The sequence below is a fragment of the Myotis yumanensis genome, unplaced genomic scaffold, assembly GCF_028538775.1.
Source record: "Myotis yumanensis isolate MYYU_CA2020_CCGP unplaced genomic scaffold, mMyoYum1.0.hap1 SCAF_3, whole genome shotgun sequence".
NCBI classification, from domain to species: Eukaryota; Metazoa; Chordata; class Mammalia; order Chiroptera; family Vespertilionidae; genus Myotis; species Myotis yumanensis.
The window spans coordinates 3838868-3983046 of NW_027223754.1; the positions used below are offsets into that span (position 1 = coordinate 3838868).

A 144179-nucleotide genomic window follows, 5' to 3' on the forward strand; every position below is an offset into this window, starting at 1 on the left:
ACTGGATGGAGCTGCACTACATTGTTTAGAACAGACTTCATTAGAGCAAGTCCTGGCTCAGAGAAACATCTTTAGGGTGAGAGTGCAGTAACCCAGGCCAGAGACAGTGGTGACTTTGACCAGAATGCTAATAGCAGAGGTCGAGGACTGGCCAGTTGCGGGCATATGTTCAGGCACATATGACTGGATTTGCTGAAATGGATGTCAGGATTGAAATTATTCCTGGTGTTTTTCCCCAAAGCTGTTGAAGAAAGATAGCTAGCACTTATTGAGATCAGGGAAACTGGAGTAGGAAAGTATTTAGAGAGGTAATTACAAGGGTTCCATTTTGATATATTAAACATGATTAAAGCATCAAGACAAAGACCAAGGCTGTCCAGCCAGAATATCTGGGTTTAAGTTCAAGCTCTACCACTTGCCTGATGATGTTTTGGGAAAGTTTTTCACTATCCCTGCTCAGTGTCCTCATACTTAGAAGGGTAGAAATCATAGCACCCACCCAATAGCATTCTTGGGGAGCTATGTGAATGGAAAGTACTTGGTACTTGGTAGAGTGCTTCATACGTAATAAACATCCTCTGAGCATTACTACACACAGTGGAAATGTTGCATAGACAGCTGGATATACAGATCTGAATTCAGGAAATATTACAGCCAGAAATATTACAGGGTGTGGAAAACATGTTTACAGCTGTGAGTATGCAGAACATGGAGTTTATTCTTGCATCATTATTTATTAATCATTTTATTTTCCATATGAACAACTGAAAACCTACTTTGCCCAACCAGGTGTTTAGAAAGTGCTATGGTGTGAATGCTTGTCCCCCAAAAGCCGCATGTTGAACCCCAAGGGTGATGGTATTGCAAGGTGGGGCCTTTAGTTGATGCTTAGGTCATGAGGGCAGAACCCTCATCAGTGGGATTAATTCACTAGAGAGACCCCATGGAGCTTTCTCACCCCTGGTCCCATGTGAAGGCACAGAGAAAAGGCACCAGCAGTGAACCAGTTTTACCTTTACTTTTAAGATGGTAGACCTATCTATCATCTATCTATCTATCTATCTATCTATCTATCTATCTATCTATCTATCTATCATCTATTTCCTTCTCTTCCCTCATTTCCTCCATCCTTCCCTCCTTCCCTCCTTCCCTTCCTCCTTTCCTCCCTTCCTCCCTTCCCTTCCCTTCCCTTCCCTCCCCTCCCCTCCCCTCCCCTCCCCTTCCCTTCCCTCCCCTTCCCTTCCCTTCCCTTCCCTTCCCTTCCTTTCCCTTCCCTCCCCTCCCCTCCCCTTCCCTTCCCTTCCCTTCCCTTCCCTTCCCTTCCCTTCCCTTCCTTTCCTTTCCTTTCCTTTCCTTTCCTTTCCTTTCCTTTCCTTTCCTTTCCTTTCCTTTCCTTTCCTTTCATTTCTTTCCTTCCTTCCTTCCTTCCTTCCTTCCTTCCTTCCTTCCTTCCTTCCTTCCTTCCTTCCTTCCCTCCTTCCTTCTTTCTTCCTGGACTACATTTATGCCCATGTATGTGATGGGAATTAGTCCCAGGAGGGTGAAATGTTTATGTTGCAGGAGGCAGAGGGAACACCCTCAGCAGCCAGGACCTTGAAGAGGGGAAAGGAAAAGGCATCTGAGTTGGCCCAGCATCCATGGCAGAAGCAGCCGCAGTGCATAGGTGGCCGGTGGCACATTGTTCGATAGCCAGGTGGGAGGATACAGGTGTTTTATTCTGTTCAATTATCTTTTCTTGGGAAAAGAATCAAGGTCCTGAGAAGGAGAAGCGGTGACAATATTTCAGCAGTTGGAAGAGAAAAGAGAAGGTAGGAAGTAGTCATCTAAAAAAGAAGACAGTGCTTTCTAAGAAAACATATCACTGTACAAAGCAGCTGTAGTTCTCTCGTTCAGCCTGTTTTTGAGTGCAGAGCAAACCATTCAACTGCATGGTGTGTCTTTCCAGGGGGCACAATGGTATGAACAGAGAGCTGGACTTTAAACACAGGTGAGGTTTTTCAGGGAAAGCAGTGATGGAGGGAGAGAGATACATGGCTGGATGTGGTAGGGATCCTGGAAAGTTTGTTATGCACGACGTTAAAAGACTCTACAGTATTTCAAATAACTATAGATTATTGTTAATTTTCTTGGAGCCATTGATAAAGCATACATGTTAGTATTACTAACATGAGTTAGATTTTTTGATTATGAAATATAATTGAAAGTAGGTTGCATAACATATTCTCAAGAAAATACACATGAAATAAGATCATTGTCTAATTTTATGTTTAAAATTTGTTTAAACAACAGTAGGTATTTGAAAACTGATATGTCTGAGTAGTTTTTATTTTTGATTAAAACTGAATTGGTGTTTGAGGATATAAGAGTTAATGTAGGACACACGTGTATTTTTTTCTAACAAATGCTTGACTTTGGCTATTGATTTAATTTTAAATCTCTCATGTTGAATGAGATTATCATTAAGGGCACATGGGTTACACTTCTGACAGCATCTAGTTTCAGAAAGGCCCATCGTTGGAATTCTAGGATGAAAATCTCTAAGTCTTAACTCGATAAGAAATTGTCCTGTGAACAAAATTAAATTTTTTCTTCGGATGTTAGAACTCTGGGGAGAGAAGAAAGTGGTAAATGACTAACTTAGCAGTCAGAGCAAAATGCAGCCTTAGGTTTTAAGGCATGCCTCAGAGAGAACTCTAATCCTTAACGGATTCTTCATTGACCACGCCCTGGAGTTAGGCCTAGGCTGAATAGTGGTGGAAGATAGATAGAATGCCATCCCTTCTCCCTCATATTTCTTTAAAGCCTAATCTTGAGCTATAATTAGTTGAAAAGAATCCAATTTTAAGTTAAACAGTCAGTAGGTACAATGTAGTTCATGAAATCTTGTTCTCGAGCACATTTTTTTTATTTTTTAATCATTTTAAAACATAAAGAACCCTTTTTCTTTTGACATTATATATTAATAATTCAATTTACATAGATTATATATGGCAAAACACACACAGTGTGCTTTATCTCACCCACTGTTTATCTCACTTTTAGGAAATGGGTCACATGATACAAAAGCTACTTGAACCCAGCCCTGATGGCCACTCACTCTAGTTATTGAGCTCATGGTGATATTCTTATTCCTAAGTAAAAACATTCCAAAATGTGCCCAGCCAGTATGGCTCAGTGGTTGAACATTGACCTATGTACCAGGAGGTCACAATTTGATTCCAGGTCAGGGCACATTTGTGGGCTTGATTCCCAGTGTGGGGCATGCAAAGGTAGCTGATGGATGTTTCTCTCTCCCTCTCCCTTCCTCTCTGAAATCAATAAAAATATATTTTTAAAAAGTCCAAAATTTAGGAGCACACCATTTGAATTCAAATGATTTAGTGACTTCAAATCCCATAACAACAAATGTGTTATAGATTTCAGTCTTCTTAAAGACAGAAACGATTTAGTATTCCATCTCCTGTTATGATCAATACTAGAGAGCTAATAGGCTCCCAATTAAAAATTGTAAATATTTTCAAATTTATTAGAATTACCTTGATTTTTTTTTTCCCGCCGAAAGATTGGTTTCTGAAATTTTTACCTTTTGATAGTATATTCTTATTTTATTTATAAAATGCACTGCATGTCTTGCGAAGTGTGTTACACATGCTGAAGGCGACTTTGGGAACTTTGGTAAGAAGTAAAGAAAGCTGTCAGACGTTTCAGTAATTGAATTTCTTTGAGAACTGCCTTAGTTTGTCAGCCCTGAATTTACTGTCAAAATACAATACAATAGCCAGAGAATTCACCTGAGAGAACACCAGGAATCTGAGAATGCTAAGGCAAGCCATCTTAGTGTTTCCTCAGCATCTCTTGCCTAGGACACCCTCACCCAGCCTAAGTTCATTGTAGCCTGGGGTTTCTATTATCTGAGCCTGCGATTATCTAATGACCTGTCAAATTGCAGTGCATAAACCTTTCTCCCGGTATCAGGATGCACGCCATCGTCGCTTAAAACGCCCAATATACCCTTTGTCAGTTCCTTCATAAGTGCAATTCATCTTTTACTACTTCCTCACTTACATGGCTTGTAAAATGTTTAGTGGTTAATTAGCCTGGAAGGAAGTCCGACTTATGAAAAACCAGGTAGAAGAAAAAAAATGCCATAAAATTAATGGCTTATTCCCTGGTTCTTATTTGATAGAGCAATATGGATCAGATCCCTTTGGAAATTTACCTTTGGGTACCATTCAGCCTTCTCTATAATCAACTTCAGAGATTTTCCACTGTGGGTTTTCCCTGTGGCCCATGATTTTCTCCAAAGGACCTGAATCTATTAAGAAGAGATTGACAGCTCTCCTAACAACTGCAGGTTGTGCTAACACTAAAAGGAAATAGAGGTCTTGAGATGTTTCTGTTCTGAGATCTGAAATATCAAACATGAACACTTATCCATAAATGAAACCTACTTTCATTATTATGTATGAGTAGACTGACCTTGAGTTTTCATTAATCAGTTAGAGGAAAATATACAGATATCCCATAAAACTACATTCATACAAATCTTATAAAACCACTTTTAGAGTCACAAAGTTATCAAATCAAAGAGCTTCAATATAAAATAACACATTGATATGTAAACCACATGCATCTACTATTCAGTTTTATTTCACATCTAATAAGCTTACCATAAAATCCTTAAATTACCAAAAATTGTTTCATATATTTTTTACTTTATGCAGAAAGGGAGAAATATATTTTTATAATGCACATGTGGATGAAATCAATTTATATAATATTTGTTAGCTTAAGTATAAAGAAATTCTTAAATTATGGCTTGTAGCAGTCATTTTCTGATATGAGAATGACTAGATGAAAACCATATAACTAAATTCACTTTATGTGAATGTTTCCAAGTTGTGTGTTTTTTTTTAACTCTAATTCTATTGGCTGTTGATGTCGTGTAACTTGGCATTGAGATGGGGACCGGTCCTGCTGTGGAAGGCATTGTGCTGCTCTCCTCATTATAATTCTCCGTCCACTCATGATCTGCTTTGTTTTTGTTATAACCAAAAAATATAAGGAAGTGCTCCAGGAGGTTCAGAGAGGTAGAGCACATGATTCTACTTAGATTCAAGAGAAGACTTCATTTTCCAATTGTCTTGAAAATTAATGTAGAAAGTTCGTTTCATTAAACTGGTAGATTCCTATATTAATTTAATATTTTCTACTCATAATAAAAACAAATTATGCATCTGAAATAAATACAAGCAGTTTGCAAATTCATTTGGTTATTCCTTATCCTGTGGGTGGATTTTCGTATCTTCAGCTGAGCAGTCACTGTTTAGCATTGAGACACGCTTACCAGGCCATGTAGGCCTCAGATACCTTGACTCTCACACACAGTGACGACATTCTAGAGAATGCATCAGGACTGGTGAGCACGACGTTTCTATCACATCACAGGTAGCATATTACTATTAGTATTAATCAGACATTGAATTTGATGGCTTTATATGACAACAGGATAAAATTCTGGCCAGATTTATATTCTTAATTTAAAGAGAGGACATTTTTGATTGAAGTACTATTCCACATCAGAAGAAATAACAGGTGGCTATTAAGGCATATGTATGCTTTATTGGGTCTACTGTAAAATTTTAAAAGTAAGTAATAAAATGTAGCACATTCTTAATTTGGTTTCAAATGAAATTAAAAATGCCCTTTGTTTTACAAATTGATGAAAGTTGAAAAAAATCAAGATAATTATTTGGACAAATATCAACATTCTACACAATTATATCAATGATAGAACAAACCCATTATTTTATGGTCATAATGACCATAAATCCTTTGCATTCGATTTTTTAAAAATATATTTTATTGATTTTTTACAGAGAGGAAGGGAGAGAGATAGTTAGAAACATCGATGAGAGAGAAACATCAATCAGCCACCTACTGCACATCTCCTACTGGGGATGTGTCCGCAACCAAGGTACATGCCCTTGACCGGAATCGAACCTGGGACCTTTCAGTCCGCAGGCCGACGCTCTATCCACTGAGCCAAACCGGTTTCGGCTGCATTCGATTTTTAAAAATAAATTAAAAAATAAAATCCATCCAGAATGTCATTCAGAGAGATGTTTCGAAGTGCTCACATCTAATTTTATATTCTGTACACTACCAATACATCCTAATTTCCACATAGCTTTGGATCTTCGCTTTTTTAAGTTTAAGTTTTAAGATAGACATAAGATTTAAAACGTATGATTTGACTCTTTGATGTTGGTCTCAGTAGAATTGTCTGGAGGGTTAAAACAGCAGAGCAATCCTGTTGGATTCTCTCCCCAAGAATCAGGAAGCCCCGTGACCGGAGGCTGAGTCTGTTTCTGTGACTGCTTCCATATCCCAGCGGAGAGTTCCGCTGAGTCTTCTCGAGTAAAACAGGATATTTAATAATTGACATTATGATACATTATTGTGTTAGTATTTGTTTTTATTAATAAATAAATATTTGAGAGAAAGATCTTTCTTACTCCACTTTACATGGGATTTAAGTGGAAATTGGCAAGAGCTTGAATTATTTCTAAGAGACTATTTAGGAATATGTGTGTGCACGTGTATGTGTGCGCACGTGCACAGGAATACATGCGGCAACATACATATGTCATTCTGCATAACATATTTATATTTTGTTATATAATATACATTTATATAGTTTAAGAAACAGAAGTTGAAGAGAAACTCACAGACAGATGTTTAAAACCATAGGTGTTTGTATTCTCCTTATTACGTTTTGCTCCAGCTCTTTTTACAGAAAGTTTTAGGTCGTAAAAATGACATCAGGAATCTCCCTTATACCCCACACCTATGAACATGAAGAAAAAGCACTGATGGTCAGATTGCAGTCACTCCGAGGAGCTGGAAACAAGAAATGGGAGCCGCCATATTTTCCTGTTTTGCTTAATAACGAGTTTTAGTAAAGATTTTTCCGAGTCTGAAGCTTACACAATTTTATGGGGTGGCTTTAAGTCAAAAAGCACAGAATTGTGAATGGAAAATACAGCCTGTGCCCTGGAGCTTACACTTCACCCCCTTTGCTTAATATCTACCTCGTCTCCAGGTCCGCCATACTGACACTGCTTCTGTATACACATGCAGAAACTGTCAAGTACCCATTCTCGTTAACTGATACCTATCACCCAAAACGGCTGTTCTTTGCCAACCTTATGTTTTTTCCTCTCACCAAAATCCAAGCCCATTTTCTTCCTCATGTGCTCTTCACTCAACTTTGACTTTCTCCTTCTCACATGATCATCTTTTGGCATTTCCTAATCTTTCTCACCAGAGCAATCATCAAACCAGCTACCCCTCATTTAACTGGATGAGCACCCTCCAATTTTTTACTGGTACTCTCACCACACAGGAGTTACTCTGTGTGAGATTTTCAGAAAAGGTGTCTCAATGAGGAAGGGAAGAATCTGGAAAATGAAATCATATCTATCATGTTTCTGATTTAATGATCTGAGTGGATGATGGTCCCAACAAGTGATATTTGGAATTTGGGGGGAAATATGCAGTTTTGCAGGTAGAAGATAATTTCTCTGGGGGTCACTTTGAAGTGTATGATTGAGATGTATGTCTACACTCTGTGATCTCAGTTAAACATATTTCAAAAAGACCTAGAACTGGTTCATACAATTCTGGCCCTTCTCGCTGCAGTGCACAGTTAGTGGAGGATATAAATTATGCTTCTCAATCTCTGCTGGAAAATGCTTGTGCTGCTGTGCCAGGACTCCAGGAGCCCTGCGCTCTGGGCTTCTCTCAGAGTTCCAACCTGAAGTGATTTTTCTTCATGCAAAGGATCAAACTGATGTTTCAGAAAGGTAACCCCAGCACAAAGCTCTACATCCATCATACTTCAAATTAGTGTAAACTCTTCCATTTGATCAAGTTGGATTATCAAAATGCTTACCTGACTGGCTCAAACTTCCTCAGAAATTTCTGCAGAAATCCCTTTATTGCATTATTTTTAATGTGATGCCCTTGGCTTTTATGAAGGGTAGATTCAATAAGTGGACACATGAAGAATGCTCCAAGCATTTCTGAGGAGCTCCTGATGCAGACATTTCTATTACCCATTTTTTTTGTCATTCATATGACACCCAGAGAATACATTACTTTTATAATTTAGTATTAGAAAACTTTGATTCTCAAATAAAGCAGTTTTGATATTTTTGAACAGAGCATAGAAAGTGTTTAACTCAATTCATTTTTGCCCTCATTCTCAGAGTTAGAATTTGTGAAAAGTAATAACCATATTTAGTTTCAGTTAAACTTAGCAAAAGCCCCAACTCTATAAACACCTATATTACATAGTTCATATTATTCTATCTTTAAAAATCATTATAAAGTATAGACTCTATTTATAATAAAATCTTTCAGTTTTATGAAAGTATGTGGGTTTGAAATAAAATATGAATGAAAAATTTAATAATCATATATTTACTTAGAAGTAACCACAATCAACATATTTATTTCAATATTTTCCACCTCAACCTTCAAGAAAGAAACAGCTTGATTTGCAGAAAGTTTATTGAAATCCTTTCCATTCAGAATTTTAATGATGGGAAAGGTTTTTTTTTTTATCTTTATTGTTGAGTGGGAACATTTTGATTTTAATATTTTTCTTGATTACAAGATTTCTATATACAAGATTACTATATATACTTTGCCCATTACATTTCTTATACCCCACACTTATTTGTGCTTTCATCTTTGCCATACAGTTCCATTTTTTTTCACTTTGCCTATCAAACTCGGAGTCATCGAGTGTTTGTAGTTTGATTGTGGTAGCATCTCAAAAGCATAGCTCTTCCATAGGACTTCGGAAAGTTTACTTTTGGACCCTAGGTTATAGAAAGGGCTGAGCAAGACTACTTGGGAAATGGAGATTGCACTATGAACTATGGCATTAATCATCAAAGAGAAGGCAATTACATAGAAGAATGGTTCATTCATGAAGACATAATGCAAATGTCTGTAAATGTTAAGAAGAAAGAGAGGTCTTAGAATTGTGTGTTAGTCGTAACAAAATGCCACAAACAGGGTGCATTAAACAATACAAAGTATTTCCTCACAGTTCTGGTGTCTGGAAGTCCAAGAGCCAGGTATTATCCGGGTCAGTTTTTACTGAGACTTCTCTTCATGGCTTGTAGATGGCTGCCTTCTTGCTATGCCCAGAGTCAGAGGCGAGATGTGCTCAAAAACCTAGCTCCCCAGTGGCCTCCAGGGGATGGGTTATAGCGGGGGAATCTCATTAAGCATGGTGACTGAGGGAGCTGGGGTCATGGTTAGGGTCCCTGTCTCTATTGATTGTTTGGCGCTGGGGTAGGGGTAGTTGATCGCTACATCGGGTCCTGATGTCAGCCATGGCGTTGTTCTGTCTGGTTTCACGTGGCATCACTCTGTGTGGTGGACATGGAGGTTCCACATTTCCGGGTCTGAAGCTGAAACACGACGATGGCCGAGATGTGGTCTCTGGTGTGACCGAAACTCTGTCTCTCTGGTCAACAGCTCCAAGGCTTCCTTCCTGAGGTTACTTGATGCAGACCAGAACCTCGTGGTCCTGAGGGCTTCATGATATAGGGAGTGGACGTGCAAGGGACAGGGGCGGGGGGAGGGACAGGTGAGTCAGGTTATACAGGCTGGACAAGGCCGGTTTAAATAAAGGGTGTGAAAGAGAGGAGGTCAAATGAAAGACTGAGATTTCTGCCTGGTTACACAGTGAGTGGGCTGCTGTTGTACATTCATGAAGACCCTCTGTGCCTCTGGGAAGGGATTCTCAGTGACGACTTTTAGTCCTTCCCCACCCTTACCTTATCCCATGCAGATGGAAAGAGTTGGTGGTAGGCTCCTATTTGGGCTTCTAATTCATTCCACAGGCACCTGAAGCATTGTCTTTCATTAAGCGCCAGGCTTCTCACCACAATTTATGGCAGATTTGTTCTTTCTGCCACCATCCCTCAGTGGCTGAGGCCAGACATGGATCTTGTTTATTTCTGACTCCATTTTATCTAGGTTTCTTTATATCTAGAACCTCTGATAGGTCTTTAAAATTAGAGTTTTATAGCTGATCTTGAAATGTTTTATTTTTGTTGTTAGTTTGGGAGGGATGGTATATAGGAGACTGTCTACATTTTACTGGAAGCAAAAACACACTTTGGTAAAATTTTCATCTTTTTCTTTGATCAATTATCAGAGCAGTTTTGAAAACTGACATTGCTATTGAAATAAAAAGTTTTAAATATCCTTCATACAAAATAATATTCCATGCTGTGTATTTTAGTAGTGGAAAATACAGCAATGGTCATCTGCTTTTCTTTTCAAAATGATTCCATTCATTGTTAGCTGTGGTAAATTTAATGTCACCTTTTTCAATGTTTAGCTCATTTTGCTTTGTGGCATCCATTTATATATCAAAACAGCTACACTGTGGGTGTGAATTTTGCACACCTGATTGATAATGACTATTCAAACCACCTTATGGACATGGACTTAACATTTCTGGGAGTTGCTAGCAGGTGGCAGTGCTAACTTGTAAATGCCCATAGTACTTAATTATAGCTCTTTAATGTCATGGTGTAGAAAATCATTAGGGCTCAAGGATAATATTTCCTTGTTAAAAGATAACCCAGCATTGATAAATTTCCTACTATTAGAGGAGTATGAACTTGAAAATTCAAAAGAATCAAGGATTAAAATCTATTTATACATTTTCAGGTATTATACATTTATTTAAATGGATGTACAAATACATGTGAATGATTAGATGATAAAAATAGAGAAACTAATTTAGATAGATACAAGATTAAATCACACATGACAGAAATGAGTTACTATTCTTTCTGAGAAATAGATTGAACTCTGAGCTGTCCAGTTTTTCCCTTGTACGAGCATGGTTTTTACTTGTAGTTAAAGTGGTGGAACTTGCAAATGTTGAGTAGATCATAATGGGGGAATTATTTTAACTCCTGGGGCTCTAGATGTTTTCCACAATATGTCATTTTATAAATTGTCCCTGCAGGATCCACTGAGTCTTTTGCTTAATCTACCAATGAGTTGTGGTCAATTGGTGTTTGCTCAGTTGCTCTGATTATTATCTTATCTAAGAGAGGGTTCAGTAATTCCTTAAATACCTGGCAGCTCCCTCCAGCAGGAAACCACCTGAGTGTCAGCTCTTGTATCTGAGGCCTCACCGGTCAAACTTGCACTGTCCACAGAGCAAGGAGACGTGTCCTGTGAGTTCTTAAAACAGGTTGTCAGCCTGACCAGTGTTGCTCAGTGTTTGAGCACCAATCTATGAACCAGGAGGCCATGGTTTGATTTCTGATCAGGGCACATGCCTGGGTTTCAGGCTCTGATCCCAATAGGTGGCATGCAGGAGGCAGCCAATTGATCAATGATTCTCTCTCATCATTGATGTTTCTCTCTCTCTCTCCCTCTCCCTTCCTCTCTGAAATCAATAAAAATATATTTTTTTAAAAAACAACACAACAACAAAAAAAGGTGGTCAGCCGTATTCTTTTCCTTCAGACTTGCCCCCCTCATTGATGCTCTGTTCACATCTGTATGAGAGTGGAGAGTGAGCCATCCCTCTTACTAATACAGTAATTAACATGAGAATACTAATTATTTCACATGGAAGGTATCTCCATCCTCTAATTTGTCTGAAAGTAGAAAAGGAAAAATCATTGATTTACATTTGGTCACATTCTGCCAACTCAGAAATTCAGTCTCCTCCTATCCCTTTGTGGTCCCTCCCAGAAAATGTTGTTATAAGGGTTTCTTGAGCATCTCTATAGCCTCTCCCCATTGGTCTCAACCCCTAGGGCAGTGATGGCGAACCTATGACACGCATGTCAGAGGTGACACGTGAACTCATTTTTTTGGTTGATTTTTCTTTGTTAAATGGCATTTAAGTATATAAAATAAATATCAAAAATATAAATCTTTGTTTTGCTATGGTTGTAAATATCAAAAATTTCTATATGTGACACAGCACCAGAGTTAAGTTAGGGTTTTTCAAAACGCTGACACGCCGAGCTCAAAAGGTTTGCCATCACTGCCCTAGGGCATAGTTGAATATGGGAAAGATCATATATTCTCTGGTCTCTTATATCTGTGCTGCTCACTCATGCACCTGAAGAATCATCAGAAAGATACCTTCCCTTTCCTTCCCACCTCAGAGCAAAAATTAAATTCTCTCATAAACCAACTGATACAGGCTGATTCTTCAAATCCTCCATCCCCTCCAGTTAACCGGAAATAATTTGATCCTCTGAAATTTTCTCTAGAATAACCTGGGATCATATACCTTCCTTAATATTGAAATCCCAAATTCTAGATATCTTTGTGGATTCTTGCAAATGTTCTCAAAAATATTTCTTCCAAAATGGCAACAAAATTTCTCATATTCTACCTTTTATTCTGAATTTACACATTCAGGCAAACTCAATTATGTTTTTATGCCAAAATTTCCCAATTTTTACCATTCTGTTATAAAGGAATTTCTGTTTACAATCCTGATTCTCAAGATATTTTCATGCAAACTTTCTTCTGTTGACTCAGGTAAGCAACTCATAAGGACACTGTTATTCTGTTATCAGAAGGGGCCTTTGTCATCAATTCCATTTTCAAGCAACATTCCTCCCGGGCCCATTTAAAATCATACATGCTAGCTTGTGATGCAAAACACAAATCTACTAACTTAAAAATAAAGATTTCCATATAAGCATGTTAGGCTGAAGTAGTTACCATTGTTTTTTCCTTTAAAAACGTAACATGAGGGCCCAATATCAATATTTGTCAAGCACATTCTATTCCTATTTGACGTTATCTATCATTCTCAAGTACGTGTGTGTACTCACAGCATCCTTGGGAGTTACTGGGAGAAAGTTCTTAAGGGAGTTTCTGCCATTGCTTGATTTTATACTTAAAAAAAGGGTGAAGGCTGTAGCTGCTTTTTATTGTGAGAACTTTGTACCACGAATCACTATTCTTTATTTCCTCTCTTGCCAACCTAAAGTCCTTAATAGTGAACCATACTCTATCAAGTTTTATTGTGGCATAATAAGCTTTGTTTTTCCCCATTTTTTCCTCTAAAATTTCAAGACAATAAAATGAGTGCAGTGCTATTTAAGCAGCGAAGAAAGAAACATAATGTTGAGCTGCACCCTGAAGACATTTCTTTTGTATTCTAATGCTTTTTATCCACAGATGTTAGTTGAAAATTGATATAATGGCATTTCTTGTAAGACTACCAGAAACAAAACAAAAAAACATTTAAAAAGCAGAATAGATGTAATTGTATGTGATAAATGAGCCGGGTGGAATTATACTAGAAACCCATAGGGAATAATTATCTATTACTGGCACCTGCAGAGGAATTATAAGCAGCTGCAGAATTTGATTTTTGAACAAGAAAACAGAAAAAAAATAACTTAAAGACTGGTATTAAGAATTGAGGAGTTAGAGAACAGAACAGAATACAGAATGAGAAGGAGAGGATTTAACCAGAATTTCAATCCAAAAATAATAATATGAAATACAGAGAAGTATTTTTTTAATTATTATGGAAAAATTACAAGACCAGTTAGAGGAGAGGTAGGAAAAAAAAGTCTAAATTTCACGGTCCAATTGTGTCTCACATTTAAGAATGTAAAAATGCCTAAATTTAGAAATTGCTTAGATAGCATGCTGTAATAAAGCGTATTCACACTCTGAAGACAATCAGACACTTCCAGTTCCTGCTGTGTCACCTACAAGGTATATGGTCTTTGAAAGCTGTGTGATATTTTTGACCATTAGTTGACTGAAATTTTAAATTCACAGTGGAGTTTTTGCATCTTGATAATGATAGCATTGGATATTTCACCAACTATTTCTAAAGCCTTCTTAAAACCCTTTGATGCTCAAATGATTCCCTTTTGCTCTAATGGTATGTCTCCCTATTCTATTTTCTCTTCTTTAATTGAGAAGCTGATCTAACTATAGCTAATTATCACTTGGGATTTATGCCATTTTCCATATTAAATTAATAGACTTTTATAATTTTCCATTTTCCTTATATGCATGCTTTCATGTAGATACCTCCAAAGGACATTTGCCTTATTTTATTATTCCACATTGTCACTTGATCTCTGAGTACTATTTTTGAAAATAACAATGAAAGAATGAAACTCATTATCAATGGCCATGTCCTGGTCCCTTGAAATGTAGGTCTGCTTTTTTCAAGCCCATTCAACACCTGTGAAGAGGCCCGAGGTAAATACCTAATATACGTTCAGGACCTACAGTGTCATGTCTTCCCTGGGCTTTGGTTCCGCCTTCTGTAATTATTGAATTCATTTTACATTGTGGAGCCCCACATAAGAAAATTTGGTTTTATCCCGAATTTATTTCCTTCCCACAAGAGGAACTACTTTTTAAGAAGTAAAGCTCCCTGCACAAAGCATGTATGAGAGTAGGAGTTATTACTGGACAGCCTACTGAAAAGATCTGAGGGAACAGCTTGATTGAACAATAATGATCTCACTCGCCTCGCTCTCAGAAAGGTCCCCACACTTCCTTTGCCTCATGTACTGCTCAGCCAATTCCCACTTCACTAATATCATTTCATTCTCTCCCTCCTTTGTCCAACTTTGATTGTCCTCAAAAGCCTAAATTATTTTCTTTAATACTATGTAGACCACTTCACTGTCTTTTTTTCCCCCTAATACTTATTTTATATTTGCATTTCCAAATTCATCAAGGTGCTTGATAATTTAAAAGTATCCACATTCCTTAGAAGTCAGCTGTGTTTAATATATACAAATATATATATATATATATACATATATATATATATATGGCTAATATGCTAAGTGTCCGTCTGACTAATGACATCACATAACAACTCTCGGCTTCCTCTCCCTAGTGACTAGCCTCCTTGGAGTTTCTTCATCCCAGGAACACAACTTGCGTTATACAGGTGGAAACATTTTACACTGTAACCACATATCTGTGAAGGGTTTTCCTGTGCTTCATCTCATTTGATCCTCAGAGAAGTCCTGGAGTAGGTAGGTAGATAGGAGACTTGGTGGAATCCTATTTTCTTTTCATTAGCCAGAAAATGGAGATTTAGAAAGCTTAGAAACTTGACCCAACTGAAAAGAGGTAAGAAATGGTGGACCTTGAAAATGACTTCACATTTTCTCACTGCGCAGAATATAGTCAAACACTGCTGCAGTTAAATATTTTACCCTTTGTTCTCCCTAAGTGATCTACAATAATAATCTGCTTCATGTTGATATTTACTGCTGTGGTGCTGACAATTACCTGAAAGAGAAGTTGGGGTGCTTCACTGGGCTGGAAAAAGTTTAGCTAAATCAGAAAGGAGGTAAAATTAAGCAAGTTTATTCTATATAAAAGGCTAAGTTGACTCCCACATGCACCATACATATAAAGCTCTCGCTACCACCAATCGCACACGTGTGCTTCAATCTGTCATTGTCAATCATGAATTTGGTTGACACTACTATTATAGAGAAAGGGCAAATGCCAATATTAAAACATTTCTTCTAATTAATTTCCTTTCAATGTGCACAAATTTGTGCACCAGGCCACTAGTTTTTTACATAATATCCCCACTTTATTTTTTAAATAATTATTTATTATTGAAAATATTACATGTCATATACACACACACACACACACACACACAATTTTTGTCATTTCAAATTGAAATACTTTCTATATAGTTGGCCTGCTATTAGATCAAATACCGCTATGTTTCCAGCTGTAATCCCTGAAACAAGAGACCCCTTGCCCACCCTGGGCTGGAAGAAGTACCCATCACTGTGTGGCCACTTATTAGTCTGAGTCTTATAAGATCGTGTCCAGAGAAAGAAAATTCTCCATGAAATAAGAAAAACCCTTCAAAGTACTGTATTTTAAAAATATAACTTTCTAAAGCTTTTATTGAAGTTTCAAACAGTTTGTCTTCGTTTATGAACTTTCCTTTTTGGTATTTCCCATCAAGTAGCAAAATGATGTTTCTTGCTTCACAGTGAGGTCTAAATTGTAATAGATTCCAATAGTTTAAGAAGTAATAAAGCGAACACATCAAAAAAGAAATTGCTTGTGAGCCAAGTAGACACAGTTCTGACAAACTAGTGATATGTTCTGTAGGGATGTGCTTACAGTAGAGCCCGCTGCTCAGGAGGAGTGTGTGTGGGAAGAATAAATACCCGTTGCACAATGCCTGGCATCTCTTGCTTGCGTGCTTCACCAAACTGATAAAAGGGTGTCTCTAGTCAGAGATGGTTTCTGGTGGCTCTTTGTCTACTAAAATAACTATAGCTTTGCACTGATTATAAATAAGACAACTAGCTATCAACGTCTTTTTCTCTTTTTTGAGTGTGGTGTGGAAGTTTTTCTACTTAATTCAAGAATCACTGTTGGATGCTCCCTTTGATGTGTGCTAGAGGCCTCCTCATGGGGCAATATAATCACAGATAAAATTTCTGTTTTAGTGCCTGAAGACTGGAAACTATATTGGAGAGCATGATTACTCCTCAAAATGTTTACCCAGTAAATGTAAGATTTTTAAAAATATATTATTTTTGTTTTTTTTGAGGACACTGAAATGCAAAATTTTTCAGAACAGTAGAATGAAACATTGATAAAATAAAAGCCATGCAAATATTAGCTTAAATCTAGGCTTTGGGGTCACCGTATGTATCAGACATAATATTTAAAAAACAAAGTTATGTTTTTTAATCTTTTTTCAGGTAATCATAAAATTATGCAATGAGGATTTTAAATCCAGTTGAAACACTTTGCATAATGCTATTATGCATTAAATATCTTCACCTGGTACTAAGAACTTAATTCAGGAAGATGCAACTTTCAATCTTGACATTCTCAGAAGAATGTTTTTCTATCAATATTTTATGCATATTTTCACTACAAACATGATCCATTATAATCTACTTTAACTTTAATTTTGGAAATAACATTTGCATAAGGTAATGGCCCAATTTCAAGATTCCAATAAAAGGCTAGAGCAGGGGTGGGCAAACTTTTTGACTCGAGGGCCACAATGGGTTCTTAAACTGGACCGGAGGGCCAGAACAAAAGCATGGATGGAGTGTTTGTGTGAACTAATATAAATTCAAAGTAAACATCATTACATAAAAGGGTATGGTCTTTTTTTTTTTTAGTTTTATTCATTTCAAATGGGCCGGATCTGGCCTGCGGGCCGTAGTTTGCCCAGGCTGGGCTAGAGCAATAAACTATCAGGGAGTGGAGAGTTATCTATATAATGAAGAGCCAGGGTTGTAACAATGGAAGGCTGGACCAGACCAGAGGTCAGTGCTGGGTTGCCGTGGTGACCCAGCACTGACTGGGGCGCTGAGGGCACCCAGACCCAGCACTGACTGCCTAGTTGGCTGCAGATAAGGCCCAGAGAGAGGCCTGCAGAGAGGGGGGCGGGGGGTGGGCAGGGTCTGATCCATAAGCCTTTGTGGTAGCCATTGATCAGAATTTGCCTCTCTTTCTCTCCCTGGCTGGAAAACAGCCACACCTCCATTTCTCTCCAGGCCTCCACTGGGGCTGCTAATCAGCACTGCCTTTCTGATAAGGCCCTGTTGATAGGCCCAGAGACACTGACTGGCATAGAAACTGACCAATCAGAACCAAATCTGGGTCAGCTGTGAGGAGCCAATGGCTGCCTAGGAGGTGGAGCTTTTGACACTGACTGGCATAGAAACTACTGACCAATTAGAACCAAATCTGGGTCAACTGTGAGGAGCCAATGGCTGTCTAGGAGGCAGAGCTTTTGATGCTGACTGGCATAGAAACTGACCAATCAGAACCAAATTGGCCAGCAGAGGAGGGCAGTTGGGAGCGATCAGGCTGGCAGGGGAGGGCAGTTAGGGGTGAACAGGCAGGCAGAAGCAGTTGGAAGTGCGATCAGGCCAGCAGGGGGAGATGTTGGGGGCTCGATCAGGCAGGCAGGCAGAGAGGTTAGGTGTGATCAGGCAGGCAGGCAGAAGGGTTAGGGGCAATCAGGAAGGCAGAGGGGTTAGGGGCAATCAGGCAGGCAGGCAGGTTAGTGGTTAGGAGCCAGAGGTCCCAGATTGTGAGGGGGTGTCCGACCGCTGGACATCCCCTGAGGGGTTCCCGATTAAAGTGGGTGCAGGCTGGGCTGAGGGAGCCCCCCCTCCATGCATGAATTTCGTGCACTGGGCCTCTAGTATTGAGAATAAATAAACCACTTTGTGAAATGTTTTCATACCTGCTGATTTTGGGATTTCCTAGCAGGGTCTATCCTTTTCCTTCATCCTCACACTGGATGGTCAGATCAAGCTATCCTTAGTGATTTCAGTATTATTCAGAAGGAAGAGGAGGCTGCCTCTCTGGTGAGGAAGAAGATCAGTCTTGATTGTGGGGGTGGGCAGGTGATTTTGTGATAAACCAACAAAATCATCCTAACCTCCTTCCCCAGTGTTGTGTAGCTCTTAATTGATTTACTTTCTATTAATAACTACATAATGAGCCGAGACAGCATGATTCTGTGGTTGAGCTTTGAGCTATAAACTAGGAGGTCATGATTCCATTCCTGGTCGGGGCATATGCCCGGGTTGCAGGCTCGATCCTCAGTGTGAGACGTGCAGAAGGCAGCCAATCAATGATTCTCTTCCATCATTGATGTTTCTATCTCTCATTCCCTCTCTGAAATAAATAAAAATATATTTTAAAGATAATGATATATTCTGACATTTATTGAACATTTATGATGTGCCAGATACTGTGGCAAAAACTTTATTTCATTTAATTCTCATAATATCTCTATGAAGCAGGTAGTCTTCACCCCCTTTTGCAAATGAGTAAGTTGAAATCTTAACTAAGTTCTTCAATTTGGGTATTGTCCGAGCTACAGCTCAAAGCAAAGCCTAGACCAGTGATGGCGAACCTATGACATGCGTGTCAGAGGTGACACGCGAATTCATTTTTTTGGTTGATTTTTCTTTGTTAAATGTCATTTAAATATATAAAATAAATATCAAAAATATAAATCTTTGTTTTACTATGGTTGCAAATATCAAAAAATTTCTATATGTGACATGGCACCAGAGTTAAGTTAGGGTTTTTCAAAATGCTGACACGCCGAGCTCAAAAGGTTTGCCATCACTGGCCTAGACAATATACAACTATATAATCTGGATTATCATTACTCCACTCTCTTACCTTGTTTGCCTTACTTTCGCATTATGTACATCTTAAAGAAGTTGTTTATTTTGAAAAGATTTAATGTACATTTATATCTAGTAATGCAATAGTGAGAAAAACATTTTTAAAATGAATGTGGCTGTGCATCTAAACAAAGATCAATTAATTTAATCACTGCACTGAAGATACTCCTCAATATTGGTAATAACATTACAATATTTCACATACAATATATGTACCCCAAAGAAAACTTATTTGCTTATTACATTTAAAATTTTATTTTATTTTCCAAGAATATTTTTAAGTAATGATGCGAATTGGTAATTTTTAGTCAGACATTGTAAAGGTCAAAACAGACTGATGTACAAACTTAGAATCAAATGATCTGTACAAAGAGGTCACAGGTAAATTGATGTATTACCTTCTTAGTGTGTTGTCATTTTGTTGTATTCACTTTGCTGGTCTTCTGTTGAGGATTTGAGGATCTATATTCATGAGAAATACAGGCCTTCCTAAGGGCAATGTTAACCTGAGGTAGTATCCCATCTCTGGAAGAGTTTGAGAAAAATAGGTACAGTGTTAAATCTTTGAATGTGTGGTAGAACTTACCGGTGAAGCCATCTGGTCCTGCACTTTTGTTTTTTGGGAAGTTTTTGATTGTTGTATAAATTTCCTTCCTGTCAGTTTATCCAGCTTTTCCTGTTCTGCATGGTTGTCTATATTTCTAATAACTTGTCCATCCCTCCCTCCCAGGTTATCAAATTTGGTGGTGTAGTGTTTCACCGTGTTCTTACAAGATCCTTTGTATATCTGTGATGTCCGTTGTAACTGCTCCTCTTTCATTTCTGATTTTATTTGAGTCTTTTTTCTGCTTTTCTCTGGTGAGTCTAACAAAGGGTTTGTTAATGTTATTTATCTTTACAAAGAACAAGCTCTTTGTTTTATTAATGTTTTTCTATTGCCTTTTTCTATTTCATTTAATTATGCTCTAAGTTTTAGTATTTCCTTCTACTGACTTTGGGCTGTGTTCTTTCTTTTATATTTCTTTAAGGTAAACTGTTAGATTATTTATATGAAGCATTTCTTGTTTCTTGAGGTGGGCCTGTGATAATATAAATATAACATATTTAAAAGAGCCTCATGCTCTATGATTCCACTTATTAAAAAGTCTAAGAAATACAAACTCTACTGACAAAAATAAAACTAGTGTTTTGCCTGGGAATGGAAGAGATTGGCAGAGAGGGATGGGAGGAAGGGATTATACAAAAAGAACTTTGGAAGTGATAGAAGTTTAGTATCCTGATTGGAATGATGGTTTCATATGCCAAAAAGTGTTAAATTTACAATAACATAAATATATAGTGAGATGCTGCTACATATCTATTATAATAGCTAAACTTTTTAAAACTTAGAACTAATTGTTGGTGAAGATTTGGAGTAACTGGAATGCTAGACATTTTTGGTAGGAAACAGTGTTTTCTAAGGTGAAATGTGTATATTCTATATGATTCAGCTATTCCATTCTTCAATTTTTATGCATGAGGTGTTAGAACAAAAAGTATTGTTCGTACGTGTTCATAGCTGCCTTATTCGTAAGATCACAAACCTGAGAACAACGCAAATGTTCATTAATTGTGAATGGATAAACAAATTGGGTTCTATCCACACATTATATATGTCCCTCAGCAGTAAATACATACAGACTACAGGTACAGTAATGCTGCAAAGGTGGTATAACTCATTTCTAGTAAGTTCTACAACAGGCAGAGCTGTTTTAGTGATGGAAAGCATATCAAAATTGACTACAAAAGTGCATATTTCTAAGAATTTTTTTAAAGGATGGAAATTTTATTGGTGGTTGCACACATTTGTCAAAATTCATCAAACTGTAAACCTAAAATTGACACGCTTTATTGCCGATAAATTATTTCTCATGATAGTTGATTTAAACACGAAAGTACCAGGTTTCTAAGAAGCTAAGTCTTAAAACATTGACATGACATTTTCTATGATAACATAATATAAACTCATATAAAATGTTGCTAGCATTTAGTTCCTCCAAACTGAAATTCAGTCAGATCTACAATTAAGGCCATAAAATATTCTTTTTAAAAAATTATGTAATTAAAGAAGAAGGCACAGTTCTATCTATGTAATGCCAAAATTCCAGCCACAGTCAATTCACATAGACACAAACTTATTGGACTTCATGCCCTTTTGCAAGGTTACATTCAATAAAGCCATTGGAAAGATCAATTGGGAGTTACTTTTCTTAATGCAATTGTGGAATTTATCATTTTACCACGTTAGACCTAAATTGGTTCTGCATAACAGTACAAAAGTTACTCTTGATTGCTGGTAGGATATGTCACCTTCCAGTGGAAATGCAGCATATGTTCTATATAGTGTATATGTGGCTATAACAAAGGCCTACATAGTCAGAACTTGTGCTTTCACTTAGAATTCAGAAGTTTTGCTTGTATCTCAGCAACGGATACTCTCATTTCCTTGTACCCCAGGGATGTCCCATGGAGCTAGCCGAGTTAACTCGCTGAGTGCGCCTCTAACACCAATGCTCTCCGCTTTCTTCCAGACTTCACATGCTACTCCCCAAACACTCTCCCCGCTCCAGCCCCTGGCACTATTGCACTATTTCCAGGGCTCTAAGACATTTAGACTGCCATATATCTATAATTATAAAAGTGTAATATGCTAATTAGACCGGACGTCCTTCTGGACTAAGCCAGGGCTGCAGCCACCATGGCTTCAAGGGAGGAATCCAGGCAGTTGCCTGCAGCTGTGAAGGCTTACTCTTGCATGAATTTCATGCATTGGGCCTCTAGTATAATGATAAAAAAGACTTTTACTTTACTTTCCCAGACTATTTTCCTCATCTTGTTTATTGTCCTCATAAGACAGAACTATATGCATCAAATATTGTGTATATTTTTATGGCTCACAATAGTCTAAGTTCTTTGAAAGCATACTGCTCCTATTATTTTCCCATTGCTTTCTATTTAGTGCTCGTATAAAGAGGTGATCATGAAGTACTAGCTGCACTGACGCCAGCATGAATACGTGGGTGGATGGATGCATCTGCCTAGTCAGATAGGAGTTGTAGGGGAAGTGGTTGTCAGAAGCTGACCAACCTGCAGATCAAGTTTCTGTTTCCCAACCTTGGTGTTAGCCCAGGAAAGTGAGAAATCAGAATTTCTCCACTGAAGCAGAAGGAAAAAATAAAAGTCAAGCCATTGGTTTAGAAAATGAGTGATACATCTTTGCTAAAGCATAGCTTGTTATCTACTTTTATGAAGATAAAGGAGTTACAATTTAAAAAACAAAGCAAATAACTAATTATTGCCAGTTCTACTGTCCAAATACATTGGTTATTTCTATTAATTTATGGTAGCTTATCACCCAGCCAATCAAACACTTATTCTTATCCTACTTTCAATCCTCTATGTCCTTGCCAAATTATTGTAATCATGTTTGGTTTCACCAAATGTAGGTACCAAATCCAGCCCAGTATCCAAAGTCCTCCATCTAAAATCTTTGTTCAAATTCAGCCCCAAGTGAAGGGGGTTGAGCAAGGAAGGAGAGGGGAAACTTGTGAAGGAATCCATTTGCTTCTTTTGCTTCTGTGACAAGGGGTGGACTTATTTATCTTCTCTGGCTCTGCTGTCTGAAGTTAGAGCAAGAGGAATTAGACTTTCCGTGTTGGTGCAGCAGGATAATTTAGCACGTCAGAAGGCAGCTCACTCTCATTTGCTTTCTCTGCTCCTGTTGGACAGCCTGATAAACTTTTTAGAATTTAAATAAGGAACTAAACTCAAGAGTAAACTAGCTTTGGCTTCATGGATTTGAAACTGGGGAAGCATTCCCCTCAGGTTGATTTGTACAGAGGGTTAGGATTGAGTGGAGGACTTTGGTAACATTTTTACTGGGGGGGGGGGGGGATGGCGGAAGACTAACATATTGGGGTCCCCTGAAAGAGAAGCTTCACCACAGGACATGACTGGAGTTTTACAGTGAAGGTCAAGCTCTTATTTTCATCTGTCAGCAATCAAGACAGTTTGTCTGGCTCGTGTTGCTCAGTGGTTTAGCATTGACCCATGAACCAGGAGGTCATGATGATTCCTGGTCAGGGCACATGCCTGGGTTGCAGACTCTAGACTCTTTCCCCAATAGGGGCATGCAGAAGGCAGCCAATCAATGATTCTCTCTCATCAATGTTTCTCTCTCTCTCCCTTCCTCTGAAATCAATATTTTTTAAAAATTAAAAAAGACAATTCTGTAACATAATAATTTTATCTACACTAATAAAAAACAAACATGCAAATTGACCATACCTTCGCTACACCTTAAGCCATGCCCACCAGCTAATCAGAGCGACTATATGCAAATTAACCTAACCAAGATGGCGACCAGCAACCACGGAGCTGGAGCAAGCAGGAGGCTTGGGTTCCCCTGGAGATGAAGGAAGCCAAGCTTCCCTCCCACCCACCCTGGCCGGCTCTGAGCTCCTCTCAAGGCTACAAAGTTTCAATTATAGAAGGTAAATAAATCCCAGAAAAAAAAAGAAAAAAAGGAGAGGCTGGGAGCTTTCATCACCAGGGGTCTTGGCCAGCCTGAAAATGGCCCTCAGTCCCTCACCCAGACTGGCCAAGCACCCCAGTGGGGACCCTCCACCCTAAAGGGGGTGTGGCCAGCCTGAAAACAGCCATTAGCCCCTCACCCAGGCTGGCCAAACCTCCATGGGGTGAGGGTCCCCACTGGGGGGTCTTGACCAGCCTGCAAACAGGCATCAGCCCCTCACACAGGCTGGCCAGGCACCCCAGTGGGGACCCCCACCCTGAAGGGGGTGTGACCAGCTGCAAACAGCCATTCAGCCCCTCACCCAGGCTGGCCAGGCACCCCAGCGGGACCCCCACCCTGATCCAGGACACCCTTCAGAGCAAACCAGCCGGCCCCCACCCATGCTCCAGGCCTCTATCCTATAAAATAAAAGGGTAATATGCAAATTGACCCTAACAGCAGAAAGACTGGGAATGACTGGTCGCTATGACACACACTGACAACCAAGGGGCAGATGCTCAGCTCAATGCAGGAGCTGTCCCCTGGAGGTCAGTGTGCTCCCACAATGGGAGCTTTGCTCAGCCACAAGGCAGGCTGATGGCTGCCAGCACAGTGGTGGTAGTGGGAGCCTCTCCTGCCTCCTCAGCAGCTAAGGATGTCCGACTGCAGCTTAGGTCTGCTCCCTGCTGGTAAGTGGACATCCCCTGAGGGCTCCCAGGCTGCCAGAGGGATATCTGACTGCCATCTTGGGCCCAATCCCCCAGGGAGTGGGCCTAAGCCAGCAGGTGGACATTGTCCGAGGGGTCCCAGACTGCAAGAGGCTGGGCATAGGCCGGGCTGAGGGACCTCCCCCCCAAGTGCACAAATTTTTGTGCACTGGGCCTCTACTTAAATAATAAAGGGAAATGCTTGATCTATTATCACCATATGTAGCTAATTCTTTTCTGATTTTGTTCCACCCATTTTTATATTTTATAAATTTATCTATAAGTATATTTTTCTGAGGAATATATGGATATTGCAACCAATCCTGTGTGCGTTTTGTTGAGGTATTAGCACACTGATATCAGGGCAATATCATTTTCCTCTAAGAAGAAACCTTTGATTAGGTCTCACATGAGTAATAAGAACTCTCTAATTTTATATTAATATTCATAAAAAGTAATGTCATTCTTATTTGAGATTTTCTCCACATTATTCAAACAACATTAGAGGAAGTATCCTGAGAATTATATTTATAAAGAACATGTCAGTTCAGCCTGAAAATAAAAATTAATAACTAGTGTACAGATTTCAATATCTTTTTGGTCTACTATTTGAAGATGATTGGGAAATATTTCCATTGAAGCTTTAATGTAATTATAACTTTTGTTAAAATTACTTTCCTCTAATAGTCATTTTAGGAATTGTCAATGTATGATATAACAACTTATGAATTTTGCTAATTTCCATTTAACTTTCCTTTTCAAATAAAAAATTGATATTACCACTGTATCTATTTGTAAAAGATAACGTAAGGCTATAAACTTTCCCCAGCAAACAACAGCTATCTTCATATTCTTTTCCATAAATAAATTTAAAAGTTTGCTCAGATAGTTTTTCAACAAATGCCAAATTCTAATTGCTATAAAAAGGAAAATTACTTCAGAGGGTTTTCCAGATTTTGTATGACTTGTAGTTATCCATAATAAAAAGCATTTGTCATGTTACTTATGTACAATGACCAAATAATGACACTTGAGTGGAATCTTCAATCAGAAATAAATTTCTATAAGAATGAGATAAGGATATAAACATTAATTTTGCTATCTTTCCTTTTATCCTTCCTCTTTTCACTGTTTTGTGTGTCTTTATTTGTCCTGTTCTAACACTCAATGCAGATGTTTAAATTCAAGTTAAGAGGCTGCCCTTCCGATATTTTAGAATAATGCAGAATCTCAGATGCTTAATTCGGCATGGTGTTATATCACAAATTGAATTTAACTGAGTTATAATGGTGCTTAGTATGGAAGCTGAAGGTAAACATGCCAGTGTGTTAACACTGAGATGAACCCTCCCTGTAAAATGCACTACTATGTAGAAATAACTTTTATAATAGTAAGTATGGTGTACAGCAGCTAGAATGGGAAAAGGAAAGGACAATAGGAATGACAATTTCTGAATTCATACACAGAAACAGTGGAAATGTGGGTCCCAAAGGACCAAGGTCACTGGAAGATGTACTTACATATATACAGATACACACACACACACACACACACACGTACATGAGTTAGTATATACAGTCATGAGCTGCATGATGACGAAAAGTCAGTGACAGACCCACCTACAACAGTGGTGCCTGCAATTTATAATGAAAGTGAACAACTCCTATCATCTAGTGAAGGTGTAGCTATTGTAACGTCATTACAATGTACTTGAGACATTTAGAAAGGAAGGCAGGGAATTTCTGTTATCCCTAATAAATAAATGCTGGCCATTTTATTATTTTTGTCAATGACATCTGACTTTTAAGAATATAATTTAACAAAACAGCCAGACAGGCCACAGAGATAAAACCAAGATTTCCTTATGAGGTATAATTTTCAAAGTTATAGTTTCCTTTTGATCCAAGATAGATTAGATTATCTCTCTCCCTCAAAGCTCCTGACATTTTACTCATGAGCTGAAGCCACCCCCCAGAGCTAATGCCTTACCTGGATGTGATTCACTTAGACTGGTAAAGCTTTAAGACAAATACTTTTAGGGTACAGCTTAGTTTTCTTCACTGTTTATTCCAAAGTGACCAGTTGAAGTAGTTGCTCTGGAACTGTATATAATAAAAGGCTAATATACAAATAGACCGAATTGCGGAAGAACCCAACTGTTCACTCTGACATGCGCACTGACCACCAGGGGGCGCACGCAGAACATGGTGGGCATTGGCCACAGTTGGATGGTGGAGCAGGTGAGTGGGGGCACCAGACCAAGGCAGGGTGCTAGTTGCTGTCATCGGGGCAAGCCTCTGGTGGTTACTGAAAATTCTTTGCTCCCGTGTGCCACGCCCTGATTGCTCAGTGCCATCAACAGGTGCAAGCAGCAGCTGTTGGCCCTGATCGCCCCTCAGCACTTCTCCACCTCCCCCTGCTCCTGAGGGGCAATCGGGGCAGCAGCTGCCACTCACACCCACTGATGGCACTGCCCCCACTTGCACCCACTGCAGGTGCTGGCCCCAATTGCTCTGCAATGGGAAGGGCTGGGCTGGGGTGTGGAGGATGGGCCAAGACTCACCCCTGTGCCCACCACAGCCTCACAGCCCACAGTTCCTTTCAAGGAGCACGGATTCATGCACTGGGCCCCTAGAATGTATATAAATGTTTCAGTACAAGCTAACTCATTCTTAATGTTAATGTATTTCAAGTGTTTGTGCATAGTCAACACGGCAATTGAAATTCGTTTGAAAGCATAAACAGGTCACTGCTTCTAAATGTAGAGTTTATGAATATGTAAATGTGAATCTAAATCATAGCATAGAGTTCTTTGAGATATTTAATTATCTGCAGTGAAAGTTATGAGACATTATCATTTGTAAGGAAAAATGACAGTTTGTAATAAAAAGAATGAATGCTAAGGATATATTTAAGAACTAAATAAAACACAGTAAAATGGATGTGGAAATATTGAAGGGCTGGGGAGAAATAGATTACATTTAGCTTGGATTCTGACACTAACTACCTGCATGCCTTTAACTTCTGCTTTTTGCTTGATTAGCTGTTAATTAGCTATACAAATACATGTCTTACCTTCTTCTAATATTTTTTGATGACAAAAAGAAAAACAGATATAGATTATTTTAAGAGCTTTATTCTCCTGATGCTAGAACTATTTAAGTAGTTTAATAGCCACGACGACATCTATAATGATAAGCAAGGACTTAAAACAGGATTTCACCATGATGCAACAACAACTTACACATGACGGAATAGTTTGCCATTTACTGTTCTGGGAAAGAAGAAGGAAACTTAGTTTAGCAACTCATTGTCATGGAAAGGGAGAAAAAGGAGAGAATCACTAAACTTTTTTAAAGAGAGTGGGAGAAGGACCCATGAATGTCTGCCTTCTATTTTCCCTTGAATTATAAGTGAATGCTCAAGTGTCTGGTTTAGGGGAAAAAAAGTATTTTTATTTATTTCAGAGAGGAAGGGAGAAGGAGAGAGACATAGAAGCATCAGTGATGACAGAGAATCATTGATTGGCTGCCTCTTGCACGCCCCCTACTGGGGATGGAGCCTGCAACCTGGGCATGTGCTGTGACCTCCTGGTTCATGGGTCGATGCTCAACCACTGAGCTTACTGGCCAGGCTCAGGGTCTGTTTTTGTTGGGGGAAAGCTTTTGTGTTTTTTTTAGACTGAGTGGGCAAACCATTTTGGACGTGGCGGATACAGTGTCCTTCCCAGCACTTCTCGGCTGCCTGCAGGAACGCTCTCCCTCGATTTTGTTCATTGGCAGCAGCAACGGCTGGTTTTCCTCCCTGTGAAGGGACTGTCACCATCCCCTGCCCGTCCCAGCTGATGAGGGTGTCTATTATTTATGATTGTTAGATTACACTCATCCCTCAGGTCTTGGGCAGGCACACGAAAACAAGTCAGCACATCAATCTTTTCCTCCCTGGTTTCCGGTCTACGGATTCACACCTGCCCCTTTCCCGTAACTATTAGGGAGAAAAAGTGTATCCGCAGATGGTCCTTGTACCATGAAGGAAAAGTAAAGCAAAATTTAGAAGAATGACAATCTACAGATAATTTCATAATCTTGCTTATGTTGTTGGAAAAAGAAGAAAGCAATGGCACTGGCATTCTACTGCTGCGGGTCCTCATTTTCAGTGCTTGGTTCTTACTGCATGTCTTCTAGATGCAAATACTCGGTGCTATAAATATCAAGTGGACAATTTATAGGTTCAAATTGTTACAAATACAGATCAAGAAAATTATTTTTGATACCTTAAAGAAGCAAATAGTTTTTTTGTAAAATAGTAACTGTAACAGATATTTTTGAAATTGGGGAAGGGGCTAAAACTCAGGTCTTTCCCAAAGTAAATGCATTGGCATGTTTCAAAGCAAATGTCAAAGTGTCCTTCCCACTTACATGGCTGTTACAAAGCCTAAAGTCTGTCTACAGTCACACCCACACGGGATAGTCATCCTGATATTTAGTGAAGCTTAGTGTTGATTGCACCAAAAACTGCAGCTTTAACGAAATGACTGACTTTTTAATATAAGAAATAAAAACTAAGTTCAGTAAGTTTGCAGTGTGATAACATGAGTCAACCCGAGGCCAGGGCTTTCTTTGAGGGTACTATTTAAAAGGCCACCGTACATGAATGAAGAGTGAAAGTCGTAAGGGGAAGGCCCTGAGAAGAGGGCATCATTTCTGGACTAAAGATAGATTTTTAATACGTGCCCTCTGACATGCCATCACCTCAATTTCAGGCAGCATCTGTGCTTAAATTGTGCCAGGCAGATACAGAGCTCTAGAGAGAAAATAAAAGCTGAAAGATGAAAAAAATTAATTTCAAGATGGTTAAGTCAGTGCTATAATTATGTGGAAACACTACCACATATTCTGTTAATATCCTCAATGTGTCAACTACCTATAGTTTCCCTCCTTTCAATGGTCTATATGGAATATGACCAAGGTTAGCGTGAAACTAAAGCAACTATTCGTTATAAGTAATAATAGAAAAGTTATTTAAGTTTTCATTATGTTTAGATTCTACTGCAGTGAATGGCATCTAAATCTACTTACTTAAATTATTACAAGGATTTTAAAGTCCAAAATTTGTTTCAAGTATCAATTTATTTCTCAATCCTTATTCATATATATCTAGATCTACATCTATGCTGACATCTATATCTATAATCCTATCCATACTTATTATATCCCTATATTTATTAATATGCATATCAACCTATCTACCTTACTGAAATCCAATTTACTTTTTTAAAATATATGTTTCCTTCAAGATCATGCCAATGTGTTTAGTAAAACATATTCTCTGGAATCAGTGTCAAGGGTAGTGAATAACTATTCTAAATGATCATAGAAGGACTTTAGGAAAGCATCAATCTACCCCTGAAGTAGGTATTCTCATTTTATCAGGTTCATGTCAACCTGTTTTTTAAAAACTTGAGAGCAAGCTTGTAGACAGGTTTCTGACATTCCAGAACACTCTGTGTGCAGTGCTTGCGAACCTCGCCTGTGCATGACCCACGCGTGGGCCAAATGGAACTCTTCCATCACAGTGCTGAGAAGGGGCTTCTTCAGAAAGCCACACAATTCATACTGTAATTGTGAAGTGCAGTCAGTACATTTTGATGTGGGTCTTATGTTCTTTCCACACCAAATCCTCAAATCAGTAGTCAAAACAACAGTTCTCTCTCTCTTTCGCCACAATTAATGATGGTCTTTTTAAAATTGGCTTTTCCCCTTGCCTGTACTACCAATGCATTATTTTGAAAGCCTTTCAACCTAACCAATGACAGTTTTGGTAATCTGCAAGGGTTGGCCTTTGTCTTCTGTTTTTATATGTACTGTGCCCTCAGGAGCACTTACTGTTCTTGAAGTAATGACTTCAAAACGTTTGTTTTCATTCTTGTCCTCCTGTTTGTGTTACGGTGCTGGGTTTAAGAGCAGGGATTTTGATGTAACTGGATGTTGCAAGCAATGGCCATATTCTATATTGCACCAACAATTTTGTAAAGGGTAAGCACATTTTGTACTGAATCAGTTGGGTTTTTTTTTTTGCTATTTTTAAAAAATTCTTTATTGTTTAAACTATTACATATGTCTCCTTTCTCCCCCATTGACCTCTCCCCAACCCCCGAGTATATGCCCTCACCCTCCGCCTTCCCTCTGAGGTTAGACGCTGGCCTATTCAATGCTTCTATGTCTCTGGGTCTATATTTGTTCATCAGTTTATGTTGTTCATTGTATTCCACAAATGAGTGAGATCATGTGAGTGAGATCATGTGATATTTATCTTTGACTGGCTTATTTCACTGAGCATAATGCTCTCCGGGTCCATCCATGTTGTTGCAAATAGTAAGAGTCCCTTCTTTTTTATAGCAGTGTAGTATTCCATTGTGTAGATGTACCAGTTTTTTAATCCATTCATTTGCTCATGGGCACTTAGGCTGTTTCCAAATCTTAGCTATGGTGAATTGTGCTGCTATGAACATGGGGATGCACATATCCTTTCTGATTTCTTGGGATATAGTCCTAGAAGTGGGATCACAGGGTCAAATGGGAGTTCCATTTTTAATTTTTGGAGGAAACTCCATACTGTTTTCCACAATGGCTGCACCAGTCTGCATTCCCAGCAGCAGTGCACGAGGGTTCCTTTTTCTCTGCATCTTCACCAGCACTTGTCGTTTGTTGATTTGTTGATGATAGCCATTCTGACAGGTGTGAGATGGCACCTCATTGTTGTTTTGATTTGCATCTCTTGGATGATTATTGACTTTGAGCATGTTTTCACATATCTCTTGGCCTTCTGTATGTCCTCTTTTGAAAACTATTTAGGTCCTTTGCCCATTTTTTCATTGGATTGTTTATCTTCCTTTTGTTAAGTTATATGAGTTCCCTGTAAATGTTTGAGATTAAACCCTTATCTGAGATAACATTCACAAATATGTTCTCCCATGCAGTGAGCACTCTTATTTTGTTGATGGTTTCTTTTGCTGTGCAGAAGCTTTTTATTTTGATGTAGTCCTAGTTGTTGTATTTTCTCCTTAGTTTCCATTGTCCTAGGAGCTGTATCAGTAAAGATAGTGCTGTGACATATGTCTGATATTTTGCTGCCTATGGATTATTCTATGATTTTTATGGTTTCCCATCTTACGTTTAAGTTCTTTATCCATTTTGAGTTTATTTTTGTGTATGGTGTAAGTTGATGGTCTAGTTTCATTTTTTCACATGTGTCTGTCCAATTTTCTCAACACCATTTATTGAAGCAACTGTCTTGACTCCATTGCATGCTCTTGCCTCCTTTGTCAAAATATTAATTGAGCGTAATGGCTTGGGTCAATATCTGGGTTCTCTGTTTTGTTCCATTGGTCTATATGTCTGTTCTTATGCCAGAATCAGTTTTTATTTAACAACTAGAGGCCTCGGATGGGGTTCTGAGGGGGGTGCGGAGGGGCCCGGGATATGATCGGCTGTCTGGGTGGGCAGTGGGATGTCCTTGCCACACAGGATCCGGATCCTGCTGATGTTCCTGCAGATTGTCGGGAGCCACCTGGCGGTTGCTTTTATATCCTTTCTTCCTTGAAGAGCATCTAGAGAGGGGAAGCAGCCACAGTGCCCAATGCAGACTTTCAGGAGGCTGGTGGCGCTGGTCCATCGGTGCCTGGCCTGTTCTCTTGAGATTGGACCTACAGGACTACTGAGGGAGTGGCTGCTGCCAGGCTGGTAGGCCACCAGGATGGGTTGGTCTGCTGAGCCTCGTTCTGCTATAGGAGCGCACTGACCACCAGGGGTCAGCTCCTTCATTGAGCATCTGTCCCCTGCTGGTCAGTGCTTATCATAGCGACTGGTCGACTGGTCATTCAGTCATAATGGTCGCTTAGGCTTTTATACATATATAGATTCCCCAACAATGTACATAGAGCACTGAGCAGAACTGCATGTCATGTGCTACCTGGAATGTGAGCAAGGTCATGAAAGATTGAATGCAAAGATCGTGGCTAACAAGATGCAGTGATCATTCCATCCCTTTTCCAGGAGTCAGGGTTACATTATTGAAAACAACGTGAGCGATACCATCTTCTCTAAATGTCCCTAAGACACATGAATGCCCTTTACAATTATTTTCTGAGGCAATTTCAAGCTTGTTCTATCTCTCTTATCTATGTCTTCCTGACTCTCAACAACATTGTGTGACATGGATCAAAGTTTATTTTCCTTAAATATTTGGACAAAAATTTGATGTAGGTAAGAATCATTAAAATCACAATGAGAATTATACTTATGTTGTCACAATTTCTCGTAATACAGAATTATATATTTAATCTCCATTGTATAAATATAATTATATCTAATCTAATAAAAGAAAAACATGCAAATTGACCGCACCTCTGCTATGCCCAAGCCACGCCCACCAGCCAATCAGAGCGACTATATGCAAATTAACCCAACCAAGATGGTGGCAGGCAGCCATGGAGCTGGAGCAAGCAGGAGGCTTGGCTGCCCCAGAGATGGAGGAAGCCAAGCTTCCACCTGCCCTGGCTGGCTGTGGCCTCTGCTCAAGGCAACAAAGTTTCAATTATAGAAGATAAATAAATCCCAGATACCTGCTTCCAGCCAGCCTCCACTGAAAGCTTGGGTGGCTGGGGGCCGTAGCCAGCCTGCAAACAGCCATCAGCCCCTCACCCAGGATGGCCACACCCTCATGGGGTGAGGGTCCCCTCTGGGGGGCTTGGACAGCCTGAAAATGGCCCTCAGCCCCTCACCCAGGCTAGCCAGGCACCCCAGGGGGGACCCCCACTCTGAAGGGGCTGTGGCCAGCCTGAAAACAGCCATCAGCCCCTCACCCAGGATGGCCATCAGCCACTCACCCAGGCTGGCCAGGCACCCCAGCGGGCCCCCCACCCTGATCCGGGACACCCTTCAGGGCAAACCAGTCAGCCCCCACCCATGCACCAGTCCTCTATCCTATATAATAAAAGAGGAATTTGAAAATTGACCCTAACAGCAGAAAGACTGGGAATGACTGGTCACTATGACACACACTGACCACCAAGGGCCAGATTCTCAATGCAGGAGCTGTCCCCTGGGGATCTGTGTGTTCCCACAGGGGGAGCTCTGCTCAGCCGCAAGCCAGGCTGGCGGCTGCCAGTACAGCGGTGGTGGCAGGAGCCTCTCCTGCCTCCTCAGCAGCACTAAGGATGTCCAATTGCAGCTTAGGCCTGCTCCCCACTGGCAAGTGGACATCCCCTGAGGGCTCCTGGGCTCCCAGAGGGATGTCTGTCTACCAGCTTAGGCCCAATCCCCCAGGGAGCGGGCCTAAGCCAGCAGGTGGTCATCTCCCATCTCCCGAGGGGTCCCAGACTGCGAGAGGGCACAGGCCTGGCTGAGGGACACCCTCGAGTAGACAAATTTTTGTGCACCGGGCCTCTAGTATAAATATAATAATATATTTTATGCTCAAAAACTTTCAGATTTAATCCTCATAAATTTCCATGACACCAACATTTTAATCTCATCAGCAGATATGCTTTCTACCTTATTATTGAATCTCCTTATAGTCTTTGCATTCTTTTCTGTATTGGTTGATTTATATCTATCTCCCTGCTTCTCTATTAGATTGATGCCCATCTTACGTTCCACCCCTAAACTGGTCTCTTTACAACACATATATTTCCTTGCTCTTATCATGCATATCAGTGGCTTAAAATATTTTGTATAACTGCTCCCTCAAGAATTTTATAAACTGTCTAATCCTTTGCATTTATGTAATTTTTCATGAAATATATAATTTCACACCAAATCAAATTACTACATTATTTAAACAATCAATAGACTATGTACCATAGATATTTGACATCATCTTTTCTTTATAGTCTCTGAAAACCTGTCAGATGAAAAAAATGTATGGTCTTATCTCTTTGAATAAATATTTATAATTCTGAAAATTTAAATTCTGCTCTTGCTTAAAACATTTATTTTCTCCAGAAATATATATATACACATTAACATGTGTGGATTTATGTTATGTACGCACACACACATATACTATTTAAATTTAATTATAAGGTTCAATTTTTTAAAGAAAGTTTTCTCTGTATTCAGTTGTAATAAGCATTAGTTTTATGTAATTGATTCAGATAAAGACCTACAACACATGTAACTAATTACATAATATATAAATGAACATTTATCCAAATGGATCTTAATAAGCCTTTCAAAATTTATTTTATGGATATCTTAGTAAATATTACTTATTGGTTGAAAATGCCAGTTCTATTCTTCATCAATTCTATTCTTATTTTTCAACTTTATGACCATACCACTAAGAAAGTTTTACATGTAAATAAGTGAAAGAGAAAATATTGAGTGTGACATAGCAGTGCCTCCTAATTATTTATCCCCCCTACAGATTTAAAAGTGAAAAACCACATAATAGTCTATCATCAAAAATAAACCTTGTGTTGTGTTGGTTAAAAGCCTGGTCGGGTTTTGCCTCCATTTTCTCTTAAAGCTTTGGAGACCCTTGACTTGCAAACACATGTTTCCTAGTCATTTGTCTCACAGCCTTTCAGTACCAACAGCGGAGGCACCCATTTCCGTTGTTGGCTCATTTGTCAGGTGTTTCAGTGTCTTTACATCCAGGGCATTGCCTAGACCCGTGGTCGGCAAACTGTGGCTCTAGAGGCACATGTGGCTCTTTGGCCCCTTGAGTGTGGCTCTTCCACAAAATATCACATGGGCGTGCACGTACAGTGCGATTGAAACTTCGTGGCCCATGCGCAGAAGTCAGTTTTCGGCCTGGGCGAGTCTATTTTGCGGAAGTACTGTTGACATTTGGCTCTGTTGACTAATGAGTTTGCCGACCACTGGTAAGAATAAAGAAGAAATGCCCTTTGTTAGAAAATGGGCCAAGAGTGGCATTTCTGGCAGGTTGACTTTAAGAAAAGTAGATAGAGAAGTTTCAGCATAGCCCAGAGGTATGGGAACCCCACTACTGGCCCCCAGCCTTGAAAAGCAGTCCAAACATGGTGCCTTCATGTAAGCTGCTTATGCTCCTCCTCACTGTTTCAAGAACTGTTGTAGATTTACTTTAATATTTAATGTCACACGCTTCTTGCTACTCAATCACACCTTTCAGTGCAGATAAGAATCCCCACATTATGTATGTGCTTCATGAACATTTAAAAAACATCAGTAAAAGGGGGAAGCAATGAAATACAATGTGGCATTAATGCCAAAAATAGTTTACATTCCAACTTCGGACCATGTATTATGAATACACCTATAGAGTTAGCATCCTTCTGGATGAATTTGTTGAAGAGATTACATTTAAATTCAGTGTGTAACCCAGTCCAATCCACATACACACATACTCTTTCCCCACAGGTAGCCATGTACGCTCAGACAACTATATTTATGATTCACTTATGTTTTATGTATGTGTTGAGTGTATTTATGGGGCTTTGTTTTGTTTTCCCAGTTGGATGTTCCTAAAAGACTAGTGTCACATTTTAAAAAATCTATATTACACTTTTGAATGGAGATTAGCTGTACAAATGAAAGAAAATTGGAAAAAAACCACTATCAGTTTAATGGTTTAGAGTTCAGTATAAGGTTATTCATAATTGCCTTCATTTTCATGTCTGTTTAACATGTTCCAACATCTACCTATAAATAGATTGCACATTATAATACATTTGCTTTTGCTTAACTTATTTCAATTTTAACATTTCTTGATATTTATTCAGACCATCAGGATAATCTTTATTCTCCTAACTTGTTATTGTTTTACATCATAAAAGTGTTTGTCAACACTTACCTTGACCCCTTTGTTGGGGCTTACCTCGGCCATAGGTTTCAAACTTACACAGTATCTATAGAACTGCTCCTCTATCTTCTTAATTATATTTCATTTGATTGACTTCCAATATTTCTACTTCATTGTAATTTAGGATTCCAGAACTACGCACAATTTTGTGGAGGATTCTAAATGGTTTTGCCTCAGATCATTTGGCTTAGTGGTTAGAGTGTCAACCTGTGGACTGAAGGGTGTTGGGTTTGATGCTGGTCAAGGGCACGTACCTGGCTTGCAGGTACCATCCCTGGCCCAGGTCTGGGCTCATGAGGGAGGCAAACAGTCAATGTGTCTTTTCCCCTCCCTCCCACTCTCTCTGAAAATCAATGGGGAAAGAACATCCTCAGGGGAGGATTAACAACAACAAAAGATTCTGAATAGTTTTGTACAAAACTTTTTTTTGTCTATTATGGGCGAATATATGAATCTTCTTTTTCTGCATTGATATCTCTATATCCCCAGATTGTGACTTTGTGTTTCAAGGTAACAGTATAAATTAAACTCTTTAGCTCTACTTCCCAAAATACTAAGGATGTAACGGTAGCAGTTCTGACAAATAGCGAGTGGTGCCACCGAGCTCTGCCATGGGAACTGCTCTCAGCATCAAGCCCAGGAGCTCGAACTGAGCATCTGTGGGCAAGATGTGTCCTAAGGTATCAGAAAAGCCTACGAGAGCTGTAAGGGTGTTATCCGTAGTGTAAAACTGTGCTTAATTAAATATATTTGACATGATTTGGTCAAATGATTTTGAGTCTGGGGAATGCTCAACATTTTTTTCCGTATAAATAAATGGGAGTTGCTCCTTCGTTTTCAAAGTCACTTCTGCTTACGAAGGCTTCTTTCCTCTGAGGGCTCTGCTGCTGGAGCGCAGGAGCTGTGATGACTGGGTGTCTGTGCCGCCGAGAGGAAGCTGGGCCAGTGGAGAAACTTAGCTGTTCCCCTGGGAGAAAGGCTTGTGAAGGCCACAGTCCCAGAGAGGAGCCCATTGAAAGACGGAGATGTAATCAGAACATAGAATGCTCCCCCTACATCTCACCTTCCTACCACATCACACCTTCCGACAACATTACAACATTACACCTTCCTACCACAATAGGACTTCAATGCAGTAACAGCAGATCACAGCTAAAATCAGGGAGATTTTTTTTTTTGAGGAGGAATACCACCTAGGAATGCCCGAAGTCAAGAGGCAGACAAAACAAGCACACTTGGGGCATGTGAAAGCTCCGACACCTATAGCCACAGGGAACATTAACACAGCCCAGCTCTCAGCCCAGTGATGGCAAACTTTTTGAGCTCGGCGTGTCAGCATTTTGAAAAACCCTAACTTAACTCTGGTGCCGTGTCACCTATAGAATTTTTTGATATTTGCAACCATAGTAAAACAAAGATGTATATTTTTGATATTTATTTTATATATTTAAATGCCATTTAACAAAGAAAAATCAACCCCAAAAATGAGTTTGCATGTCACCTCTGACACGCATGTCATAGGTTCGCCATCACTTTTTAGCCAGAGAAACAAGCCCAAAGGCCTGTTTGCCTCAGTAGCTGTTACTGGTACACCATATCCGACTTTCACAAAAATTCTAAGGGCACAAGGCATATCAAAAGGCAAGAGAGAACAAACTGGGGAGACAGGGCCTTCCTGAGAAACAGGCCGGATGTTGAAATGATGAGTAGGGAATGGGACATAACAACAATCAATACGTTAAATGCGCTAATGGAAAAAGCAGTTCAACATGCGTGAATGAAGGGTAATGACACTGGAGAGGTGTGAATTCTAAGAGTCAAAAGGAAATGCTAGAAATCAAAAACACTAACAGAAGTGATGAATACCTTCGATGGCCAGTAAGCTTAACATCCCTGAGGAAACAGTCAGCTTGAAGACAAGTGAATAGAAGCTCCCAAACTGATGTACAAAAGAGGAAAAATAATAAAAAATTAAAGAATCTCAAAGAATTATGGGAGACAAAGCTGTAGCATGCACAATCAGAAAACAGAGAAAAGGAATGCAGCAGAGGAAATATTTTAAACAATAACAGCCAAAGACTTCCTAAAATTAATGCTAAACACCAAACCTCAGCTTCAGTACTCAGAGCACACAAAGGAGGAGAGGCACGCGAATCAGAAAGCTCTGCATTTAGCCATATTGTTCTCAAAAGAAAGAAAAACAAAATTTTGCAAGAAACGGGTGGAGGGCACATTAATTACAGAATAGTGGATTTCTTGTCATAAACTGGCAAGTTACTCCAGGTTTCTTTTTTCTTTTAACACTTTTTCTAAATACAGTGCAATTATCCTTCCAAAAAGAAAGATAAAGACTTTCATAAACAAAAATGAAAAAAATTCATTACCAGTACATTTTCCCTTCAGTAAATGTTAAGGTTTTCAGAGAGAATAACAATGAAATGGGTCAGAAACTCAATTACATAAATAAAGACCGTTGGGGAAGGATTAAATGAAATTAAAACAAAATCCTTCATTTTACTTGTTCTTTGTAAGAGTAGAAATATTAATAGTAAGACTGTATGAGTAGTTCTAGTATATGGAGAAGTGAGACGGACACCAGCAGTCATAAAAGACAGGTGGGGAGAGGGGATAGTCTCCCACAGGGACTTGCACTACTAGGACGTGATAGGCCTTTCCACAATATGTAAACATCTCAGGTTTCATTTCATGGAAGGTGCACTCAGATTAGTTAAAACACATATTGTAAACTCTAGAGCAGTGGTTCTCAACCTTCCTAATTCCGCGACCCTTTAATACAGTTCCTCATGTTGTGGTGACCCCCAATTTCATTGTTACACATTGAACATAATTAAAGCATAGTGATTAATCACAAAAACAATATGTAATTATATATGTGTTTTTCCGATGGTCTTAGGCAATCCCTGTGAAAGGGTCGTTCAACCCCCAAAGGGGTCGCGACCCACAGGTTGAGAACCGCTGCTCTAGAGAAAAAACTAAAAAACTTAAAAGAACTAAGTATAATTGATATGCTAGGAGAGGAGTTAAAATGGAACCATATAGAGTGCACAATTAAAACCAGAGGACGGTGAAAGAGGAGAATGAAAGCAACAAACAATTGCAATGAATGAATATCAATTACACTATAAATGTGAATGGTGTGAAGCAAGCAGGTCAAACTATTGGCCCACATGCGGCCCACAACAAATATTTTTTTGTGGCCCAGCCGATATAATAGTATGTAAGAAAAGTCTTAATAAAAATTTCATAACAATTTTTACAATATCCTGTTATACATAATTATTAATAACAAACTACAATGTTTGCCAATGGCTGATTAATCATATTGCATTCATTTCCCTTATGCGCAGGCGCACCATTTCTCTCCACTAATACTAGCAGTGAATATTTTAGCAGCCAATGGCCATGTCATTAGTCTCGGACTGACTTATTTGGTGTGCGCAATGAAATATTTCGCTTTCAGAGAACAAGAAGAATAGGTTTATTTGCATTATGCTTATTAATTTGTGCAGTTATTCAGTGTCTGGTAAGTTAATATTCAAGAAAATATTTTTATTAAAATGTTCCATTATTTTATGTTAACGATGACTCATTTATTTCAGCCCTTTATATTCAGCATGTCTATCAAAATAAACCCACGTTTCTATGAAAATTGAAGCTTTTGTTTTTTTTGCAGCCCACATAAACTTAAACCTTGTTTATTTGGCCCATGTTAGCCTTTGGGTTTGACATGCTTGGTGTAAATATGCCACTTAAGGCAGAAATTATCAAGTGGGTAAAAAAATATGAACTGACTATATATATTGCCTACATGAATCCGCCTTAAAGACACAGATTACAATGAAAGAAAGCTAGAAAGTTATACCATGCTAACATGAAGCCAGAGTGGCTGGAGAAATAGAATTCAGTTAACTTCTCACTTATTAGAACTTGACTGTGGGGTATATGCGAACTCTGTAGTAGCTTCAGAATTTGTCTGTAAACCTAACAGTATTCTAAAATAAAAAGTCTATTAATAATACTGGTGTAAATACATCAAAATCCTGTCATTAAACAGTATAATTCTGAAAGAAATAATATCTAAATATTTAATGATATATCAAAAGAAAACATAGATTCTCCTTCAAAAAACTAATCATGGTTGACTTTGGAGGCCTTTCCACAATACATAGACGTCTAATGTTTCATTTCCTCTCATAGATTTTCTCCGAGTCCCTAGGGAGGTTTTATGTAAAATGATTTCTTGGGAGAGTGTTCTCAGGTTAACTGGGCGAAGGTGTGATGGAACCAGGATAGGACAGCAAAAGCCCAGGCCCGCCCTGCGGCTCAGCCTGACTTCGCAGGGCCTGCTGAGCTTGAGTGACATTCCATAGCTGTCCTGCCTGGACGCAGGGGCCTGGCTTCTGTCTCCACCTGCCAGGCAGCCATGGCCTCGGATCCCGCTGTTCCCAGGTTATGGACCCGGAACCCCAACCACCCCTGTTGTGCGGATGTGGGCTGCTTTTGCAAGCAGAAAACAAGGACGATGTGTTTCCGGCAGGCTGTTCAACCCATTTGTTGATAGTTACAGGCGAGATAAATCCATCACTTCTTATTTCTTTTCTTCTCCCGTTTTTCACCTAACTCACAGTGCCTAACTCTCTAGACCAGCGGTTCTCAACCTTCTGGCCCTTTAAATACAGTTCCTCATCTTGTGACCCAACCAGAAAATTATTGTTGTTGCTACTTCATAACTGTAATGTTGCTACTGTTATGAATCGTAATGTAAATATCTGATATGCAGGATGGTCTTAGGCGACCCCTGTGAAAGGGTCGTTCGACCGCCAAAGGGGTCGCGACCCATAGGTTGAGAACCACTGCTCTAGACCCTGGAATAGCAGAAAATGCGGACACATTTCCCTTTTGTGTAAATGTTTTTCCAAAGCAGAGTGCACACTGAACCTAGATAACACTTTTTATCACTCTCCTGCGTCTTCAAATGTCTTAACATTAGGCCCAGAGTCTACCAGCCAGGAAGTTAACTAGTAGCTCTCCTTCCAGTGGAATCCTAAACCCTCAGTTTCCCTGATTCTCTCTTCGGCAACTTTGTTCATTACCTGAATTTACTCCCCATTTCGAAAGGGAAATCTCTCCTCAATTAGTGTAAGCTTTTACAATGCAGCCGCACCCAGTGCCTTCTGAGGAGACCCACTTACCTGGGTGTGATCGAGAGTGAAGTGAACTGATATGTTCTCTCTACAGAAATAGTTTTTACTCTAAAAAAAGCCGTGGATTGAGGAGTGATATAATCAGTTCAGAAGTACCAACAGCTGCTCTAATCTAGCATTGTTTACTACATGCTACCAAACACTGGTTGGTGGTCCAAGTCAAATCCTGTGTCTATCAGAAGCATTTCCCTAAATTCTAGGCATAAACTTTGGTCTTTTTCAATTAGAAATGAACTGTCCTTTTTTAAAAAGCTTGACTCTCACAAACAGAATAGAAACAATGAGGAGATAAGGACACATATATAGAAAAAAAAATGGCGGAGGCTTAGACAGACGTGTTGGTCCTTCGTCCCGGAGCAGATAGGGGCGAGCAGCTGAAACGGGTAACAACCAGCCCGATCAAGCTGGGGAGGTTCAGCTGAGAGACAGTCTGCAGCCAGGAAAGACAGAGAACTCCTGAAAAATGTGGATGGTTAGAGATTGAGGCTGAAACTTCCCCCTGGGCGCCAGCGCAGCGGCGAGACCGCGCCATCTTGGGAAGCGGTTACCGGCATCCAGAGATCGGCTACTAACCCAGCGGCTACTAACCCGGAGGCGGCGACTTGCGGGCGGCGCGACTGCGGGAGCCCAGAGGAGGCCCGCGCCCCTCCACGGAGGGGCGGACACTCCTGGGCGGCCAGCAGAGGCACAGCGACCACGCCATCTTGGGAAGCAGAGCTGCTTGAGACTAGGATCCTGGCCTCAGCACCACCCAGTCTGATCTCAGACGCATACCAGGACCCTGCAGCCACTGGGGACAGAGACCTGTGACCACAGCTACAGACCTGCAGACACGGAAAGTTCGGAGATCCCTGCTGCAGATCCGTGAGTAGCAGAGCCCATCCCCCCTTCCCCCAGGATCGCGGGCAGTGCCAGAGTAACTAACTGATAGACCTACCCCTTGCCGGGGCCTCAGCGCTGCAGAAACTTTGGCCTGAAAGTGCGCGAGCACCTTAGAACTGATCCTATGCGCACTTCGGGCTTCAGAGCCCTGGGCTGGGAGCAAAAACGCGCACAGCACCAGGAACTAATCCTGTGCGCACTGCTGGCATCAGAGCCCTGGGCTGGGAGCAAAAACGCGCACAGCACCAGGAACTAATCCTGCGCGCACTGCTGGCATCAGAGCCCTGGGCTGGGAGCAAAAACGCGCACAGCACCAGGAACTAATCCTGCGCGCACTGCTGGCATCAGAGCCCTGGGCTGGGAGCAAAAACGCGCACAGCACCAGGAACTAATCCTGCGCGCACTGCTGGCATCAGAGCCCTGGGCTGGGAGCAAAAACGCGCACAGCACCAGGAACTAATCCTGCGCGCACTGCTGGCATCAGAGCCCTGGGCTGGGAGCAATCGCGCGAACGGGAGTTTGTCCGCCTAGCACAGGCCCAGAAACCCCGTTTCTCAGGGCAGGAGGCAGCACCAAACACCAGTGACTTGACTGTGTTTCTTATCACCTGCGCCTGAGATCCTGATTTCCTGTGCATTCATACTAAGAGCCAGTGAATCCAATTCCTGGTGCAAGGGCACACAGGGACCCTGATTCTCAAGGTGAGGTTGCGCGAAGCAACAGAGACTCTGATACTGAACTCTAGGGGAACTCTGACTCCTGGCGCAAGCTAGGGGGCTCTGCTCTGGTGCTAAACACGCGTCAGGGGGGCCTCTATTTCAGCACAGTGCAGGCAGGGTCCCTAATTCTAAGGGCACGCGCGAGGCCACATTGAGTGTTGGCAACACTGACACAGAGCGAGCCTGGTTCCCACCAACCAACAACAACCACACATCTTAGTGTCAGAGCTCTTCAGTGACACTAGGGTGGTGGGAGCCTCCCACTGCGCTCGGCCCAGGCCCACGCAACTCAACCTTTGAACCATCAGGAGATAATCAGAATGAAGAGACGACACAATACCCAGAGGAAAGACAATGAAGAATCACCAAGAAAGGAAATTAATGAAGCTGAAGCGTGCAACATGACAGAAAAAGAATTCAGAATGATGGTTGTACAATTCATTCACCGGATGGATGAGAAAATCAACAACCTATGCAAGAATCAGGAAGAAATGAAAAGTGATATAGCTACAATCAAAAACACCATGGAAAGTTTCAACAGCAGACTAGAAGAAGCAGAAGACCGAATTAGTGAGTTAGAAGATAAGGCAGAGAAACAAGCTCAATCTGAACAGCAACTGGAGAAAAGAATTAAAAAACAGGAGGAGAGCCTAAGGGAGCTTCAGGACAACATGAAACGAAGTAACATACGCATAATAGGGCTGCAAGAAGGACAAGAAGAGCAGCAAGGATTAGAAAATCTATTTGAAGAAATAATGACAGAAAACTTCCCAGATATGGGGAAGAAAAAAGTTACACAAATACAGAGAGTCCCAGGCAAGATGAACCCCAAAAGACCGACACCAAGACACGTCATAATAACGATGGCAAATGTACAAGACAAAGAGAGAATCTTAAAGGCTGCAAGAGAGAAACAGAGAGTTACCTACAAAGGGTCCCCCATCAGATTATCAAACGATTTCTCAACAGAAACACATCAGGCCAGAAAAGAATGGACGGAAATCTACAAAGTGATGCAAAGCAAAGGACTGAATCCAAGAATACTCTATCCAGCAAGGCTATCATTCAAAATTGAAGGGGAAATAAGAAGCTTCACAGACAAAAAAAGGCTAAGGGAGTTCATCACCACCAAGCCAGCAATGCAAGAAATGCTAAAGGGACTGGTGTAAAAAGAAGAAATAAAAAGCCCAGAAAGAAAGCAGCCACAAAAAAATAGAAATGGCTACAAACAAGTACCTTTCAATAATAACTTTAAATGTAAATGGACTAAATGGTCCAATCAAAAGATATCGAGTGGCTGAATAAATAAAAAAACATGACCCATACATTTGCTGTCTACAAGAGACCCACCTCATTAGAAGGGACTCACACAGACTGAAAGTGAAGGGATGGAAAAATATCTTTCAGGCAAATGGAAATGAAAAAAAAGCTGGGGTAGCAATACTTATATCCGACAAAATAGACCTCAAAGTGAAGGCCATAACCAGAGATAAGGAAGGCCACTTCATAATACTAAAGGGATCAATACAACAAGAGGATATAACCCTGATAAACATATATGCACCCAATGCAGGAGCACCCACATACATAAGAAAACTCCTGGAAGGTATCAGGGGAGAGATCGACAACAATACAATCATAGTAGGGGACTTTAATACACCACTAACATCACTGGATAAATCCGCTAGACAAAAACTCAGCAAAGAAACAGCAATCCTAAATGACTCACTAGATCAGATGGACTTAATTGACATCTTCAGAACACTTCACCCCACAGCTGCGGAATATACATTCCTCTCAGGTGCTCATGGGACATATTCAAAAATAGACCACATATTGGGTCACAAGCAAAGTCTCCACAAATTCAAGAAGATTGAAATCATAAAAAGCATCTTCTCAGACCACGATGGCATAATGTTAGAAATAAACCACAATAAAAACAACCCAAAATACTCAAACACTTGGAAGCTGAATAGCATGTTATTAAATATTGATTGGGTTACCGATGACATCAAAGAAGAAATTAAAAACATCCTGGACACTAATGACAATGAAAACACAACAATCCAAAACCTCTGGGACACAATGAAAGCAGTCCTGAGAGGGAAGTTTATAGCTCTACAGGCCTACCTCAAAAAACAAGAAAAAATGGTAGTTAATCATCTAACTCTACAACTCAAAGAATTAGAAAGAGAGCAACAAGAAAAGCCCAGAGTGAGCAGAAGGAAGGAGATAATAAAGATTAGAGCAGAAATCAATGAAATAGAGACCAAAAAAACAATACAGAAAATCAATGAAACCAAGAGCTGGTTCTTTGAAAGGATAAACAAGATTGACAAACCCCTAGCCAGGCTCACCAAGAAGCAAAGAGAGAGGTCCCAAATAAACCAAATCAGAAATGATAGAGGCGAAATAACAACAGACCCCACAGAAATACAAATGATTGTTAAACAATACTACGGACAACTCTACTCCAACAAACTAGACAACCTGGAGGAAATGGACAAATTCCTAGAAAAATACAACATTCCAAAACTCAATCAGGAAGAATCTAAAAATCTCAATAGGCCAATAACGATGGAAGAAATTGAAGCAGTCATCAAAAAGCTTCCAGCAAACAAAAGCCCAGGACCAGACGGCTTCTCAGGGGAGTTTTACCAAACTTTTAAGGAAGAACTGAAACGTATCCTCCTCAGATTACTACAAAAAGTCCAAGAGGATGGAACACTTCCAAACACATTTTATGAAGCTAGCATCACCCTAATACCAAAACCAGGTAAAGACAACACAATGAAAGAGAATTACAGGCCAATATCCCTCATGAACATAGATGCCAAAATCCTCAACAAAATCTTAGCAAATCGGATCCAGCAGTACATCAGAAGGATCATACACCATGACCAAGTAGGATTTATCCCAGGGATGCAAGGATGGTACAACATCCGTAAATCAATAAACGTGATACATCACATAAACAAATTGAAAGAAAAAAACCACATGGTCATATCAATTGATGCAGAAAAAGCATTTGACAAAATCCAACACCCATTTTTGATAAAAACTCTCAGCAAGGTGGGAATAGAAGGATCATACCTCAACATAATAAAAGCCATATATGACAGGCCCACAGCCAACATCATACTCAATGGACAAAAACTAACACCATTTCCCCTAAGAACAGGAACAAGACAGGGATGTCCACTCTCTCCACTCCTGTTCAACATAGTCCTGGAAGTATTAGCCATTGCAATTAGACAAGAAGAAGAAATAAAAGGCATCCAAATTGGAAAAGAGGAAGTAAAACTGTCCTTATTTGCAGATGACATGATATTATACATACAGAACCCTAGAGACTCCATCAAAAAACTACTAGACTTAATACATGAATTTGGCAATGTAGCAGGATACAAAATTAACCCCAAGAAATCCGAGGCATTTCTATATACCAATAGTGAACTTTCAGAAAGAGAGATTATAAAAACAATCCCATTTACCATCGCACCCCCAAAATTAAGATACCTAGGAATAAACTTAACTAAAGAGGTAAAAGACCTCTACTCAGAAAACTATAGGACGTTGAAAAAAGAGATAGAGGAAGACATAAACAGATGGAAGAACATACCATGTTCTTGGATTGGTAGAATCAACATCATTAAAATGTCCATATTACCCAAAGCAATCTATACATTCAACGCACTTCCCATTAAAATACCAATGGCCTTCTTCAAGGATCTAGAACGAACTCTCCAAAAATTCATCTGGAATAAAAAAAGACCCCGAATAGCTGCAGCGATCCTGAGAAAAAACAAAGTAGGTGGGATCTCAATGCCAGATATCAAGCTGTATTACAAAGCCACTGTTCTCAAAACTGCCTGGTACTGGCACAAGAACAGACATATAGATCAGTGGAATAGAATAGAGAGTCCAGAAATTAGCCCGAACCAATATGCTCAATTAATTTTTGACAAAGGAGGCATGAACATACAATGGAGCCAAGATAGTCTCTTCAATAAATGGTGTTGGGAAAATTGGACAGATATATGCAAGAAAATGAAACTAGACCACCAACTTACACCATACACAAGAATAAACTCAAAATGGATAAAGGACTTAAATGTACGACAGGAAACCATAAAAATTCTAGAAGAATACAAAGGCAGCAAAATCTCAGACATATGCCAAAACAATTTCTTCACTGATACAGCTCCTAGGGCAGTTGAAACTAAAGAGAAACTGAACAAATGGGACTACATCAAAATAAAAAGCTTCTGCACAGCAAAAGAAACCATCAACAAAACAACAAGAAAACCCACCTCGTGGGAAAACATATTTGCCAACGTCATATCTGATAAGGGCTTAATCTCCAAAATTTATAGGGAACTCATACAACTTAACAAAAAGAAGATAAACAATACAATCAAAAAATGGGCAAAGGATCTAAATAGACACCTTTCAAAAGAGGACATTCAGAAAGCCAAGAGACATATGAAAACATGCTCAAAGTCACTAATCATCCGAGAGATGCAAATCAAAACAACAATGAGGTACCATCTCACACCTGTCAGAATGGCCATCATCAACAAATCAACAAACGACAAGTGCTGGAGAGGATGTGGAGAAAAAGGAACACTTGTGCACTGCTGGTGGGAATGCAGACTGGTGCAGCCACTATGGAAGGCAGTATGGAGGTTCCTCAAAAAATTGGAAATGGAACACCCATTTGACCCTGTGATCCCACTTCTAGGAATATATCCCAAGAAACCAGAAACACCAATCAGAAAGGATATATGCACCCCAATGTTCATAGCAGCACAATTCACCATAGCTAAGATCTGGAAACAGCCTAAGTGCCCATCAGTAGATGAATGGATTAGAAAGCTGTGGTACATCTACACGATGGAATACTATGCTGCTGTAAAAAAGAAGGAATTCTTACCATTTGCAACAGCATGGATGGAACTGGAGAGCATTATGCTAAGTGAAACAAGCCAGTCAATGAAGGAAAAATACCACATGATCTCACTCATTCATGGATAATAAAGACCATTACAAACTTTTGAACAATAATAGATACAGAGGCAGAGCTGCCTCAAACTGATTGTCAAACTGCAGTGGGAAGGCCAGGGAGGGTTGGGGGGGAGGAGGGAGGGGATTAAGAGATCAACCGAAGGACTTGTATGCATCCATATAACCATAACTAATGGACATAAGACACTGGGGGGTAAGGGAGGGCAGGGGTCTGTCAAGGGCGGGGGGGAAAAAAGGACACTTATGTAATACACTTTGTAATACTTTTAGCGAAAAATAAAAAAAAAATAAAAAAGGCAAAAAAAAAAAAAAGGACACATATATAATACCTTAATCAATAAATTTTTAAAAAGTGCATTAAAAAAAATAGAAACAGACCCACAGCTGTCAGAGGAGAAGGGGTTAAAAAGTAAAATTCACTAAAAAAAAAAGCTTGACTCATGGTTTCCTTAAAGATGGGTATGGGAAGAATGCACTGTGTAATTATATCAGTACATTCATACATGCTTAAATGCATCAAACACATATATGACTCTAGATATAATGTTAAGTTCATTATTATCTCCCATTCCTTCAATTGATTAAAAAAACACAGCAAAATGAATTAAAAATATCTACAAAAATTAGGAAACAAAGTATTACATAAAAAATATTTTGCTTACATCCTGAATATAATACATTTTGTAGTCGAATTTTTTCATTGTATTCAATATAAGTAAAAACCAAGTTCAACTTTAGAAAGCTAAACATCATACTTCTGTAGCTATATATTTTTAATGCTGTTCATATTTTAAGTATCTTTTCAATCAAGAGTTGATATGTCATCCAGACTTCTTTAATTATTAACCCCCGAATTAAAAAAAAATCCTCAAAAGTTAAACTACTTATCTGCAAAGAACTATTCTGTCTTTAATCAAAGATATATGGAGTCTCTTTGATCTGATAAACAACGATTTGAAGAAAAAAAGTAAATCCTGCTTGTGGTAGGTTGATTAGAGATATTTTCCCAATGTTCTATCATTTCAGAGATAAAAATTCAATTTAATTAATAATAGATTCTAATTTAAAATTACCAAAACAATCTTAAATGGAATTAAACACTAGGCTGGATAATTTTCACATACTACACTAGGAATTGCATTATTTTAACATTTTATTTCTATCTTAATAAAACAATACAATTTGGGTTGTACTAAAAAATGCAATTTTAGATACTAATACATTTAGTAATGATTGTAATAGTTAAGATGCATATGAATAACTGAAAATGCAACATATAATTTGAGAGGAAACATCGTTGTGTTAACATATTAACCAGTCATATTTTAAATCATGTGTGTAATGATTTTTCAATTAATGGACTTAATTTCATTTATGAAATTAAACTTTTTAAAATTTGCAACACTATAAAACTTGTATTTCTCTACATAAATTTTTCACATTCCATACATTTTACAGAAAATTAACATTGTTCTAGGTTCTATATGTTTATTAAAGCCATATAGTATAGGATATAATAGAATACAGTTTTTAAATGAGTGTGATTTTAATCAATAAAAAAGTTATGTATCATTTGATTGATTTGCAAGGAAAAATTTTTCAGAATCAAGGTTGTGGTTAATATAAAACATTTTAATTATTTAATATACTTCAAATGTAATATTTATTTTCCTTTTAGTTTCAAACAATGTGAAAAGGGGGCATGGGAAACAAATTTATGTTAGAAGCAGCATATGAATTTTTTTCTTTTTTAGAATCTCTGAGCTAATGCAGTTTCTCTTAATAGAAAAGGAGAGCCATGGTAGAAAGATGAGAAGGCAGGATCTATGTTGTCGGACCAACTCATTCTATAGCACTGAACAGCAGCTGCAAACCTGTATTTATTGCTCTATGTTACCATACGTGTAAGTATAAACAGGTAAAAGGTTATGAAGGTAATTCTGAAAATCCCTCCCCCACCAGACACAGTCATGTCAGGAAAACTGAATTAACTTTGCTTGAAGACACAAATGTTTGACTGTGAACCCGAGTTACTAAAAAGGCAGAGGCCGCACAGCATGTAGTTGCACATGGGGGTTATTTCTGGCCTTTTGAGGGTCTGTCTTGTGTTGGATTCCTACCAAAGCAGGTCTTGAGACAATAGATTTGAATGTACGTTGGGATGAATCTATAAAAGCACCCACAGGGAAAAGGGGATGTGAGACCTGGGAGAACAGGAAACACAGTTCACATGCATGAGCACATTGCCATTGTGGCAACCAGAGATTGATTAGATCACATCTCAGAGTAGCTCCTTGAGGAACAAGGGAACTGGAGTGTTTATAGTCCCATTGATAGCTGTTCTGCAGAATAAGGAAACTACTACAATATCAAAATATGTCTTCGATGATGAGATTTGCAGGAAATTGATAGCTCATACACTGTTGGTGGAATAAATACTAGTAAGGGTTTTGTTTTTATGAATGCCATATTGCAGTATTTGTATTGATTAACGTATAAATTTCCTTGATCTTACTAATTATACTTCTAGGGAAATAGGGCTAATTTTGGATCACAGACATTTACCCAAATGTCAACTGAAGCATTCGTTCACCATTATTAATGTATGCTGAGCTAGGTATCTTCAATTTACTGTCTAGATCTCTCTCCCTGTATCTGGCCATCTAGCTTCTTATTGGGAATGGGCAACAGGAAGCCTGCATATTATCAGAGAAGACGAGGGCCATCAAATGTTCTCCCTCCTTGCAGGTCGTCCCTCAGGGGGAGGCTGTATTCCAGCCACAATCCAATGAGGGCCGTTCTCTGCAGCCCTCTGTCACTCCCTCCAGTGGACCCTTCTATGAATGATAATTCGCTTGATTTATGAGTTTCCAGTGTGCATTCTATTTCTGCCAGTGATGACCAGGTCTGATACAAACACTTCTATATGGCAAGTATTATTCTAGTTGCCATCATTATGTGACTGATTTACCTTATGTTCTAATGAGAAAGACTAATAACACAAATATGAGTAATATATATATATATGTATATATATATATATGAAACGAAACAGAAAAAAAATTGAAATTTCAAGGTAGTTAAAGTTGATATTGACCAAAGGGATATTTCTGAAAAGATTTCCTTGAGTAACCTGGATGAACACAGAGTTGTCTGTGGCTTTCTGGGTGGGAGTAGGGAGAAGGGAAGGATTGCACCTACAGGGAGATTACTAAAGTGAACAAGGATCCTGAGATGGAAATGTGCTTAATATGTTTGAGCAATAAATACAGAGTCCAGAGTGACTGACGAGGAGAGAGCAAGAGGGAGAATAGACGATGTAATCACAGACATGACCAGCATGAAGAGAATTTTATAAGCTATTGTAAGGAAGTTGGCATTTGATCTGAGAGATATAAATGGCTAATGCAGGTATTTTAGCAGGGGAGTGAAATGATGTGTCTTCTATGTGAACAGAACTACTCTTTCTGCTGTGTTGAAAATAGTGGGAAAGAGCCCAAATGGTAAGGCCAGTTAGGAGACCATGGCCATGATCCAAGGGGATAGTGTTGGGATGTAGAAAGGAGATTTATAGCTGGGTACTTCTGAGTGTTGAAGTATAATTTTGTGATGGATTTGATGTAGAATGTGAGAAAAGCATTATAGATAACTTCGGGGATAATTTTTGGTCAGAACAATTGAAAAGTTCTAGTTGGATTTACTGAGAAGGGAAAGACTGCTGCAGGAGACGGTTTCTGGAGATGTGTGTGGAGATCCTGTTGGGATAGGTTTATGGAGATGTGTGGGGAGTCAGCTTGGGATATCCGTGGTCGGCAAACTGCGGCTCTCGAGCTACATGCGGCTCTTTGGCCCCTTGAGTGTGGCTCTTCCTAAGCCTTAGGAGTTACCCTAATTAAGTTAATAACAATGTACCTACCTATATAGTTTAAGTTTTAAAAATTTGGCTCTCAAAAGAAATTTCAATCGTTGTACTGTTGATATTTGGCTCTGTTGACTAATGAGTTTGCCGACCACTGGATAGGTTAATGGAGATGTGTGGGGGTCAGGTTGGGATAGGTTAACTTTGATATGTGCCTGAGTATCTAAGAGAAGACTTTACACTGGGAATTAGAAATATATGGATCTCACTGCAGAGGGGAGAACGTGTCTGGGTCTATATATTTGGAAGTTAGTGCCATATTACAAGTTAAAGCTGTGAGAATAGTAAGATGAGCTAGAAATTTTTGGATATAAAAAGAGAAACAATAACAGGACTAGGCTCATTCAACATGCAGATGCTGACTCTATGCGAGGGAGAAAAACAAAAGGACAATTAGAAAACCTCAGGTAAAGCCAGTGGGTGGGAGAAGCAAGATGTGGTGTTTCATAAACATACAAATTGCTTCAAGAAAGATAGAATGAACAACCATGTCAAATGGTAGCAGCCTCAATGAGATCACATCTGGGAATTAATTGTCCTAAGTATTAATACAGTGAGAATTGGGGATCTTGTAAATGTTGAAGAGTAAAAAATCAAAGTGGAAAAATGTGAGAGGTAGAATTTTAGTTCTTTTAAAGACAGATCTCTAAATCATATTGAATACTGTACAGGTTATTAAAGAAAACTGTATACCACAGATACTGCATGATTACCTACAAATACCCCAAAATGAAAATACAGATACACAAGTTCACAGAAAAAAAGTCTAGAACATATTTCAGTCATCATGGTATGGTCTGGGGAAATGACAAGTCAGTGAGAACTTATTTTTCTTTTAAATTATTGTTTCAAACTTTTACAGGAATGTGACTATGTGTGCAAGCAAATAAATTAAAGGGGGCAAACTTATGATTATAAAACAGATTATACAATTAAAATAAAAATATCCCTTCATTTTCTCTTTCATTTAAGTTACTTAGAAAACTCACTTTGGTCAGTTTCTTGTGTATTCTTGAAAATATATTATTGACCCTGTGTGTGTAGAATGTTTTCTTGCTATAAAATATATGTATGCTTAGAAAAGTGAACACATAAATACTCAGTTTAATATAAATTATCTAGAAGAGGACAATTTTATGAAATCAAATGTATATATTTAAAAAAATCCAGAAATCCCTTTGGGCACCAACCCAATCACCACTCCCTGCCTTCATTCCACAGTTAATCCTATTCTCACTTCTAAGACAATAAATTTTCATTGCCTAATTTTTAAATTTATGTAAATAGTATCATACTTTATCTTATATTTGAAAAAAATTATTCATGCTATTAGAACATTAATTCATATTCATATTCATTGTGTAGTATTACATTATAAAAATATTTTGTTATCCTATTATTAATGGATATTAGGGATATTTACAGTTATTAGCTATTATAAATTGTGCTATTGTGAATATTCTTGTCTTTGGCTGTATATCTGCCTATTTATATAACCTATAATAGTAAAAGCATAATATGCTAATTAGACCAGACGTCCTTCCAGACGAAGGTGGGGCTGCGAGGGCCGAGGCAGCAGCTGCATCTGCCTTGGGCCCAGAACCTGGCACGAATTTCGTGCATCGGGCCTCTAGTTTCAATATAATTACCTTAATTACCAATAAATGGAATTCTCTTTACCCCCTAATAATTTATATTTTGACATGGTTAGTGGTATTTTGGCTTTGCAAAATGTTTTATGCAAGTTGAATATATTAATATTTTAATCACATTTATTCATGTTCAAGGAGACCATATCTTATATTTAAAAAATCCAATATTTTTTTCTTTTAAAACCTCTTTGTTCCAAAATACAGATTAGTGTAACACTGATTTCATAAAACAGTTTTGGAGACTTACTTTTTTAATCTATTCTATGGAAAAGTTTAAATCGTATTAAAATAATTTGTTCTTTTTAGATTAGGTAATCAAACTGAAATTTTGTGGGCATTATCTTTATTAGGTACTTAGATTTTGATAACTTTCACAATTATTTTATAATAATTGGTCTATTGAGATTTTATGTATATTTTGAGTCAGTGACAGTCATTTAACTTTTCTAAAATTCATCAATTCCATAGTGATTTTCAGATTTGAATAAAATATTCTTTGACATAATTTTCTCTGTATTTGTTTTATTTCCATATACAATTCTGATATTGTTTATTTTTCTCTGTGTTTTTATTGCTTGTGGCAGCTCATTGCTTATCTTTTAATTATATTTTTCCAAAAGTCAACTCTTTAACTTTTTTTTATCAAATCTAATTTTTCTCACTAACTTATTTCTGTTTTCATATTTATTTCTTAAGCATTAAATTCAAAAAGGTAAGAAGAGAAATGAATAATCTTTGGGTCCGAAAGTGAAGGATTCTTTGTCATTTCCATTTTAATTTTGTCCTTACAAACAGTTGTTCAGAGAGACTTTAAATCCATTTGTGTGTGAAGTTTCTTTTCTTTAGCTTCCTCACTCAAAAAGCTATTTTCACAGCATGATCAGAAACTATGGTACCTATAATTCATTAAGGCTTTCTCTTTGTTGTTAATCTATAGTCAATTTTTATAAACATTTCATGAGTGCTTATTAAGAACAGAGGTTACTATATTCATTAATTCAACAAATACTTCCGGAGCGCTCACTGCGTGCTTGGCACCTGGAGCGCATGAGTAAATGAAGCACGTGGACACTCGTGCCCTACATTCTAGCTGGGCAGGAAATGAAGTGACCCTGCCCCTGGTGAGATGCAGTGTATCTGAATGTGACGCATGCGATGGGGGGAGAGAATGCAGGCACAGGGGTGAAGGGCAGAGCCGGATGGTGGGGTAGCTGCTCTGAGAAGTGATGCTGGACCCTGGCTGGGAGGGGAAAGGGGTGTGTGCGGTTCTGAGGAAGGAACCCCCCCAGCAGCGAGAGCTCTAATGGAGAGGGCACTGCACTAGCAGTTGAGAAACAGCATAGGGGACGGGTGTGGCCGGAGAGGGGAGGGAGGGACAGTGTGGAGGTGAAGTCAGGCAGGTACTGAGGTCATGGGGAGGGCTGTGAGGGGCATGCTGATGGCGACCGGAAGCGCTGGGGGGTTGGAGAAGAGCCACAGAGATGTCACTTGCAGTGGACACGGGCCTTTCTAACTGACCGATGGTGAGGCTAGAGGCTGCCTGCGGCCTAGTAGAGGAGAGGAGAGGCTATCTCAGCACAGGCTCAGTGATAAAGACAACAGAGGGGAGGTTGAATGTGGAGTCTTCTTCAAAATAGATGCTAAAGCATTTGCCCCACATGCCAGAGGGTTACTGCGGGGAGAGAGCAAGGAGGAAGGCACTGTCGGGGCTCCTCAGAGAAAGAAGTCACGTGGGGGAGCAGATGCTGCGGGTGGGCATCACAATGCGGTCTGGGAAGGCTCCATGGAGGCGTCTGTCCACCGCAGAGCTAAGTCCCTAAGCGGCGAGAGGCCCGAGTTTTGAGAAGTTGGACAGGATTGCCCTAACCGGTTTGGCTCAGTGGATAGAGCGTCAGCCTGCGGTCTCAAGGGTCCCAGGTTCGATTCTGGTCAAGGGCATGTACCTTGGTTGTGGGCACATCCCCAGTAAGGAGTGTGCAGGAGGCAGCTGATCGATGTTTCTCTCTCATCGATGTTTCTAACTCTCTATCCCTCTCCCTTCCTCTCTGTAAAAAATCAATAAAATATATTTAATAAAAAAAAAAGAAGTTGGACAGGATGCTCTTAGTGAGGAGGAGTAAAGACAGAGAGTGGAAGAAGGGCAAGGGCTGGTGTCGGGATGCAGTGCTGGGGAGGGTCCACAATTAGCACCGGGTATGGAGGAGTGAGCCTGACCAGGATCCGGTAAGGGAACTGGAGAAAGAGAGAGGCCTTTGGAGTGTTTCACAGGACCCATGTGACGGGCAGGTGGCTGTCTAGGTGCCGAGCTTTCCTCCCCCCCCCCCCCCCCCCAGCTCTGGTGTTTCCCATGAACCCTTCCAGGGGAGGTGCCCTTTCTCTTATGCTGGTGTCTGTACACCCCGGGATGGGTTGGTTGGGGTGTAGTGTTTACCTACAGAGTGTTAAACCTGCCAGCAGCTGTGAAGTTGACAATAGCTGTCTGTCTTTCCTTCCTTCCTGCTGCTTTTCAGGCAGTCTCTGTGGGGGTTAGGTTGGGCATACCGGTACAGTTTCTCTCTCATCATGGATGTTTCTCTTTCTCCCTCTCCTCTTCAAAATCAATATATTTAAAAATATATAAGGTTAAAAGTAAAGAACAAATTATATCAATCTCATGATGTACAGAGACTTGCTATTCTAAAAAGAATCCCCAAACCTATTTATCTGCTACATTATTTAGTGAGTCACCTTTTCAAATTAGCCAAAAGTAAGTGGAGGAAAAACAGTTTTGACATTTAATTCACAGGATAACAGAAATATTAGGTATTAATTATCTATGTCACCACCATAATTTTTTAACCAGGAAATGGACTGTTAAAAAATGAAACCAAATCAGAATGACTGGCACATTTAAAATAATCTAATATAGCTAGAAAATAATGTATTTTTTATCATCTCCAATTATATTGAATGATATATTCCAGCATAGAGATTTTTCCTGCCAGTTAATTTAGGACCCAATTAAATATTTCTCCCCTTCCCGGTCGGGGTGCAAATTTAAACCCCAAGCGTTCCAACCAAGGTTTCAGAGAGCTTGTCGTGACCATTTTCTTTAATTACATAATAAAGTGTTTCTAAAACTCTTCTCTCAATGGCAGCTTTTGCCTTATTTATTGAATGCCTGTCAGAGTAGAGTAGCAGTGAGAACAGCAATGTGAAACTTTACGCATTTTAAAAAGTTTCCTCTAACATTTAGCAGTTGGTGCAAACTCTGTAGTTCCCCTACGGGCCCTCCACATCTCCACACGTGGACCGTGTGAAATACCAGCACTGGGTTTAAAACATCCGCATCTGGGCCGATTCATTCGGTGACCCGCTCACCCAATGCTACCGAGTCCCTATTTATGACAGCGCGTTTCCTAGGATCTGAACATGTCACAGTGAATAAAAAATGGGAAAATTCCTTGATTTCAAGTGAGACACAGTGAGGGAAGATAGACCATAAAAAACAAATATTTTTTATGGTCTAAAAAAGTCTTAGTGGATGGCCAGTGCTGTATAAATTCGGAAACACAAAGGAAGCAGGCTGGTGGTGGTGGTAAACAGGCTGATCTGATGAGCCTCCCTCAGAAGAAGCCCTTGTGGGAAATGACTTTCCGGCTGCGGCCAGGCGCTTGAAGAACAAAGATGTTTAGAAGAGGGAAGGCGGGGAAGTTGGACTGGTCCTAGCCAGGGTGCTGAGGGCCCAGCTGGGCAGCCCGTCGGGAGAGTGGGGGTGAGGGGTCGCACAGAGGAAGGACGTGACGAAGCAGCTTTGCCTGGAGGTTTTCAGGTCCCTGGTCCCGGCACGCACGATGGTCCCAGCCGGGGTCATCAGGCAACTAAGTAAAAGCAACGACCCAGTCTCCCCCAGACCATGACGCCTTCCAGAGCCACAGGGCTCTGCAGACTGAGCGGCTGGTTCCGAGCCTTCAGCTGCGTCCTCCTGCTGCTGCGTTGATTGTAAAAACGACTTGGGAAATAAAAGTCTTTTTAAAAAGATAGTCACCTATTCTGACAATCACTACTATTAGGTATAGAAATGGACAATTTCTATATCTAGATGACAGTACGATTATAATATTAAACACACCATCACACAAAAATACATAAGCTTCCTAAGCTACAGTAGGAATATTAATAAAAGAAAATGAAGAAAAAATGCAAGCTTTGAAGTACATTGAAGATGTTTCACCTCATCGGAACTTCAAGTTATAACTGAAATTTTTGATTAGGTAGGTTACGGAATATTTTATTCAGAATATTTTACACATAAGGATGTATGCACACACTCACAGAAACAGGTCACAGATATGACTATCAGTGGATGTACTGATTTTTTCCCCCTTTCGGCACTGTAATGTACAGAGGAGTTACTTTAGCATCATTGCGATTTTATAAAATTAGCTTTATCGATATCTATATACAACACACACATGCAAAGAGATTTCAAATGAAATTAAAGCATTTCTATAAATCTTACTTGATCTAATATTCTTTTTAAACTTTGCTCAATAACAAAGTTGATGGGAGTGTTTACAGTGATTATAATTAATCCTAGTTTTATATGCCGAACTGATAAATATGAGTGTCAACATAGAATGACTCCCATCAAATATTCATAAATAAAGTTTTGGCAGGACTATAAAAGAAAAGGACTCTAGGAAATACAGAATAAAGAAATAAATGTAGCCTAAAATACCATGTTAACAATGAAGTCTTAAACAAATATTAGTTTGACATCTATTAAAATTCATTGCAGAAGAAGGTGAAGAAAAACTATGGAAACGAGAAGTATGACTATGATACCTTATAAAACATTCTGAAATGTTATTTAACTTTAGAGATTTTGAGATTTTATAAAACAGACTTCATTTTACCTATAAATGTGAGAAGAAAATATAAAACTAAATATTTCAATGAAAACTTCCAATATGAGTAACTTCCTTAGGAAAAGGATTGATTCAAGGACTTCAACAGGTTCCTTTTTAGGACAACTGATTCTTTAAAGATTTTCTACCAGAGCATATGATTTTAGAGAAAGTGTGGAAGAAAGGAATGTATAACAGACTTTTTCTACATAATTTATCGGTGTAGGATGAAGAGAATCCAGTGATTTATAATGAAAATAAAAATAATAGATTGTAAAATTCATCCTGATTTTTTTAGAATAAAATTATTGATCATGTAATGCAATGGGCGACTTAGAAATGTCCTATATCTGGACAGACCCAGCACTGTGAAAAACTGGTTTCTTTTGTTGTGGAGGGAATGTAATAAACTGTGTTGTTCCATTTAGTGCAGTGAGTTGAAGATGAAAAATGTATTTGTAATGTTTTGGATGTACCATTGCTTTAATCCTTTTCTTTATGTCCAAGGATAAAAATCAATTGGCTAGTACATAATGCTATTTAAAATGGAGACTTTCATAGTTTCTTTGTTAGCTCAGTATTTCAGTGTCCCTTGGAATAAAAAGACTATTTATGCTCTTGGATCTGTATTTATAATAAATTTTAAATTGTATCCTGTGGCTAGTGCTATGAAACTAGAAAGGTTTTGTGCATATCTAACATGATCACTGCTTTATCTAAAAGACCAACAGATATGAGAAGCCCATCACCAGGCTCTGAACTGTCTTGATTTCTCTCATTCTTTCTATTTGTGAGATCAGAATTTGCTTCTACATGGGAAATGTATGAAATAAGTTGACATTTCAAAAGAGAGACTCTAGTTGAAGATTAATGTTTTAGTTCACTTTTTCCCCCCTATCTCCTTGCTCCAGAAAGAGGCAGCAGAAAATAACCTTGGTTATTCAGGGAAGATAAATTGCTGTTGAATCTCTGATGGTTAGGTCAGGTCTCTCCCATCAAGGAAGAAAGAACATATTATTAACACATATAAGAAAAATAAAACCCAAAATATTTCTACTAATAAAAAGGGAGATGAAAATAAGTTATAAGGTATATATATATTAGAGGCCCAGAGCACGAAATTTGTGCACTGGGGTGGGGTGGGGGGCTCAGCCTGGCCTGCACCCTCTCGTAACCTGGGACCCCTTCGGGGAGGTCTGACTGCCAGAACAGCAGTCGGACATCCCTCTCCTAATCCAGGACCACTGGCTCCTAACCACTGGCCTGCCTGCTTGCCTGATTGCCCCTAACCATTCTTCCTGACTGCCTCATTGCCCCTAACCACTCACCTGCCTGCCTGATTGTCCCTAACCACTCTGCCTGCCTGCCTCATTTCCCCTAACCACTCCTCTGCCTGCCTGATTGCTCCTAACTGCCTCTGCCCGCCTGCCCGCCTGATCGCCTCTAACCACCTCTGCCTTGGCCCCCGCAGCTTCATCTGGAAGGACATTTGGGATGACGAATGGAAAGTCGTTCAGCTGTCATGTCTAATTAGCATATTATGCTTTTATTATAGATATATATACATATCCACAAAGCTTTAATACAATGCAGTGTTGATACCATCTAGTTTGACCTCTGGCTATGAGATATTAAGAAGCAAAGATGATTTATTTGGCCATGAAATCTTACAATAGGGTAAACTTTAAACTTAATAAGAAAAGGCTATCTAAGTATATTAGACAATTCGAAATTAAATGTTAAACAACACACTGTCCTGGGTAGCTCCCATGTCCAAATTCTCCAAGCTGCAATTCCTGACTTTTACAAAGATCAGATACAAAGATTGCACTACATCCATCACAGTTGGTATGGACAGTGCTGAATGTAAAGGAAAACGTATAGCTCTAACAGCTGCTGACTCTTGAACAGCGCAGGTTTGAATTGTGTAGGTCCAATGAAACCTAGATTTTCAAAATCTGCCTTTAAGTGGACTTGGGTAGTTCAAATCCCTGTTGGGAATTCCCATATTTAGAAGAATCAGAAAAATTAGTGGCCACTCCCCACCCTACTCACAGAGACCCCAATTGGCTGTGAAGGGGTGTTCTTCCCAACCATGACCCTACTGAGGTGGTCACACAGGCCAGAGCCTGGGAGAAACCCCCTTACGCATAAGCAGACGGCCAGACATTCTCCCAGGCCCTCCCACAAATGTCCAGCCCAGGCTCCTATTGTAGAAACTTTCCCCCCTAACGTGAATTAGTCTAAGGTTGAATTGTATGCCTTTTACGTGACTTTTCAAAGGTGTCTGTACTAAACCCAGGAGCCCCGGAACACTGGGATCTGCTATTCCCACCAACCAGGACATTCTCTCCCTGATACGGAGGGAAATTCAAAAGCGTGGAGTGGGAAGGGGCAGCCAGCCCCTTAGAGCAACAATGGCGGTACTACTGGATTTGTCTAGAACAGCTTGAGGAATACAGAAAGGAAAATCAACAATTCTTGCTCTGCCACGTGAATCTTTAGAGATCAAACTCTAAATCTAAGAGCAACTCAGTCCAATAAGAGCCCTCTTATTTGCCTCTAGACATTTGTAGATACTGTAAAGACAAACAAAAACAGGCAATCTAGGGTTCTAGGAGAGCCTTTTGCCCCCAGATACGTCCTTCAGCAACCTCTCAGGCCACTGGGACCCTCTGGCATGGGGCCTGCGCCCCTGCTCCCATGTAGGCCCCACAGCTGCCCTCCTGAGCGGCAGAGCCAGTGCAGGGAAGTCGTGCCTCCCTGTCACCTGTTCTCTGCCGTCTGCTCCCTTCCAGTTGAGGACACAGCTCCTCCCTGCACAGTGACAGGCCCCGTAGGATTAGGCCATTGACTAGCCCCTTCAGTCCTCCTCCATCATGGTTTCATAGAAAGCCAGCTCTATCACTACCCCTCCCTGAGGGCAGGCTGCCCCACCTCATTCCACACGCCTGCTGGGCAGCTCCAGAGCTGGTCTCAAAGCTGGGGCAGGACCTCCTAGCCACCCTGCTAAACAACCCAGGCTCCTATTTTGCAATGGTTCCTTGGTTATGCTGTCCTGTTCCCAGGTGAAACCCTGGAGGCAGGCTCTCGGCCTGTGGTACACCCAGCCCCAGCTGCCTGGCTCCCAGCTCTAACCGGGATTTGCAACAGGTACACTGACTCCAGCTATGCTCCTGGGCCTGCCAGGCTGTGGGCACGACCTGAAAACCCTGAGGATTCTTAACTTGGCAGGTGCTCCTGTTGCTAACGGGCATGTAATTGCTGCCCTATTACAAGCTATGCAGCCCCCTTTCAAAACTGCCATTGTTCACTATTCAGCCCACACTAAGGAAACTGAGGACGCATCTCTAGAGAATGAATGATACAGCTGACCAGGAGGTCAGTATGCGGCTCCTCCACCCCCCGCCCCTTTCCTCCTTTACACCTGCCTGGAGCCCTGGCTAATCTTATTGACCATCAGCCAATGCCACCCAATCTGGAAAAGACAAATGGGCTATCAGATGGCCTAGACCACGGCCCGGCAGACTTGCTGACATTCCCTTTCTGCCTGCTTTTTGGCTCGCACTTCTCTCCCATCAAATGGGACGTATGTGAGGGGCCATTACACAACTGAAGACAGTTGTCCTGTGCTGGCATCCACATTTCCGAGTCAATGGTTTCCCAGTGCACCACCTATAAATCTCACCAGATTTCTGGGAGAATCAATATTCCACATGACGTCTCCAAGGCTCACACTGCTCTTTGCAGAAGTCCAAATGGATTTATGAACTGCCTTCAGCTCTCGGCAATTATCACAGTTTGGCTGTTGTCTGCGTGGTCAGTGGATGGACTATGTGCCATCTGACTAGATACCCTGATGCCACGAGGGTAGGAAAGCGTGAACAGCTGAGGTTATCCAAGTATCAGCATTCCTTTATGGGCTGAATTCGAGCAAGGGGCTCATTTTATAGCAGAGATGAGCCACACACTTGCAGAGACTCTGGGGGAACTCATTAAAATTGTATATGCCCTGTACTATCCTCAGAAAGAAAAATGTAGACATAAAAAGAACTTTGGGAGTAATCTGTCAAAAAAACTGGACTTAAATGCCCAGAAGAACTACCCCTGGCCCTTACAAAGATCCAGAATACTCCAGATAGACATAGACTGACAGCTTTTGAAATAGTGATCGGATACCGAACCTAATGCCTGCATCTCTAAACTGTCCAGTCCTGGATTAAATGGAGCTTGTGGGAGCTTAAGTGACACTCTGCTGGTATGACTAGCTGTGTACCAGAGCTAACTTGTATACTTGAAGTAGATTGCCAACAGGTAAAAGGGTCATGGTGTCCACCACTGACAACCCTTGCCACCTCTTTGGCCAGTAGAGGGGTGCACATCAGGGTGTCTAGAAGAAAGCACACACTGTCCCCACACTGGGAAGGGCCTTGTGAGGTAAAGCTGACCACGTCCACTGCCATGAAACTGAAGAAAAGTCCTCCTGTCCATGCAATCACACCAAAATCAGCCCCGATCACCACTTCCAAGGTACCTGGAAGGCCGTCCCTGCAGGTGACCTTATACTAGGACTCCCAGTGCCAATCCCCAGGCTCCCTAAGCAGACGGCAGCAACAAGTGGACAACTTTTCGCCAGATCACAGATCAAAACTTTGCTTCCACCGATCCTACCCTTTTTAAGACTCCTTACACGCACGCACACACTTTTCTTATTTTTTTAGTATATTTTTATTGATTTCAGAGAGGAAGGGAGAGGGAGAGAGAGACAAAACATCAATGTTGAGAATCACTGGTCAGCTGCCTCCTGCACACTCCCTACTGGGGATCGAGCCAGCAACTCAGGCACGTGCCCTTGACAGGAATCGAACCCAGGGACTCTTCAGTCCACAGGCCAATGCTCTATCCACTGAGCCAAACCAGCCAGGGCAACTCTTTTCTTATTAATGGATGCCTTCTTCTCCCACAGGGATTAATCATGTACTAGAAGGCTGGCTGGAGACTGCTAGCTCCAATCCAGCAATCAACTCCCTCTCTGAGTTTCCACTGTGGGTTCTCTTTCAACCTGTGTCTTGCTCTTATTAACCCTTACTTTCCAACAGGGCATGGACCAGTATGCCTGTTTACTGCACCCCGGCCACACTGACTGTTGGTAGATGGAACAGAAGAACCCAAAAGGTTTTCCTTCCTGCCGACGTACCTGGTGGACTGAGTGGGGAAGATGGCTGAATGACAGGGTTTGGTGTCCACAACCAGAAAACATCACCCTGCCTCCTCCTCGGGTGAGTTATGCGGCCCAGGAAAACCTCTACAGAAGCTCAAGTACTGCCCCCCTGCCCAGCTGAACACCACAGGCGAGAACTTTCCCCTCATATTGAAACAGAAATGCCACTGCCCTTTCTTGGGTGACACAGGACAGAATTGCAATCAAACGCTGCATCTTAGTTCTGCAGTTGGCACCGGCAAACCTGTTGAGGATGCTTGTCAAATCATCACATGGTTTTGGATGCTTCAGAGGCTACTTTGTACTACATGGGGCATCTCAGCTGCTCCCCTAATTAGCCTGCCCAATGCTCCAGACTGGGTATGGGGGACCACAGTCTGGAATAATGTGGCCGAGTGACAAAGCCAAACTGACAGGATACGGGGAAATGGAGATCTGTGGATGCTAACATTCCTGATTGCAAAGATCACAGATATGAGCAATTACAAATCCCACTCTGACCTTATCTTTGAGCCACACTGGTCTTTTTATCTTACGTGGTGACAAGGTATATCAACTTTTCCCTCCAACATGGTCAAGGCAATGTGGGCTCAGGTACCTGGCTCCTTCTGTCACCAGCGACCCACCTGAAATGCCAGCTGAATTGCAAACTTGGGCTCCTTTGTCCATAGAGTTGTGCCATGTAAACAGATTGGCTGAGAAATCTTGAAAAATTTGCTTAGACATCACCATTCAAAGGTGTTTTTTTTTTTCAGTGTTGAGGACCTATTCCAAAGCTTTGGAACTTGTGAATGGGAAAGGAAACTTAAGTCTTTCCCTGGTAGCCAATGAGAAACCCTTCCTTGTTTCTCTGAAAGCAGGAAATGAATTATCACGTGGGAATAATACCATCCCTGAACCAGAGAGGAGAAGGCATCCTTATTGCTACATAGAAAGACTTCAGGACTGAGTAGACTGTATAAATCTATGTTGCTGCTTCTTCATTAATTTGGTAACCCAACCCCAAACACCTTAGTCAATTCTTCACAAATATTAGTTTCTTTGTTTGAAAGGTACAAGAGCTATCCTTTCTCGCATTGGTTAAAAGTATGTAATAGGGAAGGAATGTATATGATAGAAATAATTTATCAACTATAATTACAATTGGAAGAATTTTTTAAAAATTTCATCTTACACTTGTCACAGATCCTATTATGTATACACAAGAGGCTTGTTATGCAAAGATCGCTCATGTTTTATCTGTAAACTTTAATTGGTTTTAAATTTGAATATGAAAGTTACTTTCATCATAAAGCAGTAAGAGTATATAATATAGATGGCATATTTGTAGCCCTTTGGGTTCTATTTATTAATGAGTTCGGGACCAACTGCATGTTTATTTTTCATAAAATGTGTTCATGAAAAATACAGACAACACCAAAGTTAAATAAATCATCTACTGCTTATATCCCAAGAAAGCCAATATTCTCATATATAAATGACATTGCAGAATGCCCTGAAAGAATATAGTTCCTATATGTCAGCAAAAAATATTAGTTTAACAGTGTTATGGCAGCAGTTGGATTTTCTAAAAGTTATAAAGCTCTTACAATATTAGCAGTTTTGAACAATTATCTGTAACCTTTTTAGTAATATCAAAAATGTCTTGAGTACAAGCTCTTAACTCCAGAAATCAGTGGAATTATTTGAAAAACTGTATGTGTCTGTGTGTATTCATTCAAAGGGTGAAGATCATCAGTGGTTTCAATTGAATTATTATTGAATTTTGGGTCAATGAAAAAGTTATATAAAGTCATATATTCCTATAGAATGTAAAATACTCTTAGGTGTATCTTTTGATTAATATCTTAATATTTTCTCAGAATTATAATTCTAAGTAATTTGAATTCCTGAATATATTAACTGCCTGATTATTATTTACTCTTTAAATACATGTAAGATGGACACATGCCATTTTTGACCATTTATTTCCAAGTCACTTATTTTAAAATTAGAATATGATTTTACTTCATTTAAGTATATTATTTATATGTTTAAATACCTGCCTGCATAGCTACATTATTTATGTGTGTTTACATGAAATACTAAATATTTAATACAATCATAATTCTAAATTACTTAATTGAATATTTATCTTGCTACATCAAATGTTTGCTTCAAATTCATTTGTGAAACAAGTCATAACTTCCTCTACATTATTTAGTAAATCTCAATATAATCTGTTTATAGTAAATTTTAGATTATGATGCTAAATCTAAATATTAGACACATTCATCAGTATAAAAATTGACTTTACACAGACATATTTGAACACCAACTTGCTTTAGAGGTTTATGGGGAATATTTGGGGGACAATCTATTTGCTTGTACCCAAATTTTATCATTGTAACTTAACTCAGTTATTTCACAAACTGTGTTATACACAGAAGGAAGAATGTATATGCAGGAAGTAAAAATGACAGGGTCTGGTGTCCACAACCAGAAAACATCACACAAGGCAAGTGTTTGCCATTGTTTTCACAGGAGGACCATCCTAAAAACAAGTAGTGAGTAAACTGCAGAAGAGGAAACGTATTTTCAGTGCAGGGTGAGCTTTTAACAAGTTACAAATGATCCCGATGCCTGTGAGTGAGGAGACCTTCATGGAACATGATGCCCTGGAGACACTATTGCTTCAAGGTGCGCGGGAGAGAGAGCACCACCCACATGGAACGCGTTCTCAATGAAAAGCAGGGCATGGGAGTGCGGATACAACTCTCCAAGTTCTCTCAGGATACCTTTTATAGCCACAAAAATCAGTGTGTTAATGCAATGTTGGGTGGTAATGAACATCACATAGTCTGCAATATAACACTCAGTACAATCTACTGAAGGACAATAAATGAGGAATATGACCTATTTTCTAAATTATTATAATAACAACAATCTCAGGAAGAAATGCCTTCATAATTTATACTAAAAGGATATTACCTTCTCTCACCTACTTATACACCCTTTGTAGACATTGCCACTAGAGAGACGCCAACAATAATATATTGGTTTACAGTTATCAGTGGAAACAAGATAATTATTGAGCTTAATTATTTTCTTATCTTTTTAATACTAGTAAATATGTATAATTATGCTTGTAAAAGAGGGGCTAATGCTCATAGGGAAAAGGTTACATTTTACATTACTTTTGATAGATTGCTTGGTGTTAATTATGACTTGTAACAGAGTAAGAAGCACATATACTAGAGCTGTAGCTTGTGCTTATTTTGCCAGGAATTGTCAAGATATTATGTTACTAATTCTAAAATGGCTTCTATAGTTCAACAGGTTGTTTTATAATATGAAACTATCATTCTTTTTACTAATAACCTTAAAATTCATCAGATGATACTCTATCTTAGAACACTAAAGCTTTAATTAGTTTAGCTCTCAAGGTTTATCACCTATAAAATTTTATTGATCCAATCTAGTTTCATGATTGTTCACTCACAGAACCCAACAAATGAAAAATAACTAAATTAAGTGAATTAAAAGAAGATGACTTTGAAATAAACTAGAACTTTAAAAAGCAGTAAACAAAGAGATGTAAATTAAATGTTAAATCCTGACTTTTAAATTACAGGTAGTTTATTCTACTCAGAAGAAAGGATAATGATATTTTATGCTTCTCTGTTAATATAGACATGTGAAATGCTTAAGAATTTCAAATTCTTTTTTTTTTAAAAGTTGACAATGAAGAAGAACTATTTTAATCAAAGTTAATACAATTTTAAAAAAACTTGTTTCTTAACTGTTATGGAGCTTTCACTAAACTATGGTTTATAGACAATCTACTTACACAAACTTAACATGGATATGTAATGTAGTCATGAGTATGCATAGCAAATATTTTTCATATACTTTACTTTTAAGCTCAGAATTTACAAAGGCTTACCAAAGCATGGATATTCCTTAGCTCTCTCTCTCCCTCCCTCATTATTATTATAATTACTTCATACTGAATCCAGCTTATGTGTAAAATAAACCATCCTATCTAATAAAGAGGGAATATGCTAATTGACTGCCTTGCCCTCAAAGATGGCTGTGCCCACAGCCACAAGATGGTGATGACCAGTCCCCTCAGCCCCGCCAGAGTGGCAGGTACATGGCAAGGCCAGGCCCAGCCCAGCCACTCTGCATGCCTACCTCCAGGGTCCCCCAGTCCCCTCAACCCCCCAGCCTCCCAGGGCCAGCCCGAGGCACAGGCAAGCCTCAGATGGTGGCTGCCCAGGCGCCCAGGGCTACCTGAGACTCAGGTAACCAGGGCTGGCCAAGGCTCAGGTAACCAGAGCCAGCTGAGGTGCAGGTAACCAGGACCGGCTGAGGCTTGCGCTGCTGGCAGTGGCAGAAGCAGAGGTGTGATGGGGCATCGTCTTCTCCTGATCACCGGGTGGCCTCCTGCCCGAGGGCTCCCGGACTGTGAGAGGGGGCAGGCTGGGCTGAGGGACACCCCCTCCAGCACATGAATTTTCATGCACCGGCCTCTAGTATAATATATCCTCTCTAAGCAAATTCTGCAACTCAAGAAATATCTTATGTTTTAAATTTTAAATTAGTTTATAGTTCCATAGACTCTTCTAATCACTTCAACAGAACCTACCATTAAAAGTTACATTACTCAATATGTGTGTGTCTTGAATTAAAACGAAAATCGAAGAATAAAAGGAAATGTATTTTCACTTACGGTAATGGCATTCTAGCTAATGTGGACCAACTCTGACTGAACAATTTAAATTTATATGCAACAGCAGGGAAGTACTAGGCTAAAATTCAAGAATGAAGGAAACTTGAATACTTGTCACCCATCCTGTAGAGCAGCTTTTCACCTAAACTTGTCTATGTTGGAAAGGCAGCCTTTGGAGATAGACAGAACTTGGGTCCAGGGTCAGCCATGGAAAGGTGGACTCGCTAAACCTCCAGCTGTTTGATTTGGCTTCTGAAGGGCTGAACCATAGAATCAGGATTTTAAGAGAAATGGAAACTGGAAAAAGACTCCCCTTTGCATGCACTAAAGCCCAAAGTCACATCATTGTAAATGCATTACCTGGATTACACTAATCCAGGGATGTACCTATTTGCATTCCAGAAGCAAAGGCAAATACTCATGGGAGGACTCAATACTATATGTAGCCTCATAGACATTTATACAAAAATATAGAATATCAACCAATAAAATTTACCAAGCACTTCAGGAAACAAGGAGATGGGACTGAAAGCCAGGGCAAAATTCGCCGCCCCAGGCGATGAGGACTGATTATGTTAGATAAAGCATTACAGCAAACATGCTTAAAATGTCCACAGTGAAAAAGGTAGTTATTTCGGCAGAGAACTGGAATATATACAAAAAATAATTAAATGGTGATTCTAGAAGTGACAGATATATTAAGCTTAAGAGTATAACAGGCCAGTTTAGCAGCATGTTGGGCGTACAAAAAGTGAGGAATAAAGAACTGAGGTTATATCAGCAGAAAACATTCATTCATGTTGATGGACACATAGTGCAAAATGAATGGGAAACAAAAAAAGGCTCAAAAATATGGGATCAATGGATTAAGAAAATCTTTCTTATGTATTTATATAATAAAATTATAAATGGTGGAATATATATAATGTATATATATATATATATATAATACAATCTACACTAATAAAAGAGAAACATGTAAATTGGTGTCACTCTGCTACACCCAACAGCCAATTGGATGAGTATGCAAATTAACCCAACAAAGATGGCGGTTAATTTGCATACATAGGCACCCAGCGGCCTGGGTCCCGGGAACATCATTGGCACCCAGGTCACTCTGAGGTAGGCCCTGTGTGGGCCCTGGGCAGCCTAGGAAGGGCCTGAGCCAGGGGGCTCCTGGGCAGGGCCAAGCCTGCGGTCAGAGCTGGAGGGCCGGGCTCCAGTGCAGGGGTGGTGGCAATTCAAAGATTTCTAGGGACCCAGAGAGATGAACTGAATTGACTGGTTCCGGGGTGAGGGCTGAAGGGGCTAGGGTAGGGTGGCTCTGTTTGGGGACAGAAGCTTGAGCAGGCACTATCACTCCTTGTTGAACCCTCCCCACACCCAGCAGGCAGGTGCAGGCTGGCACCAAATCTGAGATCTCTATTAACTTAATATCATTTGCTCTGCCCTGGTGATTCCCGAAGACCTTGCCCCGCCCAACTCACATGCTCAGCCCAAACCAAGTCCAGTGGCCTGCCTCAGCGCATGCTGTGAACTTTCCTGCCTATTTAAAGAAATAATGACTGAAAACTTCCCTAACCTGGGAAAGGAAATAGACTTACAAGTCTAGGAAGTGCAGAGAGGCCCAAATAAGATGAACTGAAAGAAGCTCACATCAAGACACATCATAATTGAAATGCCAAAGGTTAAGAACAAAGAGGAATCTTAAACATAGAGAGGAAAAAACCATGCAGTTACCTACAAGGGAGCTCCCATAAAACTATCAGCTAGTTTTTTGACAGAAACTTTGCAGGCTAGAAGGGAATGGCATAAAATATTCAAAGTGATGAAACTAAAGACCCGAAATCAAGATTACTTTACCCAAATAGACTATCATTTAGAATTGAAGGAGAGATAAAGAGCTTCTCAGACAAAACAAACAAATAAAAACAAAAGCAATTCATCAACACTAAACCAGTATTACATGAAATATTAAATGGACTTCTTTAAATAGAAAAGATCAGAGATATGATTAAGAACATACAGGAAAATAATTCTAACTGACAAAGACAAAAACATAGTCAAAGCAGTGATCAACCAACTCTAATGCGAGTAAAAAGATTAAAAGGCAAATGCGAAAGATCATATGTGATTACAATAGATTAAAGAGTACACACATAAAAGAAGTGGAAAATGACAAAAACTTGGAAGTGGTGAGTAAAAACTCCAGTCATTTTAGAATGTTCAAATTTAAGCAACAATCAATATAAAATAAATTGATATAAGCATAGTGTGGTATAAAGGAAGCACATGGTAATACCACAAAATTCTATGAAAAAAATTACAAAAAACATGAAAAAATCCAAACATGACACTATAAAAAGTCATCAATATACATTAGAAGTCAGCAAGTGAATAAGAAAGAACAGAACTACAAAAAACAATCAGAAAATAATCAATACAATGGCAATAGCTACAAACATATCAATAATGCCAGGCCAGCACGGCTCAGTGGTTTAATGTTGACCTATGAACTAGGACAGTGGTCAGCAAACCACGGCTTGCGAGCCACATGCAGCTCTTTGGCCCCTTGAGTGTGGCTCTTCCACAAAATACCACATGCAGGCGTGCACATACAGTGCGATTGAAACTTCGTGGCCCATGCACAGAAGTAGGTTTTTGGAAAGGAGATAGATGAAACAAGTATACAAGACGAGTGTGGTTGGGAGAGTTGGAAGGGGTCAACCTCAGTGAATGTACCTCAATCAGATTGAGGACGTTTTCAGCAAAGGCCAGCTTAGGAGTAACCTAATTAAGTTAATAACAATGTACCTACCTACATAGTTTAAGTTTAAAAAATTTGGCTCTCAAAAGAAATTTCAGTCGTTGTACTGTTGATATTTGGCTCTGATGACTAATGAGTTTGCCGACCACTGAACTAGGAGGTCAAGGTTCCATTCCAGGTTGGGGCACATGCCCTGGTTGTGGACTTGGTCCCCAGTGTGGGGCGTGCAGGAGGCAGCCAATCAATGATTCTTTCCCATCATTGATGTTTCTACCTCTCCCTATCCCTTCCTCTCTGAAATCAATAAAAATGTATTTTTTTTTAAAGTATAGAGAAATGAAAAATTCTGCAGAAATATTGCCTGTGTAAAGCGATGTTTCTTGGACTATTTAAAAATAAAATTCCATTAGTGTACGTAAGAAAAAAGTGCTCCTTTCACTCTGAATTTAGACAACTGCAAGACAACATTACTCCCAACCTAAAAATGAGCAACCGTTGGATAAAATGCAAAGACCGTTATTTGAAGTGGTCAGGAGCTGCAGTTGCAAGTCCCTGAGGGATCTGAGTTTGGAGGAATGACAAGCTCTCTGGGAAGAGACATAGGAACTGTCACACTTTGGGCAGAGCACTGACAGATATAATAATAATAATAATAATAAAGAATAATTCTATTCTAAAGAGAAACTGTAGGGTGGACTTGAATACCAGTTTGCATAACGGGGAGTCCTAGATACATAGAGGGTGTGTATTTTTAATGGCAAACTCTCTACATGCACCTCCACTAGATGTGAATAGAAAGATGGAGGGTGGAGGAGACCACAGGGAGTCAGCCTTCTTCCTGCTGCAGGGATGCCCCATGTGAGGACCAGATGCCCCTGCAGAACTGGGCAGAAATCCTGACTGCCCGTGTCACCCCCTGCTGGACGCCCTCGATTCTCTCATAATACCTACAGGGACAGGGGGAGAGGCCAACCCATCTGCATCTCCCTCGTTCTCACCAAAGGAAGGCAAAGAAAGATCCACTGATCCCCGGGAATCGCAGATGAAAAGGCTCTGTCCCAGGGGAGAGGCCAGGAAACAGGCCCCAAGCGCCTCCCCAGTACAGGTTAGTGTTCTGTTCTCACTGAGCAAGAGAGACCTGACTCTCCCCAGCGCAGACCACACTAGGTAGAAGGCAGAGCACGGCTGCAGGCTGAAGCAGGCGCCAGGACACTGAGAAGGCCCAGCCCCAAGCCTTAAACACACTGTCTGTGTCCACGGGTTATGCATACATGCATACTAGTTCTTTAGTTTCTCTCTTCCCACCCATGCACCCACCTCTGCCTCCCCCCTGAGGTTCAACAGTCTGTACCATGCTTCTATATCTCTGGTCTGTACCATGCTTCTATATCTCTGGTCTGTACCATGCTTCTATACCTCGGGTCTGTACCATGCTTCTATACCTCTGGTCTGTACCATGCTTCTATATCTCTGGTCTGTACCATGCTTCTATATCTCTGGCTCTATTTGAAAGAGGCGTGGCCACCTTCAAGAAAGCACACAGCCTTGAGAACTATCCTGTGATCCAATCCCTACCTTCATACAATCTTCCTTAGTTCACCTCGTAATTTTAAATACATAAAAGAAACTGCAAAACTGTCATTCTCCAAAGAGTCTGAACGCACGGAGCCTTATTTCCCGTGTGGGAGGTGGAGGGATGCTCATCAGTCACTTGGAAGTCACCAGCCCCCGGGACCTGACATGCATGCTGGGTCACCTGCCCCATTTCCTCCTTTACAGCACATCTAGTTCAGGCCAATTGTATCTTCTACATTGGATTTTCAGTTTAAAAACAGCCATCAATTCTGGCCAAAAAAATTAGGCCTCCCAGTAAGATTGTAGGATTATCTACCGATTGATCACCCATCCCCTCAGACCACAGCAACTCATTAGAAATCTATACTAGAAAATTTCCTTGAAAATCATTCACATCAATATCAACCACTGCAAATGGTCTAGAAACAACCATACAGAACACGTGTAAGTTTTGTAAAGGAAATTGAAACATGAATTAAAGACATTAAGTAAGTTTTGAATAATGGGAGAGATCTGCTAGGTTCATGAGTACTTACTTAAATCCCAGTTAACCACTTGATAATGAGTGACCTGAAATACATATTTTAAGTTCTTTATAGAATAAGGTTAAAAATAACTAAGCAAACTTCACAAAATAAAACAAAAAAGAGATGATTCATTTTGACATATTTAAATGCATTGTACAATGCCATAAAGTTTATAAAATGCTATTAGACCAAGAAAAGATAAATATAACAATAAAATAAAACCAGTCAGAAATGAAAAGCTACTTTATGTCCATTTGTAAATTTTATGATTTATATTTATAAATGTTCTAAATTATTAAGTAGTTAGATAATCAGTGAAGAAAAACAAGAGATTGTTGAGTAGTATTGGGAAAATTAACTTAATATGTGAAGAGAATGAAGCAAGACTCTTTTTGACATTTTAAAAAAGTTTTTAAATTGAATTTATTGGAATTACACTGGTTAATAAAATTACATATGTTTAAGGTATATGATTCTATATAATACATCATCTGGATATTGTACTGTGTGGAAATAGCTTCTAATTATTTGCTTTTAGGAAAATCGAAGGAGGATAAAATCAAGTTGGTGGCTGAGAGATTAAAAAAATTTTAATAACAGATCACTATTTGATTTTTAACATGCAGTTTGTCAGTTGTTCAAATAATTGTCTGTAATGCTCCAAAAAATATTGGCATTTATAGTTCACCAACACATTTTTTGTATACTAAAAATGTTTGGCATAAAATTTAAATATTTGAAAATAATGTAATTTCTGAAGTATTATAAACATTTCATTTTAAGATAGAAATTGTTATATCACCTTTTCTAAATATATTAAGTAATATTATTTATTTAATAATCACTTTTATGCAATTAGAAAAAATACACAAAGTAAGCTTTTCTTTAATACCAACACTTTTTGGAGAGTTACAATGACTTGAACAACTCACAAGCTGCATGTTAAAAATCAAACGGTGATCTGTTACTAAAAATATTTTTAATGATCTCTCAGCTACCAAGTCGATTTGATCTTCCTTCAACTTTCTTGAAAGCAAATAATTAGAAGCCATTTCCCATACAAGTGACTTAAAAGCTATTCATTAAAGTCATTTACTTTCACAACTTCTGGGGCAGCAATCTAATTAGGATTGTTCACATTTTTAATTAATAATACTGTATGTATGTGACTGTACATGTTCCTTACTGGATAGATGACAGAGAAAGGATAAACTCTCCCTGTAGTGGTTTTACTGTGAACACTGACTTACCAACTGCAGGACCATTGCTCCAAGGGGGAAATTCAAGATCATGTCCTGCTAAACGCCACATTTCCACACTGATCTACAGTCAGCCTTGTTTTATGTGTGTTTCTGTCTATAGGTACCTTATGGAACATATTTCTTACAACTAATTCATTGCATTGTCCTTGGATGATGAAAGCCGGGGACTTTGGAGGCCACCTGCATCATGTAGGATTGTTTGCAATGTCCTTGTAAAACAAGGCGGTCTGCTCAGTGTGGTAACCTGCTCTTTCACATGATCCTTTCTCTGTGTAACAGTTAACAGTTATTCTAGAACATTCTCCATATACAGCTTTTAGAAACATGCAAACCAGCTGATACCAGCCAGGAGTGTTTGACATCTCCCTGACCCTGGGTAACGTGACTGTGAGATGTTTACCTTCCGGCCTCACAACCATGCTATCTACTGTACTTCATTGGTTCTGGTCTGACGCATTCACACCTTTATCCCTTTCCCATAGGTTCACCACATCTTGTAGCTGTCACTTAGCCATTTCTGGAGTGGCCTCACGTACAGATCGGCAAACTTCCTCATTTGCTGGATGTATTGTATTATTCATTCATTAACTGAACTTATGGCCAACAGCACTGTGACTCATGATGGAATGAAAGCCCATTGTTTTACAGCTGGGAAATGAGGGCTCAGAGAGGTTTAGTTAGTTTTCTAAGGCCACAGAGTGAGTAAGCAGGAGGGCTATAGACCAGAGCAAAATCCACTGTATAAAATTCCAGGATCTTATTTATAGTTATATTTTAATAACATTACTACTACTAAAGCCATATTAGATTACATAATGTCTAATATTACATATACAATATATATTTATATACTAGAGGCCTGGTGCACGAAATTCGTGCATGGGGGGTGGGTCCCTCAGCCCAACCTGCACCCTCTCAAATATGGGAGCCCTCAGTGGAGCCCTTTCCAATCCGGGAGCCCTCACAGCTTAAGCCTGTATATAGGTACCTTAGTGGTTCTCTGCTCTCTGCGGGGCCTGCCTGCTCCGCGCCCGCTGCCCAGAAGCTCTCTGTGGCCCAGAGGCTCTCCGCAGCTGGGGTGGGACACTCGTCCCCGCGGTAACAAAGCAAGCATTCCACCAGGCCGCACACACTGCCCGTTCTCAGTGGCCGCCCCCCCCAGGATTGGGGGACTCCAACAAGGCTGAGGGGACTGGGCACTGCCATCTTGTGGCTATGTGTGCTGCCATCTTTGTGATGGAATGATGGTTAATTTGCATACTACCCTTTTATTAGATAGGATGTAACATGTAATATATCATGTGTATTATTATTTAAACAATAACAATGGCATTTAAGGGTGTTTGAGGTTGCCTTACTACAACAAGGTATCCTTAACACCTATGACACACAAGTATATAATGCATATATAATGTGCAATATGTACATATTGTTACATATAATATTTTCTCTGTAAAGCACATACAGCCTCATTGCTCTTCGGAACACTAGATAGCACTTTAGCACTCTATTTGGGGGACATTTTAAGCAGTGAAATCACCAAAAAAAGGATCAACTTGTGTAAATCATGGCACTGGCATATGTTGAGAAGGACACTAGTGCCGTGTGAGAGCCGAGAGGAGAAGGCAGCGTGTCAGCTGTTCAGCCTCTGCTGGGGACATGTGCATTAAGTGATTCGAATTTCAGATGCTCTGCACATGTCCACAAATAACCCTGAAGTGCAGCAAATATTGATTTGAGGTCACAAGTTACAAATTTGGCTAGTAAACAAATGTGAATATATGGAATCCATGAAGAATGAACCTTGAGAGAGAGAGACTGTTCATTTGTATAGGTTAATATCTGGACATTGTATTAAGTAAATAAAGTGGCAATACAGTTTCATAGTGTTTTTTTTTTTTTTCAAATTCATTTCTAGCACTGTCCTTAGGAATAACTGAAATGGATTTTTAAAATTTTACCACAGTTGCTGAGTTCACTCTACAACATATAACATTTAAAGTTGAGAATAAAACTAAACTAAAATAAAACAAGAACGAGGCCCTGGATGTCTCAAGAATGACAAGGTCTCATAAAGTCATAAAAACAATTAGTTACACTCTCTGCATCTCAGTCAGATATTTTTTAAATGGGAGGAGACAAACTACTGACATCAAACTGTATTATAAAGCTATAGTAATCAGAACAACATGGAACTGGCATAAAAACAGGCATGTACATAAACAGAACAGAACAGAGAGCTCAGAAATAAACCTATGCCTTTATGATCAATTACTATTTGACAACGGAGGCAAAAACATACAGTGGGGTAAAGGCCGCCTACTCAGAAATTGGTGTTGGGAAAATTGGATAGATATATGCAAAAAATGAAATTTGACCACCAACTTAAACCATTCACAAGAATAAACTCAAAGTGGATTACAGAGTTAAATGTTAGACTCAAAACCATGAAAATCCTACAAGAAAATATAGGCAGTAAAATTTTGGATATTTCTCCTAGCAACAAACTTTCTGGTATGTGCCCTCAGGTAAGGGAAACAAAATTAAACAAATGTGACTATATCAAAGTTAAAAGTTTTTGCACAGCAAAGGAAAGCATCAACAAAATGAAAAGACAACCCACTGAATGAGAAAACATTTTCACCAATGATGCATCTGATATGGGGTTAATATCCAAAATTTAAACAAACTTCCAAAACTCAACACCAAAAAGAGAATCTAATTTTAAAAAATGGGCAAAGGACTTGAATAGACACTTCTCCAGAGAGAATGTACAGAGGGCAAATAGACATATGAAAAGATGCTCAATACCACTCATCATCAGAGAAGTGCAAACTGAAACCACAATGAGATATCATCTCTCACTTCTCAGAATGACTATCAGTAAATCAACAAACATCAACTATTGGAGAGAATGTGGAGAAAAGGGAATCCTTGTGCACTGTTGGTGGGAATGCGATTGGTGCAGCCACTGTGGAAGGCAGTATGGCGATTCCACTGCTAAAAATATATCCGAAGAAACGCAAAGCAAGAATTCAAAGGAATATATACATCACATCCCTATGTTCACTGTAGCATTATTTATAATAGTCAAGGTTTGGAAGTAGTCCAAGTGTCCATCAGTAGGTGAGTGGATAAAAAAGCTGTGTTACCTTTACACAATGGAATAATAATAAGCCATAAAAATTACACTCATTTCAGTCAGAGAAAAACAAGTACCATATGATTTCATTTCTCTATGGAATCTAAAGAACAAAATAAACAAACAAAATAGAAACAGGCACAGAACAGACTGACAGCTGTCAGAGGGGAGGGCTTTGTGAGGCTGGGTGAAAAAGGTGAAGGGATTAAGCATAAAACAAACAAAACCCCACATAGACACAGACAACAGTCTGGTGATTGCCCGAGGGAAAGTGTGGTAGGAGGTAGAAGGGGGTATTGGATAAATGGTGATGGAAGAAGACTTGACTTGGGGTGGTGTACACAGAATACAATACACAGATAATGTATTATAGAATTATTTAATTCTATACAACTATATAATCTATATAATATCATCAGTCACCTGAAACTTATGTAATATTATCAATGTCAACCCAATAAGTTCAATAAAAATATGAAGATAATAAAATGGGAGGATGGGAGGAGGTAGAGAATGAGTGAGTAATGAAGAAGAAAGCAAGTACAGAGGATGAATGAATAGAAAGACGGGGAAGATAGAGGTGGATGGATGGATGGAAAGGAATGAGGCAAATATTTGTCTGAATATTTCACAGAGGCCAATAGTAATTATTGCAGAAGGACCAGACTATGTGGTTTCCTTCACTCTCCCTCTTAGTTCTCTCGTTCCTCATCTGGGATGTTTGTAAAAACCAAGGAAGTTGCCATGAAGTTTGTGGGTGAAGATTATTTAGAACATGAATGTTCCCTACTACGGCAAGTGCTAATGATAACTAAGATTATTGACACTGTTTCAAGTTATATTTCACATCAATGTGCAGTTCACACGTCATTCATGCCAAATAACCCCATCCTGGTGAGATGTATTATCACAGCCTATTTCACAGCTGAGACACGGAGGCTCAAACAGGTTTGGTTAGTTATCAAAGGTCACATTTCAAGTTACATAGGAGAGCTCTAGACCACAGTGAAGTCCAGCCTATAAAAACTCAAGGAGTTTTATTTATAGTTATAATTATAGTTTAAGAGTTGAACATGTCACTACCACTAATGCAATCATATGAGACAATACTGACAATGGGTGTTTTTAATAATTTCACTAAATGCCCATATTGTTCACGCACATTTGAAGCCTTACTACTCATTCCAATTTCACGGTAGAGAAAAGGACACTTCAGGAATGACTTTTCTCAAGGTTGCACAACCATTAAGTGATAGAACTTCAGTCAATCATGTTCTGTCTTATTAGTCTTTAAAACTTAAAAAATTTAACATGAACTTTCCACAAAAATATGAAGACTGGATCCACGTCATTTCTAATTACACGGTGTAGCCTGGCTGGCATGGCTCAGGGTTTGAGCAGGGACCTATGAACCAAGAGATCACGGTTCGATTCCTGGTCAAGGCATATGCCCAGGTTTGGGGCTTGATCCCTTCAGGGTGGGGTGTGCAGAAAGCAGCTTATCAATGATTCTCTCCCATCATTGATGTTTCTCTCTCTCTCCCCCTCTCTGAAATAAATCACATTAAAAAATAAAACCCACACAAACCCATGGTGCATCCACTTTGCGTCTCTAAACCATGTGTTACTTTTTCCCCGGTTTCATAAACCCTTGGGTGACCTACATCGAGATATATGAACAGGATTTAAATAGACAAACTGATTTGCTTTTGTTCTTCTGAATTTTAGCTTCCAATGAGAATATTAGAGTAAATGTTTTGCTAATCCTATTTTAGACCTCTATGGAAATGAAATCAGCAAAAGTATTTGTGAACTGCAGCATTGAAATGATTAAAAATAAAAAAGTGCAGAAGGAATCTTCAAATATTACAGCGTTTGAGAGATGTATCCAGTCATTGAAGTACAATGTAATCACACCTTTTCTAATTTTGATTATGTCAAAGTATCTTATTTACTAGCTTTCACAAATCCTTTTCACTGATTATTTCACCTACTTCATTTACTCATTAACTATATAAAACAATCATGGAATTTTTAATAATACTGAGGTAAGATTAAGCAAAGGAAAAATATCTTAAGGAAATCTGGATTAATGACAAGTATGCTCATTGAACTCTGAGAAATAGTTAAGAATTATGAAGATATGATAGAACACACTCCATTTACTATCTTTTATTTTCCCAAGAAAAGAACTAAGGTAGAAAACAGTTCAGTTGCCAAAATCCGTGCTTGCATCTGAGATTCCCTTGCGATGTGTTTTACATTTCACAGGCATTAAACAGAGATAGAAGAAATAGCAGAAGACACCACAAAGCAACGAGGATGCATCAGGAGGACACATTGCTACGATTGGGAGGGACGTTTGTAATTACACTGTGACCGAGGACGTGGGAATGGTTTCCTGTCTGCTTGTCACCTCACCCTCTGAAGGTGCATTTATTGGCATTGAACAAGGACGCCCAGGGCTCTTTGGAATGTCCAACTTGTTTCGCTTGAGGATTATGCAAATCAGTTCTTAAAGCCTCATTAAAAGATAATATTTAAGCTGAAGACTAAAACTTTCCAGTTAAAATTTACATCAGTGAAGCATGGAGTTAGTAGGTAGTACCTTCCTGGTTTATTCTGCACATGGCCACGCTAAATATTCTATTTGCATCTTACATTTATTATATAGCAGCTACCTAGGACATTCTCTCTTCCTTCATTATGAACAATGCATATATATATTAATATATATATGTATTTTTAGTATGTATGGCAGAATATTTTCATGCAAATTTGATGTCTATTTTGAGAGAAATTATAAAATTTTCAGCATAGGATATGAATCCTTAATAAAGTTAAATGTTTTAGGACTGTGAGTATAAATGGGAGAGTTCTCAGTGTTGGAAGAGCCAGGATGTGAGAAAAGTCAGTAATAACTAAGAATACCCTGCCCTAGTGCCTTCTCCCCTGTGTGTAAAACAAAGAAAAAAACGCTACTAACCAAAACGTTTAAGGATGAATGGTGTGTCCATAGTGCCTGGATCTATTACTTGCTTGTAGTAGCTGGCTTTGTCAAATGTTGCTACAAACTGGAAAGCCACTTAAAAGATGTATTAACAAATTTAAAATATATGCTATATGATTCAAGAGAAATCCTGAACTTCATTGATAAACCATAGCAATATTAACAAATGTCAAAATTAAATGTTTGGATTCTGCATACTTCAAAACAAGAGGTGTTCTTTTTGACACAGGAAAGAAATCAAATTTCACCAAATATCACATGGATTATAGTTTATAAAGGAAACCATGGTCCTCAAGAGTCACATAAAGGTGAGAAAGAATTTAATTGGTCAAAACAAAAATGGTCTCACACTTGATAATTGCAGTATTTGCTTTCATTCATACATAGAGAATCGCCTTGCTGCATAAATATAGGGTATTCAGGCAAAATGTGGCTGCACATACATACACAGATATGTACACAGATATGCTTGGAGACACTGCTTCTTCCCAGCCGGGTCTCTGAAGAGAGGAGCGGGTCAGAGGGTGTGTCTGTGGAGATGGATCCCGGGCCCTGTCCTGGTTGCAGAGGCTGAGGCAACTTCGCCAGGCGAAACGCATCGGGGAGCATCCAGATGAGCTGACCGTGTTCACCTCTCACTTTGTGAACGTCTCTGTACGCCGTTTGTCACAGATAACTTTCCCTCCTTGGAACTTTTAATTGATGAGCGACAACTTTCCAAAAGGGCCTGGTGCTCTGGTTGAGTTCTGAAGGGATTCTCATTAAGTTGTACACTGCTGTATGGACACACATGGTTACGCTCCAACTGCTGACACAAATGTGTTTTCTTATTACTCTTTATGTTGGTTGATTTCCTGTGAATGTTAAGTCAAAGCCAAGAGCTTGCTCTTCCTCATATGCATGGAGATGAAGGTGATGCACATACTCGTATTTCCACCTGCGCTGTCAAATATACGTATACACTGGAGGGCAGAAAATATTCTCAGGAAATGTTTAATAAAGCTGCCATCTTTGTACCACAGGTAGGCTATTTTAAAAATTACTTATAGCAATAAGCATTACTCTGTGCAAGCTCAATAAGGTCTCCGTGAATCGAATATGACTAAGTTAATATTTGAAATATACTTTACAGTATCAAATTTTAATGCCAAAGTTATAGCTAAGGATGTGGTTTAATAATGGATCTCACAGTCAAGTTTCTTTAGAAAATGCACTAGAATAATTCATATCTGTATTTGGTTTAAAAGTAACTTTAACTTTACATTAAATTTCCATTGGTTCATTAGAAATTGCTTTCAATTTAAAATATGTGCCTTGTTTGAAGAATTGAGTTACATTTTTAAATGATACTAGTAAATTAATTTGTCTATTTTCAGATATTGCTTATAGCATGGTTGGGAACTGTCCTTAACAATACATTTTAATAAGATTTTGGTTCTTTTTAGAATATGTTTTTCAAGTACAAACATAAAAAATATGTAATTATAAAACATTATATGTTGCGATACAACTCTGTCAGAATGAAAGTAAAACATCTAATAAAAATGCTCTTGACATCTTTCTTCAAAAATTATGTCAGAAAAGCATTTCTCGTTTTCTACCATGTTATCCTATCAAAAATACTCTTACTCAGTATTGATGTTATAAGTAACTGATGAGCCAAAACCGGTTTGGCTCAGTGGATAGAGCGTCGGCCTGCAGACTGAAAGGTCCCAGGTTCGATTCCGGTCAAGGGCATGTACCTGGGTTGCGGGCACATCCCCAGTAGGAGATGTGCAGGAGGCAGCTGATCGATGTTTCTCTCTCATTGATGTTTCTAACTCTCTATCTCTCTCCCTTCCTCTCTGTGAAAAATCAATAAAATATATTTTTTAAAAAAATAAGTAACTGATCACATTTTCCTATTTGTGTTAGATCGTAGAAAAATAGGAGCTAAATATATACTCAATCCTAGCTAAAGTTGATAGATTTTATATACTATGTCCCTATTTTTAGTGTTTATATTTAATGCTATTATGCACACTGTATAAAATTGGATATAAGTATTTTATGGAATAAATCAGGATATATGTATAACCAAAAAAATACACATATACCCTACTTACTGATTTTTACAATGGATTTGCCTTGAAACACTTCTTGGCAATAGCTGTTTGTGGAGCACAAACTGGAGGATAGGGTTGGATGTCTTTAGACGATAATCTCCATTCATGTGTGTAATGATCAATCACATGGTCATCTCATCAAATAATGAATGTATCATGAAGCTGGGAACTTAGAAGTATTCATAATTACATCCCTGGCACCTAGAAAGGGGACCCTTCATAGGCACTGAAGACTCGGTGAGTAACAATTCATTTCATCACTTTTTTTGAGAATTATCAAATACAAATATCTCATTTGCACAATGCACCCATGACAGAACATCACATACTGCTGTGGGAGTATGGCTAGGGATCTAATATTGCTTGAAAGTTGAATTCTAGGTGTCATTTTCATTGAAGAATTGAATACATTTGGTTCCAGCTTTCACACAGAAATTAGGTCAGAGACACACGGAGCACAAGAAACAAAGTTAAACGGACACCACAGGTTGACGCAGTGTCTATAGCAGGGAGGGAGGAGGAGGGCGCTCAGGGGATGTATGAGAGGAGCGGCGTCCACAGGCTGGTGCTGGCCCAGGAGGACTTCTGAGGACTGGGGCAGTGTTCGATGGTCTGAGAAAACTCCTCAAATGACTGACAAAGGTACCACTAAATAAGTAACTTTCCTAAGGGAGATTCATACTGACACTAAATTGGCCATAAAACATGCTGTCTCTTTATTGAGGAGTTCTGTAGGTTTTATGTTCTGCTTTATGACTGACTACTTACAACCAACACTTCTCTAGGCTCACACAAGTTGATAACCATTGCTAATTTGGTAAAAGTCACCACTTTCTAATGGCAACCACAGCATTTAATACTGAATATCAGACTTCATTTCTGATAAGCACTTAAGTGTAAAAATTTGAGGTTTCCATTTCCATTTTCCTGATTACTAATGTGGATGGATATCTAATCATAAGCTTACTGGACATTTGTAGTAGCATTCTGTAAAATTCTAGTCTTTCACCATTATTTTATTGACCAACTGTTTCTTTTTATTGTTTAGCAGGATTTCTTTAAAACTACACACTCAGAGGGTCTGTGGGCTAAAGATATTATCTTTCATTTTATAGCCTGTCTTATTTTGTAGCATCTTTTGAAGAACACAGACTCAGAGAGAGCGAGCAGGCAGAGAGCTCTGGTGGGAGTGGAGTGTTGGGGGCGGTGTGAGGGATTGAGAAAAAAAGAGAGAATTTATAGCCTCAGTCATAAAAGTATGGTGATTGTGGGGGGGGGGGCGGGGGAGGGGGAGAAGAGGGCATAGAGGAGATAAATGCTGATGGGAAAAAAAATCTAAAAGCTCTTAATTTAAATGTAGGATTTCTCAGATTTTCCTTTTATGGTTTATACTATTTGTGTGTTGTATCAACAGTATTCCCTAATCCAAGCTCACAATTGTATTTCAGTGTCTGCAATTTATTTAAAATCAATTAGAAATACTATTGCTTTTCTACAGTACTACCTCTATAACACATCAAGTATCCATAAGTGTGACACTGAGCTGTTTATTGTGTTCCATTGATTGATTTTTCTATTTGTTCCTCAATATTCTATTTAATACAGTTTTGAGATAAATCTGAGTACCAAGTAAGGAAAAAGACATCATTTTATTATTCTCTTTGAAGGGTTCTTCAGATATTCTTGGGCATGTATAAATTTACAGTTTTAGAAATAGACTCTGAAGTTACAAAATAAAACCCACACAGACAAAAACAATCACAAAACACCCATTGTGCTTGGTTTGAATATGTAAATTATGCAGCACTGAAAACAAAAGAGCTGCCAAGCAAAAGTGAGGATACATTTAAATGTTTTCTATATTGAATCTTCAACAAAGTAAAAGTGATATGTTTTCATTCTATGTAGTGATATTTAATATTGCTCACTGCAATTTTATAATTCTCTCCAAAACTTTTCGCAAATATTTTGTTAAATATTTTCCTAGACACTTTATATTGATTATGAATCTTATCAACTTTATTTTCTCAATATTTGTCATTGTGCTTAAAAACGCCACTTCCTGTACATTGATTTCAGCAATCCAGCTCCTCACTTTTATTATTTATAATAATGTGTTACATATGCCTTTGGATTTATTATATAGTCTTAATATTTTAAAAATAATGGAAGTTAGTGGAAAGAGTATACTTCACTAGCAACCATAAGTAATTAAAATGGATTTTAAGAGAATGCTGTAAACATGTTTTGCCAACAAGTTACATAAGTTAGATAAACTAAACCAATTCCTTGGAGGATACAAACTATAAAATCTGATTCAAGAAAAATTAAAAAACAAAATACTTATAACAAATAAATATATTAGGTTAATAATTTTAAAATTTCCCATAAAGAAAAGCCAAGCTTTTACTGATATACCGTATTCTACCAAACATTTAAAGAAAAAAATAGTACCAAACCTCTATAAAATATTACAAAAATAGAAGAACTAGGAGCACTTTTCAACTTATTACACGAGGCTAGTAATACCCTGATCCCCAAAGAGATCAAGGCATCAGAAGAGAACTACAGACCAATATGCTTTATAACACAGACATGAAAATACTCAAATTACTGTAAGGTCAAAGCTTATATAGCAGGTTGGATTTATACCAAGAATGCAAGGTTACTTTAACATTAAGTGGTTAATATAATATACCATATTAATAAAAATAAAGGACTAAAAAATCCACATGATCATTTCAATAAATGCAAGAAAAGCATTTGAGAAAAACCAATATATTTTCATGATTAAAACACTCAACCAACTAAGAACAGGTAACAAAGTTAAATGGTGAAAGACAATGCATACCCAGAAAATGGAGTGTGACGCAGCCCTGAAAACAAAAGAGCTGCCAAGCAATAAAAAAACAAACAAACCAAAAAAACATGAAGGAAACTTAAATGCATGCAGGGACCTGGAGAGGATGAGAGAACGAAGCCAGTCAGAGAAAGACAAGCACCATATGATTTTACTCATATGTGGAATCTAATGAATAAACTGAATTAACAAGCAGAACAGAGACAGACTCATGGATAAAGAGCATGCTGACAGCTCTAAGCAGGGTGGCGGGGGGAGGGTGCGGATTGTAGAGGGGCTAAGAAAAAAAGGAAAAAGGAGAGAAAGAACTCATGGAAATCAACACACACACACACAACCTTAAATGCATATTACTAACTACAAAAAGTCACACTGAAAATATTACATACTGTTTGGTTCCAACTGTATGACATTCTTGAAAAGGTAAAACTGTGAAGACAGTAAAAAAAATCAGTGGTTGCCAGGGGTGAGAGTGGATAGGGAGGGATGAATAGGTAGAGCATGGAGGATTTTAAGGACAGTGAAAATACACGGCACCATATGATGAATTCATGCCATTATGCATTTGTCGAAACCCATAGAACATACCACACCAAGAAGGAGCCTAATGTAAGCTAGCTTTTGGTGTCTGTGATATATACACGCAGGTTCATCAACTGTAACAAAGGTAGCATTCTGTGGAGCTATGTTAATAAGGGACTAGGCTGTGAATGTGTTGGGGGGGGGGGCAAGTATATGGGAAATCTCTGTTATCTTCCCCTAACTTTGCTGTAAAGTTTAACTGCACTAAAACGTTGTTCTAATTTTAAAAATGGCAGTTATATTTCCTCCTTTAAAATTTCACACATATTTATTTTTATTGGATTACTGAGATGCCTAGGGCCTTTAGTACAATCTATTCAAGGTATTTTTAACTGTCTTTTGAGGCATAATATATCACTGATTTAGCATGTCTTTGGAGTATATATGTACTAGTATAGTAGAGGCCCAGTGCACGAATTTGTGCACCAGTGGGGTCACTCGGCCTGGACTGCAGGATCGGGTTGAAACCAGCTCTCCGGCATCCCGAGGGGTCCCAGATTGTAAGAGGTTCACAGGCCAGGCTGAGGGACCTCAGTGTTGCACGATTGGGGATGCGGGAGGTTGGCCAGCCGGATAGGGACTGCGGGAGGTCTCCAGGTTATGTCCAGCCCATCTTGCTCAGTCCTGATTGGCCAGACCCCAGCAGCAAGCTAACCTACCAGTCAGAGTGTCTGCCCCATGGTAGTCAGTGCATGTCATAGTGACTGGTCGACCAGTCGACTGTCTGCCCCCTGTGTGCCTAGTTATGTAAAAACAAATAGGAACTTAAGTGAAAAGCACAATTTGCAGGTGCAACTTAACACTCTTCACTTTTTCAGGTAGTTGTAATTTTGCAGCAAAAGGGTGAAATTTAGTGCTAATTTATTTAGTCTGCTCTCAGAAATATTTCATGTTTGAATAATGCAGATAAAGATTTATACATTTAAGCAAACATCATTTTATAAAATTTACAATAATCTAGATACTACAAGAACCATTTCTTGCTCAGACTTTATGGAACACAGATGGGTAAAGAAATATGTACATACATAGATAGCTGACAAACAGATGGCTCTTTCTTTCTAAACAGTCTCCCTGGTTGAAAGTAGCCTCCTAGATAACATTTTTGCCATTTTTATGTGTTTTAACATTTGGTATCTTTAATAATATGCAATAGAAATGAATAGAAGAGATGAGGGACAGTCTACATGTTTAAAACAAAGTACCATTTCCTTACGTTTGGGATCTGAACATATCACAACTAATTAAATGAAGTTTTAGAATTAAGAAGGAATTATGCCCAAATATTTACTACAGTTTTCAAAAGTAAGCTTGGATCTTCAAGCACTTAATCATTTGCCTGTGACTAAAAAGTAACTGAATTTAGCTTTTCCATGACAATTCAAAACTAGAGTATTCAACTGGCCCACTCACTACTTCTCACAGATTTGTAAAAGTGGCTTTGTTAGCATATGTAAAAATAAAACCTATCAAAAAAACTAATGTACATTTTTAAATATTGAGAAGTATGAAATAGTTTTAATGATATTTCAACACTATTAATAGGCAATATACTAAGATTTTACAAATAGGTTTAGCATTTAGAGATTAAATAAATTAAATACATAAATACATTAATTTTTCCCTTAGGATCATTATATCTTTCAAATTTCACTTGCTCATTTTTTTAAGAGTGGCCATGTCACCATGTCTGGAATGATCTTTTCTTTGGATATTCTAATTTTATGAAATCTGTTTGGCCTCCTTCAGGAATCTTACCCTTCCTGTGAGTCACTTATTTTTGGAATCGCTCTAGGTTTCAATGTGTCACTAAATGCCTTTGCACTTTATCTTATGCTTTTAATATACTGTTCCCCCATTTTTATGCAAATGAATATACGTCTTATAAATTCAAGGGCATAAGTTTTATCCATATATCCCATTGGAATATAATTTGACTGAATATGGTTTTATTAAAGTTTATTGACATTTAAACTATATATAACTATAGTCTGCATGTAAATATAACATTGATTTACATTTACTGTCACTGATTTAACAAAATATATTCACCTTGTCATAAGCACCATGCATCCCGCAGAGAACAGTAACCTAGAATAGAGACTACCATAAAAATTCTAGACTGGCAAAACATACCGTCTGAACTTATGTACACTTTCATTGAGTTGTAAGAAATGTTGATCACAGGAGTAGTGAACTGGTAAGCAAGTCCTTAGAAAATATCTAAACTACAGCACCACAAAGTTTAAAAAGAAAAACTGCAGGAAAAAATTAGAACTACAGGGACCACAGTAGAACATTCTATCACCCATGCAAAGGGGGGCTCTAAGGGAGCGAGAAGAAGAACTAGTATGTTAGGAGATAATGGCCAAAACATTTCTAGAACTGATGGAAACAACCCCCCAGTTTTTTAAAAAAAATCTGAGCATCTGAAGCAGAATAAATATAAATTAAAAAAATCATTGTAAGGCTGTTGGAACCCAAAGACAAAAAACAAACTCAAAGGGTGTTGAGAAAAATGCATTTTACTTTCAAAGGAGCATCAAACTAAGATCTGACCCCTGAAAAGCAGGAGCCAGAAAACAATTCAAGGTTACCCTAAATTCCTGAATGTAGATGCAGTCCAGACATGAAATCATGGCGACTTTTTTCAAACTGATATTTAGGAAGATGAAGAAAAAAGAAACAATACAGGATAGATTTTAAGGTATTTTAGTAAACAGGATGCGATGGATTGCATGTTGAAGAAAAAGTAGAATAAAATAATATAGACAGTAGGTTTTTCCTAATCAAACTTCTGATTCCAATTAGAAATATGGGTGATTCTGGGAAGAATATGTGGGAGGTAAAAATTGTCATTATGTTTACTGAGTTTGAAAGGCATTTTCTCTCTATAAATAGACATACAGACACCATACTTCAGCAGCTCGGGAGAATTACAGAGGATTCTAGTTTACTATGGTGGTCAGAGTAATTTAACTGAAGCGATGCTTCTGTAGATTCAGTTCTTCACTCCTCTGTATTAGAACTACACGTTCACACTTCTGCCCTGTAGCTCTGAAGTGCTTTCTACTGTGAAGAGTGTATACTCTCTCTGCCTCCTGGATGTTGGCCCGCCACGTGATTTGCTTTGGTTAATGTATTATGCAGTTGTATTGAATTCTGCTGAGATGGAAATGTAGTTACATGGTTTACTCTGTCTCCTTGATTTTTGCCCTAAGAAGAACATGCCTTGGGTAGTGGCTTGTGTCAGAATAATAGATAGAAGTAGAATGGACATGCCCCAACCAGCAACCTGGATCTAAACAGAGCTGGATGAAATCAGCATCAATCAGACTATGAACTCTCAGGCCAGCACACTTGTAAACATAAAAACCAACGTCTACTCTATAATTAGGAGATACTTGTCCAAATAAGCGGCATAGTGCTGGATACTGAACTTCAATTGGGATTCCAGTCCTTGTCCTCAAGCATCTCATAGTCTAGTGGGTAAAGTAGACATTACTCAATGTATCACACAAGCACATGTAAACAGACGCTATTATTCGGGGAATCATGGAATGTTACTAATAAGGTGGCAAGTTAGCTGTAACCACCTGAGTAAGCATGAGATCAGCCCTTAAAACTACAGTCGCTCCAACAGAGTCACTTAGAAAACAAAAGAAAGCCAATGTGGACCAGCATAACATGCTCAGAAAGGGCGACAGGCTTCCATTCCCCACTAGGTGAAAACTTATATACAATTCAAAACTTGCTAGAAGAAGTCTTCGTGATATAAAAATGTGGAGAGTAATTCTTTTGAATTCCATGGCTTAACTTGTCAGGCAAATAAAGGACATCATATGAGATAAAATTGAGAGAATAGAGCGAATCTAGAGAGGATTCTCTGAATGAGGCAAACTGTTGGTTCTGCTGATACCCAATGACTAGGAGTTTGAATTTCATGTCTGAACAGAGACTAGAGGGGAACATTTATAGGGCTCCCAGGAATCAAGGTCATAAAAAGCTTAGCTCCCCAAATAATACATCATCCATACACAATTACAACTACCACATATATAGGGTGTCCTAAAAAATGTATACCCACACTTTGAATAATTATAAAGGCAGTGTTTATTAAAATACCTTCCATTTTCAAAACTGAGCTATCAGCTGTTGAAGTGCATATATATTTTGGAGGACACCCTGTATACATGTTTGACCACATATAGTATGCCAGCCACTATTAGTTTATCCATATAATAAACATTATAATCCTGATTTTACATTTTGAAGAAATTGAGAGAGAATTGGATAAATCGTTTGAAGTAACAGAATTAGTATATGGCCGACTAGGTTTCAACTTCGGCAATGTAGATTCAAGGCCCACACTCCATCTTCCAACTATGTTGTTGCTCAGCTAGAGGAAAATAAACATAATCAAGATAATAAAAAATAATGACTGCAGAGCTGGGGATGTAAGGAATATTATGGCTTAGCCTGGCTATGATGAAGGATTAAATAAACAAATGCTCGCCTGGCAAATTTTAACCATCTCTCATCTGAGTTTTGAATCTGAATTTAAAATACTGTTTGGTTCATAATACCCAGGAAAAGCGTTTGGAAAGTTTCTTGTGTTGTGAATTCTGCCAGGTGTTAATAAGAAACAAAATAAAACTCATTTTGAAGGAAAAACACCCTCAATTCAGGTCTCAAGTAGTTTCCAAAGAAAATGTTAAAATGAACATCAGTTGATAAATACAAAAGGGAGCAAGTAGTAAATCCGTGATTAGAAAATAGAAGGGACTGTCCTAAGTGACTGTCAGTAGAATTAACAAGTCTTATCATTAGATTGGCAAAGACAAAATATTGAAACCACAAAATATATAATGTAAAGCAAGTCTTATTTACAATATGAAAGATACCAAAATTATGACAGAAAAATAGGCTATCAAGACTCAAGCAAGGCATTTAAAAATCAAAACAAAATTCTAGAAATGTTTAGACATTTTTGTGTGTTGTGTAGGTGTGGTATTTGTGAGGGGTGCACTTGTGGTGGGGGTGTGGAGTGCTTGCATGCAGGGATATAGGCACCCATTTTGCACATGAGTGTGTTGTTAGAAATACAAAAAATGGTTGAAACATTGGATTAGGCACTATTGAAGAGAGACCAAATAAACACAAAAATTGAATTGAAGACATTACCAAGAATGCGACTAACAGAGACAAAGTTATCTTAAATGCAAGATTTTAAGTAAGATTAAAATAAAAGCAAAGGGTACCAGAGTCCTGGAAGGTGGCACTAGACATAACATAAGAGAGCAATATTTGAAGATAAAGTCAGAAAGTATTTTCCAGAATGGGTAAGAGTCAAAGAGCTCCATAGGTTCCAAACAGGATGAAAAGAATTGCACACCTAGCTGTATTATCATGGAATGTTCTATAATTAAGACAGAAAGACAACTGTAAAAGCAATAGGAAGAAAAGTACATGAATAAAGACAACCAATTTCCAAGCAGCAGAAACTGAAGACAGAGACGGTGGAAAAACATCCTCCAAGAGAGGAAATACTTTTCATATTATAAATGTAACAGGAGCTAACTGCAAAAGCCGATAAAAAACAATCTGTGTAAGTTTATTAATATCTGACACACAAAATATATTTAAATAAAAAGTATTACTAGGAAATAGCATCTCTATATATTATTAAAATATCTAATTCAAAGTACAGATATAACACCAGAGCTTTTACATATGTAATAAGGTGATTCTAGTTTTATTAATTTGAGGATAGCAGGAGACCTGATAAATTCATCTTCATAAGGAAGAATGAGAGCCAAGTCCCTCAACAACTGAGGGATAGCAAAGAAAAAATATTAGGTATACATACATATTTGAAGGATAAAATTAACACCGTAATATAATATTTTACATAAAGAAGTAAATCCAACAATTCAAAAATACTGATTGAAGGGCAAGTTCAAGGCAGTAGCATAAACCAAAGAATTTATACTAGTATATTTATATGCACATAGCCCATGAACATGGGCAATAGGGTAGTGAAGACCTGGGTGGGGAAGGCGGTGGATAGGGCCTGGGAGGAGGAGGGAAAGGCGAGGGAGAAATGCAAGGCACCTGTAATACTATTAACAATAAAAAAATATATTTTAAAAAAAGATGGCAGCATAAGAAAATCCTGAGCTAATCTCTTCCCAGAGACATGTCCAAAGTACAGTTCCAGAGAGAACAATTCTGAAGAAGATCCGAAGACCAGCAGAACAGGGGTACAGGGGTTCCACAACTAAGGCTGAAAAAGAAACGCCACATGGAGATGGGTAGGAGGGGCACACACAGCTTGGTGCAGCCTCTGCAGCAGGAAGGACACCTCAAACATGCACCTCCTCCCCGAGGACCTGGGGACCCAACCAGGAGGCTCAGCCCCCACCAGGTCTGACCCCAAAAACCAGCAGCGCTTACTAGCAGGTCTGAGAACAAAGGATTGCAGGACACCCAGACTCGGCTCTGAAAGGGCTCACACCCAGGCTCACTCCTTCCAGCCCCAGCGGAGAGGCACCTTTGGGACGCACCTGGGCCAGAGGTGAAGGTTGTTCATGGAATCATCTCAGGGTGAGTGCCGGGGGAAGGAGTCTGTGGTAACCGTCTCTGGGGATGAAGGTGCTGGTGAACACCATTTCTTCCCTCTTCTATCTTGTTAGCTTGGTGCTGGGTGAGTACTGCCATGGCTATTCTCCACCTACCTTGCAAACACAGCTCATCCTGCCCCAGTATTCCCCTAAGGCCCAGCAACCTGCCACCACAATCCCCACCCATCAGTCCCAACCAGCCTCCACCGTGACCCCTCCCCACCAGCAACAGAGGTACACACACTCCATAGTTCAGAGGTGCTGCTCTTGAATTCCTGGTGCTGGGGGCCTGGGTGGAGGGAGGGTAGTGGAGTCTGGGCTGGACTAGAACAGGCAGAGAAACAGTTTTTGGCAGGCTACCACCCCCAGGGCACCACAGATAACAGACTAAAACACAGCCCCAGTCTTCCAATGGCCACTCCCTCTAGGCCAGGAGGGACAGCTGTTTCACCTAATACATAGAAACAGACAAAGTCAAGCAAAACACGGTCATAGAGGGAAGGACAAAAACAAATCCTAATGAGAGAGAAATAAGCAATCCACCTGATACAAAATTAGAAGTAATAGTTATAAAATGCTCACTGATCTTGGGAGAAGAATGGATGAACACAGAACTTCAGCCAAGTGACAGGGGAAAAAATAATCAATCACTCTGTTAGAATAAATGAAATCAATATATAGAAAACTGTGGCATTTCTAAGCATGAATAACAAGCTACCAGGAAGAGAGGTTTAGAAAACTATCTCATTGGCAATTGTATAACAAAAATCTAAAATATATATTTAAGCAAGGAAGTGGAAATCTATACATTGAAAACAATAGGACATTGTTGAAATTGAAGAAGACACAAATAAATGGAAAGGTAATTCATGGTTTAGGAGAATTAATATTGTTAAGATGTCCATACTACCCAAAGTGATCTACAGATTCAATGCAATCTCTATCAAAATTCCAACAGCATTTTTTCACAGATCTTGAACAAATAATTCTAACATTTTTATGGAACCAAGAATGACCCCAAAAAGCCAAAGCAATCTTGAGAAATAAAGAACAAAGCTGGTGGTATTACATTCCCTGATTCCAAACTATACTACAAACTACAGTAATCAAAACAGTATGGTACTAGCATAAAAACAGAGAGGCAATGGAATGGAACAGAGAGCCCAGAAATAAACTCACATATGTATGGAAAATTAACTTATGACTAGGAGCCAAGCATATCCAATGCAGAAAGTACTGTAGTCTTTTCAGTGAATGGTGCTGGGAAAACTGGACAGCCACAGGAGAAGAAGGAAACCACAGCCCTGTCTTACACCACACACACAAATTAACTCAAAATGGATTTAAGACTTGAATGCAAGACCTGATACCAGGGGAGCAAAAGCAAAAGCAAACAAATGGGATTACAAACAAAATGCTCTGCACAGCAAAGGAAACCATCAAGAAAGAGAAAGCAGCCTACTGAATGGAAAATATATATTTGCAATGGATTAATCTGATCAATGGTTAATATGTAAAATATATAAAGATCTTAAATAATCCAACAACATAAACAAAAAAAACAACAACTTAAGCAGCCCCTGTGGAAAGCAGTATGGAGATATCTCAAAAAATCCTATATAATAAAAGGCTAATATGCAAATTGACCAAACAGCAGAACAACCGGTTGCTATGATGCACACTGACCACCAGGGGGCAGACGCTCAATGCAGGGGGAGCGCCATTCAGCCAGAAGCAGGGCTCAAGGCTGGCGAGTGCAGCAGTGGTGGCAGGAGCCTGTCCTACCTCCTCGGCAGTGCTAAGGATGTCCGACTGAAAGCCATCAGTGGGACATCCCCTGAGGGCTCCCAGACTGTGAGAGGGTGTGGGATGGGCTGAGGGACCACCTCCCTTCCCCTCCTCCTGAGTGCACAAATTTCGTGCTCTGGGCCTCTAGTTAATAATAAAACCATCTGACCCAGCTATTTACTTCTGGGTATTTATCAAAAATTACAAAATACTAATTTGAAAAGATTTATGCACCCCTATTTCATTACAATATTGTTATTTATCATTGCCAAGCTATGAAAACAAACTAATTGCCCATCAATAGATAAATGGTTAAATATGTAAGTGTGTATGTACATGTACACAGAATATGGACATGTATATATGAGAATACATAAAATGCAACACTAGTCAGCCATAATAAGGATATTTTGCTATTTTGCCAACATGGATGGGACTTGAGAGTATTATGCTGAGTGATATAACTCAGACAGAGAAAGATAAAATATTTTTCAGTATGAACATAAATACTTTTAAATAATTAAGGAGGATGTCTTAATAGATATTAGAAAATACAAATGAAGAATAATAAAAATACTACCTTTCAAAATGATTGGAGTAGAACCAACAGCGTGTTTAGAGAGCGAGAGCTGTAAATGCCTCCATTTATGCAGGATCATGAAAGAGCTGATGGTGTGAGGCTCCGCCAGTGGAGTACACTGCTCAGAGCTCCTTCAGCTGCGCCTGCTGGGAGGGGTGGTTACTGGGCAGACTCCAGCTGCTGCAATGCTGGACCTGTCCCGCCCACTATATTCTCGCCAAGGACATGCTGTCCCCATGCTTCTCTCAGACAATGACGGGGAACAGCAGGGAGACCCGTGTGGGCCAGCTCCCTGACTCTTTCCTTCACAGGCAACTCCTCCAGGCAGCCCCGACTGTCGCTTCCATGTACCCGCCGGCCTGACAGTACTGGACCCAACTGCTTCCTCCCTCTGGGGTCTCCCGATGTCAGCCCTGCATCACAGTCTGTAGGTCCCCCGGTTACTTCTGCTTTCTCTCCCCTCCCTCCGTGCAGGGACTGGCCACGTTAACTCACCCTGATTGCCAGGAGGGGGTCGTGCAGCCATAGTACCTTGTCACAGAGTAGAAGCCCATGGGATGAAAATGACTTAACAGCAGTCCAGATTTCAGGGGGAGAATTTTGTCCTGGAGTTAGATTTAGGGTCATGGGCTAAGATTGTATGCAGACTGATAGGAAAGGATAAAGTCACCTGGAAGAAGGCTCATCAGAGTAATCCAAAATTCTGAGTCCAAGAAGAGGTCAACTAAAAAGAAATATAAACTATGGTCTCGTGGAAAACAGGTAACGTGATAACTTGGGGAGGCGGCTGGGATCCGCTGTGTTAAATGCTGGTGAAAGTCAGTGAGATCATGGACTGTGACGAGGGCCTTGTGAAGGGCAGGATGAAGGTCATTTACATGGCAGAGTGGTTTCAGCAGGAGTGTAATAAGGATTTTAGGATGGGTGAAGAAGAGGTGGGAAGGAGTAATTAGTAAGTATACACAATTTACTCAAGTGTTGTTACTAAAGTGGAGAGTTTGACAATATTTAAGGGAATGTAGGTGTTAGTATGTGTACATATACATATAAATTTATACATAGCTTGTGCTATATATTTACTAAATGTTACAATATAGTCAACTGAATCTTGCTTTTCTCATTCAGTCGTTTGTTGATAAAAGTAGATTTAATGAATTTCTTTAACTGAATAGTATTCTATTTATGATTAGGGTGGCGTATCTAGTCTATTTCTCATAATTAGTTTTTCTTCACTTATTTGTTATTACAGATGCTGGTACACTGAATGTCATTTTACAGGTCATTTTATTGACAAGCTAAAGCGTTTACATGCAGAATGGAAGGAGCTGAATCATTTATACACACGTTTCCTTTCACTGGCTCCTGCCAATCATTTCCTCTAAGTATTCACGATGATCTCACCTCTGCCTGAAAGAAGACAGTCCCTTCCCTTAGTCCTTCCATTGTGGCTCCTGCTGGTCTCGTATGTTTGCCAATAAACTGCTTCATTGTCTTTTCAAACTTCAGTTGCTAAATACACACGTGGTTAAATTCAAGATCATTCCATATGAACTGGCCTTTATTTTCCTCTGGGTGAGTTCCTGTTCGGGTCCTGTGCCCACTCTTTGAGGGTTCTTTTTCTCTCTTACTGACTTGTAGTAATTACGTGTTCCTGCACAAATTGTTGGTTGCTACATCCATACTTAGTATTTCCCCTTCTAGGCTCTACCCCAGGCTGGATACGCACAGGACCAGGCAGCTGAAGGCACCTCTGCAGGGCCCATCGGGGGCTCCCAGCCTCTCCCGCTCCTAGGGCCTCCCCTCCAGGCACACACCGCCCAGGATGAACCCCAGCCTGTGTGACCTTCTCCCCTGGGGCTCTAGGACTCAGGGCGCTGCCCGTTCCCTTCGGTGGGATCTTAGCTGCTTCCGTCTCCGGAGAATCCTGTTCCTGCTCCCGGAGGAACCCTTTTCTCCTCTTGGATCCGGTGTGTGTGTGCCTTCTCCCCTTGTGTGTGTTTGGGTGGTGTGAGGAGGAGAGAGGAAAGCCTCCCACAGGGCGCCCAGCTCTGACCATCCCAGAGCCCAGGCGGGCGGAAGAGGGTCCAGTTTCCTACACTGACCTTTGCCCTCTCAGCCCTTTCCAGCCTCACGTGACAGGGTTGGCCTCCAGGAAAGGAGCTGGACCCAAGAGAAGAGGAACAAACCCCCACACGGCCCCTCCATCACATCCACCTTCAGGTCAGCAGAGCCCAAGCCTCCTCTAGAACCAGAGGAAGCTGCTGTCATCCCTCCCACATGAGAGTGACATGTGGGAACCGGTTATGACTCAGCTTATGGAAGGGAGGCTGTAGGAGTCAAGGGGGAACATGACTTCCAACCACAGCAGGTCACCCCCAAGGTGCACACACCGGCACAGCGTGTCCTTTTCCTTCTCGCCGACCCGGGTGGACACTTCTCAACAGTCAGCCACCAGATGGGGTGCGAGGTAGACACCTCCGTAAATAGGGGGCAAGGCCCCTTAAGAGATGAAGTGGGCAGGATGCTAACTGATATTAGGCAGGTGGGAAGGATGAGAACCTTATTATCTCACTCATGTGTGGGATATCAAACAAAAAGCAACAAGACCAAAGTCAGACACAGACAGCAGAACGGTGGGCACCGGGGGGCAGGAGTGGGTGGAGGATGAACAGGGTAAAGGGGTCAAATACAAGGTTATGGACAGAGACCAGGCTTCAGGAGTGAGAGCGCACAGGGCATCTTAGGAAGCTGTACACCTGGCATTTATATAATGTTATTAACCAGTGTCACCCCAATACGGGGGAACAGGGAAAGGAAGATTTCCCAGGTAAAGGCCCGAGTTCCCAGCTCCCCCAGGAAGAGCTGCCTGCCCCCTCCTGGCCCCTCCGTGCTTCTGAGATGTCCAAGTGTTGTTTAGGGAGATACCGTTGGTGGCAGGAATCTGGGTGTTTGGGAAATTTTAGTTTATAAAATTGTGAGGCAGCCACTGTGTGGGCGGGTTTAGCTAAGTCACTGCTGGTCTGCCCTGTGGGAGTAAGTTCCTGCTGACAATAAAAGTCCTAGGCTCAGCCAGACCAGTGTCCTAGCTGAGAGGGGACAGGCCCTGGGGGAGGAGGGGGGACAGGCCCTGGGGGAGGAGGGGGAGACAGGCCTGGGGGAGGAGGGGGGGCAGGCCCTGAGGGAGGAGGGGGGACAGGCCTGGGGGAGGAGGAGGGGGACAGGCCTGAGGGAGGAGGGGGGACAGGCCTGGGGGAGGAGGAGGGGGACAGGCCTGGGGGAGGAGGGGGGAAGACCCTGGGGGAGGAGGAGGACAGGCCCTGGGGGAGGAGGGGGACAGGCCCTGGGGGAGGAGGGCCCGGCACTCACAGGTGGAGGGAGAGAGAGTGCAGGCGGCTGGCAGGCCAGGCTGAGCCTTACACCCCCCTGGGCCAGGAGCTCTGACCCACTCACCACACCTCTCACCCCTGAGCAGGCTCTGGGGCAGGACACGTGTCCCCAGTCTGTGACTGAGCAAAGCTCCACACGTGACTCCTTCCACCTGCAGCCAAAGCGGGGAGACCCCGAATGGAGACTGGGAGTCAGTGCTGGGACCGCTGGGGCTCAGCCACCAAGAGACAAGAACTTTCCGCTCAGTGTTACCTGACCAGCCACCCCGTCCCCCGCCTCCCGCTGCTCTTCCCACCACGGACGCTGCTCCCAGGGCAGCTCCCACATGCAGACCGTCCTCCCAGCGCCCCCAGGAGCCCATCCACAGCCTCGGGAGAAGGAAGGAAGCTCACCACCATGTGCCTCTCCGTTAGCGTCACTGCCAACCTCAGAACCGATCCTCCAACCTCAGAACCGATTCTCCAACCTCAGAACCGATCCTCCAACCTCAGAACCGGTTCTCCAACCTCAGAACCGATCCTCCAACCTCAGAACCGGTTCTCTAACCTCAGAACCGATTCTCCAACCTCAGAACCGATTCTCCAACCTCAGAACCGATCCTCCAACCTCAGAACCGATTCTCCAACCTCAGAACCGATCCTCCAACCTCAGAACCGATCCTCCAACCTCAGAACCGATCCTCCAACCTCAGAACCGATCCTTCAACCTCAGAACCGATCCTCAAACCTCAGAACCGATTCTCAAACGCAGCCTTTCCTGCGCAGCGGGCGCCTGTGTGACCCCGGCCAGGACAGCAGCTGTGTCACCAACGTGCCCTCCGCACCCAGTGACCCCCGGCCTGTCCCTCAGGAGCCTGGGGCTGAGCACCCCGGGCTCGCGGACCCTGGGCAGGAAGTCTGTCCCCCAACAACTGCCAGCGCCTCCTCCAGGGGCTGTTCCTGGAGTAACTCCTCCCGAGAGCCAGGCGGACACTGTCCATTTTCACGCTCAGGTTTCTGAGCAAACATCCCGCCCTCTCCCGCCTCGGGGGCCTGAGTGTGTGACTGTCTCATGGGGGGACACACCCCTTCCTCGTGTCCAGCTGAGGGCCTGAGTGTGTGACTGTCTCATGGGGGGACACACCCCTTCCTCGTGTCCAGCTGCTGGACCTGAGTGTGTGACTGTCTCATGGGGGGACACACCCCTTCCTCGTGTCCAGCTGCGGGAGGAGCACAGAGCTCTGTCCCATCGGCCAGGACGCGTGTCCCGGGCCCCCGGCCGCTCCCCGGGCCCTGCAGCCACAGCGCGTGTCCCCAGTGAGGACGGGGCAGGAGGTGTCCCACGGGGGCTGTGGGGAAGCAGGACGGGGAGACCCGGCCCCTCAGGCTCCGGCAGGACGGTGGCCACATGGTCTGAGTCCCTAAGAGCCCCCCCCGTCCCCCCCGTCCCCCCCCTCCTGGGGCCAGGACAGCGCAGCCTCGGGACCCGGGGCAGAAACTCGGGCTCAGGGCCACGGGCCCCGGGGCGTCTGCAGAGGGAACCCAGGCGGTTACTTACGGGCCTGCACCCGGTGAGTGTCCTGTGGCCGCAAGAAATCCCCAAACACAGCGCCTTCACCCCAGAGCGAGGCCCTGACAGCCAGGAGTCAGGGGTCGGGCTGGTTCCTCCTGGAGGACGTGCTCGTCCTTGTGGGGGGTCTAGTGGTGCTGGGACCCCAGGCTCCTGCTGCCCCCCAGGTCTCCCTCCTCCCACGGACCCAGCAGCTCCCCCACCGCCGCTCTGAACCGCCTGCCTCGCTCTTAAAGGGCCCCTGATGACACTGGCTGCACCTGGGGGAGCTCTTAAAGGGCCCGGTGATGACACTGGCTGCACCTGGGGGAGCTCTTAAAGGGCCCCGTGATGACACTGGCTGCACCTGGGGGAGCTCTTAAAGGGCCCTGTGATGACACTGGCTGCACCTGCGAGACCCAGGCTGCCGTCCTCATTGAGACCCTTAACCATCAGGCCTGCGAGGTTCTTGTTAGCACGTCAGGTAGACACTTGCCAGGTGCCTGGGGTTAGGACATGGCAGCCTTGGGGCTCACTGGGCAGCTACCTGGGTTCCTCCATGCAGCTCGCTCTGGGGGTGACTTTCTTCCTGAAAAGGGATCACACAGGAGAGACTTTCCATTTCTCATCACCTGCTGAGATGAGAGGAGTAGAGCCTATTTTGACCTGTAAGTTTTCTCACAAAACATAAATGCTAGAGACCAGTTAGGAAGTCAGATGGAACTATGGAACGTGGTGTCTGTCACACAGCCTAGTCACACCGACCATTTATTCCTTGCTGTCTATATGCCAACCCCTCCACTAGTACTCGATAGATGCGGCCTCACGTCGCACTCACACAGGTTTCCTCCTTTACCAACAAATAAACTGAACAAAATCAAATTGAAATGCCTGAGCCAAAGTCACTCAGCTGGCTGCTGGCAAGGCCGGGATTTTCACCCTGGCCTGTGGGGCACCAGAGCCCCTGACCCTTCCTGCTGCCCCCTGTGCCAGGACCCCGAGAGTGTGGGGCAAGGTGGACACTGAGGCAGCCACCCCAGGACTCCATAAACCCGTGTCCCTGCCTGAGGCAGCTGCTACTCAGGTCATGGGTACTTGTGTGCCAGGACTGACTGGGAGACCCTGAAGGACGATGAATGATGACTCTGACACGTGTCTGTGAAAGAGAGGCTAAGGGACTACCTGGCTATAGCCGCCAAGTAGCCTCATTCACCTGCCTCCTTTGCCTTCTATTGTCACAACAGCTTGAACTAAAGTTAGTTATTAGATACTATCGGCAGGGTAAGCATCCTTGAGAAAGCACATGCGTCTGTCCTGTCCTTTAAGCAATGACGTGTCTAAGTAAATGCCCGGGGGATCGGACTTGTTTGGAAAAGTCAAGGCAGGGGCTGCCGCCTTCAGCAAGGTCCCCCTGGAGGCCCCCTGCCTTTTGGAGAATCCTCCTCACAGACATTCCAAACAAGTCCTGTGCTTCCCCCCAAATGTGGTCATTTATGAAAGAGAGACCTTACCCTAGGCCTGAGGCTCCCATCTTCATTTGAGGATAACAATTATCCAGACCAACTGCTCACTGGGCGGACCCTCTCTTCCCAGAGGGTTTTCCTGAACCACAGCGGGCCCTGCCCCCAGTGATGACTCTGACCTGCCAGGTATCGCCATATCGCCTCCTCCAGAACCTGCCTTTGCCACCTCATGCCAGTCTGACAGCTTTTTCTGTTGTTTGTTTGCCTTTTGTGTATTTCAGTAAACCTCACTGAAGTGTAACGTATGTAAAGGGTGCCCATGTCACCATGTCTTGACACATGTATGTACCCATGTGACCACCACCTGAATCAAGATGGAATCTTGTCATCACCTCACAGCTCCCTCCTGCACCCTCCAGCCTGCCCTCTCTCCAGCCCTCATCCTAGGCAACCGCAAGTCCCCATGCTGTTGTCGTAGATTGTATTGGTTTTTTCCTGAGATTAAGGTGAATAGAATCACACAGTACACGCTTTCTCATTCCCGGCTCCTCTCACTCAGTATGCTGCTTATTGAGATCCATGTTGCCATCTTTATCAGTAATTTGCATTGCTGAATAGTATTCATCTACAGTTGTATTTCAACGAACTTAGAGTACATGGATGCAAGAGGTCCACTGGACTTCATAACAACTACTCTAAAGAAAAAAATAAAACAAAACTCACAATAAAATGACAATATTTTACTCACAAAATCTACACAAGTACAGTCCCATCACCCGTAATGACATGTTGGTCAATGGTGGACCACATACATGACTGTGCTCCTATAAGATGGTAATGTAGCCGAAAAACTGCTCTCTCCCATTACCAGTGGCCATTACACTGTCCTATACAAGGCATCACTCCCCTGTTGGTGGTGTAAACAAGCTCACTGTGCACACACAATGACAGCAGTGGGCTCACATCTAGTTGTGTGTGAGCACACCCCATCGCTCCATGATGTTCCCACAATGACCGAATCACCTAGCGGCACATTTCTGAGAATGTTGGCTATAACTATTACCATAGACCATTTTGTAATCTCTTTAATTGTTTTATTAAAATACATAGGTCCCCAAAGGTAACTTTATAGAAGCCTCTATATTAATAGCAATAATCTCCAGGTATTAGGCTATTTGTGTCAAGCAAAGGCACATGTTAACATTTGCTTAGCATGAGTTTCCTGTGGCATTTTCATTTGGTACTTTAAAAAAAATGTTTTTATTGATTTTTACAGAGAGAAGAAGGGAGAGGGATAAAGAGGTAGAAACATTGATGAGAGAAAAACATCATTGACTGGCTGCCTCCTGCACACTCTCTACTGGGGATCGAGCCTGCGACCTGGGCACGTACCCTGACTGGGAATCGAATCAGTAATCTCGGTCCCTGGATCAATGCTCACCACTGTGCCACACAGACCAGGCACATTTGGTACTTTTTAAGTTAAATAAAAATGGCTTATTCTGTTGTATTTGCAGTACACTGTAAATATAATTTAGGAATTATAAAACATACAACAGTTATTCAAATGAGCCATTACATAAATACATATTCAGAGACTTAATCATTTGCTCATACTGAAAACTACAATTTAATAGTCTGGGATGTGCCTGATATTATTTGTTAATAGTCTATTTCACACCATTCTAAACTCTCTGCTCTATTAAAAGGCCTAAATCCTGAAAACTTTATTTGCAAGCCTTTCTTGTCAGGAAGATCATAGACAGTTATGCCAAGAACGGGTAGGTTTAGGAAGGTGGAAGAGAGTGTCCTCATGTGGTAGCTGCCAGTAGAGGCACTGGTGTCAGTAACTCGAGAATAGGACGTGGTCTGGGGACTCTGAATGCCCTGTTGAGCATCTCCTTGGTCAGTACAATCGCCGTTAGGATGGTTGGGAGTGGCCGCCCTACAATCCCTGAGCTTTCCTGTTTTTTCACTTCTCAAAATTTCCAATGGCTTTGTTAGCCTCTCATTTCCCACATTAAAAGTATTACTGACAATAGAAAACAGCAAAGTCACGCCATCCTAACTTCTAAAAAAGAAAAGAAAAAAAAATTTCAGCTTTCCTTGAACTTATCAGAGAGTGGAGATCTTCATGCAACCAAGGCCATAGGGGTGGTTGAGAAGAACTCTGCCCAAATTCTAAAGGTGGGGTGGGGTTGGGGGTGGGGGTGGCAGTGGGGTGTGTGTGATTGGTGTATCAATTTAGAATGCAACTGAGATACTAAGGGACCTTGTGGACTGAGCTCCCTATCAGAAAATATTTACAATCGGATCTATGACGGTTAAATATTCAATTACCTACTATGAATGTAATATAAAAGATCGGACCGAAACTGGTTCTGAAGACAATATTTAAGTCAGTTCCACGACTGCGTGGCAAAAGGCTGCAGCTTCCATCTTTGTGTAGTGTCTCTTATTGACACCCTCTCACTGTCTCTCTTCACTCATTGGCCGGCTCAGTTGCATGAAGCAAGCCGTCCTGTTGGAGAAGCCCAAGGGGTCCTGCACTCCACAGGCCCCAGGAAACGAAATCCCCTCAACAACCACTGAGAGGTCTTAGAAGTGCCTCCGCCCCAGTAGAGCTCTGAGCTGACGAGGCCCTTGAACACAGCCCTGTGAGAGGCTCTGAGTTAGCAGATGAGACCAGGCCATGCCTCACTCTGACCTGCAGAAACTGAGAACATAAGTTTGTCACTTTACGGTGGTAAGTTTTGGGTAGATTAAAGAAATAGCTAACTAATCCGAGCAATTATTTAATAAAGTAAAGTTGAGCCCAGCCAGCATGGCTCAGTGGTTCAATGTGGACCTATGAACAGGAAGTCACCATTCGATTCCCGGTCAGGGCACACGCCTGGGTTGCAGGCTCGATCCCCAGTTTGGGGCATGCAGGAGGCAGCTGATCAGTGATTCTCTCTCATCATGGATATATATTTTTTTTCTCTCTCCCTCCCTAATATCAATAGAAATATATTTTTTAAAAAGTTGATTACAAACAACTTTATATCAATACACAGGAGAACTTAATAATCATAAAATTCTTAGAAGCAAAGATATATTTTATAACATTTAACCAAGAAATAAAGGAAAAACCCAATCAGTACTACACATATTAGAAAAGTTCACTCTGTGGTTACACAGATGAATAGTAATGATAGGCCACACATAGAATTTAAATCGATAAGAAATAATCCTGAAATAATCTCCAGGTATTAGGCTATTTTTTAATAGAAAACCAAATAGTGCCAAACAACTGTTTATCACTTAGTTTTGTAAAACACTGTATTGTATTTTACTTTTCCATTCTACAGTGCTAGTTTTATCATGAACTGAAAAATATGTTTCTAGACAGTTAACATTATAATTGAGGGTTCTATGCTACATGAATCAATTTTGAAACATCTAATTGAAATTATGATATCATTTATAAATCTGTCCAACACCATATACAAATTAAGGAAGTGTCAGATATTTAATTATAGTAGGAGGTTCAGGTATTTCTAAAGAGAGTTCTATGTTTGATTATAATCAGAGCATTTTAACTAAAGTGATATAGAAAAATGTTCTTGAAAGATTGATATATTTTTATGTAAAATGGGCATTTTCAAGATGATCTAATTATTCAGGGAAATAACAATTAATCACACCAGTTATCCTAATAGAATTTTTTAAAAAATTAAGGCACAGATAATGAAAGATGAAATAACAGTATAATTGCTTTGCCATAAAATATGAAGATAATAGAGTATGTACAGGAGTTATACTAAATTAAAAGTCATTTAGAGAGACAAGTATGCACTGGGGAATAGATTTCTTAAAAGAGATTTTACTGGATAGAAAGAATTAAAATTTTATTTTTGCAGAACCATGTACACTTTAGGAATCATATTGTAAATAAAAATTCGGAGAGCTTTAGTTGATAATGATGATTGATTATTACAGTTGAGTTTCCAGAGGGTAGGAGATTGGTTAAAAGTGGTTATCTCATGCGATTTTAGGAAGATGACAAGTTATGTTTATGATTATCAAAGGCATTCACAAAATGTAACCTAAGTTAGGCACTGCTTATGTTTATGTAAAGAGGTTAATGACACAGGTTACATCTTTTGTTTTGTGGTCTGAGCTCCCTATCAGATCTTCTCTCTCTGCCTGGGGACACTTTAAGCCTGGTCTCCATTGTATTTTAACAATACAGAGACATACAGTTAACAGGAGATTACTAAAAGGGATTTTTCTCTTCTTAGATCTCTAATCCACAGGTTCTCCACTGGGGTGATTTTGCCCCAAAGACACTTGGTATTAACTGGGGACATTTTTACTTGTCATAACCAGGGGTGCTACTGGTCTGTAACAGGGGGTGAGGTGGCAGGGACAGGGATGCTTGCAAACTATCCTCTCATGCACACAACAGCCCTGTATAAAACAGACATAGCCCTGCCCAAAATGTCAGCATGGACTCTTTTATATTTTTTATTGATTTCAGAGGGGAAGGGAGAAGGAGAGAGAGAGAATCACTGATCAGCTGCCTCTTGCACACCCCCGACTGGGGATCAAGCACACAACCTGGGCATGTGCCCTGACCAGGAATAGAACCTAAACCTCTTGGTTCCCAGGTCGATGCTCAGCCCCTGAGCCATGCAGGCCGGCAGCAGAGCCTCTTTGGAGCAATCCTCTGACATATCCCCCGATATGGTTTCTCTCAAATCTACAGTTGTATTTCCACGTCTACGCCGAGGACGCAGCAAGGTATTTACATCTACATTACATTTTCCCCTCGAGCTCCAGACTCATTTATGACTATCCACTTGATATCTGCTCTTGGCTGTTTCTCAGAGGGACCTGAGCGGGTCATCATTGTCTGAATTCCTGTTTATGTTCTCTGTCTCAATAAATGGCACCAATAACCATTCCACTGAAATTCAGAAAACATGGCCATGTCTTTCTCCTGTTTCCCAGCTGGCCTTTATAATCCATCATATGGTTTTATTACTCATAACACTGCATACCTTTCAAACTCAATAACTCTCCATTCTCAATAGTTAGCATTCATACCTCTGCTGCCCCTCTTCACTTCTGAAGTCAGTCAGTCAGACACACACACACACACACACACACACACTCACACACTCTCACACACACACATAGTCACACACACACTCACACACACACACTCACACACACACTCACACACACACACACACTCACACACACACACTCACACACACATATACTCACACACACACACACACACACTCACACACACACACACACACTCACACACACACACACATACACACACACACAATGCTCCCCCACAGCATTGTCTTCTCAAATGTAAAATTGATCCTTCTATTGCCTTCTTATGACCAGCTAATGATAAAAATCCTTAATTTGTCACACAAAGTTTGCAGTGCTTGATCTTCCCGTCTTATTTTACAACACAATATTTAATGATCATTTTGCAACACAATATTTAATTCTTTTTTTGGACATAATATGTAATTCTCACCGCCTCAAAGGCCCTCACATTGACCATATCCCACATCTGCTTTTGCCACCTGATTTCCTACTCTTTTGATATTCAGTAATTCTTTTTTTTTCCTTGCAACTCAACAAAAAGCTCTTTTAAAGAGGAAATACCAAGAAGACATCAAATCTCTTTACTCCAAGTGTTCAAGTGAGTACAGCCTTAAGGAAGGGTCCCTGTCATCTTGCCATGCTGGTGGTTCCCCTGTGGGGAGGGGGCAGGACGAAGGAGTATTTAAAACACGCCTTCCTTGTAGATGATAAATGCAAGCAAAACAGGGGCTTTAATGTGTGTCGGCCTGCTATTCACCGGCAACCCAGGAATAAACGGACTGTCTAACAAGTTCTCAAATACTTCTTTCATCCATAATGAAAATAACCTCCCATGTTATTACATTTCCAAGCAATGGATCATTCAAATAGAAAGACAATTTATTTAGCATCAGGCAACCAAAAGAGGAAAAAAGAAGTAGAAACATTATCCTAAAACCCTGGGCCAGAACTAAGTTCAAAATTAGAGGTGAGAAGGGCATGTTAAGACAGCATGGGTGGACCTGGAGAGCATCATGCTAAGCAAAATAAGCCAGGAGGAGAAAGATAAATATCACATGATCTCACTCATTTGTGGAATATAATGAACAACATAAACTGATGAATAAAAATAGATCCAGAGACGCAGAAGTATCGATCAGACTGTCAAATCTCAGAGGGAAGGCAGGAGGGGGGGTGATTAGAGAGCAACCAAAGGACTTGTATGCATGCATATAAACAGAACCCATGGACACAGACAGTAGGGGGGTGAGGGCATATACTGGGGGGCAGGAATGACCCAGGAGAGGTCAATGAGGGAAAAAGAAGACATAGGCAATACGTTAAACAATAAATAATTAAATAAAAAAGAAAATGAAAAGTGTAAGCCTTCTAAGACTAGGAATTCAAAACTAGAACACCTCTATATACTTTTCTGAAATACTTACTGAACACAATGTTATGTTTATTTTATTTTTTTATTATGAAAATAGTTCTTAAAATATCACTGAAAATAAATGCTTTCTATAAATAAACATTTCTCTGTATTTATTAAATTGAAATTACATGAATGTTTGATTAGCTGAGCTTAAAAATAGCATAAAATTACTATTCTATATTTTTAAAATTTATAATCTTGTATCACCTAATATTTAACACTCTGTATATAGTATTTTTGAAATTGTTTTTTGTCTTATTTCTTAATAAGACAAAATAATTTTGTCTTATTTCTTATAAAGATATCTGCAGAAATTTGCAAAGGTAGCATTTTATGATTAAAATTTTTAATTTATTCTTTGCTGTTGATCATAGTTTTTATTGCAAAAACACTGTCTTTACAGCTTACCTGATAAAGTTGGAAAAATTTATTGATATATATTTTTCTAAATGTGTAAATATTGTCCTAAATATGTTCATAGGTATGTCTGTTTTGTACAGATTACATTTTCTGTACAAATAGTATTAGAAAAACTTGCTAAATTTGATGACTATTTTGGATGCTTTGCCAAATTTAGGTGCCACAAAAAAATTTAGGACTTAATTTATTTCCATTATGTTATGAATTATAGTTTTATCCAATTACAAGTAGAAAGATTTTTTCCTCAATTATAATTCAGAAATTAAATCTTTACATAATTTAAAACTCATTACTTAAAATGTATTTGCCTGCTTGACAGTAAAGTGATAAATTTCAATGTTTTTCTATTCCCAGTTTTTTATTTCAATAATTCTATTTCAAAATAACCTTAAAAACTGAAAATTTTGGAGGTACTCTTATTAACTAATTAAAGTAAAGCCTTTACAACCATTAAGCAAAAAGACAAACAAAACCAGAGGACTCATTAAAATAAAAATGAAAACATTTGTAGGACATGTAGAATGATTCATAAATACTTACATTTTAAAACTTCAATTGAGAACAGTCAGCAAAGAATAAAATATATGCTGAAGTATCTTTCTGGGTTCAGCAGCATATTCCCCACTAAAGTGAGTTACAATAAAGTGCGTACAAAATCTAGGATACATTTAGAAAACTAGGGCTTCTACATCAACTGACTCCACGTTCATTCGGAAGCATTTATGTACTAATGTCTACAACACAAACAGTATTCTAAGGACCTTTCAGTTTTTAGCTATTCTGCCTGCAGACCTTTGCAGAAAATCAATTAACTGTACTGTGCAGCAAAAAAACAACAACAACACACACACACAAAAACACACACACACACACACACACACACAAAACACACACACAACTAGCTTGCATTTTGTAGGATACATGGCTATGCTTTTATTTTTTGTGATGTAGTTGTAAATGGTACCATTAAAATTCCACTTCCAAGTTTTCAGTTCAGAATACTTTTCTTTTGGGTATTAACCTTGTGTCCTGGAGGCCTTGTTAAATTCATTGACCTGCTATAGCAGCCTATTAGCAGCTCCTGTGGGGTTTACATAGAAATTATCATGTCTGAGAAGAGGTTTTGTTTAAAATTTTTTTATTTTTTCAAATTTATATGTCTTTTTATTTCATGTTCTTGTTTCATTATAAAATTTTTAAAATTTATAATGGCATACCTTGATATGGAATTGGGGGGACAAGAAGAGATGAACCAGGGAACTTACATGCTTACTAGAGGCCCAGTGCACGAAATCGTGTGCAGGTAGGGTCCCCAGGCCTAGCCTGCGATCAGGGCCATCTTCTTCTCGCTTGCCAGTCCCCAGTCCTGCCCCACCTCCACCCCCTGGTTTGCCATGGTTCCCCATTTGCCATGCTGTGATCAGAGCCTGCAGGCCTGCAGAGAAAGACTGAGAGGTGGTCAATGCACCTCATGGTGACTGGTTGAGTGGTCGTTCCGGTCGTTACACTTATGGCCGCTGGCCTTTTAATATATAGGATATGCATAGCCCATGGACAGGGGCAATGGGGTGGTGAAGACCTGAGGGGGTGGAGGCTAGGAAGAGAGGGATAAAGGGGGGAAAATGGAAGATATCTATAATACTATCAACAATAAAAATATATTAAAATATAAAAATATATATGCAGAAAAAAATTAGTGAGACCATTTTTTTTTTTTTGCCAAAAAGTTACATTTCATAAAAACTGGTCTTTGTGTTATCTCAAAATAAACATTTTTATCTTCAATTTTACTTTATAGCAGAATTTAGGTAGCACTCACAAAATGCCCAACATTACTTAAGATTCTATGAATTGGATGAAAAAATAACAAACCTTACCTAATTGAATTTTAAAATTAGGTTTTTTTGCTAATGGAGCCAGTACCTTTGAAGCTATTATCTCAATTTTCATGAATACACAAGGAAACTTAGAATTGCAAATGAGTTCCATTAGTTATAATAAATCATTTGATCTCTATGAAAAGTTATGCTCCACAGAGCAATATGCATCTAACTATTAATTTCTTAAATAAAAACTGATGCTTCTTCAGTAATATTTCTTTTCTAATTTTCATATACTTAATAATATCCCTTGGTCCTCTATGTGGATTGTAAAAGTTGAAAAATATTTTGTGCAAATTTCATATGCAACATCAACATTGTTGATGAAAAATATTTAGGATTTTTATTAAAAATACATTTTTTAGCCCAGATAGCATTGCTCAGTGACTGAGCGTTCACCTATGAACCAAGAGATCACAGTTCGATTCCCAGTCAGGGCACATGCCCAAGTTGCAGGCTCCATCCCCAGTCCAGGGTGTGCAGGAGGCAGCTGATCAATGATTCTCTCTCAACATTGATGTATCTATCTCTCTCTCCCTCTCCCTTCGTCTACGAAATCAATAAAAATATATTTTTAAAATGAATTTTTATATTGAATACATTGCTTAAAAGAGATTTGTTCATTGCATAATTAAACAATGAATAGTATCAATGACATACCATACAGCAAGTAAAAATCCTGATAGGCGGTGGGTTCAGACTCTGCTCTATATCAGCCCCTCCCTTAAACTCTGGAAAGAGAAGGGCTTGTCCTGGGCCCTGTAATTAAGTTGCTGGCCCTCCCACCTGCTCACCACTCTGAACCATCTCTGGACATGCACTTCCTCATAGGATGAGAGGTCCATAGGGACTATTGGAAATTACCACCTCAAATACCACTGCTCAGATACAAGGTGAATATATATACAGAATCTCCTAAAGCTGTTTTTGTGATCATGTTGCCTGTTAGTGACAATTGGGTACATGATCACAAAATCAGGTTCAAGAGATTCCACTGCATTTCCCTTAAGAAAGACGATCATATTCAGTGATTACTTTTGTCCTGTGCTGTGAGTATGTGTCTTCCGGGTGCCTTTTCTCTGGTGGTGGACTGCAAGCTCATTGAGAAGAGAACTGTTAGTGATACATCGGCGTATCATCCAAACCACAGCAGACTACATGTTCATGAAACATCACACTGAGATTTTCAAAAGCCGGAGAGCTAGAAACATAATGTTATGAGACAATGAGTGTCTCCTCTCACTTATCTTTAGACACAGTCATCTACCAGTGATGACAGATGTTGGAAAGACAAGCTGTCTGATCTCCAAATCTGATAGTTTTATTAACTATAATTAATATGAGTTTAATAAATATGCACGAATTCCTTGTTTCAGAAATCCAGCATTTGTTAGCGTGTTTTCTTATGCTGAACTGGTTTGCATTCTTTAAGCCTCTACACTAACTGCGTTTTCAGATATAGTCAGTGACATGTAAGTATATACAAGACTATAATTGGTGGTAAAGTAACACATTTGTGTCTGTTTGCATGTAAATTACTGCTATTAGGAACTATGGCGCTTCCTGAAATTGTAAAATAACAGTTGGGTTATCATTTTAGTAGACAGTAACTATTGCTGCCCCTGAGTATTCATTACATATACCAACTATTTATTTGAAAGATATGGCTTTTTATCTGCAAGTGTGCCATCCAGACAAGCATATCTGACAGCAGGTAAGTATTTATTAGAAAACTAGGTACCTGCTCCACATGCTTTACTCTGTTAGGACAAACCTGCATGTCAATGTGCCCAAACTTTAGTTACAAAGCTGCGGAGACATTAGAGGTGTCTTTATATTGCCACAGGGGGTATTGAGGATTGCTGCTAAATTAACCTCCCTGGCCACCTCCCTGACACGAATATTTCTATTTATTGATAGATTTGAGAGAGAGAGAGAGAGAGAGAGAGAAAGGGAGAGATAGACATGGATTTGTTGTTCCACTTATTTATGGATTCACTAGTTGATTCTTGTATGTATCCTGACTGGGGATGGGACCCGCAACCTTGGTGTATGGGGATGACACTCTAAGCAACTGAGCTACCTGGCCAGGGCTGGAGCTAATATTTTAATTCGGGTACACTGGTATTTTTTAAATGGCGAGTTTTAATTTATAGCACTATTAGTAGAGCAACTTGGTTCCAAACACAATTAGGATGATATAAAGTGCTAAGTGGTATACATTCCTGCCAATAAACCATCACTTAGGCTTGGTGGTTCTGTTTGTTTTGAAGTTCTTATGCTTTGATGACCTCAAGGACATCAAAGTATGCTTTTTGGTGCTTAATTGAAGAAATAATAAATGATTTCAATAATGTTTGTCATGCTAATTATGAAAATTAATCAAACAGGTTTTTTTAAAATTTCAGTAAGCATATAAGCTTCTATTAGTTAACTAGAGGCCCAGCTCATGAAATTCATGCACAGGTAGAGTCCCTAGGCCTGGCCTGCAATCAGGGCCAATCTTCCCTGGCTGCTGGCAGCTGTCCCTGTCCCCCACCGCAGCTGCTGCTGGTCGCCCTCTGTGTGTGGGGTGACTGGTGGAGCGATTGGGGCCCCAGTGCCGCCCTCATCAGCTGCCACCCACCCCTGGTTCCTGGTTCCCCATTGGGTGATCGGAGCCTGTCAGCCAGGGGGAGGGGCAGAGAGGTTGGCCAGCAGGGATCACTTGAAGGGTTCCCGGATCAAGTGATCGGGCCTGCAGGCCAGGGGCAGCTCCTGAGTTGATCATCTGCCCCCTGGTGGTGAGTGCGCGTCACAGTCGACTGGTCCTTCTGCTGCCCAGTCAATTTACATATTACGCTTCTATATATATAATTTCTCTATGGGAATTTCCATTTAGATTTTGCCTTAAACTATAGAAAAGTTATTATAACAAATAGTGGTAATTTAAATTTTATATATCATTTTGTTTGCATGTAATGAGCAACAGAAGTTCAGATTCTGTAGTGGTCATGCTTTCAGAAATTGATCAAGTTAAATACATTTTATGATTAAAGGGTGGATCGTTCAAAAGTGTAAAATAAGTGTTATAAAATAGAAATTTATCAACTCTCCAAAAAAGAATACTTTTTAAAATGTGATTTTATGAAGGCTATCCTATCTAATAGTAGGAAAACATGGTAATTGACTGTACCTTCGCTACACCTCCCATTGGCTAATCAGCACAATATGCAAATTAACCGCCAACAAAGATGGCGGCTAATTTGCATATACCGGCTGGGAGCGAAGACTGAAGACACCGTAGAAGGAAGCCAAGCAATGGAGCCGAGGTAGTAGAGATGGGTGGGAGAGAAGTGGCAGAGATGGGCAGGGTAGGAGCCGCAGAGATGGGAGCAGAGCCCTATTCTTGCAGGAATCCTCCTGCAACGGGCCTCTAGTCTTTCTAATAAAATAAGACATATTCTAAGCCAAATAATGCAGCAGCTTAAAAATAAGTAGAAAGTTGCCTAGGAAAATCTCCAGGTCTCTAAGTCAGCTCTTACTTGCTTTCTGGAGAACTGCCTGTGTGGCCCTGCTGACTGCACCCCAAACCCTAGAACCGCAATTCACCAGGAAAGGCCTCTTTATCCAAATGAGGCCAAAAAAGAACTTTGAAGCTGAACAAGAACATAGGATCAGCGTATGGCAAATATTAGATTATGGAGTATTGGCTTGAGGCAATGGGAGTTCTCTGGGAGCAGCCTGGACTGTGCATAATAACTGAAGTAAAAAAACTTCAGAGAAAGAGGGGAGCCAGGTACCCCTGAGATTCCTAAAAGACCTGAGGTCCCAGAGAGATCAGCACAGAGACCCAGATATGGTTCAACTGGACTCACTACCTTAGAATTTGATGGGATACCTTTAAATAGTCCTAAGAAATGTACTTTCCCTCCCATTTATACTTTTTTGAGTGGCTTCCTGTCCTTGAAACCAGTGTTTACTAAGACTTTTCTTTACCTCATTCAGTTTAATGATTCATCTACTACAGATTCAGCATATATTTGATTATATGAAGGTGGGGTGGGGGATAACTTATATGCATATATGCATAGCCCATGGACACAGACAGTAGTGTGGTGAAGCCTGGGCAGAAAAGGGGGTGTGGGGTGGAGGGCATCAATGGGAAAAACAACCAAAGAGGACATCTCTAATACTCTCAACAATAAAGATAAATTTAAAAAAAATAAAGTGATCAATAATTTAAAAATATCAATAATACATTAAGATAGCGTGACTGATAAGGAAGTTTCTATATTACATATAATAGAAATGCACCTATTCTCATGTCTTCATTTTTTTATTGGATGAATGTGAAAACCAGAGAATGTTCAAAGTATCGTACCGGATCATAAAACAAAGTGGCAAAATTATTGGAACTAAACCTGAAGTGGTAGTATCAGGAAACCTGGGTATAACTCCAAGATTTGCAGCGAATTATTGAAACAATTTTAATTTATAAAAAGACTACTGGATTAGAAAATGTAAACTCCTAGGACTATTCTTCAATTATATTATCATTCTATGACACATAAGCCAGTGCTTTGCAATTGTGTACTTTTTTTCAGTTGACACCTATGTGGTCTTATTGATGGTGAGCTAGTAAATGTTTAACAATGGGTTCTCTTAAAAATGTGTATATATACATACACAATTTTAATGTAAATTTTATTAATTTAAAGCATTTGTGCCACTTATTTTTTAAGTAATATAATATGCAATAGTTTATTGTCATATTCACAGCCAATTGATTTATAAAACGCTTTCATTGATTTTGCTAAACTTTTGTAGCAGAAGCGAACTAACTATGGTTGCAAATGATGAAAAACTGTCATCCCAATATGTAATTTGATATCTCAATTAAATTATTAAGTGCAGAAAAGAAGAGAAACAATGCAAATGTATGTTGATAGTATGATGCTCATTAACAGTGAAATGGATAGCTTCTCTCTTGAATAAGAATAGTTTTCAAAAACTAAAAGAATATTTCCTAGATTTTTTATGATACTCCCAATGTAATGGCTAAAGACACAACACTTTACACTTAAACTGCATTATTGATATTTCTGCATGACTTTCTGTAGTTTAGACAACTTCTGTTCTGTTTTGTTGAAACAGTAACTCAAGGCCTGATTTGTAGTTTTCTAACTGCCGTGGTATAAATAGTCCCATTACGGCCGATTTCACCTGTGTGATGATATTGAGGGTGAGGTTTCGAAGAGAGGCAGAACAGCACAGGATTAACAGTATTCCCACAACACACGCGAATGACCTCCAAAGCATACGTGGGTGGCAGTAAAGGACTATGAAATAACCAGTTTTGAGTATTTCTTAGTTTTGTTTTTAATGAGATTTAATTGTAATTTGATATAATTAAATTTCAAAATAATGTATTATTATAATAACTTATTTACAAAATTCTTACAAGGGCTTCAGGAGCCATTAGGAACTGGCTCCAGCACCCCCTAACACTCGTGTATGATAAATAATAATTCTAAGGTGAGACTTAGATATTTTAAGAAATTTGTACCTGTGTTGTAAGGAAGAACTGCTGATTAGAGCATTTAACTAGTAAGAGTGTGGCACTTGCCCACATTCATGTAATAGCTGCAGGGTATAACCAGCCAACCCAGCTCTAAGTGAGAGTTAAAAGAAGGCAGAGATTATGCTGTGTCCAGAAGAGGGCCTACAACTTGGGAACGACTTGAATGTACGCAGGCCCTAGAGACTGGGGTAAGGAGTATTCCGAGTTGATTAGAGTGGGAAGAATGAACGGTCATATACCATAGAGGTCTGGGAACGTGGGTTCAGGCATTGCTTGCAAGAATATATAGTCAATGCTGGTTTCAATCAGTTTTTGTAGTGCTTGGAGTTGATAAAGCAGCTGTGAATGAACAGTGCCTATGTCTTCAAAGAACTTCTAGCTTAAGTTAGCCTAGGGAACTCTGCACTTTAGCAGGCAAAATCCAGCACATCTGACCACAGGCATAAGTGACCTGTGAACAATGTGTCATAGGAGGAAGGGGTGTTGGGTAATTAATTTTTCAGAGGGATTGTGGGAGATTTCACCTGATGAACATATATAAATTGGGTGACAGATAAGTTTGGCCAAAGGAGAGGGTTTAGCCTGGCCAGCATGGCTCAGTGGATGAGCATTGACATATGAACAGGAGGTCATGGTTCAATTCCTGGTCTGGGCATGTGCCTGGGTTGTGGACTGGATCCTCCAGTGTAGGGCATGCAGGAGGCAGCTGATCAATGATTCTCTCTCATCATTGATGTTTCTATTTCTCTTTCCCTCTCCCTTCCTCACTGAAATCAATAAAAATATATTTTAAAAAAGAAGAGGGTTTAGTGTCTATAAAAGCAAATTGCAAAATTAGAAAATATGTGAAAGAAGAGGGTATTAAAAAAGCTTAATGGGGCAGAAAAATAGAAGGATGGCAAGGTTAGTGGCTGGATATTTAGGAGGAAAATAGACAGGAGTCAAACTGTGAAAGGCTAAGGAGTTTGGATCTTATGCTGTGGCGGAGAGGATGTGCTTTTTAAAAACCTGAAGTCATTTGGCTTCTTAAAATAGTGAATGTGATGGCTACGTGTGGGGAGGTGCCCATGTCAAGGAGGCCACTGCCACGATCTAAATGAGAGACAATGAGAACCAAGACACAGGCAGTCACAGGAAGAGGAGGCACCATTAAAACTAAACTTGGACAGAAAGATGGACATGGGGTCTAACATTGTGTACATCACTGAGGGGACATCATAGATACAAGGGTGATTTCAGTTAAAGCACTGGCTACGTTGTCAGATGAACTGAATTTTATCACCAGATCCTAGATGACCATCGATGAGAGTCCCAGGAGCAGGGTGTGGAACTGCGAATTAATAATTCAGAATATGAGCGGGAGCTGAGGAGTGGAAACAGTGGGTCCCTTTCAAGTATGTTGGTGGTGAAATACGGGGAGACGCTTACTGCAAAGAGCGCTGGCCTCGTCGGTGTGGCACGCACGCCTGTGTCTCCAGTACTTTGAGGATCCACCTGGGACAATCTTTTTGTACAGGGACTGTCACCTCAGGTTGTACTTTAGGTAATGGTTATGACAGCCCTTTCTAAGATGAAAACAATGGACTAAAACAAATGTATTCAGAAATGATAAATTATTCACCTACAACTTCTTCTGAGGGTGAAGTTTGTAGTCTTCTTTTCATCATGTGAGTACACGCCAATCTTGGAGGACTGGTCTGTCAGTTAAAGGAGGGAAAGTAGCAGAACTCATTTGTAGAAAATCTCAGGTGACAGAGGGAAAAGACATGAGGTACCAACACCAAAGTTAAATGGTTCTAATCTTGACAAAGACCTTTCCATCTGCCCAGAAGCATGGAGCCACACACAAATGAAGACACACAGCTACACCCTCAGACTTCTCAGGAGCAATTCCTCAGACACATTTTCCAGTTTTGGCACACAGAGAGATTCATGATCCACCAGAACACAGATAGTACATGTATGAAGAACTACAGACATGCTAAAAGACAGATTGCATTTTCATTTTGACAGTTGTAATGGAAAGCATGTAATAAGAGAAAAAGATTTAAGTCAAATATTTGGGAATTTTGAATAAGTATGTGTATCTAGCTTTAAGGATTTTGATAGAAAACCGAACATTTATAAATGTTCTGAATATTGTCATGCAAATCACCTGTAAGCTACCCAGAGGCTGTTTTTAATGCTGTTGTGTGTTTTAGAGCTTTACTGATCCAGTGTCTTTTAATCATTAGCAGTCCTGATAACCAATTTTAATCACAACATACAAAGGACACTAAGAATTTGGGAAGGATGTATATTTGCAGTTTTCCAAATTTTAAGTGTGGAAATAGCTGTGTAGACTATTTACTTTTATTTTTACATCATTTTATTTATTTTAGTTTCTCAGTTTATTTCTAAATAATTTTATTGAGATCCATGGGTTTTCTCTATACATCTTTATAGAAAAGCATGTCTCTTGGTGTCTCATTTTACCTGAAAATGAAATTTTTAATGAAGTCAGAAAATATATTAAAATTTATGATGAATATAGAGCAATAAAGCCAGATAAACATGCATATTCTGCATAGCCAGCTAGATTTATTCACTAACAAAACAACTCTCTGTTTTAAATGCACCTAGGACTTAATTTATAGATATGACTGAGTGTTGACATACAGAGGTCAATGTCATTGACTAAATTTTGTAGAGTTCCTGGGCAGAGGGGGACAGCATGCCACCAGGGCCACGTAAGGAAGGACCAAGGTCATTCAGGAGGCAGAGGAGTGGGGTAAGTGTGTGAGAGCCTGTTTACTGCAGGGGTAGGAAGATTTAAGGTGAGGATGTTCCCTGCTGGGAAGATCATGAAACAGACACAGGGTTTGTAGTTGGAGGTTTTATAATATTAATTTCACAGCGAGTGAAAAACACAGGGATGGTATTGATGTAAGTAAGCAACCTTTGCCTTCATTTGGCCTATGATTCATGATGCCAAATGATTAATTACAGAATTGAAGGATGCTTATTATACTCTCTCTCACCAGATCCATGATATATGGATTTCTATTTTTTGCATTAAAGTTATAGCTTGTTAGCAGTCAGATAATTATTAAAACCACTTGGGGGCCAACGAATACTTGGAAATACACACACAGTTTTCTCTTCCATCCTCTCTGGGCACCCTTTGTGAATTTCCAGAACTGTGATGAACCATCATTAGTTCTTTAAAATGATAGTAGTAAAAACAAGATCAAAATACTCACTGTGTTTATGTCACATAGATAGCCATGAATGTAGTCATTCCTGAAAAGTAAATATTTTATTGAGTACTCCAACAATAGTAGGTGGTCCGACTCAAGTAAAATATCTGTATGTTTTCTTCAAAATTGAAAATCTACATAGTTTTAGCAAAGCATATGCTAAATGAGATCGCAGGAAGATCCGTGTGGATTGGGAATATGTTGTGGTAGCTCAAGCTTGCCTTTATTGGGCTGATCAGGGTTTAAATTGCAATGTTCGAGAGGAATGGAAAAGATAGTCTTTACTCAATCTATCTCTGTCCTCTAATGCAATCAGATTTAATGAGGAGAAGCCTGAGGGGCTTGGCAAAGCTCTTGGTATATATTTGAGTAGTGTTGCTATTACAAGTGCCCTGTTAATGCAGGAAAGCTAAGATGCCCATAAGTCAAAGTAATAGAATCTCGCTTGCCTGGGAGACAGACAGCAAATGCTAGGCAGGACATGAGAGCAGGCTTCATTTTCACCAAAAGGACTGGAAGTCACTTCTTTTATCCATGAGACTTAGGGCAGCAGAACAAATTCCAGATGAAATTTACTTTTGTAAATTTGGTTCCTAATATGTTGCCTGGCTAAAGCAATCAGGTGAAACGGAGCCCACATATATATAGTGTTGGAAGGCCATGCAATTGAGTGGAAATGAAGTCAAGGACAAACACTAAGCTGTATGATCTAGTTTAGAGGGAAAAAAAAACTAGGGAATTAATGAGCTTTTACATCCTGCACCAAAGGATAAATATGTATCAGATCATTTGTGTTATCATGATCATAATTATTACCAGTTACTTACTACCCATTCCCTGGAAGAGGATTATATATCCATAACTTGCCATGAATCTGCAGTGCCTTCGTGCAGGAGTCATGTATGATGCACTTACTTGGGCCGCTGGCTTTGCCATGGGGATTTCTCTTGGTGGATCATGTGACAGTAGTCAGTTACAAACCAAAGCGTTGAGAGCCATTGTAGATTTTATCCAACTCTACGGTTTTGTTTTTTGTTTCTTTTTAATCTGACACAAAACAGCATGTCACAATGTGGAGTAATTTATTTTTATCTGGAAGAGAAAAAAATGCAGTGGGTCCGGAGTAGAACTGTCAGCATGTCAGCCAACACTGGAGGGATAGGTACTTGGGACTGTAAGCCACTGGTATTTGGGGGTGGTTTGTTGACACTGCAAAGCTGAGGAGTTCAGTTGTTCCAGGAGTGAGGCATTGCTATTTTAAAAAATGTCAGTGCTGTTGGCTTCACGGCTGTGCTGGGAGCAAGGAGTAAACTATACCTGGAGGATTGCAACAGCAACCTGTTTATGTAGTGATGGCATTTTATATATATTTTATAGAGATGGGTAATGGTGTTTCCTAACACTTAAGCCATGTAGTATACCTAAGCAACCAGTGTCTTTTGGCAAAAGTGCTAAGACAAAACCGTATCTAGTGTGCCTTTGTTATTCGCTGGATTCCACAGAAACAAGCATGAGGTCAGAAGAGAATTCCCCGGTTAGCCAGAGTTAAAGAGAAATAAGACAATCCAGTCAATTAATATCTTGCAGGGTTGTAACCTACTGATTCTAATAGGCAATCAATAATCTATTGGAACATTAACTGGTTTTGCTCAGTGGTTAGAGCATCGGCCTGTAGACTGAAAGGTCCCAGGTTCAATTCTGGTCAAGGGCATGTACCTTGGTTGCGGGCACATCCCCAGTAGGAGGTGTGCAGGAGGCAGCTGATCGATGTTTCTCTCTCATCAATGTTTCTAACTCTCTATCCCTCTCCCTTCCTTTCTGTAAAAAAAAAATCAATAAAATATATTTTAAAAATAATAATCTATTGGAAGCACTCTGAACAACAAAGACTAATGACAAACATACCAGTAGAGCAAAGACCGAATTAAGATGTGTCATTTAGCTATTGGTTAAAATGTCTGAATAGGTTATGGTAACTATCAATAAATAATTTCAGTTGAACAAAACATGTTTCAGAAACAGACAAATAGTCATCATGTGAGGTCTGGTCAAGTCAAAGTAACCTGAGATAAGGGGAAACAGAAACAGAGGCTGCAGGGCTGCCTTAGGAAGAACGCTGAGCGTGCCAGTCTGCGCATGGAAATGACTGAAATCAAACAGATGAAAATAGGTTATTACCATTGGTAAATAAGAGAGATGCACTATCAAAGCTACCAATACGAATTAAAAGACCTTGTGGCCATTTGAGATATAAAACAGCTTCTAGGACTAGAAAAGTTCTACAAACAGTAAGCAAGCCACAATAAGGTACTTTCTCCAAAGCCCTCTTCAGATATGACTGAGTTTAAGTGTATAATGAATGCGGAAGAATTGTCCAGAGGATGCAGCCATGCCCCACTGAGAAGAACAGATCTGGGAGCTTCCAGGAAACAAAATCAGGTCATAATCCAGAAATATTTTTATGCTTCTGGAAACATCTGGCCAATAGAATTTCAGAATCACTATAGGCCAGTCATTACTCTATGCCACTCATGTATCCCATTTCTGAATAACAGAGTGGACTATAGATATACAATTCCCATTCCAATTGGGTTTTTGGCACGATCTTCCTTGGCATGTGGTAAAAAAGAGAAGTAAATCTTTGTGACTAAGAGGATGAACATTACTCTTTACATTGTTGTTCTTATTTGTTTTCTTCTGCCTGTTAAGTGGATTATATATCACTATGTAGCCAAGCAACTGCAAAGCCTTCTTGTGGGAGGAATGTAGGCCTCCACACCATTGACATGAACTTGGCCCCCTGAGTTATTTGGGCCATAAATATGTGAGCAGAAGGACCAACAGGTCAGTTGGTCAGGGCGGCTTTATCAATCATGATGTATTGGCTTTAGGGCCTACACTACCTTGTGGCCTTGCCAGCGCTTGCTCTTTTTGCCTCTTCCAGAAGAATATTCTATCCCATATGGGGAGTGGCTTCTCTAGCCTAGATAGCAAAATAAAAGAGAAATATGGAACTCCAACTCAAAATGCTTACCTAATGAGAACAAGAAATATACCTTTGGACATATTTTGGTCATTTGTTACTGTGACAAAGATGACATGTAAAATAGTATAAAAAATAAACTGTTAGCTTTGAGGTACACTGCCAATTATCAATATACCAATATATAAAAGCCTAAGCAACCATCCAACTGGCCAGTAGTTATGATGCACACTGACCACCAGGGGGCAGACACTCAATGCAGGAGCTGCTGAGCTGTGGTCATTTGGCAGCAGCGGTTCTCAGGTGACACACCCTGAACCAGAAAGGAGAGAGCCCGATTCCAGAGTGCGTCACCTGAGAACTACCCTCTCCTAATCCGGGATGCCTCGGGGAATGTTGGAGAGCCAGTTTCGGCCTGATCCCCACAAGCCAGGCTGAGGGATCCCACCAGTGAACGAATTTGTGGGCCCCTAGTATGAGGTATAAAAGAATATTCCTTGAAGTATTGAGAGAATTCACAAATTTGTTTTTTTTCATTTTGAATATACAGGCTTTCAGATAGTCTCTGAAATAAAAGACAAAATATTTGAGATGGATGAGTTTGAATAAAGACTACTGTAGAGCCTCATGTTAGCCTAGATTCTTGGTACTAAAATCTGCACATGAAAAATAAGCCTGCTTACACTCAACAAGTATAACTACTGGCCAAGCCTTTCATCTTATAGTTAATGAATATAGTTCTGAAATGTTTGGTTGGAATTCCAGACAATAAATTAATAATGCTGATAGAGCAGAAATGGAGGGATACGGTAGATAAGCGAATGCAACTAGGTACCAAACCACTCTTCTTAGTCAATGTTCTGTAATTGCCCAAGGGCTGGCTTAAAAACACAAAAAAAGCATATTTCATTACAGAATATTTATGACTTACCTTTAGGATTGCTTGCGATTAGAAAATTCACTCATCCTTCTTTGAACATTTTACAGATATGCTGCATATAAGTTCAATAGTTTTAATATTTAAAACAATATTCATTCACAAGAATGATGCAGAAACATCTCCATAATTTTGATAAGCATAAATAAGTGCTACTTTTTTTTGTAGTTTTCCTAAGCATCTTCATGCATCACGTGAAAGAAGATGCTGAAATGCTTTAGCAACAGGAAGAGCCTGATAAATTAGAGACTATGTGCAACATCACAGCCCACCAGTGGTAGAGTTCCACTTTCATTCCAATTCATCATTATAGTGGAATTGCCATGAAAATCGGGCAACTTTTCAGGGAAGCAATTTGAAAGGCCAAAGAGCTTCTGAAATTCATGATTTCTTAAGGGAAGAGAACGTTACTCTAAGAAAACCATTTCCAAATTGTTTGATATTCACCTGAAACATAGCAGCTGCCACCTAACTCTTCGCCTACCAGCTCTTTTGTAGTCTGCCTTATTCGCAGAAATAAATAGCAGCATAATATATCTTCTTATGAAACCTGAGGGTTTCTTTTCCATGATACTTACTTTTCAAGCCAATGTAAACTGAAAAATTTATCTGATATTCAGTTACATGTAGCTGAAGATTGAAAAATCTAACAGGATTTGCAGTAAATCACAAAATATGACAAAATAAATGACACTGAACCAAATACTGTAAAGACAAGACCTACAAATCTCCCAGAAATAAATATATAATTGCATTTGTTTACCAAGTTTCTTAATCTATAAAAGAGTTAATAAGTTATATAGAGAAATAAAACCTTTAGATAAATAAATCGCATTTATCCCTATTGTTTCCTGCATTCAAAAGCACCTACAAATCATAATAGGTGCTTGGCTGTTTTATTTATTCTATTTTTTATGTATTTTACAACACTGCAGTACTTTTTACAGCTTAAAAATTCCTATATTTTATATCACTTATGTGCCTGGTCACTCAAATTGATAGACATATCCCAAAGCAGATTTTTTTCTCAATGGGCAGAATGAGGATGGAAAAAAAAAAAAATCTATCTACCAGAGAATTGATTCTTAATGAAAAAAAAAATCTCTCGGCTCTAGTGCTGTTAGTTGACTGATAAATCATAGATCAAACCCTTTCTATAAAATATTGAAGGAAACCTCTTTGGGCTGAGCCTGGTGTCTTAATGACTTGTGCATACTAACGACACCTGGAATCTAAAGTAAGTTCAAAAAGTTATCTCTGGATGAGGCAGATTTTTCCCCCAATGGTCAGAATGAGGATGGAAATAAAAATCTATCTACCAGAAGAATTGATTCTTAAAAAAAAAAATAACAACAACAACAAACCCTCTCTGCCCTGAGTGCTGCTAGTTGACTGATAAATCATAGATCAAACCCTTTCCATAAAATATTGCAGGAAAACCTCTTCGGGCGGAGACTGGCCTTTAATGACTTGTGCATACTAAAGGCGACTTGAATCTAAAGTAAATTCAGAAAGTTAAGGATCTCATTTTCTCTAAGCCCAAGGCTATCTACTCAGCATGTCCATATCTTGAGTTTGTCTGTGCATGTGTATAAGTGTGTATGTGTGTGTGTGTGTGTGTGTGTGTGTGTGTAAGAGAGAGACAGATGTGCTCACATTATGTTATATATCAGTTTCCTCAGGAAAATAGGTAGAGCACCTATTGTGCATATTTGTGTCTTTTTCAAAAAAGATTAAACATTAAGGGATCAAAATAATAGGTTCTAGGATAGAAACTGAAGATAAAACTAATTAGTTTTTTTTTTTTTTACCAGATCTTCTGTTTTATAACACTACTAGAGGTCCGGTGCACAGGATTCGTGCACTGGTGGGGGGCCTAGCCTACAGGGATCAGCCCGCTGTGGGAGCCTCGCTCATCCTGGTCAGCTCAACTGTGCTCCTACTGTGGGAGCGCACTGACCACCAGGGGGCAGCTCCTGCATTGAGTGTCTGCCCCCTGGTGGTCAGAGCACATCATAGCAACTGGTCAACAGATAGTTCTGGTTCCACTGTTCAGTTGCTGGGCTTTTCTTATATAGGAAGATTACTAAGCAAACAAAAATCATTTCAGCATAATGCCATACAATCTATGCAGAGCTGAAAAATTCTGCCAAGTGACCTCTTTTAAATGTATTAGGCTTTTATAAACTACTCTTTTAGTTCGATATACCTACTTCTTTTTGTCCCACTTCCCCCCCCCCCTTTCTTTGCTTTATTTGTTCAATGATAAATTAACCAATACTAGATAGCCTGGGTAATTTGAAAGAACAAATCAAACTCAACAGGTTATATACATCAAACTCAGCATGTTACACACTGATTGCATTATCTATCTCTCTGAACCCTCCTACACGTATATACCACAGCCCAATCCTGGTTTAAACTTTCTCTTCTTTTCTTCAAAATTTGGTTACATCGACTACCTTCTTCAGAGAACCCATTTCTTCCTCTAAGCGGCTTGCTGAAATGAGCAGATGTGCCTGGGAAAAAGATCACAAATACCCGATCATATGTCTGTATTAACCTCTATTGAACTTTCCTATCACAATTCTTCACTTCTTGGTTAGCCCTTGGATCTCTTCAAAGAAATATTTTATAATATTTTTCAACTCTTCTAATTGACTTTAGCAAAAATCTCCTAATGAGCCCTTCTGGGCAAAGAGGAATAACCTGCCCCCCTTTCACACAGCTGGCTGTATCGCAGGCTCCAGGATTCAGGATCCCACCTGCTACATCTTCAGGATGCACGACTGCAGCCACCAGGTCCCAAAACAGATACAAACCCCATCACGCACTGATATGGCATCAGTTCCCACTTAGTGGCTTTGATTTCTTTCTTTGTTTTTGCTCCCAAACATTATTTCCCATGCTTCTGAAGCTTCACCATGTCCCTTTCATTGTGCTTCTGGTCAGAGGGGACTGGACCTGTCTGGTCAGGGGATCTGTCATCAGGAATGGGCTTTGAAATTTAATTTCCTCAGCAGAAAGTCTGCCTTTTATCGCTCCTAGTGTCCTTGTATGTAAAATCTTCTGCGATCCAGTCACAGATCCTCTATTTTCCTTTACTTTTTCTCTTCATGTTCTGTTAAATGTAGTTGGAACCCAGTGAATTCTCAACTCAACTTCATTTTCTCAGGGGGACTTTGGGTCTCTTATTAGAGAGGCTATAATTTGTAACATAACATTATGAGTGACAAGTAAATCAAAATGGTCTCCTGAGCGGTGCGACGGATAATTTCTAGAAACAGATTTTGCTTCTGAGTATTCATATAATAGTTTTATCTGGTTCTGCTTTATATTTACCAATGACACCTGTTGTTTTTTTTCCATTAAATTCTTCCCTTGACTAGTGAAGATTTCCCCTCCAAATCGATTCATTCATAGTCTTGATGCACTCTATTCCCGAGGGTGACCCAGGTCCCCCTTGAGTTCTGTACATTTTCAATCGCTTGAGGTGCAGAGCCCCATCAAGTTCTCACCGACTTAAAGCACTACTTCGCTACTGTGACTCCCATTTAGAGATGTGGCCTTCCCATCCTGGCCTAGGCGTTATATGTTAAATATATACATATTTAAATTAAAGAGGAATTCCAGCATGGACTTTAGCGGTGGTAGCAGCCTCCAGGCCAACCTACCTTGTTTAACTTGAAACCAATCCTAATCCTGCACTTCCCCAGGATGTTGTAAAGCCCTCACAGTCTGCCGTTTTCTACTCCCCACCGCCACTCCCAGCAGAAAGTCTGCCTTTTATCGCTCCTAGTGTCCTTGTAAATTAATGGAAGTCTAGTAGACTTCCATTGTACGGGGTGCTCAGTATCTGAGGGGATGCAGAAAAGAGGGGGCTTTGGGGCCATGTTCCAGCCATAAACAAAGAACAGCATGAATTCTATAGATTTAGGGAGGGTTCCCTTGATGAAGGATACAAACCACCAGTGTCTAAATTGAAAATTAGAAACTATAGAAGTATGTACAAAGAACCTTTAACCTCTTTTCAGGAATTGTCTTTTGTAAAGATTAAGCCTAGATAAGCAAGCCACTCAGGACATAGTGTGTATTGAATAGGAGCAGGATTTGCCTCTCCAAAATCTCTTTGACATAGAGGTTATTTTAGGCTGATTATTCTTAAGAATCTGTAGACACATGAGAAGCTCTGAAAACTGAGTAGAAGTTCCCCTGTGTAAGGGTGTTTCTCTCTGCATCAGGGACCGAAGAAGGACTAAATCCCTGGGAACTCTAATCAGCGAGAAAGCAAAGACCTAAGCCTCGTTTACTGTGCATTTCCCTGGTAGATAGCCTCCCATAGTGGCTACCACATCCCCTTAGCTGGACATTGTGTGTAAGATGGTGACTTGAGCCATTTCAGGGAGTTACTCAGCTCCCACGGGTCTCTCCCATGTCCATATGCTATTCAACTTTAGTTTGCTTTTCTCTTGTTAATCTGCCAAGAACATAGAAGACTAGAGGAAAAATTATTTTTCTTCCTCTACAGTATAAATACAGTTCATCTCCATTATAGAATGTGGGCATCTCTAAAAAAAATTAACATTATGTAGTTTTCCAGTTAAACTTCTTAGTAACATATATTTTCACTTTTTAAAATTATCTTTACAATTACGTAAATGACAACTTGGTAGATGCTCTATCAGGGACATGTGACTTTAATCCATTTTAAACAGGACTTTCCCAGTAAAAAATAAGACTTGTTGATACAACACTATGCACTTGTCAACAAGGTAAATGCTTTAAATGCATTTCTCATTACACTTCAAACGCCTTATTGGGTAGATTGTCTTCCTGACCTCTTTTCTGCTACAGGTAAACTGAGGAATTGAGAAGTTAGAAAGTCAGAAATAGTAAGTTAATAGTGACGAACAGCAAATTAAACCTTATGGCTTCAGAAACCAAGATCATAACAATGGGGCTAAATTTATAAGCTTCAAAGACTATAGTATAGAGATTTATAAATTTCTAGTGAAAATAATTAAGGTATGTAGCAAGTGAATTATAGCTGGTATTTTTTAGGTATCAAGATTATTAGGAAAAATGTGCTTAGATGTAAATAACTGATACTTATCCTATAATAGTATTGAATAGAATATATGCATATATATTTGAAATTATTTATTGATTCATAATTGTCTTATTATATTGATTTTTAACATTAAATTCTAGAAATTAACATATAGCCATATAAATTGAAAATTAAATTTTATATTAATTATTTTAACATAATTTTAATGTAAGTTGAATGATTATTCAGGGTAAAAATTAACTTATTTTAGTCAAATTTTTAATATTACATTTTTGAAAGCTTGAGCTATTTTAAATATGCTATTTAAAAATTTTCTTTATAAGATTGGCTGCAATCTCAAAGTTCTATTTATTCTTATTAAGTTGAAATGTGAACATTTAAATGACTTATCTGTTTATACCATAATATTTTTATTTGAGAAATCATTTAATTTACAGGAACCAGGATGCTGCTGCTGCTAAATGGATGCAATTCTAATATTTAATATAAATGGTAAATTAATTCTGACCTAACATGTCTCAGGTACTACCGTGTTTTAATTTCAGTTACCTTTATTTGATAAATTTTATTGGCATACTCACCAAATAAATACATATTCTTATTTTGAATATTTCACTAAATTTAGATGCTAAAACATTGTGGGCCTTCTTAATTTTATTCCAGTCCAGTACATAATACAATTTATTTCAATGTAACATGTTTTCCATTCAAAGATTCTTCTCTCATTCCAATACTACAAATTGCAATTTTATAAATTTAACATCATAGCTTGTATACCTTATTAATTCTTATCATTTAATTTCTCTGGTGCCTTCCATGGATTTATAGGAATATGCTTCAATGTCTTTCCATTTCCCAGTCATGAACTGAAAAATTTCAATCTATTAAGATATTCGAAGACTGAAGTTTCTACACATTCACTGTCTGAATGCTCTTATAAAAGACTTCTAAACCATTTTGAACAAAATACAACCATAATTTAGTGGACTTATTTGTGAAAAATTCCACTACCCTTATTCTAAAATTCATATAGAAATGAAAAAGACTTAGAATAGCCAAAACAATTTTGGGAAAGAAGACTAAAGTGGGAGGGACTGCTGCTTTGCAAAGTTATGAGTTATATAGTTATAGTGGTAACTAGAGGCCCAGTGCATGGATTCGTGAACTGGTGGAGGGCGTGGCCTGCAGGGATTGGCCCGCTGTGGGAGTGCTGCTCATCCTGGTCAGCCAAGCGGTTGTGGACCCACCCTCTGAGTTGGCTGCTGAATGAGGAAATTAGTCGGAGCTGATATTTGAGGGTAATGTCTTGGGTAAAGGAAGTTCTGTGTCCTAGAGGAACCTGGTGGAGAGCTTTGCACCCCATAGCCACTCGGTGAATGCCCTTGATGTGTGATGCCAGGTCAGTGACACCATTGGGGATGTTCAGGGCAGCTGTGCTCCAGGATCCTCAGCCATCAGGACAGCCTCCCTGGGGATTCCACAGCCACATCCCCTCTTGCCATCCACCTATGCAAGCTCCCCACACTCTTTCTAGAACATATCTTAGAGGGCGTGCATCAGCTGGTGGGGTCAGGCCACAGTCTGGATTGTCTCAGGTATTTGATATGTGCAGAGACTTGGCCTCACCCTGGACCTGCTAGCAGCTGCTCCCACTGTAGGAGCAGCTGCTCATCCCGGTCAGCTGAGCAGCACTCCCACTGTGGAAGCACAGTGACCACCAGGGGGCAGCTCCTGCGTTGAGTGTCTGCCCTTGGTGGTCAGTGTGCATCATCACGACTGGTAGACTGGTTGTTCTGGTTGTTCTGCCTTTCGGTCTTTGGGCTTTTATAGATATAGATATAGTATGGCAGTGCCTGGGAGATGGATATAAAGAAAAATCAATATAACAGATGGAAATCTGGAAATAGATCCATATAAATATGTTGAGTTAATTTTTACCAAAGGAGTAAAAATATTTAAGTAAGGAGTGATAGAATTTTCAACACATGATAATGAAGCAATTGGGCAACTTCAGGCAAAATAACAAAGTTAAAAAGAAGGAACAAAATCTATCCAAACTCAAAATGGCCCACCTCATTGACTTAAATATAAAACAAAAAAATATAACTTTTCAAGAATAAAAGTAAAAAGAAAATCATTTTCAGGGCTTAGCACTAGACCAAGATTTCTTGTGACCAAAATTAAGACCCATAAAAACAAAAATTGATATATAGTATAATCAAAATTAAAGAATAAAAAAAGCACTCTGTGAAAGGCCATTAATGGGATTATAAAGCAAAATTACACACTGCAAGAGAACTTGTATCTAGAATATGAAAGAATTATCAAAAGAACACTTTATCAAAGTAAAAACAGACACTTTACCAAAGAATATATGTGATGGCAAGTATGTTCACCATCATTAGTTGTTAGGGAAATGCACATTAAAACCACAATGTGATAACGCTACACACTTATCAGAATGGTCATTAGAGGTTAGGAATAGGGGCGGGGTGTCAGTGTGGTTATCAAGGAGTACCAGGAGGGTACAGGTAAATATATGGGTTGTGGTGGTGACTATGAGAAGTACTCATGTGATAATATTGCGTAGAGCTCTATATATACTCACACACAGAGACTCACACAAATGAGTGTCAGCATAAATGTGAAAATCTTAATAAACTCTGTTGATTGTATCAATGTGAGTCTCCTGATTCTGATATTGTTGATATCAATTTTGATATTGTTCTATAGTTACACAAGATGTTAATGAAGGATACATGCTGAGGAAGACAATTGTTTCTTTTTGCCGGGCTAATTCTCATCAGCATTTACATATTCTCAACTCAGTCACCTTAATAGAAGCTTTCCTCAGTTCTCTCTCAATGCCTCAAGCCTATTTCCATGTTCATTATGTCCTCTCACCTTCTGTCAGAACTTAAACATTCCATCCACTCTTCTTCCCACTCTGATTTGACCTACACTTCCAACCCATGCCCTATAACTGCTTCTACCTGGGTTACATAGGAAATCCTTCTTTCTGGAGCAAATGGATATTTTGATTCTTAGTTTACCTGACTTTTCTATGTTCATGTCCCTTCTATAATCTAGAACCAATTATATCTTTATTAGTCTCCTTGGACTATAATGAGAAAAAAAGTCCCAGATTTGGTGGCTTACACACCAGGCATGCATTTCCTGTTGCCGGGGTCCAGCCCAAGAGGACCAGGGGTTCCCAAAGGTGTGGACGGAGTCGGCGAAGAATGTTTTACACGGAGACAGCTTTCAGAACTCTCTAGCTCTTTTTAGTCTCCGTGGATCTTCCTGTGCCTGGCTGAGGCCACAGAGAAAAGATCCTGAGGCAAGCTGAGCCTTTATTTTTATAGTCAGAGGTAAACAAGGTAGTGGTTAACAAAGTTACACTGTTCTTGTGAGTTTCACTTGTTTACACTGTTCTTGTGAGTTTCACTTGTTTTTGTTCTTGTTGCACTTCCCTCAGCCCATTAGCTTCCCAGGTAAGATCTAGGGAGCGTCATAAGGTCAAGCCTAATTATGCTTAAGAGGACTGTGCCCTCTAAGCTGGGACTTGTTTGTGACTTTGCCAACAGGTCAGTCCTAGGTTTAACCCTATAGCAGCTCCCCACATCCTGTCATTTCTGGAAGCTAGAAGATGGAGATTGAGGTGCCTCCAAGCCTGATGGCTGCCTTCTGGCTGAGTCCTAGCATGACCATCTCTGTATGAGCACAGAGCAGTGTCTTTTCACTCACACACACACACTCACACACACACACACACTCACACTCACACACACACTCTCACACACACACTCACACACACACACTCACATACACACACTCTCTCACACACTCACACACTCACATTCACACACACTCGAAAGGGTATGGAAAACGCTATCACTTACATAATGAGACTTCCTGGATGGGACAGGGAAACCGTCCCCCAAAAGGGGAAGACCTGAAAGAGCAAGGACAGAGTGGGTAGGGCTTGAGCTGGGCTGATAGTTGCTGCTCACAGAGAGAGGTCTGCCTGCATCAAATCTCCTACTGGCACCAAATGAGTGAACATCTAGGCTTCTCTGAACATCTAGCTCGTCCAGATGTGAGTCTGAAGGGGGAGAGGAGTGAGACTTAAAAGCTCCCCTCATCAAAAGATGGAGTCAGATGCTACTTCCTGGTGTCAGGATCTCATCTGAGGAGGAAGAACAGAGCTGTGGTGCCATATGTCAGAGGAGCCCTCTAAGGCAACAAGCCCACAGGAGGGTAAGCCTTTGGAGGTGCAAGAGGCTAACCCTGGAGTCGGAACCCCTTGCCGCATTTCCCAATGGAAGGGCACCGGGCGGAGCGGTAGGTGAACAAGCCCAGATGTGAGGGCCCCTGACAGCTGAAGGCAGGTTTTCAGCCCTGGGTGGAGGAGAGCCTGAGAGGGAAGAGCTAGGAGCGGAAGGGCACAGGGTACTGAGTCCGAGTGGGGAAAAGTGCCTGGAAGGAGGCCCCTCCTCCCCACAGGAGGCCTCAGCACAGAGGCCCAAGGAAGACCTCTGCCCAGGGCCTCAGGTGGAGAGCTGGGAAAGAAGCCATCCGAGATCTAAGTGTGCGGGAGAGCCTCACCCACAGGCGGGGTTGTGCAAGGAGCCTGGAGCCGGCAGCCCAGCTTCCTCCACGAAGTCCTGTGGTACCCAAACTGTCACGTGATCACCTCCAGCTGAGTACCTAGAGCAGTGATGGCGAACCTACGACACGCGTGTCAGAGGTGACACGCGAACTCATTTATTGGTTGATTTTTTGTTGTTAAATGGCATTTAAATATATAAAATAAATATTGAAAATATAAATCTTTGTTTTACTATGGTTGCAATGATCAAAAAATTTCTATATGTGACACGGCACCAGAGTTAAGTGAGGGTTTTTCAAAATGCTGACACGCCGAGCTCAGAAGGTTCGCCATCACTGATCTAGAGGTTACTTAGTGTCTCTAGCGCAGAGACAGAGACCCTGGGGAAAGGGGGGAGTCCCATCCCGGGCAGGAGGGAGCTGAGTCCTGTGAGATTTCATGGCACACTCAGAACTGCACAAAATGTACAGCTTACGGATCGTTTATTTCTAGAATTTCCCATTTATTATGTTTGGACCAGGGTTCACTGCAGGTAACTGAAATCAGGTAAAAGAAACTACATGCCTGTTTAATCTACAGTAATTGAATGGAATAAGGACTAAAATACAATAGCAGTGTGTCTTGGAAATAAAAATTGGGTTGTTAATACTGTCTTCAAGCATCCGGGAGTACTCATGGACAATGTCATAACTGACTCAGGCTTGTAGAATGGACACATCTGTCGAGGGAGAAAAAGTGAGGGGACACTGTATAGAGCAGAGAGCAAGAGTATGAAAAAAGATACAGAGTTCTCCAGACTGCCAATGAAGCCGACAGGAGGCAGCTAAGCACGTTCTTTGAATAAACTGTCCTCCAAAACCTCCAAAATAGATTCCAGGCCAGTGATGACGAACCTTTTAGCTCGGCGTGTCAGCATTTTGAAAAACCCTAACTTAACTCTGGTGCTGTGTCACATATAGAAATTTTTTGATATTTGCAACCATAGTAAAACAAATACTTATATTTTTGATATTTATTTTATATATTTAAATGCCATTTAACAAAGAAAAATCAACCAAAAAAATGAGTTCGTGTGTCACCTCTGACATGCATGTCATAGGTTCGCCATCACTGTTCTAGGCTATGAAATTTCTAGAACACCTATTTGACAGAAGTAAATTGAAATGATATTGAATGACACTGGCATCTCATGATAAAGTCCACAGCACCTAATAAAGTTATAATTACGATGATAAGACCATTTACCAATTGCTTATATCATATAGTCTGTTAGCAGCATATCTACATGGGAACTCAGGTATCCTAAATCTAAAACTATTGTCTGTCAACTTCACATGGAGGCTTCTCCTTAATAGTTCATTAAGACAAAATAATGAAAACAATAAAATACTTATTCATAACAAGTATACTGTCTTGTATCCTGTTGAAAAAAAAGGTGACTATAAAATGTTAATACATTTAAAAACATTTTTGATAACATATTTGCATCCAGGCAGCCACTAAGATTAAGCGCATTCCTTGACAAGTCTCCTACAACATGGTTTACATGTATTTTTGAGTTACGTTAAATATACATGCTGTTTTGAGAAGTCATCCATAAAAATCACAAAGAAGTGTATATTTTCTATGTAAATGTGCTGCACAGCGGTTCTCTGGAGAAATAAACTCTTATGTTTAAAATAGAGTAAGTAACAATGACAGGTAACTGAGAAATTTCCGAGAAATGCTAACCTCTGTTTCAGTCTACCTTTTTCTTACACATTTTGTCCCAAATCCTGATGGATTTATTATTTTGACTTGACTCTGTCACAAACAAATTCGTGCTGGTTATATTTTAGGCAGTTGGCATCTGGGGTTTTTTTTTTGTTTTAATAGCCAAGCTTTTATAAACGTGCTGTGATTCTGCCCATTGGTCTTACTAGCCGTGCCGGGCAGTGACTGGGCACCCAGCTAATTGATATACCGTGTTGGTGCCAGGTTGAAGTTGACAACTGATTTAACACTGTGAGCTGTTTCACGGAGATACACTGTGTTGTCTAACTTTAAGAGACAGTTATTTTGAAAGATATATTTCTTTTGTTGGGCTGAAAAAAACACTTTGTCTTAATTAAACTTGACATTTCAAAGCTCATACCAAGAGCTTTCTCCAGGGACAGAAACAAACCACTTGACTCTTCTAGGATAAGAGAGTGAAATGAATCAACACAGTCCTTGTTCTCACTCGATCGTGCGATTTCTCTGGTGTTCCTTTGTCCTTTGTTTTATTTTTTCTTTAGAGAAGCATGGGATGGGTCATTAGCTTATATCTTCTTAGATAATGAAAGTATTGATGAGAGAAATATTTTGGAAAATTAAGGATAAAATTGCTAGTGTACAAAACATCATATTGTGTGTCCTTGGTTGTTCTATGTGTTCATTCACAGCAGTTAATTTTCTCTGAGGGAGTGAAATAAAATAAGTTGCAGTACACCATTTTAAGCTGGTGTTTCCTTAAATTAATTGGCATTAATAGACTCCAGTTTACTCCAATTTTAATTTGAATCATTGTATTTGCTATTTCCTTTGAAAATATATGACGTCTGTGTTTTCTATTTATCTTAAAAATGTTCCATGAGTTCTGTTTCATCTATGATGATATAATCTATATAAAGCTTTATTATACAAAAGTATTCAAGTCAATTTTACCATAAAAGTGTGTATGGGGATAATGTAGCCTAGAAAAACTGAAGTAAATTAATTTAAATTGAAATTAAAGTAATTTTATGTAGTCCCATTTGTTTATTTTTATTTTGTTTCCCTTGCATGAGGAGGTATGTCAGAAAAAAATATTGCTATGAGAAATGTCTAAGATTTTACTGCCTGTTTCCTTCTAGGATTTTTATGGGTTCAAGTCTAATATTTAAGTCTTTAATCCATTTTGAGTTTATTCTTATGGACTGTGTAAGAAGGTGGTCTAGTTTTATTTTTCACACTTGTCTTTCCAATTTCCCCAACACCATTTACAGAGTAGCCTATCTTTGCCCCATTGTATGTTCTTGCCTTTTTTGTTAAATATTAATTGAACATAACAGTGTGAGTTTATTTCTGGACTCTATTCTGTTCCATTGATCTATATGTCTCTGTTTATGCTAGCATCATGCTATGGCTTTCTGGTATAGTTGGATATCAGGTATCATGATTTCTCCAATATGTCATTGGTATCTTGATAAAAATTGCAATGAATCTACAGATTTCTTTAGGTAGTAGGGACATTTTAATGATGTTAATTCTTCTTTTCCATGAACATGATATATGCTTGCACTTATTTGTATCTTCTTCAGCCTCTTTCTTCAGCATCTTAAAATTTTCTGAGTACAGGTCTTTTACATCCTTGGTTAAATTATTCATAGGTATTTTATTTCATTTTTATGCAACTTTAAATGAGCTGTTTTCTTAATTTCTCTTTCTGATAGTTCATTATTGGTGTATGGAAATGCAACTGAATTCTGGATATTGATTTTGTATCCTGCTACTTTACTGAATTCACTTATCAGTTCTAGCAGTTTTTTGGAGGTATCTTTAGTGTTCTCTATATACAGTAGCATGCCATTTTCAAATAATGACAGTTTACCTCTTCCTTTTCAATTTGGATGCCTTTTATGTCTTCTTGTTGTCTGATTGCTGTGGCTGGGACTTCCAGTACTATGATGAATAAGAGTGGTGAAAGTTGATATTCCTGTCTTATTCCTGAGGTGAAGGGAAACATATTTAGTTTTTGCCCATTGACTACGCTGTTGGCTGTGGGTTTGTCATAGATGGCCTTTCTTATGTTGAGATATGTTCTCTCTATTCCCACTTTGCTGAGAGTTCTTATCATAAGTAGGTGCTGTATTTTCTCAAATGATTTTTCCATCCATTGAAATAAAAATATTTGCACAACAAAGGAAACCATCAATAAAATGAAAAGGCAACCCACTGAATGGGAGACTATATTTGTCAATGGTACGTCTGATAATGAGTTAATATCCAAAATTTATTTAAAAAAACATGTACAACTCAATACCAAAAAATACACAAATAATTCAATTAATAAACTGGCAAGGACCTGAATATATAGGACCTAAATAGACACTTCTCCAAAGAGTACATTCAGATGGCCAATATACATATGAAAAGATGCTCAATGAAACTAATCATCAGAGAAATGCAAGTTAGAACCACAATGAGATATAACTAGAGTGACTATTGTCAATAAATCAACAAACAACAAATGTTGGCAAGAATGTAGAGAAAAGGGAAGCTTTGTGCACTGTTGTTGGGAATGCAGATTGGTGCAGCCTCTGTGGAAAGCAGAATGGAGTTATTCAAAAAATTAAAAATTAAATTGCATTATGATCTAGCAATTTCACTTGTAGAAATTTATCCGAAGAAACCTGAAACACTATTTGAAATATTATATGCACCCCCATGGCACATATATAGATGGAATATATATATGTTATTATAATGGAATGCGCGGCAGGAGAGGCCGTGCAGGGGAGCAGAGGAAAAAGAAGAAGATCTTGCCCTTTGCCACAGCATGAATAGACCTGGAGAGTACCATGCTAAGTAAAATATGCCATCAGAGAAAGACAAATACCATATGATTTCACTTATATGTGGAATCTAAAGAACAAAAGAAACTAATAAACACAATAGAAACAGACACATACATACAGAGACTAGACAGCTTTCAGAGGAAGGGGGTATGGTGGCTGGGTGAAAAGGTGAAGGGATTAAGATAGAAAAACTACAACAGAATTATTGTTGCTAGAGGGAAAGGGGATTGGGGCCTTAAAAGAGAATAATATGGGGATAAGTGGTAATGAAAGGAAACTTAATTTGGGGTAAACACACAATACAATATACAGATGATGAATTATTCAATTTTATTCCTAAAATCCATATAATTTTATTATCCAACTAGGGGCCCAGTGCACAATTCGTGCACCTTGAAAGGAACTGTGGGTCACTAGGCTGTGGTAGGCACAGATTCAGGTCTCAGCCCATCCTCCGCTCCCCTGCACGGCCTCTCCTGCCGCGCCCCCATCCCCTGTCTGCTGGCAGCCCCACTCCTGCCCCTGCTGCTCCCATGGGCTGATGGCACTGGCCCTGTTTGCACCCACTGAAGGTGCAGAGCGATTGGGGCCAGTGCCATCAGTGGGTGTGAGTGGCAGCTGCTGCTCCGATTGCCCCTCAGGAGCAGGGGGAGGTGGAGAAGCCCTCAGGGGCGATCAGGGCCAGCAGCCAATGCTCGCACCTGCTAATGGTGCCAAGCGATTGGGACTGGTACCGGGCACCAGCAGCAGGTGCCAGTCGTGGCTCTGGCACTGGCTGCAGGTGCGAGTGGGGCCAGCGCTGGCAGTGGATGCGAGCGGCAACTCCGGCAGCGGGTGTGAGTGATGGCTCCAGTGGCAGCAGCAGGTGCCAGCAGGGCTGGTGACGGCAGCAGGTATGAGCACCGGGCGAGATCATAGCATGCGAGAGCAAAGAATTTTCAGTAACCACCAGAGGCTTGCCCCAATGACAGCAACTGGTGCCCCACCATGGTCTGGCAACCTCGCTCACCTCCTCCACCATCCTGCTGCGGGCGACGCCCGCCATGTTCCGCGCACAACCCCTGGTGGTCAGCGCACGTCATAGCGACAAGTTGTTCGATTGTTTTGGTTGTTCAGCCATTTGGTATATTTGCATATTAGCCTTTTATTATATAGGATGTTATCACAATCAATTTAATAAAGATAAATAAAAATTAAAGTAGCCTGATAAAGTAAATTATACATTTTCTTAAATAATAAAGTTAATTTAATTTTATTTGTATTTTTAGAAACCAGGAGGCTGAACTAATCAAACTGTATTAGATTGCAAAAATATGAATATTAAATATATGCAGTTTTCCCAAATTAAGAAGCATTAATGCAAAGTTCATTAAATACAACACTAAATTTGGATATATAAAGGTAAAATTATGTAAAATACTTTGAAATATCTAAATATTTCTGTTTAGATATAATTGTAAAATGTAAAAAATATTCAAATAATTTCTTTATTTTACTAATAATACACAGAGATTATTATGAAAAAAGTATAATTATTAATAATGATAGCCTTGTGAAAACAGCAATAAAACATCACTCTTCTTATTAAACTTGTACATAGTTCTGATGATGTAATATAGAAATAAAATCAATCATGCAATTAATAAACATAAAATAATATATATTTGAACGTTTAATCTTATAGGTATATTTAATAAATAATAGTCTTTCTTAAAAAATGGGCTTTAACATGAAATTATGGAAATGAATGATCTACACTGTCTTGAGTTGTTATAAAGCAGGTTAAACAAAACAGATCCAGGCAAAAGAAATTTAGCAAAATGACAATAGAAATAAACAAAATAGAAAATATTGGCGATAACAAATATAAAAATGAATCTTATATAAAAAATAAAAATGATTAATTAACTAATAAAAATTCAAACATGTTGTAGAATAGAAATGAAGAGATAGGTAATTAAAGCTACAGTAGAATAATTTTTATGTCAGGTTTATAATGCATTACCATTAACCACTACATTTCATCTTTTCAAGGTCACTCGAGAAGCATTAGGCTAAGGAAATGACAGAGAAACATAAAAAAGGAGAAAGGAAAGAAGACATTCTATATTTCAAATTTTACACGAGCCCAAATTGTGTGACTGGAATTACTGCCAAAAAATTACATTAGACTAATTTTATCAAGCATTCAATCCACAGGGATAAAATTATTTTCATCTGTTATGATTAGTTCCTTGTCATAAAGCTGAGTGTTTCTCACACATATTTTCTCACAGGACCACTTGTAATCAACTACTCCTTCCTCAGATCTTTAGGGGAGGTCTCCCATAATATAATATTTAGGTGGCGATCCACCAGGAAGAACACTCAAAACAATATGAACAATCTGTGATTTCAATGGCACGTTATTCAAATTTATAATTTTAATAAAATAAGAAAAGTGACTGACTTTCTGGATTATATTATTTTTAAAAAAGATTTATTGCTATGTTAAAAAATATTACCTTAATAGTCATAGTGTTTCCTCTCCAATCAGCCAAAGAAAGTCCATAGGTGGCTTCATACAATATCACCAATATTTTTTCCTTTAGTGCTTCGGAAAATGTGAAACCAATTGAACATTTTATTACCACTTTCAACTTTCATTTAAGGCCCAATGGTAAAGAATTTTTTACTATCTTGCACTCAAGTCATAAAAATTTTCATTTTAAATAGCTATATAAAATCAAATTCTCTATTGAGCTTTATTCCCTAGCTCTTAAATATATATGTATTTTTTTTTTTCCTTTGAACGAAGAGGTGGCATATTGTCAGGCATAAATGAATCTTGAAATCTATGGACTTCAGAAATTCAGGCTTTCAGACTTTCAGAAAATCTCAGCCTTGGATAATGGCAGTCACCGAACCCTACCATAAAATTACCTACTCATGTTATCTTCCCGATTCTCTACTTCCTACAGATATGTCGTCAGTGCAAGACAGAGGACTGCCATTTATGAGGAAAACACTGGCTAATTATCTGTGGTAATTGTATCAACTCTCCTTCTTGGATCCATTGGACTATTTGTAAGATAACTGGATTATGTTTTCCATTCTCTTCAGATTTTAAATATTTATAATTCTATGTCACCATTACAATGCAAAGGCTACTATTTTATGTATTAAGCTACCTCAAGAATAGAAGTTCATTCTAAATTTGAATGTAAGAATAAAAAGCAATCTCCACAATATGGAAGTAAAATAAATTATCACCTAAAAACTGAAAATTCAGACTTCCGAATGTATTAAACTCAGAAAAATTTCAAGGTTGACAATTTATCTCAAGAACATCCTATCTAATAAAAGCCTACTGTGCTAAGTGACCTCTGTCCGGGCAGTTTCATGGGACGGGCACAGGCACTTTCCTTGCCATGCATTGGCAGTGCTCTCTGAGGGACGCTGTGCCCACTGGGGTCTTTTCCCCCATAGGGTTAGGGAGAGGGTCAGGGCACAGCACCTGCTGCAGAACCTCTCTGTGCCGAAGCCTTGAGGAAGCCAAATCAGACACTTCCTGCATCAAATCCCCCAGGGATTGTTTGCCTTGCCGGTGCTTGCTGTGCCTGCTCCCCACTCATTCGCTCTCCTGTTCCTAGATGACAACTGGCCTGATAACAAAGGCGTTGCTGCTAAGTCTCTCTTCTCCAGACAGCACTGCAAGGGCTTTGCAAGCTTTACCCTGTCCCCCTTTGCCACAGGTTACTTTCCTATAGTACTTTACAATCGTCTTGTTTTAGGACTCCCCCTAACTGAGTCACTATTAATACAGAAATTAATATGGAGGTGGTGTTCATAAAGCTTGCTGATTAGATCTGCCCTCAGTGTATCACTTTCTTTACTAGCATTGCTCCTTGAATTCTATCTTTTCTCTTTCTGCATTCAGTGGTCCTGTGGTTGAAGCACATTCATGACCAGTTCTGTAACATCCCCTGACCAGGGACCGAACCCCAAACCTATGCGTGTATTCTAATCGAGAATCGAACCTGCAAACTTTTGGTGTAAGAAATGCCTCTCCAACCACTCGAGCCACCTGACCAGGGCAAGACCTCAGAGAGAATTAAGGTGACGCTGAGCAGACATTCTCAAGGAGGCGAAAGGCTTCTGAGAACATGAGAGCAACTGTTCTACAGCAACCAGACACTAAACCCAAATCAGCAAGGGGCCCATCTCCAAAATAATCCTTAGTCTCACTTTTGCCTAATAAAAATGATTTATAACCTGATCCCTAGAAAGCCCTCAACATGTATAAGGGAGTTTTACAAATGGGACTTAAAAGAAAAAAACAAGAAAGTTGAAATGGAAAGAAGACTTTAGGTCTGCAAGCTTCTATGAGATGGAAACTGACTTAAAACTCTATTTAGGTTTAAATAAATACACACCATTTCTTATAAATATGAAAAGATGTCTCCAAACGAAACCAAAGAACCAGATAAGGCAAACCATGAACCAGGAAGTTGTATGAAAATCAGAACTTCGTCCTCATGAAGGTCTATGTTCTCTCCTTAAAGCAGGGGATCTGGGGTCAGATGTCTGGCTGCCAGTCACCAGTTCACCGGCCCCTTGGAATGCAGTGCTGGCCTGTGAGGATCTCAGCGGAAGCCCAGCGAGAAGGAGAGCACAAGGAACAGAAACAAACAAGAACTCAACACAGCCTCTTGCATCATCACAACAGCCCTCTGAACGACCCAGACAAACCCCAACAGAAGAAAATGCAAAACCAGAACTGGACCCAACTTCAATGGCTCTTATGTAGAGCTACTAAGCTTTGGGATGGTCTGTTATGCTGTTTCTTCACCCAAGATAATACAGTATTGTACTAGATCTTATGTAATTTACTTAAGTCCTTAAGTCAGGGGCCCAATGATTCACATTTATGCCACTACCTCCTTCAACTGTACTCTCCTTTGTTCTTGTCAGTAGCCCTCCAACATGTAATGGTCATTTAATATTTCAAGTAACACTTCATGCTCATTGCCAAACTTAGTATTTCTTAGATTTTTCTGCCCAGTCATTCAAAGACTGTTTTCCACGTGTAGTTAAATGCAATATCATTTATATGTCTTCTCTGCCTTTGAAATGCACATTTATTAAAATATATTTAACATGTTGATAATCATCTTTGTCTGGTAAAATTTATAATTCTTATCATATGAATCTGCACTTTATTGAACTCATATCCTTTGAATTCATGTCAATGAAACATCTACACTCGAATAGGAGGTTAAAGGAATTATTTTGAGTTAAATCTGCTACATTCTGCTTGTAACATAACTACACTCTCTTAAATTATCTTTTTTTTTTTTGCCATGTGCTGAATAGATAAGGTTTCTCTTCTCTTTCTATCACAGAATTAGCCTTAGTTTTGATTCAACTTAGACAATGACAAAGGAGTCATATTTCTAGATTTCAAATAGACTATTTCCACGCTGTCTATATTGAGAGGATTTTTCACAAATCATCAGTTCTCTTAACTGGCTTTATGTTGCTGATATTTAAGCAAGGCAGGAATAGTTAAGGAATCGCCAGTTTTAGAACCTCTAGTCTATCAAATTACTATCTACCACAGTCCATTGACTCTCATAAAGAAAAACTTCCTTTAATAAGAACAATAAGCAACTTGCAAGCTGGTAAGAAAACATTTTTCAACTAACTAAATCATGACAATGGAAATAAATTCTTACATGGTTGGTGAAGTGTGTTGTTTATAGTAAGTCAGATGCTTTCTCAAGCTTATTAAAACAAAAAGGAAGCAGCCTTCTTTTTTTTGTTATTCCTATTGACGGGTTTATCCAACCATAAAAGATGCATTTTCTTGTACTTATCATTTCATTCTGCTGATGATCACCAACACAGTGAACTGGTAAATGAAAATTCTAATTTAAATATTTTAGGAAACAAATTAAAAACAAAGTTTGATAGTTTTTTAGATCATTAAAATAAAATGCAAAACACAGCTTGTAAAAATACTTCATTCAACATCAAATAAATAAAAAATATCATATTCAAAGAGGTACTGAAAATGGAAGTTTATGAGATTATATCACACAAAAGTAAATGAAATAGCTCTGTAGATTTCTAATCTCCATGAATAGCCAGAAGATAGCTATTGAAATGTTGGGGGCTGTTAAGAACAGACTTAAAGTTTGGCTTCCATAAAAAGAGATCCTATATAATAAAAGCCTAATATACAAATTGTCCCCTCAGGTGGTCGTTCGACCAGGAGTTTGACAGGGAGACCAGGAGTTTGATTGCTCGCTATGACATGCGCTGACCACCAGGGTGCGGAGCAGACCATGGCGGGTGTTGGTGATGCAGCACTGGCAGCGGGCGGCAGTGAAGGCACTGCCGGCTTCGATGGGCCCCCATGAGAGCGGGACCATAGCAGGATGGTGGAGCAGGTGAGCAGGCAGTGCCAGGCCAAGGCAGGTGTGAGCAGAGGCTCAATTGCTTCACTGATCGCCCTGAAGATGGCAACCAGCTGCGGCGGAGTAGTGTG

At 39.7% G+C, this 144179-nt stretch overlaps 1 long non-coding RNA gene across 1 annotated transcript; it reads right to left on the reverse strand.

The window, feature by feature from the left end:
* Window positions 1–17550: 17550 nt before the first annotated feature.
* Window positions 17551–95550, reverse strand: LOC139004826 (uncharacterized). The gene is made up of 3 exons (XR_011470604.1): window positions 95457–95550; window positions 19679–19805; window positions 17551–18759 (listed from the first exon to the last, which is right to left on the reverse strand). It is a non-coding gene; the product is annotated as an uncharacterized lncRNA (long non-coding RNA).
* Between the last annotated feature and the right edge of the window lie 48629 nt (window positions 95551–144179).